Raw genomic sequence first — 131159 nt, forward strand, 5'->3', positions numbered from 1 at the left:
TCCGAGCTCGTCTTTGAGAAGGTTCTGGCTCCGAGCTCGTCTTTGAGAAGGTTCTGGCTCCGAGCTCGTCTTTGTGGAAGGTTCTGGCTCCGAGCTCGTCTTTGAGGAAGGTTCTGGCTCCGAGCTCGTCTTTGAGAAGGTTCTGGCTCCGAGCTCGTCTTTGTGGAAGGTTCTGGCTCCGAGCTCGTCTTTGTGGAAAGTTCTGGCTCCGAGCTCATCTTTGAGAAGGTTCTGGCCCGAGCTCGTCTTTGTGGAAGGTTCTGGCTCCGAGCTCATCTTTGAGAAGGTTCTGGCTCCGAGCTCATCTTTGTGGAAAGTTCTGGCTCCGAGCTCGTCTTTGAGAAGGTTCTGGCGCCGAGCTCATCTTTGAGAAGGTTCTGGCCCGAGCTCGTCTTTGTGGAAGGTTCTGGCTCCGAGCTCATCTTTGAGAAGGTTCTGGCTCCGAGCTCGTCTTTGGGGAAGGTTCTGGCTCCGAGCTCGTCTTTGAGGAAGGTTCTGGCTCCGAGCTCGTCTTTGAGAAGGTTCTGGCTCCGAGCTCGTCTTTGAGAAGGTTCTGGCTCCGAGCTCGTCTTTGTGGAAGGTTTTGGCTCCGAGCTCGTCTTTGTGGAAAGTTCTGGCTCCGAGCTCGTCTTTGAGAAGGTTCTGGCGCCGAGCTCATCTTTGAGAAGGTTCTGGCCCGAGCTCGTCTTTGTGGAAGGTTCTGGCTCCGAGCTCATCTTTGAGAAGGTTCTGGCTCCGAGCTCATCTTTGTGGAAAGTTCTGGCTCCGAGCTCGTCTTTGAGAAGGTTCTGGCGCCGAGCTCATCTTTGAGAAGGTTCTGGCCCGAGCTCGTCTTTGTGGAAGGTTCTGGCTCCGAGCTCGTCTTTGTGGAAAGTTCTGGCTCCGAGCTCGTCTTTGAGAAGGTTCTGGCGCCGAGCTCATCTTTGAGAAGGTTCTGGCCCGAGCTCGTCTTTGTGGAAGGTTCTGGCTCCGAGCTCATCTTTGAGAAGGTTCTGGCTCCGAGCTCATCTTTGTGGAAAGTTCTGGCTCCGAGCTCGTCTCTGAGAAGGTTCTGGCGCCGAGCTCATCTTTGAGAAGGTTCTGGCCCGAGCTCGTCTTTGTGGAAGGTTCTGGCTCCGAGCTCATCTTTGAGAAGGTTCTGGCTCCGAGCTCGTCTTTGGGGAAGGTTCTGGCTCCGAGCTCGTCTTTGGGGAAGGTTCTGGCTCCGAGCTCGTCTTTGGGGAAGGTTCTGGCTCCGTGTCCGTCTGTTCGTGTCAGAGGTCAGGGGCCCCGGTCCTTCTCCACTGTCCTGGGACGCCTCTAACGAGCTCCTCTGCGCTAATGAAGCTGAACCGTGGGTAAAGAGCCGCGATGAGCCGCCCTTGTGGTCAAGAACACTCATGAAAACGATAACAAAGAAGATGAAGGGCAAAAGGGACGTCCGACATCGGCAAAAATACAAGTTTGAATCAAGCTTTGTCATCAGAATGTTCACGGAACGGAAGTCGAACATTACACGTTTTCAAGGGACAAAAAAGCAACAAAAAAAAAGCATTTATCTGATTCTATCTTTGGGCTAAAAAGTGACGTACTGTTGCTTTAAGTCACAAAGTTAAAGGACACATTCTGAGCGTTAACCTTGTGTTTCCTTCACTCAGAGTTGTATTTGGATTGATTCTTGCACATTTGAGTTGATCCCGTTTCGTCCTGCCACTGAGGCTCGGCTGAGGCTCGTTTTCACCTACCCCCTATCCCCGCCCACTTTCCTTTCCTGTACTTTCCTGTGAGATTATTTGATCAAATGAAGCCTCAGAGTGACACGAGGTCAGTTTTAAAATGTCACATGGTCATTTTCCCACAATGGAACATGTAAATGATGAATCTGCTGCTCGTTACGGCGAAATGCCACTATTAGAGGCGGGGCTTATCACTTCTGCAGACAATAGCAGGAAGTCAATGAACCTGTTTCTATGATTAAGTTGTTTTAGATCGATATTACAATTAACTAACTGTAAAATTATGAATACTTTTGGTTCAATCCGGAGGAAAAACGCACACTTTTTGCCCTTCTTCTTCTTTGTTAAAGGGACGTTTAGACAGACGTTTAATGCCGTACTGCGGAACATTTCAGGCAAAGACGTACCATCTGCATAAAGACAATAAAACAAGTGACAGAGCCTGAAAAGTGACACAAAGTGACACAGTGAAGCTTTAATAAACACTGAGTGAGAAAGAGGTTTATTCTGGAGCTCGAGAAGGAAGCGGGAAAACACCTGCAGAGACACACCGCCATCTAGTGACTGAAAATACACATTACATCTAAACATCTGTTATTTCAACAAATGTATTATTTTTATCCAGTTTAGATTAATATTTTCAGTTATATTTTACAAAATGTTATTGTCAAGGGAATATTTTCACTTTTGGAGACATTTTTAAGGCTTCAAAAAACGCTCTTTGTCCAAGGATCCAATCTGCAACGATTTCATTACGTTACAACAAGAATGTGACTCACAAACTGCGGTGTCACAATGTCAACTTCTAGTTTTATAATTGTGAGAAAATACATAATTTATCGATTATTTCTCAAGTTTGTGACTGAAACTGAACGTTCTGAACGACATACACGAGTAAATGTGACAAAATCAGTACTTTGTATTTATCTTTAATGGATTGAAATTAAACCACCTAATTTTGCTGCTAAAATAGTCTATTACAGTATTTTTTAGTTCTTACGATTGTTTGGAGACGTCAATAATCGTTTACATCACGACTCACCATCAGAAACCTTCATGTCGTGTCCATCGTGCAGTGAAACCTCTGATGCATTTCCAACTCCATAAAAGCTTCAGTAAATATGTTGACTGAGGCATTCTTTTTGCCGTATTGATTCTATAATGCTCCAACTCATTCTGGGTCAAGGGCCGAACATAATATAAAATAAAAGAATATGAGAAATAGCTTTACAGCCTTATAATAGTTTTATGTGGAAACTGTTGCACAAATGTGCAGCAGGTGAAAGACTGAGTCCGTATTCATGCAGCAGCAGAACATGGACTTTTGATGTGATTTCTGATGTGAAATGTTCATATCACAGACGTGTTTCTGCTCAAACTCAACATGGGATCACCATTTTTATACTTAAAGCTTAGTGAGAATTAACTCTTCATGTAGTGACTCAAATGAGGTTTAGGGTGACATTAGTGTGGACACTGTCATGTTTATACTTTATTACACTCTGACCTGTTTTTACCTGTGGCTCCTGATCTGTCCAAGTTTACACTGGTTTGGATGTTTTCCTCACAGAAGTTAAGTTATCTTCTTGTTAGCTCCACTTTTAGCACAGCTCTAACACCCACAAAACCATCTTTCTTTCTTCCACGTGTTTCCCAAACCACACGTCTCTTTCCTGGCTCAGACTTCTGTGTAAGTGTCTGTAAAGTGCACGACGCTCTTCAGCATTTCTCAGCCTTCAGCACTTGCACCAGCAGCACACACAGCAGCGCTGAGGAGGGGCGCTGCAAAGGATTGTGGGATATGCAATTCTAGTGATAAAAACGCTAAATCAAATTATTCGGCAGGCCGGATTAAAACGTCTGGGGGGCCGGATTCGGCCCACGGGCCACCAGTTTGACCTGTGCACTAAAGCAAATAAACAATGACTGAAGTCAAAATGAAGGAAAGAGACGAGTTCAGTTCAGAGCTTTACTCATGTTTTACTCCAAAAGTATTTGAGATGAACAAAGTTGACAAATACAAGTTGTTTGTGGGAGTTTTGGACAAAAGGATTAGAAAACAGATGCATTTATATTTACACGGTACAAAACTCTCATTGTTTTTCACAAGTGTGTTTCTAAAAACATAAAAACAATCAGAAAATGACATAAAACGTTCAAATAAAAATATTTTTTTACACGAGGGTCAAGAGGGTCACTCTGACGGAGGGTCAGGAGAGTCACTGATGGAGAGTCAGGAGGGTCACTCTGACGGAGGGTCAGGGTCAGGAGGGTCACTCTAGGGTCACTCTGACGGAGGGTCAGGAGGGTCACTCTGACGGAGGGTCAGGGTCAGGAGGGTCACTCTAGGGTCACTCTGACGGAGGGTCACTCTGACGGAGGGTCAGGAGGGTCACTCTGACGGTCCACACAGAGTCGTGAGGCGATTCTGAGGAGAAAAGTGTGATTAAACACCACAAACAGATTTTTTTTATACCATTTTGTGCCGAAACAAAAACCTGCAGCTGTCGAATGCTCCTCAGCGCCGACTCATCGAGCAACGACAGATCCAAAGAATCCATCTGACTCGACAACAACTGGATACTCTGCAACACACGACACACAACATGAAAAACACACACACACACACACACACAACAAAAACACGAGAACACACAACAGTCACACACGGAGCAGGACAAACCTCTCCGTTCCCGATGGGGACGTTGATGACGATGTCCGTGTTGCCCGCGGCGATGGGCGAGCCGTTCACTGAGATACTGTAGACGCGCTCTTTGTGTCGGGGAACTCTGACGGCCGGAGTCTTAGGAAGTCTGAGGACCAGAGCGGGACAAATGTGAGGACCAGAGCGGGACAAGTGCGAGGACCAGAGCGGGACAAGTGCGAGGACCAGAGCGGGACAAGTGCGAGGACCAGAGCGGGACAAGTGCGAGGACCAGAGCGGGACAAGTGCGAGGACCAGAGCGGGACAAGTGCGAGGACCAGAGCGGGACAAGTGCGAGGACCAGAGCGGGACAAGTGCGAGGACCAGAGCGGGACAAGTGTGAGGACCAGAGCGGGACAAATGTGAGGACCAGAGCGGGACAAATGTGAGGACCAGAGCGGGACAAATGTGAGGACCAGAGCGGGACAAATGCGAGGACCAGAGCGGGACAAGTGCGAGGACCAGAGCGGGACAAGTGCGAGGACCAGAGCGGGACAAGTGCGAGGACCAGAGCGGGACAAGTGCGAGGACCAGAGCGGGACAAGTGTGAGGACCAGAGCGGGACAAATGTGAGGACCAGAGCGGGACAAATGTGAGGACCAGAGCGGGACAAATGTGAGGACCAGAGCGGGACAAGTGCGAGGACCAGAGCGGGACAAATGTGAGGACCAGAGCGGGACAAGTGCGAGGACCAGAGCGGGACAAGTGCGAGGACCAGAGCGGGACAAGTGCGAGGACCAGAGCGGGACAAGTGCGAGGACCAGAGCGGGACAAGTGTGAGGACCAGAGCGGGACAAGTGTGAGGACCAGAGCGGGACAAATGTGAGGACCAGAGCGGGACAAATGTGAGGACCAGAGCGGGACAAATGTGAGGACCAGAGCGGGACAAATGTGAGGACCAGAGCGGGACAAGTGCGAGGACCAGAGCGGGACAAGTGCGAGGACCAGAGCGGGACAAGTGCGAGGACCAGAGCGGGACAAGTGTGAGGACCAGAGCGGGACAAATGTGAGGACCAGAGCGGGACAAATGTGAGGACCAGAGCGGGACAAATGTGAGGACCAGAGCGGGACAAATGTGAGGACCAGAGCGGGACAAGTGCGAGGACCAGAGCGGGACAAGTGTGAGGACCAGAGCGGGACAAATGTGAGGACCAGAGCGGGACAAATGTGAGGACCAGAGCGGGACAAATGTGAGGACCAGAGCGGGACAAGTGTGAGGACCAGAGCGGGACAAATGTGAGGACCAGAGCGGGACAAATGTGAGGACCAGAGCGGGACAAGTGTGAGGACCAGAGCGGGACAAATGTGAGGACCAGAGCGGGACAAATGTGAGGACCAGAGCGGGACAAGTGCGAGGACCAGAGCGGGACAAGTGCGAGGACCAGAGCGGGACAAGTGTGAGGACCAGAGCGGGACAAGTGTGAGGACCAGAGCGGGACAAGTGTGAGGACCAGAGCGGGACAAGTGTGAGGACCAGAGCGGGACAAATGTGAGGACCAGAGCGGGACAAGTGTGCGTGAGGACCAGAGCGGGACAAGTGTGAGGACCAGAGCGGGACAAATGTGAGGACCAGAGCGGGACAAGTGTGAGGACCAGAGCGGGACAAGTGTGAGGACCAGAGCGGGACAAATGTGAGGACCAGAGCGGGACAAATGTGAGGACCAGAGCGGGACAAATGTGAGGACCAGAGCGGGACAAGTGTGAGGACCAGAGCGGGACAAGTGTGAGGACCAGAGCGGGACAAGTGCGAGGACCAGAGCGGGACAAGTGCGAGGACCAGAGCGGGACAAGTGCGAGGACCAGAGCGGGACAAGTGTGAGGACCAGAGCGGGAAAAATGTGAGGACCAGAGCGGGACAAATGTGAGGACCAGAGCGGGAAAAATGTGAGGACCAGAGCGGGACAAGTGTGAGTGAGGACAAGAGCGGGACAAATGTGCGTGAGGACCAGAGCGGGACAAGTGTGCGTGAGGACCAGAGCGGGACAAGTGTGAGGACCAGAGCGGGACATGTGTGCGTGAGGAAGGTCAAAGGTCGTACCTGGGGTCAAAGCGGGGCGTGACCAGGGGAGTCGGGCCCATCATGAGAGACATGTCCATGGCGCTCCTGGCCGGAGTCACCATCGGCTTCCTGTTTGACCTGTAACCAACGGCAACCACCAGGAAACAGACACGACGTGAGAGCGAGACGTGGGACAGTCTTTACCATGAAAACTGATTCTCTCAAAACGGTTAAAGGAGCGGTTTCACTCGGTTAAAGGAGCGGTTTCACTCGGTTAAAGGAGCGGTTTCACCCGGTTAAAGGTGCGGTTTCACTCGGTTAAAGGTGCGGTTTCACTCGGTTAAAGGTGCGGTTTCACTCGGTTAAAGGAGCGGTTTCACCCGGTTAAAGGTGCGGTTTCACAAAGGTGCGGTTTCACCCGGTTAAAGGTGCGGTTTCACAAAGGTGCGGTTTCACTCGGTTAAAGGTGCGGTTTCACTCGGTTAAAGGTGCGGTTTCACTCGGTTAAAGGAGCGGTTTCACCCGGTTAAAGGTGCGGTTTCACAAAGGTGCGGTTTCACCCGGTTAAAGGTGCGGTTTCACAAAGGTGCGGTTTCACCCGGTTAAAGGTGCGGTTTCACCCGCTTAAAGGTGCGGTTTCACTCGGTTAAAGGAGCGGTTTCACCCGGTTAAAGGTGCGGTTTCACAAAGGTGCGGTTTCACCCGGTTAAAGGTGCGGTTTCACCCGGTTAAAGGTGCGGTTTCACAAAGGTGCGGTTTCACCCGGTTAAAGGTGCAGTTTCACCCGGTTAAAGGTGCAGTTTCACCAGGTTAAAGGTGCGGTTTCACCAGGTTAAAGGTGCGGTTTCACTCGGTTAAAGGAGCGGTTTCACCCGGTTAAAGGTGCGGTTTCACAAAGGTGCGGTTTCACCCGGTTAAAGGTGCGGTTTCACCCGCTTAAAGGTGCGGTTTCACCCGCTTAAAGGTGCGGTTTCACTCGGTTAAAGGTGCGGTTTCACTCGGTTAAAGGAGCGGTTTCACCCGGTTAAAGGTGCGGTTTCACAAAGGTGCGGTTTCACCCGGTTAAAGGTGCGGTTTCACCCGGTTAAAGGTGCGGTTTCACCCGGTTAAAGGTGCGGTTTCACCCGGTTAAAGGTGCAGTTTCACCCGGTTAAAGGTGCAGTTTCACCCGGTTAAAGGTGCAGTTTCACCCGGTTAAAGGTGCGGTTTCACCCCGTTAAAGGTGCGGTTTCACCCCGTTAAAGGTGCGGTTTCACCCCGTTAAAGGTGCGGTTTCACCCGCTTAAAGGTGCAGTTTCACCCGCTTAAAGGTGCAGTTTCACCCGGTTAAAGGTGCAGTTTCACCCGGTTAAAGGTGCGGTTTCACCCCGTTAAAGGTGCGGTTTCACCCCGTTAAAGGTGCGGTTTCACCCCGTTAAAGGTGCGGTTTCACCCGGTTAAAGGTGCGGTTTCACCCGGTTAAAGGTGCGGTTTCACTCGGTTAAAGGTGCGGTTTCACCCCGTTAAAGGTGCGGTTTCACCCGGTTAAAGGTGCGGTTTCACCCGGTTAAAGGTGCGGTTTCACCAGGTTAAAGGTGCGGTTTCACCAGGTTAAAGGTGCAGTTTCACCCGGTTAAAGGTGCGGTTTCACAAAGGTGCGGTTTCACAAAGATGCGGTTTCACCCGGTTAAAGGTGCGGTTTCACAAAGGTGCGGTTTCACTCGGTTAAAGGTGCGGTTTCACCCGCTTAAAGGAGCGGTTTCACTCGGTTAAAGGAGCGGTTTCACTCGGTTAAAGGTGCGGTTTCACTCGGTTAAAGGTGCGGTTTCACTCGGTTAAAGGAGCGGTTTCACCCGGTTAAAGGTGCGGTTTCACCCGGTTAAAGGTGCGGTTTCACCCGGTTAAAGGTGCGGTTTCACCCGGTTAAAGGTGCGGTTTCACCAGGTTAAAGGTGCGGTTTCACCCGGTTAAAGGTGCGGTTTCACCCGGTCCATCACCTGCGGATGGTGGAGTTCAGCTTGTTCACTGACTGGGCTTTGGCTCGTTTGGACGTTGGAGGTTTCTTAGTCGCTCTCATCTGAAAAACAACAAACATGTCAATGACCAGCTGCAGAGTCTGTCCAGAGAGTGAGCGGAGTGTGAGCGAAGAGTGAGCAGAGAGAGAGCAGAGAGAGGGAGCAGAGCGAGTGAGCAGAGAGAGAGTGAGCAGAGAGAGCAGAGAGAGAGCAGAGAGAGGGAGCAGAGCGGGTGAGCAGAAAGAGAGTGAGCAGAGAGAGCAGAGAGAGAGCAGAGAGAGGGAGCAGAGCGAGTGAGCAGAGAGAGAGTGAGCAGAGAGAGCAGAGAGAGAGTGAGCAGAGAGAGCAGAGAGAGAGTGAGCAGAGAGAGCAGAGAGAGAGTGAGCAGAGAGAGCGAGCAGAGAGAGCGAGCAGAGAGTGAGCAGAGAGAGTGAGCAGAGAGAGTGAGCAGAGAGAGAGTGAGCAGAGAGAGCAGAGAGAGAGTGAGCAGAGAGAGCGAGCAGAGAGAGCGAGCAGAGAGAGCGAGCAGAGAGAGCGAGCAGAGAGTGAGCAGAGAGAGTGAGCAGAGAGAGTGAGCAGAGAGAGAGTGAGCAGAGAGAGCAGAGAGAGCGAGCAGAGAGAGCGAGCAGAGAGAGCGAGCAGAGAGAGCGAGCAGAGAGTGAGCAGAGAGAGTGAGCAGAGAGAGCAGAGAGAGAGTGAGCAGAGAGAGCGAGCAGAGAGAGCGAGCAGAGAGAGCGAGCAGAGAGTGAGCAGAGAGAGTGAGCAGAGAGAGTGAGCAGAGAGAGCAGAGAGAGAGTGAGCAGAGAGAGCGAGCAGAGAGAGCGAGCAGAGAGAGCGAGCAGAGAGTGAGCAGAGAGAGTGAGCAGAGAGAGTGAGCAGAGAGAGCAGAGAGAGAGTGAGCAGAGAGAGAGTGAGCAGAGAGAGTGAGCAGAGAGCAGAGAGAGAGTGAGCAGAGAGAGCGAGCAGAGAGAGCGAGCAGAGAGTGAGCAGAGAGAGAGTGAGCAGAGAGAGAGTGAGCAGAGAGAGTGAGCGGGGAGTGAGCAGAGAGAGAGAGCAGAGTTGATCTTGACCTTTCGTGTGGTGCTCGGAGTCTCGTCCTCTGAACTGGAGCCGGCCTTTTTCTTTGAAGCTGTGAAAATAAAGTCGAGACGAATCTGTCATTTATGAGAACAACGTTTGTAAATCTGGCCTTTTCTGAACTTTAATGAATGAAGCAAGTAAATCAATGTTTCTTTTCCAGTAAATATTCAGATAAATACATCAAAATTAAAAATAACAGGAGAAAAAATAGTGTTACATTGGAGCTTGTCTTGTTTGCAGTTCTCATATTCAAGAAATGTAATTATTTAATAGAAATAACAGCTCGTCTTTATTTATCTCTTGATCCTCTTCCTGCTCGTTTAAACCCTCGAGCTTCATCTCCATGGATACGGATCAACAGAGAATCTCACCTTTCTGTGAGCGCAGAAGCACCGTGTGATCCTCGGCCACCACGCTCTCCACGATGGCCGCCTGCTCCTCTCTCTGCAAAACAACCACAGAATTCACATATTTAGAACTCTAAATATAAGAATAGAACTCTCACCTTCACCACGTCCACTTCTGGAGATTTGGGCTTTTCTTCTTCTACAGTGAAAAGGAAAACACACGGTTAAATCTGCAGAAACATCTAAACGTGATGCAAATATTGACCAAAATGTGTCGTTTGAGTTTTCTGATCATGATTTTCACTCTGTATTAGACGTGACAGAAACGTGTTGAAACGACCCACTAAAGTTCAGAAATATCACTTTCTAAACACTTATTTGGAAGGAACATCAGCATTTCTTATCATAAACGACGCACTAAATATTCAAATTGAGCGTTTTTTTCTCGATATTGTTTGCATTTTCGATTTATTTTCAGATAATCATTGAACAGTGCATCAGGAATGTGTTTGAAAATGTATTTGTGCGACATTTAAATCGTTTTAGCAACAAATTATACTAGATATTAAAGCTGCACCAGGATAATCGATGAACGGTCCAAACGAAACGTGTGCCACACAAAATCGCTCCGAGGTCAGTAAACACAACCAGGATTAATCCATATGTAAGCACACTGAATTATACGGTGCGCCGTCGTCTTGAGAAAATTAAAGGCTTTTAAGTGCGCCTTATAGTGCGGAAAGTGCAGTAATAAATGAATAATTGTCAACTGGTGTTTACAGCTTCCAAAACGTGCCACGAGCTCAGATAAGACATTTAAGGCTTAAATATGGGCCACAATTGCATAAACATGATGCGGAAAATGTGTAAATAATTGAGTATTTTATGAAAAAGCGTCGCTTCAGCCTCGTCTGGGTCAAATGCAAGAACTGTTTGCTGTATAATCCTCTCCAGAACAATAACCACAGGGTGATAATAGAATGTAGGGCTCTCCGGCGTCTCTTGGGCGTGGACCCAGGCGCGTGGGGACTCACTGCCGCCGTAGTATTCGATCCAGTTGAGTTGTCTGATGGCTTTGGGCAGTTTGATCAGGGCCATGTTGTACTCGTTGTCCACGTCCTTCAGCAGCTGGTTCATCCTCTCCTTGATCTGCACCAGACGCGTCTTCACTGGAAACAGACAATAGCTCAGTTTAGATCAGATTCATCACAAAAAATTTCGACTCAAACCATCACGTAAAAACATTTATCATGAAGAGCGTCTTGGCTTCGGCTTTTCTTGGAAATGTACAGCATTAGCACCTTCAACTTAACTTGACCATCGTTCATGTCAAAGTCAGATTAAACTGTCCAGATCGCTCTTCTTCTTTCACACTGTTGTCCTTAAAATGCCTTTCAATAAATTAATTTGGACAACAGCCCCAATAAAAATATAAAAAACTAAAAATCGACAGCAAGAAAGTAGTTTATTTTGCGGTTAACTATAAAGTCACTCAATGTGGGAATTGAGAGCCTTTTTATCAAAACAAACAAATGTAGAAATTTGGCTAAATTAACTTTTTATTGGGTATAACATAAATCAACAGAACGACAAAAATAATAATAATAGTAGTTAGAATAAATAAAACAAATAATAATAAAAACAACAATACTTTTCCCCAGCATCGCTCTGTGTGTTTGTTGTTATCCTCAAACTAAAAACAAATCCTAACATAAATTGTTCACCAAACAGTTTATATATTCATGTATTTATCAATCTTACCCTCGCTATCAAAATCTTCGAGAAACGCTTCGAGTTTGGCCGTCTTTGGGTTGTCTTTCGGCCGCTTTGTTGTCCGCTTCCTGGGAGCCATGGCTGAAAACAGACACACAAATACAATCCACCGTAAAGCACAAATAAAAACACAATTTAGTTTCATAAAATGGTCAAAATTCTGCAAAAACACCGTTGATGTCACACTCGCGTTTACGTTGCTAATGCTAACTAGCTGCGGCTGGCGTTCGCACATTCCAGTAAAATCCATTGTTATTTAAAAGCATAAACACGTCATTTGATACGTAAACTTGCTTATACATTTCTTGTGATGTGCACTGAGTTAAACCGATCTACCTTTCTTTGCGTTTTGTCTTCTTTTCTTCCGTTTTCAGCCGCGTCTGCTTCACTCTGCGCGGAGCGAATTTCAAATCTACAACAGCAACAACAGCCAATGACGAGAGACGTTTTCCTCACGTCACGTAAACTCGACTCTGCACCAATCACAGTCCGGGGATTTTGTTGTTTACGGAAATGCGACGGAAGTGGAGCCGACACAACATGGCAGGAACGTGGAAAGCGAGAAAACTATAGAAAATGACAAGAATAACGTGGTTTTTGTATGTTTTTTGTAGCTAATCATAAACATGTCGCAGATGGGATTAGCGCCGCTGCACCAAGCACTCAGGAAAGCTTTCCAGTGCGTTGAAAATAGCCAAAAGACGTGGCGCGAGGTGCTGCGGGAGTGCGATCCGCTGATGGTGTCGTTGGGGAACCTGGCGGAGCAGTTTGTGGCGCTGTCCAAAGTGGATTTGTCCAAAACGCCGCTCAAAATGTTCCCGGATCTGGAGGACAAACTGCGGTTCAAACTGCATCACGCCGCGGACACGGTCATGGTCAAACTCCACGAGAAACTGTGAGTGGAACTAACGTCACTCCGAAGTACAACTGTCTGTATTTATGCACGTGCTTGTGTTTATCACGCTTTATATTTGACTATTATGATTCATTGCTTTAATTTGCTTTATAAACGCAATATAAAACTCTTTATCTAGTAAAGAATTGGGCTGTAATTCAGTGTTTCTTGTATTAAAATGAACATAAAGTTTGCCCAAAACTATGACTTAAAGAAACAAATAAAAAATATCTGAAAAATTCAAATATTATACCTATTATGAATCATTTATATCATATTTTTGGGTGCTGATAATGTTAGTTCAATAATATTTTAACAAACACACTGACCAAACTATTACTTTTACATCACAGAATACACTTTATTTTAACCATCCACACTTTCTCCCCACTTTTTTATCTAATTTTCTCATATTTTGTATTAGTTTTGCATCGGTTAGTTTTTGTTTTTATATGTTGAATATTGCCTTGTTTGCTTATGTGTTTTACTGAGCTTATTGCTTTCTCTTTGTGTAATTTTAAACTACTAAACTAATTCAATATAGTTGGAAATGAGCCTTTTTGCTTTAGCACTAGAAACAATGCATCTGGTTTGTTAAATATAATTACACGATTAATAGTAAATTTAATAAAGACATAAAGTGAATGAATAAATGAACAATCAACAACAATATATTGTTGTTGGTTTAAAATGTTAAAATTAAAATAGATAAAATGTATCCAATTAAAATAAATTAAAACATAAATAATTAAAATGCATCTAATTACAATTACAAGGCAAAAAAATATACAAAATTTCAAGTAAATGTTTAAATATGTACAATGTGTTGTTGTTTTTTCCCCCGAGACAGTTCAACTTCCATTCAGTTGTCATTTTCAATCTGAAGGTACAAGGCAGAACACATTATTTTCATTTATTCAAATCTGTGGGTGAATCTTGATGGTTGAAACATGTAGAGACGTTTCAGCTTTCCTTCTTTAAACAGAATGTAGCGCGTCGTCATTAGCAGACATCTTTACCAGATCGTCCTCGTCTCCCGCAGCTCGTCTCTGCAGTCGCTGCGAGACGCCGTCAGTTCCCAGGTGGCTTCGGTGTTTCAGATCCACCATCACGCGGCTCTGGACCTCGCGGCTCTGACCGAGCGTTCGCCCGCCGCTCCGTCCGTCGCCGACATGATGCAGTGGCTCCAGGACGCTGACCGACACTTCAGACGAGAGTATCCTTCACAGAGCCAACGCTGAAGGTGCAACGTGAGAGGGAGTCAGCCTTTCTGTGAGTGATGGCTCAGAGGTTAGAGTTCAGAGGTTAGAGTTCAGAGGTTAGAGTTCAGAGGTTAGAGTTCAGAGGTTAGAGTTCAGAGGTTAGAGTTCAGAGTATAGAGTTTAGAGTTCAGAATGAGAAAAGGTTTATTTGATACAGAAGTCACAAACAGGAAGTTGCTTTGGTGATTCGGTGCAACATAAAACAATGATAAAACATAATATACAAAAGAGAAAATAAATAAATCTACTATAGGATAAAAAATAACAATAGGCTATAAGGTAAAGAATACAAATAAAAAAGACTTTGGAGGAAGACATTTTTACTGTTTTTGTTGTGTTGTATTAAGTGTTAATTGCATTATTTAAGTCCAGGCTATTTTTATGAGCTTTTTTTGACAAATAAAAGCGACATTTCTAATAAAATGGATCAATTGAGGCTTAATCTTTTGTGACATTTCCTAACACATAAATGACACATTTGTATTGTAATGTTGTTAGTTTTATACATGACGCGGCAGCAATTTTACAGTTGTGACGAAAAGGAAAAGCGGTGGGACAAAAGTTTGGACGTGAAAAACATAAATACTTTCATTTGACAAATCACTTTTATTAGACATCAGATTACAGCACAATTCTAAAATACCGTATTTTCCGGACCATAAGCCGCACCAGCCAAAAAATGCATAATAGAGAAGAAAAAACATATATAAGTTGCATTTGATGAAACCCAAGACCAAGAACAGACTTTTCCTCTTGAAATGCAGTTTAAAATAATAACAGACTAGAGAACATGGTGAATAGGTGTACGTATGCTAACGCTAACACCTTCAGCTACATGACGTATGCTAACGCTAACACCTTCAGCTACATGACGTATGCTAACGCTAACACCTTCAGCTACATGACGTATGCTAACGCTAACACCTTCAGCTACATGACGTATGCTAACGCTAACACCTTCAGCTACATGACGTATGCTAACGCTAACACCTTCAGCTACATGACGTATGCTAACGCTAACACCTTCAGCTACATGACGTATGCTAACGCTAACACCTTCAGCTACATGACGTATGCTAACGCTAACACCTTCAGCTACATGACGTATGCTAACGCTAACACCTTCAGCTACATGACGTATGCTAACGCTAACACCTTCAGCTACATGACGTATGCTAACGCTAACACCTTCAGCTACATGACATATGCTAACGCTAACACCTTCAGCTACATGACGTATGCTAACGCTAACACCTTCAGCTACATGACGTATGCTAACGCTAACAGCTTCAGCTACATGAGGCACAGACAGAACTGTGGTAAGTGTCTGGTATGTTAACGTAACATATGAACAGTTATTCAGATAACTATAGCATAAAGAACATGCTAACAAGTTTAGCAAAGCATCAGTTTTACCCCAAATCACTAAATCCACTGAATTCTTCTTCCTCTGTGTCACTTCTAAACAACTCCACAAACTCCAGAGGAAGAGGAAGTGCAGATTCTTCTTCTGCGTCGCTTAGATATGTGCAATACCATCATATTCATGTGAAATTACTGTCGTGCTCACACGCAATGGTGTCAAATTCATGTGCATATAACTGATGAGAATAGAGTGTTTATTTTTCCATTATTATTATTATTAGTATTAGTATTATCTTGTCTTACGCTAGCTGTTTATTTTATATTTTTATTATTAATATTTTTATCTTAATTTATTTTTCCCCTCTATCACTACTTGGGAAATAGGAGATTTTGTCTATAAGTGTTCTTCTATTAAGTGTGTTTTTTTATTATTCTATTAGTCATCTGTCCTTTTCCTCTGTATCTACTGCGTTGCAACAATGGAATTTTCCCATGTGTGGACAATAAAGGATTATCTTATCTTATCTTAGAGCCTAGAGCGCCCTCTTGTGGTCGTCAGTGTGAAAATAACGAATAATATCACATATAAGTCGCTCTGGAGTATAAGTCGCACCCCGGCCAACACTATTGACAAAAAATCGGTATATGAATAATCCCTGTGTCGTCCAGTGAAGGTTGATTTTCCTTTAGCATTTTCTTCACAGATTCATAAAGAGAAAGACTCTGTTGTCGACTCTGAGGCCGGACGACTTCGCTCAGATGGAATCGGCTCCGGAACGATGGAAATCCCTGAACTCTCCTAAAGCGGAGGACGAGATCACGGGTACGAGCGCGTCGTGTTCCTCCCGTTACCGTGACGTTGCAGCGAGTTCTGCGGCGACACGTGAATATGAAACGTGAGATCAGAGGCGTGTCCTGTGCGATCCGTCGTATGAGTCGAAGTTATGAGCAAAAAGTGTCAAAATCTATCAAAGTTCATTGAGGTTTTGTAAATAAAATGCAGAATAAATTCACGATTCATTCATAAATCTCTCTTATCTTTCCGTTCTGGTCCATATAAATCCTATAAAATCATTATTCAACTCATAAATCAGGCATTTTACTGATTTATTGACTGAACGATTAAAGAATTACAGCCCTGGAATTCATTTTGGGGGAAAAATAGCTTGAATTTCTTAAGTTAGTGAGATATTTTAATGGAATTATTATGGAAAACGTCATTAGTTAGACTTTAGTTACTTTACTTTGGGATTACTTTATTTGTAGTATTGTATGAATGAATAAATAACATGCTTTTATGTTTGATGAATGACATTTTAACTGAAGTAAAACACAAACTACTAAAGATTATAGTATGTTATAAATGAATAAACGTCAAGCTTTTATGTTTTATGAATGACATTTAAACCAGCGAGTCGTGTAAAGTAACTACAGAGGAACATTTACTGCTTTTAACTGTTTAATGTTGCGCTTTTCTTGTTATTAATCATTAGTTACACATTACTAGTTACTTTACTTAGTTATAATGTGTTATAATATGGTATAAATGACAAGCTTTTATGTTTTATGAATGACATTTAAACAAGTGAGTCGTGTAAAGTGTATTAAAACAAACTACAGAAGAACATTTACGGCTTTTAACGGTGAAATGTGGCGCTCGTTTCACGTTTTATCGTCTTGTCGTGTGATTTGCCGCAGAAGAACGTTCCGTTTTCGTATCGATGGCGTTCAGGCGAGTTCAGGCGTAACTAACGGCGACTCCCGTGTGATCCGTAGACGCGCTGTGCAGAGCGTCCTTCTTCACGGATGAGCGATGAAGACGAGGTCGACGGAAGCGAAACGTGTGGAAACGCCTGGACTTTAAAGACACTTCGTGACATCAGCAGGTGGAACGGGGCATTTTGAGCACGACTTCACACATCTCACAAACACAATCTTCACATTTTAGATGAATAAACGTGTCAATAAATCAATGTAAGGAAAGACAATCTGCTCACGTTCTTTATTAAACTGTTTATTGCACAGATATCGACCCGAAAATATATAATACTTTTTAAATAATGCCAAATAACACTGCAATATCACAGCACGTGCCATCATAAAAGCCACAGAATGAATAAATAAATGAATAAATACGTTGCTTGTGATGAATACGACTTGTTCAGGCACAAAGTTTCACAATAAGAGAAGGAGAAATACATTCATTCTTCATTAAACACTGGAAAACCACATTATAAATAAAATACAGGTGAGAAATGTTTTTTCAAAAAGGCCGAGACGGTGTTGACAATAATAATATAACTTTGATTTCATGACATTTTAAGGCGGGAAAGATAAATGCAGACAACCAATCAGAGAGCTGTATTTAACCCTTCGATTACCCATCGATTTTTACCCCTAGATCTTTTGAAAATTAGAAATATGAAGAGTTCAATGATGTTTGTAATGTACAAAACACATTTAAAACTCTGGATGAATAAATAAATAATGTTTTAATAGCGGTTTATATGTTTTGGAGACAGATCATGAATAACATGATGGATCTTTAGTTTAACCTCGTGGATCTGAAATATCCGGGTTAAACCTGTTGTGAGTTGAACTAGTGGCCAGTTGGTGGTACTGCAGCGAGCAGAGGAACGCATCAGAGCGACATTAAACAAACTGCACGTGTTCGACTGACGAAGAGCGATTTTCAGATCATAAACGCTAATAAATCCTTCCGTCGTCGTAGAAACAGCTTTTTCAGCTCAAGTTCAAACCTTTGATCGTCTTGTCGTGTTTTATTCAACTTTTGAGTACTTTTCCCCCGTACAAATATGTAATATCTAGTTTTACATTGTTAATAACTATGTCACCCATGAGCCCCATTTTTCAAACAGGAAAATATTCAATAACTCATTAAAACGTGTCTTGTAAAACACTTAAAGCGCAGAAAGAGAAAGTGATGAGTCATGTTTGATGAAAAGTGGCCGTGAACGAGAGAGAAAAGTCTGGACCTGCAGTACCGCCGAGTGGCCACTAGTCACACTGAACACAAACCGGCCACAAGATCGCGATGAAAGGCGTTTGAATTGTGAAACAGGAAGTGGTGTAACGTAACGCGCCTCAGACGTACTCCTTTAGCGGGACGCTGTTGGTCATGATCGGCTTGGACACGTCGGGAATCGTCGGCGGCGAATTGGCGAAGCTCCTGCCGGCGTAGCCCCGCCTGTAGCGCCCGCCCTTCTCGATGGCGGGACACGTGCTGCTCAGGACGGCGCCGCTGATCATCAGGATGACGGCCGACGCCCAGCCCAGGTAGATGGCCTGGCCCAGCTCGCGCTTGTGCATCACGGGGACGTTGGGGTTGTAGAAGTCCTGCACGACCGTGTTCGCCGTCCACGACACGGGCACCAGCACGCACAGGCCGGTCAGGATGAAGAGCACGCCGCCGGAGAGCGCGATGCCCGCCTTGGCCCGCCGGTCGTCGCCGGCGCACGTGGTGCACTTCATGCCGCAGCAGGAGACGGTGCACGACAGCCAGCCCATGAAGATGGCGATGCACATGAGCGCCCGGGCGGCCTGGAGGTCGGGCGGCAGGGCCAGCATGGAGTCGTAGGTCTTGCACTGCATGTGGCCCGTGGTCTGGTACACGCAGTTCATCCAGATGCCCTCCCACTTGATCTCGGACGTGAGGAGGTTGGGCCCGATGAACGCCGAGACCTTCCACTGCGGTAGAGCCGTGACGGCGATGGCCATGATCCACCCGGTGACGGCGCAGGTGAAGCTGATGAGCTGCATCCCCGTGTTCACCATGACGACGCAAATCAGGTCAAAGTGAGCCAAGAGTTTTCACGCAAACGAAATCTGAGCCTTCGAAGATGGACGTTTGTTTGGGCCAGAAATGTGTCGCTCCGAAAGAGAAACTGGATATTCCTGATGAATAATGAAGCCGCTGTATCGAGTGACCACCAGAGTGACCAGAGGAGTGTCCGTTACATCGCCGCGCGCTCAAACGCACCGCGGCTCCTTTCTTTGTTCCGACTGAAAGGATTTGAACATTCCAGAACTTTGTGACGCCGTAAAGAACCTCAGAGCTCCCAAAGTCCTGAAGCGAGAAAGTACAATCTCCCAAAGGCTTCACGTATCGACAGCGCCTCCGGTAATCGCAGTCTGGAGGCGTCGTTCTTGTAAATCCACGCGTTTTTTTGTCAGAAACATGTGTTTTCAACGTGTTTTCAGTCAATTCCCTTCAAGAAAGTCAAACGTTCAAATTCGTCTGCGCGAAAACGACGACGAGACAAATGAAATCGAGGTCCAGAAGCGTCCGAGATCTGTCCGGTTCTAACGTCGTGCGGCCAACTCCGACTTGTCGCGATCCATTTTGCCCCGAAACGCGCTCTCTCCGTCGCTCAGAGCCCGTCACACTTTCTCCCGCTCGTCCTCATCTCTGAGTTGAATAATTGAGCGCGCCATAGCGATGCGTGGGAGCGCCGAGCGGCCCGTGTGCTCGTCCTGTGCTCGCCGGACGGTCTGAAAGCGGATCTGAGCCCGGGTCCGGTCCCGGGGCCCGGTCGACGCTCGGCGTAAGGGACACCGCGGCTCGGGTGTCGGTAACGCGAGACGATCGGGCGAGAAAAGAGCCGCGACAGAACGCAACGATGTAGAGTTAAAATCACAATATCTGTCAAAGTGTGTTCGGGTTCAGCACCGGGACGGGAAAAATCATCTTAAATGTACAAAGTGACTCATATTTAAACAGCAATTATAAATCTACGCGACGTTTGAAATAAAATTGAAAAATAACACTTTTTATTGTTGAGAAGCAAAAACGGAAAAAAGCGTTTAAAAAATGTAAAGTACGTAAAAAATTTGAATTAAATCACCGAAAAGGGTTTTAAACCATTTTCCCAAGCAAAATATTGTACTTTTCCATCAGATTTTGTGGAGGAAATCTTCTCGTTCGCTGCCTCGAAGTGAAAAGTTGAAAAAATTGAAATCAAAACACGGTTCAAAGTCTTTTAAATCCACAGATTCCTCACAAAAACGGTCAAAAAAGCACAAATTCATTCAAAACGGAGTGATGTTTGCTCCTTCTCCTCCCGCTCGTTTCTCCTCCTCCTTCGTTTCTGACCCAACTGTTGAGCGTAAAAGGTGGTCCTCCTCCTCCTCCTCCTCCGCTTCTGGTGGTCTTTCTCCTCCTCCTTCTTGGTTTCTGGTGGTCTTTCTCCTCCTTCTTGGTTTCTGGTGGTCTTTCTCCTCCTTCTTGGTTTCTGGTGGTCTTTCTCCTCCTTCGTTTCTGGTGGTCTTTCTCCTCCTCCTTCTTGGTTTCTGGTGGTCTTTCTCCTCCTCCTTCTTGGTTTCTGGTGGTCTTTCTCCTCCTTCTTGGTTTCTGGTGGTCTTTCTCCTCCTCCTTCTTGGTTTCTGGTGGTCTTTCTCCTCCTTCGTTTCTGGTGGTCTTTCTCCTCCTTCTTGGTTTCTGGTGGTCTTTCTCCTCCTTCTTGGTTTCTGGTGGTCTTTCTCCTCCTTCTTGGTTTCTGGTGGTCTTTCTCCTCCTTCTTGGTTTCTGGTGGTCTTTCTCCTCCTTCTTGGTTTCTGGTGGTCTTTCTCCTCCTTCTTGGTTTCTGGTGGTCTTTCTCCTCCTTCTTGGTTTCTGGTGGTCTTTCTCCTCCTTCGTTTCTGGTGGTCTTTCTCCTCCTCCTTCGTTTCTGGTGGTCTTTCTCCTCCTCCTTCTTGGTTTCTGGTGGTCTTTCTCCTCCTTCTTGGTTTCTGGTGGTCTTTCTCCTCCTTCTTGGTTTCTGGTGGTCTTTCTCCTTCTTGGTTTCTGGTGGTCTTTCTCCTCCTCCTTCGTTTCTGGTGGTCTTTCTCCTCCTTCGTTTCTGGTGGTCTTTCTCCTCCTTCGTTTCTGGTGGTCTTTCTCCTCCTTCGTTTCTGGTGGTCTTTCTCCTCCTTCGTTTCTGGTGGTCTTTCTCCTCCTTCTTGGTTTCTGGTGGTCTTTCTCCTCCTTCTTGGTTTCTGGTGGTCTTTCTCCTCCTTCTTGGTTTCTGGTGGTCTTTCTCCTCCTCCTTCTTCGTTTCTGGTGGTCTTTCTCCTCCTTCTTGGTTTCTGGTGGTCTTTCTCCTCCTTCTTGGTTTCTGGTGGTCTTTCTCCTCCTTCTTGGTTTCTGGTGGTCTTTCTCCTCCTTCTTGGTTTCTGGCGGTCTTTCTCCTCCTTCTTGGTTTCTGGTGGTCTTTCTCCTCCTTCTTGGTTTCTGGTGGTCTTTCTCCTCCTTCTTGGTTTCTGGTGGTCTTTCTCCTCCTTCGTTTCTGGTGGTCTTTCTCCTCCTTCTTGGTTTCTGGTGGTCTTTCTCCTCCTCCTTCTTCGTTTCTGGTGGTCTTTCTCCTCCTTCTTGGTTTCTGGTGGTCTTTCTCCTCCTTCTTGGTTTCTGGTGGTCTTTCTCCTCCTTCTTGGTTTCTGGCGGTCTTTCTCCTCCTTCTTGGTTTCTGGTGGTCTTTCTCCTCCTTCTTGGTTTCTGGTGGTCTTTCTCCTCCTTCTTGGTTTCTGGTGGTCTTTCTCCTCCTTCTTGGTTTCTGGTGGTCTTTCTCCTCCTTCTTGGTTTCTGGTGGTCTTTCTCCTCCTTCGTTTCTGGTGGTCTTTCTCCTCCTTGGTTTCTGGTGGTCTTTCTCCTCCTTCTTGGTTTCTGGTGGTCTTTCTCCTCCTTCTTGGTTTCTGGTGGTCTTTCTCCTCCTTCTTGGTTTCTGGTGGTCTTTCTCCTCCTTCTTGGTTTCTGGTGGTCTTTCTCCTCCTTCTTGGTTTCTGGTGGTCTTTCTCCTCCTTCTTGGTTTCTGGTGGTCTTTCTCCTCCTTCGTTTCTGGTGGTCTTTCTCCTCCTTCGTTTCTGGTGGTCTTTCTCCTCCTTCGTTTCTGGTGGTCTTTCTCCTCCTTCTTGGTTTCTGGTGGTCTTTCTCCTCCTTCTTGGTTTCTGGTGGTCTTTCTCCTCCTCCTTCTTCGTTTCTGGTGGTCTTTCTCCTCCTTCGTTTCTGGTGGTCTTTCTCCTCCTTCTTGGTTTCTGGTGGTCTTTCTCCTCCTCCTTCTTCGTTTCTGGTGGTCTTTCTCCTCCTTCTTGGTTTCTGGTGGTCTTTCTCCTCCTTCTTGGTTTCTGGTGGTCTTTCTCCTCCTTCTTGGTTTCTGGTGGTCTTTCTCCTCCTTCTTGGTTTCTGGCGGTCTTTCTCCTCCTTCTTGGTTTCTGGTGGTCTTTCTCCTCCTTCTTGGTTTCTGGTGGTCTTTCTCCTCCTTCTTGGTTTCTGGTGGTCTTTCTCCTCCTTCGTTTCTGGTGGTCTTTCTCCTCCTTCTTGGTTTCTGGTGGTCTTTCTCCTCCTCCTTCTTCGTTTCTGGTGGTCTTTCTCCTCCTTCTTGGTTTCTGGTGGTCTTTCTCCTCCTTCTTGGTTTCTGGTGGTCTTTCTCCTCCTTCTTGGTTTCTGGCGGTCTTTCTCCTCCTTCTTGGTTTCTGGTGGTCTTTCTCCTCCTTCTTGGTTTCTGGCGGTCTTTCTCCTCCTTCTTGGTTTCTGGTGGTCTTTCTCCTCCTTCTTGGTTTCTGGTGGTCTTTCTCCTCCTTCTTGGTTTCTGGCGGTCTTTCTCCTCCTTCTTGGTTTCTGGTGGTCTTTCTCCTCCTTCTTGGTTTCTGGCGGTCTTTCTCCTCCTTCTTGGTTTCTGGTGGTCTTTCTCCTCCTTCTTGGTTTCTGGCGGTCTTTCTCCTCCTTCTTGGTTTCTGGTGGTCTTTCTCCTCCTTCTTGGTTTCTGGTGGTCTTTCTCCTCCTTCTTGGTTTCTGGCGGTCTTTCTCCTCCTTCTTGGTTTCTGGTGGTCTTTCTCCTCCTTCTTGGTTTCTGGTGGTCTTTCTCCTCCTTCTTGGTTTCTGGTGGTCTTTCTCCTCCTTCTTGGTTTCTGGTGGTCTTTCTCCTCCTTCTTGGTTTCTGGTGGTCTTTCTCCTCCTTCTTGGTTTCTGGTGGTCTTTCTCCTCCTTCTTGGTTTCTGGTGGTCTTTCTCCTCCTTCTTGGTTTCTGGCGGTCCGGAGCTGAAGTGCTCCTTGAGATTTCGCCCTTCCCCCGTTCACGATCCGTCCACAGTAAAGTGGTGGAAACGAGCCCGTTCGTCCGCTCTTGTCTTTCCGGAGGTCTCGCGCCTCCAAACGTCGCCCTCCGGAGCGGAAAAGGCGGCGTTTCTGTCCCGGGACAAAGAGGCCAACGGCAACAATGACAATGCGCGCTCTGGCTTTTGTGCCTTTTTGTTTTTGGAGGTGAATGAAGTCGGTTTGTGACGAGAGACGTGTGCGTTTTTGTCGAAAAGGCACAAAACGACAGAGTGATTGGAAGAGCGGAGCGTCCTCTCTCGTCCCGACGCTCCTTTTATTGGCGTTTGTAATTTAGAGTACTTTATTGATCAAAACGTGCTCTTCAGGCGTCAGGAAACACGTCTAATTGCAGTATTTTTGTGCTTTATTGCGATTGTATTTGAGATTTCTCTTTGAACAGTGGGATTCTGGTCAAAGTTCACATTTAAAACACTGACAAAGACATTTATTTCTTCATTTACGACACTTTAATTAAGATAAAAGAAACCGCTGACATCGAGAGCTCCTTTTCAAGTGTCAAGAGAAATACTGTGTAAATACTGTTTAAAAACTACATTTAGAAGCACAGACAATCGTTTAAAGTCTTTTCTCAACTGTTATGAATGTGTTTTAGAGTCTGTAAAGTCCAGATGATGATGACAATGATCATTTTTATTTTATTTTATTTCATTCAAGATGCATTTAAATTAAAGCTTTCTTTGACATTAAACTGTGTGAATGAAAAGAAACAGAAGTATAAATATTATATATATTATCTGCCCCATTTTTACACAGAAATAATCATTTTCCAGATTTTCAGTCGTAAAAACAGCTAAAACATGCAAATTACTCGAATAACATTACATTTTATCCATCAAATAATTATGGAAAAAATAACCAGCGCACTCGATTTGAAAACGGACAAATTCAATTATAATTTACTAAATGACTCTTATTTTATGGCACAGTATTTGTATTTATCTTAAACCCTCTTAGCTATATAGCTCCTTATTACTTTATAATTGTACTCTTTACTTCACTTTACACTCCTGTATTTTATTTATTTGTATTATTCGAAAATAAAATGGTTGCATCTTAATTTTGTATTTATTTTTTTACTAAGATTTTTTAAATATGCTCTAGTTATTCTTCTCAGTTATTGGAGCTTCTAAAAGATGAAGTTTAATTCAATATTTCTCTTTCCAGTACAAATATTTCTACTTCACTTCAGCCAAATCAAGGCCTCGTTTTGTATGAATTAAACATTCGTGTAACGGGATCGCGCGCTCTTCTCTCGTTTACGCCAGCTCCGTCTCCATGGAAACCGTCGCCCGGGTGACCTCCGTCCACCGTGTCCATGGCGACGAGCGGCAAACAGGAAGTGGAGCGCCTCACGTGACTCGAACAGGAAGTGTGTGAAAACAAAACACTTTTATATTGATCTCCAAATCTGCAACGACTGAACCCGAGACTCAAAGAAACTGTTTAAAAGAGTCAATTACATAAAGATTACTTTTGATATTGCACTTTATAAACAAGAAACGATTATTAGGCTGAATTAGAACATAATATAAGTTTTAGTAAATACAGGTTTATTCTCTCAGCCCTCATCAGAGTCAAAAACTATGAAAGTTATTGGCATTAATTATGAACTACGGCTCGGCTGGACTGGAACACCTCGGGATCAGTTGGATCACCACCGGAGGAGTGGGAGGAAGTGTCTGGGGAGGAGGGAGTCACTGCTTTGACTGCCCCCGCGACCCGGCCCCGGATAAGCAGCAGAAGATGGTGGATGAATGGCATTAATTAAGGGCAAGAAAGAGTCCAAACACCACACAAAACAATAAACTTATAATATAGTACACGTTATGGTTGTGTTATAATAGTTTGTTTGGAGCTTTTCAGCTTTAGTGGTAACAACTGTTTATTTTCCCCCTTTGGTAATAAGTATTGAACTAAAACCGTTATATTTTGATTCGTCTGAACCAAATATTCACCTAAAGCAGCTTCAAAACCTCAGTATTTCAGAACTCACACGTCCAATAATGATTTACTTTGTCGTGGTTGAAACGTCACTTCAATAAAAAAAAACACGTAAATGACTGATCTGCTTCTTCCACTGTAGCGTCACTGAAGAGGCGGGGCTTAATACTATATAGAGGCGGGGCTTATCAGTTATTTTGAGCAGAAGTCAATGAAACCGTTTCTATGACATTTTAAAATCAATATTGTGGTTTACAATGAACAAAATGTAAAAAGATGTTCTTTTACAGTTCAATGAGAAATACCTGGAGAAAAGTATAATGTGTCTCCTTTAATTTACGGCTGAAATAACATGTTTGTGCCGACACATGTTTAAGTTTGTGTCTTAAACTGTAAAAAACACACGGAGAAAAGATTATGGGCATAAAATACCAATTTATTACTTTGCACATTAACACAAGAATTCCCTGCAGGCTAAAAAAAAAAAAATATATATATATGAACATGTCACGTAATAGCAATAAACGTGTGAATGGCCTTCTGCAGCGGGGGGAGGAGCCGCAACGGCAAGCCCCGCCCCCTTCCCCACAACAAACAGGAAGAACTCCGCCCCATTCACAACGTCCAAGCGCGTCTGAGCTGTGGGCGGGGACTCGGACGATGTGGGATTCATATTGCTATTAGACAAGCACACACAGCGTAGAGACCACTAGAGCAGGAAACAACCCGAAACAAACAACAAAAAAGGAGAAAAAATAATTTAAAAAGTCACAATACACAATGTCAAATTACAAAGATTATCAAAGTGAGGGGGGATTTTTTTAAAAAACAATCCATGCTGTTTTTGGGGGGAGGTTTTTGAACGATTTTTAAAAAAAGGTTAAAAAGAGGTCAACTCCGTTTTTTGTCGAAGGTGCGAACGTCTCCACCTAAAATGGCTGCCCCCCGTTCGCCGTCGCGCACGAAATGGCGGAAAGGCGTTTTGTTTTTTTTTGCCGTCGTCTTTTCGCGGGTTCGAAAGTGAAGAAAAAGTACCTCGTTTTGACACAAACCGAGCGCGAAAGACGGAAAGGACCAAAAAAAAAAACCGTCTCTCCGCAAGTGTTTGTTTTTGCACCTTCGATGTTTCCGACGATGGGTTAAAATCCTTGGGACGCGTATTGCTAAATGCTAAAATGGGTAGACATTGAAAAACTCTGCCTTCGTGAGAAACATCGGTTTTCCCGAACGTTGCGAGCGTTCCGCGGTGGGAGGAGGACGACACTTTGGGCATGCACGCGAGCGATAAGATTATGTCACGACCAACTGGGGAAAAAAAACGCCTACGCAACTATTTCACCAAAATAAATGCACATTCCCACTGATTGATACAAGCAAATGAAATAAAATAAAGCTAAAAAAATATATATATATTAACATAAAAAAAAAAAGAACGGCCCGACGCCATGAGCAGAATTATAGCGATCGTTTGGATGGATTTGAAAGTATTGCTTCGTTAAAAAGGACGCAGGGAGCGAACGCGTCCACGGCAACGCCGCTCGGGTTTGGAAATGTGAAGCGCGACGCGTTTGGAGTCGCCGTGAAGAGGGCGGGACTAAGAACATCTGCCGTTAGTTTCAGTACGTTTGATTTTTTGGGGAGAATCAGTTTGTTTTAGAGAAGTTTCCTCAACGTTATTTGGCGAATTTTTGGACTAAAATGAGACTTTGATTTAACTTTTAGTACATTTCTTGATTAACAATTACCTTTTCAATCATGTCAAGTCAAACCATTCATTCTTTTGTACATTGGAGACATTTAAACAGAATAAAAGGTTTAAATATAATGATTGACAGCTTTTAAATAGAGAATATTTACGAATAAAGTGTGAAAAATGTTGATGAAAATCGTAAGCTTTAGAGTTTTAGTCCAGATATCAAGTAAAATAAGTCATAATTGGTCATTAATAGTCAAATCTGCAGTTATGATCCGATTTAAAAGCACGGGAGATTGTCCAAATTCAATTAAACTACGATAACTAAAGCGTCAGCCTTCTTTTTCACCACCAGACGTCGCCAAAAAGCCTTCAATCGTTCACTTTTCAAACCCAAACTGCCTTAGCGCGGACGTGACCCTTTTTTATTAAGCTTTGAACAAAACATTCCACCCTTTGAGGCGAATGACTCAAACTGGTGCACGTTTTCACACAGCGTTATTGCATGCATTGCCCGCTCGACCCCTTAGAACAGGAAAAAAATGCCCAAAATCCATCGTTTTACAATCCGCTCGGGACGCTCACGCCCCCATCAGGACAGCGCCCAAACTTGTTCATACTAAACCTAAAACTTCATGGGCGGTTTATTACAAAACAAGTTTACGCCGGGCGGTCCTCCCCTGATGAGGCGTGGGCCTTTGTCAAAGAACACGCTCAGAATCCAACCTTCCAACATTAAGGGGTTCAACGCGGAGGCAGTGCTTTCGCTTCGTCGCTTCGTTTTAGTCCAGTGCCAAAAACGTGAACGACAGTTAAAAAGACGAGACTCGAACGTGATTTACAAACGGGAGCGGACGGGGAACTTGTGGATGTTAAATGTGGAGCGGAAAATGAAAGGGAAAAATTTGATATTTAAAAAAGGGAAAATCCAACTTAAAAAGAAATAAAGTTGAATTGTATTTTTCATTAGTTGTGACTTTAATCAGTTTACAGACGGTAAAATAAGAATACGCTGGTTAAAATATCAAAAATGGCACCGAAATGTTGTAATTGACAAATTTTCAATTTTTTCTAGTGCAATTTAAACAATTTATCGTCGCTACATTTACAGTTTTAGCATTTTTGAGCATAAGTGGTGTCAGGTTTAACTTTTCAGCGCGCACGGCGTCAGAAATCACGGCAAACTAAATCACTTTACGGCATGATTGGATCTTTGCGTGTGTTTTTAAATTAAAAAAGTGCCGATTTTTAACATGATCGACCTGACCAAACCCTATGTAAACCTCATTTAGTCTCAGCTTTGCCGAGGTCACAGTTTTATATCGACACACTGCAAGTTAAAGGGTGCACTGAAATGATTTGGTCACTATAAGATTCAAAAATAGCGCTGTAACAATATCGCAGTAATTAACAGCCATAATTGCAATATTTTTCAACATAAGCAAGAATATTTGAAAAAGTGATTGAAAAATATGGGATAATTCTCTCTTTTGCCACTTAGGATATCGTTTGTGTAAAAATATCCACAAGTGCCCCACGCCGCCCTTGTTCAAAGTCTCTTAAACGTTACAGTTATATTTATACACACGGCAATAGAAACGTTTTTCAAAAAATTTAAAAATTAGACTCGTTTCGGATCGTCTCATTCCACGACATTTATTTTTTTTGCCGTTCTTGCAACCAAAAAAAAAAAAAAAAAAAAAAAACACACAAAATACTCTTGTGTATTTTTTTGTTTTGTTTTGAGGGGTCGAAAAGCAATCGTTAAAAACCAACTGGCTTTTTGTAAAATTTCATCACAATATTATAACATCGACAACAACAAGACGACGACACCGATGGTAAAACCACTAACTCTAAACAGGATTTTATAACCACAAAAACATTTTATTATATTAAACTTTTACAAATCTGCTTTCTTGATTGGTTATGTATAAATGCATAAAGTTACAGATTGTGAGTGCTTTCCGCTTTTGCCGTTCATCTGGCGCCCTCTAGCGTTCAGTGCAATGAATTGACCAGAAAATAGTAAAAACAAAAAAACAACAAAAAACAATCTAGAATTCGCTAATTTTATGTCTAAAACTAAATAAATCGGAACAAAACCCAGCTGTGTACACGAGCGTTTAAGGTCCAAAGAATTTAAGCCCGAAACTTTTGATACGAGAAAAGCTTTGGGTTGTTTTTAAGACCATGATGCATTTCATAAAATAGGTCCCGACGCAGACCGCTACGCAAAAAAAAAATGAAAAAAAAAAGACCCGCGATTTAAAAAGTTTCAAAACACACAAGTTTCACATTTTAAAAGCAATTAAAAAAAAAAAAACTAGAGAAAAAGCTGTGGCTCAGGAAAAGCGCGAGAAACACCCTGGATTTGTGCCCGTTTGCAGTCAAAATGTCAAAACTCGTGCTTTTTGAAAACGCCACCGGGCGAAATGACACGGTTCAGTCCTTAAACGTCGAATCGAAAACGTAGAAAACCAGAAGAGAAACCGATCGCCACCGCTTTAAAATCTGGTAAACCGCGGTGGTTCTTCCGGCTGAATCGTGAGGAGTTCGAGGAATTGCTGCCATTTGACGCTCAACAAACGTTAAAATTTCGCGGTAAAATCTAAAACGGATGCAGATAATGGTAAAATCATTTAGGGCGTCGATCTTAAGTGCGCACAGACTTCAAAATGTGCGACGAAAGCGCGTTTTACGGCTCCGACAAAGCAAGAATTACATCGAAATGACACAACATGAACATTTTAGCTTAAATTTGGTGAATAATCTCGTTACTGGCCTTTTTTTAATGCAACTTTAATGCGACTTGTAAAGCAGCCCAAGTCCCATAATCCTTTATTTTAAACGCTACAAAAGCAGAAAATGATGTCTTTTATCCAAAACGTGTCGCTTTAAAAAGGTTGTAAAAAGGTTTAGCGTAAAAGGACTGAATGATATCATAAAGACTGGTGGAAAACGAGATGATTTAGTCGTACATTTTGTCAAATTTGGGCACTTTTTGTAGCACTGGCACAGAAGAGACTTTAATCTGCTCCTTTTGAACTCTAAAAAGGCCCAAATCTTCCAAAAATATTCAGACCAAATCACCGAGCGAGTCGCTACAATCACGAACCGCGCCGACCGAGCCCCGGAAAGCTCCCGCGCTCAATAGAATATATGCTATACTGTACTGTACTTGTATGTGTTTTTATAAAAAGAAAATTCATTTACAGCAGTTCTCTTCCCGCCTCCAAAAAATCTTTTTTTTTTTTTTTTTTTTTACAATTTCAGTGGCCTGCCATGAAGAAAAAGAAAAAGAAATTACTTTACACAACCATTCGAATACAGCAGTACGTGAATATACGATGCCTTATTTACAACGATAAAAGACGCACGCGCGACACCATCAATCTCGCCGCGACGGAGGGCTAAAAGAGAGCTAAAAGAGCTAGCATGTAGGGCGTGGATACCCAAGTTCACCTCGCTTGTAAAGATTGAAGTTAAAACAAAAAAATATATAGAGATTTCAAACCCCCGCCCTGACCCCGCCCACCCGCCCCGCCCCGCCGCGTTACGACCCGATAAAACGTGTTCGATTTCTGCCCGTTTCCGGAGCATTTTGAGGTAAGTGAGAACAGTCCTGGTTTAGCTAGGGCGAGCTGTGTAGCCGCTAAAAACAAAAACAAAAATAACGTACAAAACTTAAAAAGAGAGTGCAGACATTCAAATAGAAACAAAAAAAATTAAATGGCTCGATTGTAAAGAAGGATTGTGTGTGGGGGGTGGGGGGGGGGGTTCGCGCCCGGGTTTCGCGGCGCTCGATTGCTGGTTTGACAAAAAGAGTTTGGGGGGGAAATAAAAAGAAAAGTGCGGCGTGTTTTTGTTGTTGTCGTTTTCTTCTGAAGAACGCTGGCTGGAGATTGTTCGAGAGCCGCGAAAAGGAAAAACTGAAAATAAAAACAAGTGAAATGAGAAAGGGGGAGGGAGCGATGGAGGAGGTAAAAGGTAAACGAGAAGAAGAAGAGGAAGAGTCCATAGAAAGGGGGAGAGGAAAAAACGGGGGTGGGATCAGGCGAAGTACATGGTGTGTTGGGTGTCGTAGTGGATCTGGACGGCTTTGGCCAAGGCCTGGGGGTCTCGGCCGTTGCTCTGTCCCGACACGTGGCTCCCCTCGGCACTGGAACGCACAGGAAGGACACGGTTAGTGACAGGAAACGCCAAACGGTCACCACCAACCGCCGACCTGGACCTGACCGCACCCACTGTCCACTTCGCTTTGATGTACTCCAAATATTCTGCGTTATTTGCGTCGTTCTCAGCCTCTAAACCTGCTCTTGAGGACTAAAAAACAAACAAACGTCTGTATCTCTGCTGTTTCCCACTGCATTGTCTGCGTTTTGCCGCCATCTACTGACCGCAAAGGGAATTACACCGGTAAATAATAAACTATGCAAGGCAGATATGAGCATTTCTTTCGTCTAATCCCGATCAGTACAACTGCATGACGAGTCTGGAGAGGTTTTCTGGAGTTAAAAACGGTAGATAATTCTCAGACGCATCACAGGTCGACTATGACATCACAGGTCGACTATGACATCACAGGTCGACTATGACATCACAGGTAGACTATGACATCACAGATCGAGGAGATTCAGAACGGAGTGTTTGAGGCTCGGAGGGGAGAGGACTTTATCAAACTGAATGATAAATGCTAAATGTTCCTTGTCATAAACTCGGCTGGAGCACAGAGAGAACAGGGTTAGAAGAGAGGAAAGTCCACCGGCACTGACTGAGTTTTGCCGCCATCTACTGACCGCAAAGGGAATTACACACGTTAATAATAAACAGCTGGACAGTTTTCTCAGACATATTTAGAAGTCACGCTGTTGTGCCGATTGTGATGAGACGGGAGAAACGCTCAGAACGAGTCATTGGCCACGTCACAGGTAGAATATGACATCACAGATCGAGGAGATTCAGAACGGAGTGTTTCTGAGGCTCAGAGGGGAGAACACTTTCGAACCAGGATTCATCAAACGAGCGTGAAAGAAGGTAAATGTGACTCCAGCAGCGTTTGTGATGAAGAACAGTGTGAGAACCGGGTTAAAAAGGAGAGAAAAGTCTTTTGTACGACTCCGGAATATGACAGTGACGCAAGATATAAAAAAGAAAAGACTGAGATAAAAACTACCAAGTCAGAACTCCTAAAAAAAACTTAAAAACTGCACCCATTTCTAGGCATAGGACTATTGATTGAGGTCTGAGCCGCAGGATGTCTGTGCGCCCGTCCATCCGTGAGAGCACTGACCTGTCGTGGTCCTTGTCGACGAGGTGGTATCGGGCCCTGAATGCCACGAGCCGGGCGTAGTAGGCGGGCGCCGGGATGGAAACGGAGCGCGTGCAGCGGACGTACGTGTGGCACAGCTGGTACGTGAGCAGCTGCAGCTCGTCCGCCGTGAAGCAGTTGTCGTCCCACAGCACGTGATAGTGGGACGGGCGACTCGTGCCCTGGGAGGAGGAGGGGGGGAGGGCGAGGAGGAGGGGAGAGAGGAGGAGGAGGAGGAGGAGGGCGAGGAGGAGGAGGAGGAGGAGGGGAGGGCGAGGAGGAGGAGGAGGAGGGGAGGGCGAGGAGGAGGGGAGAATCGTGATCAATTGTAAAATCGTAATATTTCTCCGTACGATAATGGAGACTCTTAAATCTGAAACACTGACATGTGTTCATGCCAAGTCATGTGTCAGAAATGTTTAATAACTTGTAAACCCAAAATGTTTCCTCTGGTACAGACCGGTCTGTAAAGGGTCTTAAAGGGTCTGTGATTGGATGTAAATGTCAATAAGATAAGATATTCCTTTATTGTCCCACATGGGGAAATTTCATTGGTGCAACGCAGGAAGAGCCAGAGGTAGATACAGAAGAACAGATCACTTATAGGAAGTCTGAAAATGGCTGTGGTTAGTTGTAAATGGCAGTAAATGGCAGCGATTGGCTTTAAATGGCTGCGATTGGCTTTAAGTGGCTGCGATTGGCTTTAAGTGGCTGCGATTGGCTTTAAGTGGCTACGATTGGCTTTAAGTGGCTGCGATTGGCTTTAAGTGGCTGCGATTGGCTTTAAGTGGCTGCGATTGGCTTTAAGTGGCTGCGATTGGCTTTAAGTGGCTGCGATTGGCTTTAAGTGGCTGCGATTAGCTTTAAGTGGATTTAAATGGCTGCGATTGGCTTTAAAGGGCTGCCATTAGCTTTAAAGGGCTGCCATTAGCTTTAAAGGGCTGCCATTAGCTTTAAAGGGCTGCCATTAGCTTTAAAGGGCTGCCATTAGCTTTAAAGGGCTGCCATTAGCTTTAAAGGGCTGCCATTAGCTTTAACTGCCTGCGGTTGACTGTGAACACTTGTGATTGGCTCTGATGGCCCACGCCTCACCTGGATGCCCGCGTGGCTGCACAGGTAGAAGTCAAACTCGGATGGATGTGTGATGGTGCTGTCCACGGTGGTGCCGGCCGGGACGTTCCCGCTCTTCCCGACCTGGAACAAGTTTGTATTGACCAAACGTTACTTTGAATTAACCAAATTCAAAATGACAAACATGGCAGTGTTTTCCTGACCCTCTCGGCCTTGTCGGAGCAGAAGAGTCGAGTGTGGTGTCGCTTTTGGACCACGATGTAGGTGATTCCAGGTCGATAATCCTCTTCTAAACTGATGCAGGCTTTTCTGATGGCGATGAGCTCCGGCCACGCAACCTGGACATACGGACGGACTTTTAGACTGGACATACGGACGGACTTTTAGACTGGACATACGGACGGACTTTTAGACTGGACATACGGACGGACTTTTAGACTGGACATACGGACGGACTTTTAGACTGGACATACGGACGGACTTTTAGACTGGACATACCCACGGACTTTTAGACTGGACATACCCACGGACTTTTAGACTGGACATACGGACGGACTTTTAGACTGGACATACGGACGGACTTGTAGACTGGACATACGGACGGACTTTTAGACTGGACATACGGACGGACTTGTAGACTGGACATACGGACGGACTTTTAGACTGGACATACGGACGGACTTTTAGACTGGACATAGGACGGACTTTTAGACTGGACATACCCACGGACTTTTAGACTGGACATACCCACGGACTTTTAGACTGGACATACGGACGGACTTTTAGACTGGACATACGGACGGACTTTTAGACTGGACATACGGACTTTTAGACTGGACATACGGACTTTTAGACTGGACATACGGACTTTTAGACTGGACATACGGACTTTTAGACTGGACATACGGACTTTTAGACTGGACATACGGACGGACTTTTAGACTGGACATAACAACGGACTTTTAGACTGGACATACCCACGGACTTTTAGACTGGACATACCCACGGACTTTTAGACTGGACATAACGACGGACTTTTAGACTGGACATGTCCAAAGGGGACTTTTAGACTGACATGTCCAAAGGGGACTTTTAGATGAGTTTTCAGACAAATGTTTGACAAAGTAACAAGTCAAGAAAATTGACTTAAGCATCCCCCTTGTCAAACTTTTTTAGCCCCCGTTGTCCAACTTTTAGCCCCCATTGTAGCCCCCTTTGTCCAACTTTCTAGCCCCCCTTTGTCCAACTTTCTAGCCCCCCTTTGTCCAACTTTCTAGCCCCCCTTTGTCCAACTTTCTAGCCCCCCTTTGTCCAACTTTCTAGCCCCCTTTGTCCAACTTTCTAGCCCCCTTTGTCCAACTTTCTAGCCCCCTTTGTCCAACTTTTTTAGCCCACCTTTTGTCCAACTTCTCTCTTGGTTCATGCTTATTTAGAGACACTTTGGTCCCATGTTGGTAATGTCCTGGTGACAATCTAAACACCATAATATTTTCTCAGCTGGTACTTACTGTGATGTGTCACTTAAATACATTGCATTTACAAATCCTCTAAATATGAGATACACAAAAACTAGTCAACATCAGGGATCGTTTGTTCAGCGTGAAGTTGAATGAGTAAAAAACACGCCCTTGAGGTCACCTGTTTCATCTGGCCCTCGGACACGCCCCCTCTGTAGTAGATGATCCTCGTGGGTTTGAAGCGAGTGGATTTGTAAAACTGAATGAGCAGCTCTCGCACCATGTTGGTCAGGTCCTGGATGACCTCCTGACTGAACAACTGCTCCTGGAAGAACAAACGCAAACATCTGAGACGGCGTTCAGACGAGAAACACGCCCGTTTGTGTCGATGTAGTTTTCCTTAGTTTGATCATAGTTTGTCCAATTTACACAAAACATGATTTGACTTATAAAAAAGTTAGACACCTTTATTTTGTAAAATACATGTCTAAACCATCAGAAAATAAAGGTTTTTACAGGTAAATTCAATAGTTCCTGCATTTTTGTCAGTATTTTGTGCATTGAAGACATTTTTCTCTTCACAAAACACAGCTAGACTGGTGTAAAACTAAGATAAATATCTATAAGAATGAGACACTTTCACTGTGTTTACACTACGCTTGGCGTAGTGGTCAGAGTGGTTAGAGCTGCAGAGTTAAACTTCTGGACACACTGTAGTTCCAAAAAACAGGGCTAAAATGACAATAAATTAAAAACTGAACTAAAACGCACAGATTTATGATATCTTACTCCAAAATCATGTCTTGGTCTTGAAACCGCTTAGTAATCAAGAGAACACAGGAACTGGTCAAATTACCTCAGACCGATTATTAAAACCAGTAAAAACTAAAAAAAAAAAAAAATTACAATTCTAAATTAAAGTACATTAACTAATACAGATGTTGTCTTTTTGCATTGTAAAGGATCACGTTCCGCATTTATTACAAACACTGCCTTTTTGCAAACTTAGAGGCGTTTTATTGTGATTTATTATAGTTATTATGACCGTTCTTGTTTAAAAGCCTTCGCTTAAAACCCTCGTTGCCGTGGAAATGTCCCATGTGTATGTCCCAAATGTAGTGGCCGTGTAGTGCTTGAATAAATAAATAGTTTTTACCGGAGTGGGAGCATTTACCCCAGACAGATCCTGCCGCGAGGTCTGGACTCGGACGGTGGCGCAGTATCGGCTCGGGTGCCCGTCCATGCTCCCGACCACGGCGGCGATGGAGGGCTTCTTCCCGTCGCCCGCGGGAGGGTGGGTCACGTCGGCCCCGAGGAAGATGACGGGCTGCTGGAACACGGATGGCCTGAGGGGGACCAGGGGGTTAAAAATGTATGGGTGGAACGGACTTTAGTGATGAAAACTCACGACGCACTGAATAAACGAAGGGCGAGCGAAATTAAAACATGGAAACAATAAGACACTCGAGTACAAACAGGAAATCTAAAAAAAGAGCCTTATTGTTGTGTAAAAGCAGTGTAATGTAATGGTCTCTGTGCATATTAGCATGTGGCTAGCTCAGTGTTAGCGTTAAATCGGTCTAAAATTTATACTGTAATCACGGTGAGTTGTGGTGGAAAACAGGTTAGACTTTATAAAACTTTATAAAACAGATTAATACTTCAAAAGGACACGCGCGTTTATAAAAGGAACGGGTTTGTGTCTCTATGCTAACGCTAATCCTACCGTTGCGCTATCAACAATCAAAAAAATGAAACAAATGTAAATAACTGACATAATCTTCACATGAAAACAGACAGTCTTTAAATTTGGTTGATTTTTATATTTTAATAAAGTTAGCATTAGCTGTGAGAAACGGTTAGCTTAGCCGTCTGCTACTGTGCTTTGGGCCCATTTAAACACATTCATCTGCTAAAAGATATCATTTAATTGAAACACCAGAATAGTCATGTTGAGAGCGCGGCACCGGCCAAGAAGTGTTTGCCACTAGGAGGCGCCGACAACTTCCTGACACAATTTCGAATCCCGTTTCAAACCGCCGTGCACAATTTTAGACGTCAACTTGTGTTTCTTTTGTACATCGAGACTTTTTACATATATTTTTAACCGGAAAAGGTCGTATCCTCACCTCTGATGCGGGACAAGGACGTTGTTGATTCCCCCGAGTTTGGCGTTGATTTTGAGGCAGAGGTTGGACAGAGTCTGAGGAGACGTCTTCACCACGTTCTTCACCTGGACACACTGAGTGGCCATTCCCAGCAGAGTGTCCCCCACGCGCTTCACCTCCGCTGCAGGTGGACCAAAGGGACAGATTTACACTCGGGGACATCGGGCGGACCGAGGGGAAATGGAGTGGTGTTGGGCGGTCCTTCTCACCGTATACGGGCGTTTTCCCCGGCAGGATGACCACGATGAGCTGCAGGCCCACGTAGGACATCTTTAGGTGCTTGAACATGGGCTCCACGCTGTCGGCTCCCTGGGCGTACTTACAGAAGCACGGCTGGCCCTGGATCGGCATCCCGGCGTCCTTTGAGATCTTACGCAGCTGGTCCGTGAAACTCCTGCAGGAAGAACGAGAAGAAGAAGGAGAGGAGAGGAAGAACAGGAAGAAGGAGAAGAACAAGGAGAGGAAGAACAGGAAGAAGAACAAGGAGAGGAAGAACAAGGAGAGGAAGAACAAGAAGAAGGAGAAGGAAGAGGAGAAGAACGAGAAGAACAAGGAGAGGAAGAACAAGAAGGAAGAGGAGGAGAAGGACGAGATGAACAAGGAGAGGAAGAACAAGAAGGAACAGGAGGAGGAGGAGAAGAACAAGGAGAGGAAGAACAAGGAGAAGAACAAGGAGAAGAACAAGGAGGGGAAGAAGGAGAAGGAAGAGGAGGAGAAGGAGAAGGAGGAGAAGGAGAAGAAGAACAAGGAGAGGAGGAACAAGGAGAAGAACAAGGAGGGGAAGAAGAAGGAGAAGGAAGAGGAGGAGAAGGAGAAGGCGAACAAGGAGAGGAGGAACAAGAACGAGAAGAACAAGGGGGAGGAGAAGAATGAGGAGGAGGAGGAGAAGAAGAAAGAGGATGTGAAGAAGAACAACGAGAAGGAGGAGAAAAAGGAGAAGGGGTTAAAATGTGTGAGCAAACCAGGGACAGAGACTAAACCGGACGTTAGCTCAGTCCCTGGACAAGCGATGACACAACACAGGCTTTTTGAAAATCATTTTTATTCATTGCCTTTATATTTTATCCCATATTCTACCCAAATGTTGAAAGGAAGAAGGAGAAAGACAATAAACAGACAAAATGAGCGGAGAAGGACAAGACACCATCAGGGTTCATAGTATTTTAGCAGCCGACAAGTCAAAGTATTTAAAAAGTCTCAACGACCAAAATAAAGATTGAAATGATGCGACCGAAGGCTTCAAGATGGAAAGAAATCGTTAAAAGTGTATTCTTGTCGTATGCGTTTAATGTCGTGTCCTCGGAGTTTGGATGTCAGTCAAGTCATAGTTCGATATGTGACATCGTGCGGACAGTAACCACTCAAATCAATCAATAAACCCCCACGATGAGCTCCAATCGACCAAAACACGGATCCAATTAAGTTCTCAACCCGGACAGTGTCATCACATCTGTGAGTTATGATTAAACGTTTGGATGTAAACTCCTGCTCTCGTTGTCGCTAGCTCCGTGTAGACGTTAGCAACATTAGCGTAACACTGCATTTGTAACTGCAGCAGCCAAACGGCAGCGCAGGAGCAGGTTAGCAGACAGCAGGGGGCAGTAGAGAGCAGCTAACACCAGTATTATCAATATTTTAACGATCAGAACTTCATCCAAACGCCATGTTGGCTCGTTTAACGCCGATAAACCCAGAGCGAATTTACATGGCGGGAAATCCAACCTCTGAGGACGACCGGAACGCAGTGCTCGAGTCCGTGAAGTCCGAGTACAACAGTCGGAATGCTACGATGGAAGCGGTGCGGGACACTCACTTGAGCAGGTCTTCTCGGCACTGTTTCTGCGGCGCGAAGCAGGCCACGGCCCAGACCTTGATCTCGATGCCGGCGTAGAACTGCTTCCCCCTCATGTCCCACACGCCCTGGTTCGGAGTCGCCACCGTTTTGTTCTGCGGACAGAGACCCTACGCCCTTAGTCAACCCCCCGACTCGGCCCCCGACGCACCACACACATTTCAAAACAACATTTAAACGACACGCACAGGGAAAACAGGCTTTGCCAGAGTTTCACATGGAAGATCAGAAGTCTCAGATTTAGAATTACAAATGCTGCAGGATTTCTGTAACTCACAATTATTTTTAACACTGAAAAAGGAATGTAACGGTTAAAGTTGTACACATTATGAGAATTTTCACATTTTGAGTTTTAAAAATAAAAATAAAAAAAATGAAAAAAATATAATAATGAAAATGTAAACTGCAAAATTCTGTGACTAAAATTCTAAATAGAAAAAAATTCAAACATTCAAATAAAGTGAGAAATTTGCCAGCATTTCTAATAAAAAATCTGAACAAACAAATCATCTTCTAGTTATTTAAGCTTGAATATTATTTTTTTTAATGTAAAACCAATTTGAAGTGGAATGAAACCCTGGAACATTTGCAGAAGCAGAATTGTTTTTTATTCCAGACATGCCACGTGTGCAGCCTGGTCATAAACATTACCACAATTATATTAGATTTTTAACAAAAGTGGAAGTTTTCTTGTAAACTTCACTGTCGCCATATTTTATCTGGTAAAAAAAACAAAAAAAAGGAAATGTGCATAAACCGCTCAAATAACAGAACCGCCCCAATCTTCACCATCAGCAAAAACATCACAGAGGAACTTTAAAACCTCTGGACGTGTCAAAACTAACGGGACCAAAAGCTTTGAAACTACTGAAACACAAATTAAATGCTGCACTAAAATATAACGCCCCGGTCCCAGTACTCGCCCCGCCACAGCCCCGGTCCCAGTACTCGCCCCGCCACAGCCCCGGTCCCAGTACTCGCCCCGCCACAGCCCCGGTCCCAGTACTCGCCCCGCCACAGCCCCGGTCCCAGTACTCGCCCCGCCACAGCCCCGGTCCCAGTACTCGCCCCGCCACAGCCCCGGTCCCAGTACTCGCCCCGCCACAGCCCCGGTCCCAGTACTCGCCCCGCCACAGCCCCGGTCCCAGTACTCACCCTGCCACAATCGCGCCCGGAGTCCGTGCTCACCCTCCCCCCATACTGGAGCATGGGGGCAGGGAGGACACGCCCCGTCACCTCAGTCATGTCGTTATGGACCACGATGCCAAACTCCTTCAGGTACGGGTCCGGACCCCCGACCATGCTGTTGCTTTTGACCTGCACGGGACAGAGAGGGTGGAAAAGTATATTTAGCATAATGTGTGTCTGTACGTTTCCTCCCGGGGACCCTTTGACGCACGTTTCCTCCCGGGGACCCTTTGACGCACGTTACGTCCCGGGGACCCTTTGACGCACGTTACGTCCCGGGGACCCTTTGACGCACGTTTCCTCCCGGGGACCCTTTGACGCACGTTTCCTCCCGGGGACCCTTTGACGCACGTTACGTCCCGGGGACCCTTTGACGCACGTTACGTCCCGGGGACCCTTTGACGCACGTTACGTCCCGGGGACCCTTTGACGCACGTTACGTCCCGGGGACCCTTTGACGCACGTTACGTCCCGGGGACCCTTTGACGCACGTTACGTCCCGGGGACCCTTTGACGCACGTTACGTCCCGGGGACCCTTTGACGCACGTTACGTCCCGAGGACCCTTTGACGCACGTTACGTCCCGGCGACCCTTGACGTCCCAGCGCGACCCTTGACGTCCCAGCGCGACCCTTGACGTCCCAGCGCGACCCTTGACGTCCCAGCGCGACCCTTGACGTCCCAGCGCGACCCTTGACGTCCCAGCGCGACCCTTGACGTCCCAGCGCGACCCTTGACGTCCCAGCGCGACCCTTGACGCTGCGGTCACTCACCAGTCGGCTGATCTCCTCTTGCCGGTCGGGGGCAGAACGGGCGGTGGCTTTGATCATGGTTGAGGTTTGGTTATCGGTCAATTTCTTTATACAGCGCTGGCCTGCCACGATGTTACAGACCTGACAAACAACAACAACATGTTTAAATCAGCAGCAAAAACTACAGACCCTTTAACTGTAGAGGTGCTAACGACACCGGTGCAAATGTATTCACAAATTATGGTTAAATTGCAGACGATTCTCTAAATTCTAATTTACCAGCTCTTCAAAACAACACGTTACAATCTCTACAACATTCACACCGATATATTAGCAGGATATAAATAATTGATTTGCACCGTCTTCTTTGGCTAAATATATTCCAGATTAAGGATTTTACGTTTATTATAGTCGGCACTTTGACCGAACGACATCAAAATCCTTAAATTTGCTTGAAGAACTCAAACTTTCTGAATGAAAAAGTCGAGATACTTTCACTTAAACGTGTATTTTGACTTTGATTGAACTGAAATTGTTCCTACGCTTAATATTGCGATATGTTTATCGATTAACCAAATCCCTACTCTATAAATAATGGCGGTGTTTGTGCTGGACAGTCCCGGCGCTGACCTCTAGGGGGAGGTAAGTGTGCTTCTGCTCCTGTCCCACTTGCAGACAGGGTAAGTGCGGGTATTTGAGCTGGAGATTGTACTTCTGTTTGAAGTACTGGGCGACGGTGCACTCCATGGCCTGCCCGTTCTCCAGCTGAAGGGGGAACCTGAAAACAACAAAGAGGCTCAACTTTAACAAACAACAAAAACTTCTTATACTACATTTTCTCCACTTTGTGTTCAAATGGCATTAGTTCAAAAAGGGACGTGCGACAGGTTTTTACGATGTTCTAATTCTGACTTTATTTGGTGTATTTGTATCTGTTGTACATATAAATTATAGTTTTACACCGATCGAGCAGGTTTTTGTGGAGAAAACGTTGAAAATGTGGAGAAAATGACAGGAAGTGACATCACACCAGTCAAAGCATATGCAGAATTTGGCGTGTGGCGCGCGTTTATGCCGTTGTGTGGCGCGCGTTTATGCCGTTGTGTGGCGCGCGGTTTTGCCCGGGGTGTGGCGCGCGGTTTTGCCCGGGGTGTGGCGCGCGGTTTTGCCCGGGGTGTGGCGCGCGGTTTGCGCCGGGGTGTGGCGCGCGGTTTGCGCCGGGGTGTGGCGCGCGGTTTGCGCCGGGGTGTGGCGTGCGTGTTTGCCCGGGGTGTGGCGTGCGTTTGCCGGGGTGTGGCGTGCGTTTGCCGGGGTGTGGCGTGCGTTTGCCGGGGTGTGGCGTGCGTTTGCCGGGGTGTGGAGTGCGTTTGCCGGGGTGTGGCGTGCGTTTGCCGGGGTGTGGCGTGCGTTTGCCGGGGTGTGGCGTGCGTTTGCCGGTGGCTTTTGGCTCACGTTTGGTGGCTCGCCGGTCGTCGTGTCACATTGCAAACACGATACTTCCTCTTCATCTGACCGCAGTGAGTGACCTCCACCTTCAAACCTAAACAAACAAGAAAAGAAAAGATCATTATCATCATCAAAACACCTGATCATAATAATTCTGTCCCGGAGCCTTCAGTTGTCATATTTCACGCAAAATAACTTTATTTGTTTGATAAGTTGTTTAAAAAGTCTCTAGAAATGATCGTTTGACTTGTCAATCAACAAAACGATCCCACTACTCGACTGTTGAAATAATAATTTAGTCAGACATTGCTTAACTGTCTAAGCTGAGAAAAGAGGTTTTACGACTCAGAAAACGTGTGGATTTAGTGTATTTAATGAAAACTCTCAAGCGGCTTCACCTCGGCTTCATCTGGGGCCAGTTTTTCAAAATCCCTACAATATTGTTCATCTAGACGAGGTTTTCAGGGGGAATAATCATTAATCAGCTTCGATATTGTCATTTATCGCCAGAGTTTTCCACAGATACAATTGTGGCAAAGGTGGAACCATTTCTATTTTACATAAACAGATTTTAAATGTCACTTATTGTCTCTCGTCAATCTTTAAACCCTTCCATTTTGAACAGCGCAGTTTCTTTGCAAGCTTTTTAAAGAAAATACTAACAGCCAAACGTATTATTTGCCAAATTGGTCGATCGTTTTGCTCGTTTTAGAATCCAAAGACTCCTTTTCATGGGAAACACAGGAAACAGCATCAGAAAAGTGCAAACTTTTAGCATTTCGATAGAACGATTCGAACGATGCTTTCCTCGCCCACCTCGAATTTCCTTGGTGAACTTGACGCGCTGGGAGTCGGTGAGTGGCTTGGTCTGCTCGTTGATGTTCTGGATGTCCAACACTTCGCACATGAACTCGATCACAGGCTGGGCTCGGTAAAAGGCGGTGGCCGAAACTGCGAGTCGAGAAAAAAAAAAAAAGTTTAAGGGCGTAGATGGGCAGGATTACAGGTTTGAAAAGCGACATCGGTCAACGTAAAGTGTAGTTTAACTGTCAAACTGAGCAAAAACTGTTAAATATCATCTCGTCATCTTTTCTTTTGCACATATAAAGACTAAACTATCTCTGCATGAACGTGTCGGTGTTATTAAAAAGGTCAAAGCGGTCAAAACTTATTCTTTAAAAACTTATACAAAACTTCTTATGTAATGTAGAACTAAAACTGAACTGACTTACACAGAACTAAGAATCGTGACAAGTAGACTATACAAATAAATAATTAAAATAAATGATCGTAATTGTTGATGGATGTAACATTAGCTGGACTACAGAGTCTCACGAAAACATTTTTTTTTTTTTTTTAAACAGTGGAATCATTTGATAAAAATGTCAAAAAACATTAAAATACTTCAAATTTTCTTCAATACTACACATTATTCCTAAATGTCCTCAGTTCAGTTGCCATGTTTCAACCTTAATTTGATTAAAAATGTATTTAAAAACCACGTTTCATTGTTTGACTTGTCGACCACCAAAATAATCCATCGTTGCTGAAACCTTGAAACAGAAAACTCACCGTCGATGTTGAGCATCATATTCCACATGGCGGGACGGACGGACTGATGGAAGCCGAACCACACCTCTCTGCCGCCCCCTAGAGGATGGTAGTATCCTTCAGGAGGCGAGAAGAACGAACGGCCGACGGGAGTGTATCTGCGGCGAGAAGGAACAGCTCAGACTCTGAATCGATGCAGTGCGAGTTCAAATTAGGTTTAACGCTCTAGTTTTCCAGCGTCTCCCGGGTTTTTAGCCGAGAAACGCGGTGGAAACGCAGGAAACGGGAGCATGGTGTCAATAAACGGCTGACGCACTTTAAAATGACTATGTGTGAAAATGACGGTGGCGTAAACGGCACGGCTCACGCGTCCAGGACCTCGGGGAAGGATCTGTGAAGGACTAGGACGAGTTTACGGTTGCACTGGAGGAATAAAACGCGCTTTACGACGTCAATTTGACAACTAAAGACGGACGGACTTTGAAGGCGAGTGGCTCAATCAATGGAAACGCCGCTTCTTACTTCTTCTGACTGCTCAGTACGCAACAATAGCATTTAATATGAAGTAATAGAAAGCTGTTTCGGGTTTGAAAAGGCGTTGAGATGCCTTCGTTATGCGTCGCCAGAGCTCCTGGAGGAAAGTTAACCGTAAACAACCACGAACATCTGCAGTTGGACACGAAACATAATCTGAACAAAGACGTCTTAGTTGCTCTCAGTCTATAATGATCTTTAGACGGGACAGTGTAGCATGAAGTGGGGATGAGAGCGGGAAGGACACCAAGCAGGAAACGGCAATGAAAAAACTAAAGTAAAGTGCAGTGGAATGACCCGCTTAACTGACACTTTCATTTTGCCTCGTTTTCTACTTGTAATTACAGAGTTGTGCAGCCAGATGGCGTTCATGTGCCTCGTACAACTGCGACGAGTGAAAAAAAGTTAAACTAAAACGCCAAACAGCAGGATTTATGGACTAATCTTAAATCACACAGGGTTTATTTAACATGCATTTAACGTTGGGGAAAAAGACAAACTGGATTATTTTTGCTTTTTGCATCAGATGTAAAACTTATCAACCTTTTTACCAGCACAAGCTAAAGTAAGCCGCTAACGTTAGCAACTTTACGACGCAACTCTTGGAATAAACGTGGGCCAATTATGACTCGTATAATTAAAAAAACCACATCAAAAAAAGCACTGCGTTTCTATCCACTTTGTTTTCTACATGTAATTACAGTTGTGCAGCCAGATGGCATTGAAAGAAAGTTAGCTGAAACTCCAAAACGGCAGGATTTATGGACTAATCTTAAATCACACAGGGTTTATTTAACATGCATTTAATGTTAGCGAAGAAAACAAGTTGGATTATATTTGCATCAGATGAAAAACGATTGATCTTTTTACCTGCACAAGCTAAAGTAAGGCGCTAACGTTAGCAACTTCACGACGCAACTCTTGAATAAATGGCCAATTATGACTCGTGAAATAAAAAAAAAAACACATCAAGAAAGCACTGCGTCGACTTTACCAGTTCAACTATCGGTTAGACAAAGATGTAAAACCGCCATCGTTAGTCGCTCGTGCTTAATACGTTTATCACACACTTAAAATGGGGCTTAAAATATGCCACGACGCGATCCGGACCTCCGCTCTTCGGCGCGCTCCACTGACCTCATGGAAGGAAGGTGCCGCGTGATGACGTCCAGGGCCTGAACAGAGTCCTCCGGGACCTCGTTCAGATGCCCCGACAGCGCCTCCAGCAGCATCTGAAGCGACACTACGGACACCCACTGCAGGGACACTTTGAACGTCTGGTCCTTCCCCTCGCCGGGCAGGGTCACCTCCAAGTCCACCTGGAAGCACGAGCAGAGGTAAGGAAGGAAGGAAGGAAGGTGTTATGTCCCTGAAAAGTCCTGGAAACTAAGACAATACGGCTCAAATCAGTCATAATTTCTCCTGTTCAAATTACCAGCACTTTCTTTGTGTTTTCATTCGTTTTAAACATGAGTTTGAGCTTCTTCAGAACTAGTTGAAGGTCAAATTGTGTCCCGTTTGTGATTCGTTTTAGGCAAGTTTATTTAGTATTTTAGTATTCTGTTTAAAGTGCCCCCTACAGGTCGGACGACTGATTGAACTGAAATACAGTCAAGATAAATATATTTAGAATTTTGAGTCAAAAAAAGTATACAAATGTTATCACAGAACATTTTAAAATGAATAAATAGATGGGTAAAAATATTTAAAAATTAAAATAAAAACAAGCAAATAGAAATATATGGGAGCGACTTTATTTAAGAGTTAATGTTTAGAGAGTCAAAAAACTGACAGACCGCTAAAAGAGAAACACGCTGCGACCCAAAAAAATTGCATTTGTTAGTTTTGGAAATCTGCGATATTCGATAAATACTGTAATAAAAATGTTAAATGTAGTACAAAATGATATTTCTGCACTCGTGTTCATTTCTATGGTCCAGTCGCGATTTTGTGCGATTGACGTTTTAGCAGATTTTTAATGAGTCGTAAAAATATTGTCTAGAAAATTTAAAAAAAAAAACATTTTTATGTGCAATACCAAGAGACATAATGTCATTCATCCTGGCACAATATTTTCTGTCCATATAACAACTGTAAATAAGAGTTATTAGGCTATAAGAGGCTTTTATAAGAGTTTTTCTACAAGAGTATTTTTATAACTTGTTTTTTATTATACTTCTGTACCTACAACAATGGAATTTCCCCATTGTGGGACAAGGTTATATTATCTTATCTTAATTGTCTTTATTAGACAATAGACTGTAGTTTTCAATGCTTTTTCAATGTGACGGTTCTGGAAAGGTCACATTTAGTCCAGTCTTCGGTGTCGAGCTGAAGTAGAGTCTCAAAATTAGTTTTGACACTAGTTTTAGGATCGATTAGTGTCCAACTTTCAATCTAACTTTTGGCCGAATCCAGTCTTCATCCTGCCTTCAAGAACCCACTGACGTCATCCTAGCGCCACATTCTGGAGAAAGAGTGCGACTCACGACGTGGCAATTTTACCACAAAAGGCGGATCACGGTTCCTACGCACGACGCCGCAGCGTTCATGTTCGAGGGCAAACGTACCCGGTCCCGGCCGATGGGCAGAGGGTGGGCCGTGTACATGTTCCTCTTCCCGTCGTATCCCGGCTGTCGATCCCCGAAGATCTGCATCTTGAAGTGCCGCACCATCGTGTCCACCACCTCCCTGAGAGAAACGGGCGAAGGGCGAGCGTTATCGACTTGGCACGAAGCATAAACGCGTTACGTGGAAACCAAACGTGCGCTGGGATTAAAGGAGACGCAAGCTGCGATTAAAAGGAGACGTGCCGTGTGGTCTTTAACCGGCCGAACTCTAAAAGTGTCTCGAGTCGGGCTTTAAACTACTGAACATTTGTCCCGTTTGTCTCCAATTTGACCGTTTGCGTAAAGTTTATAATTGTACTTCCTGGTTGGACGCGAGCACAAATATGACAGAGGTAATTCCACAGCTGTTACCATAGCAACCAGACTGTAAACAAGAGCCAAACCCCTCCAATTTTTCTAATCATGACTTAGTTTGGTGGATAAAACCCGTAGTAAATATTTATCATAGTTTTACTTCCGTTAAGGGTCAGTTTGTGAAGAAAAATAAGTTTAAAATGACAGGAAGTGGAGCTGAATCCCTCTGTGATGTCATCAGTCTGCGACAGACAGTTTAAACCATGGTTGGACTAAATAAAGGCGTTTTATGGTATTATTGTGAGTCAGATCAGAACTGCTGTGTCTGTCAGAACTTGTTTACAGTCTGGTTGCTAGGTAACAGCTGAGGTAATCACCTCTACCTATGTCAGATTTGTGCTCATGTCCAACCAGGAAGAACAATTATAAACTTTACACAAACGGGCAAAATATTTAGTCAAAGCTGCAATATATAATCGCGTTAGTTTGAATATAACTTTATTGACTTTGTTTATCGCCGGCTGTCGAGAGAAGACCAGACCGCGCCCGGCCTTGAAGCGCGCCGTGGTTTACCTGTTGACCCGCCGCGGACGCTTCTCGGGCTTGATGTCGATGTCATAGTGGTAGACATCGATCTTGGGGATCTGGACCTGGAAGTGGTTGGCGAGGAGCCGGATGGGTTTCCCCACCGTGCCGAGGCCGGGACGCCGCGGAGGTTGGAACAGAGAGGTCGGGGCAGGTGGCCCTAAAAACACAAGGGACAAAAACAGTTCGTGGTTTAAACCGATAAACCGGCAACAAATGCATAAGCTTGGAGGACATTTTGTCGGGTAAACAAGGCAAACACAAAAAGAAACGTGATAAACTGTTGTGCAACCAGAGGGCGCTCACGCTCCCTCAAACATTTGCGTCGTCTCCAGTAATAATGTTTCTCGTGAAAACTGAGCAAACCTGTTTTTGGACTAATATAGATTAAATATAGTTGGTTTACCGCATTTTCCGGAGTATAAGTCGCACCAGCCAAAACATTTATAACAGGAGAAAAAAACATATAAATCGCACTGGAGTATAAGTCGCATTTGGGGGGGATGTATTTGATAAAATCCAAGACCAAGAACAGACGTTTCCTCTTGAAATTCAGTTTAAAATAATAACAGATGAGAGAACATGGTGAATAGGTGAACGTATGCTAACGCTAACACCTTCAGCTACATGATGTATGCTAACGCTAACACCTTCAGCTACATGACGTATGCTAACGCTAACACCTTCAGCTACATGACGTATGCTAACGCTAGCACCTTCAGCTACATGACGTATGCCAACGCTAACACCTTCAGTTACATGACGTATGCTAACGCTAACACCTTCAGCTACATGACGTATGCTAACGCTAACACCTTCAGCTACATGACGTATGCTAACGCTAACACCTTCAGCTACATGACGTATGCTAACGCTAACACCTTCAGCTACATGACGTATGCCAACGCTAACACCTTCAGCTACATGACGTATGCTAACGCTAACAACTTCAGCTACATGACGTATGCTAACGCTAACACCTTCAGCTACATGACGTATGCTAACGCTAACACCTTCAGCTAGATGACGTATGCTAACACCTTCAGCTACATGACGTATGCTAACGCTAACACCTTCAGCTACATGACATATGCTAACGCTAACACCTTCAGCTAGATGACGTATGCTAACGCTAACACCTTCAGCTACATGACGTATGCTAACGCTAACACCTTCAGCTACATGACGTATGCTAACGCTAACACCTTCAGCTACATGAGGCACAGACAGAACTGTGGTAAGTGTCTGGTATGTTAACGTAACATATGAACAGTTATTCAGATAACTATAGCATAAAGAACATGCTAACAAGTTTAGCAAAGCATCAGTTTTACCCCAAATCACTAAATCCACTGAATTCTTCTTCCTCTGTGTCACTTCTAAACAACTCCACAAACTCCAGAGGAAGAGGAAGTGCAGATTCTTCTTCTGTGTCGCTGAGAGCCTAGAGCGCCCTCTTGTGGTTGTGTGAAAACAACAAATAATGTCATAGCCCGAAAAAACTGTATATAAATTGCACCTTTTTTTTTATAGTTTTGGCCGGGGTGCGACTTCTACTTATATTTATACTTAGACTTATACTCCAGTGCAACTTATGTTTTTATCTTCTCTATTATGCATTTAAAATACGGAAAATACAGTTTCTAAGAAAACTGACTGGAATATTCAGAATCTATTGAACTTTTACCGGCTGAAACATTAGCGAAAGTAAAAAAAAAAGAATTTAAATGTGGCTACAGAACAAATGTAAAACGTGCCTCCCCAGTACATGTTACGGTACAGTATTTATTGCAGTATTGTTGAGTCTCTGCAGTGTCGTGTTTTTAGTGTCCCGATAACGATATTCAGCTCACGATATAAAGTCAATCCAACAGAAATGCGCCATAACGATTCTTCAAACGCATCAGGGGAGGTTTAATTATCAGACAAATACAAAAAAAAATACCCCTTATACCCTTAATTTGACATCTTTTTTTAATCTTTATGTTTAATGAGCTCTTTTTGAAGCATTTTTTACTAGAAACAATGAACTAGATCTTGAAACGTTGCACATCTTCAAACACGACATCCACATTTCGATATCCGACCGCTACAAACGCGGCGTAATCTCACAACTATAGGTGGTCATTAAACGATTAGCACAACGCCCAATTTAAAGCTCGTTTGACGTAGATTGTGACGTTCTGAATGTAAACGGGGGCCGACGCCACGCTCCCGTCCACATAAAGCGAGTATGAATGCTCTGGAGCTACAGGGTCACGGCGGGACAGAGGGGGCAATGACCTGCGATTATCCCCCCCGCCACGGGACGCCACAGACAGACCCCGCCCCCCACCAGAGCCGCTAACACACCGCCAACGGGGAGGAGTGACCAGAGTGGACGCACGGCAACACACGCCGCCATCTTTGGACTGTAACCAGGCTAAAAGAGCGGCAGATGTTTTCACAGAAAGTCTAAAGTGCAATATTAAACTCCCAACGGTTCAAGAAGTTAATTTACCTTTCATTTTCCTCAAAAAGATTTTAAACTAAATTATATTAAATGGTTTTAAAGCTTGTTCTGGGTTAATTGGCTCTAGAGAGGTCGTAAATAATCATGGCAATTTTAGAAGCAAAATTAAGTATTTTTAGTTCAATCAGCCAAAAAATTTATTTAAACGTAAATAACTTCATAAAGCAGAAATTGCTTATTCCATTTTAATTTTATAATGTCAGTTTGTCATTTTGTCTTTTTTTCTTTTAGGTCAAAGGTCTTTTTACGTGTTTTAGGGTCTTTTAGTCCAGATAAACAATAGCGATCATAAACTTCAATTTAAATAATTTTTCTATAGTCTACTAGTCACAACAGCAGCTTTAATTTAAAAATAAAATGTTACCATCTTGATAATGATATGCAAATTATATTTTAACACAGCATCAAAATATAATTAAAATAACCACAAAAGGGCAGAAACGCCTCCTTTGTTTGGAAGAAAATACTAAAGCTTTAAGTCTCTTTTTGAAGTGATTTTAATTGTTTTAATTAGTTCGATATAAGTATAATTTACCTTAAATCTAACTAAAATTTTGGCAAAACGTACAAGGGCGGCACAACATTTAATCTGCACGATATTTAATCTAATTTAGTCAAACTGAGTCAAAAGGGTCAAACTGCGTCAAAATAAACCCAAAGTGAGGCCAATTAAGACGCAATAAAGAAAATCCTGCCTAAAAACCCCAGTAAAACACAAAAGTCCCTAAATCATCTCATTTGTTTACATGTGACATACAGTACAAACATGGCCGCCACAGCCTGACGTCCCTCCTCCTCTTTCCACACCCCCAGCGACGCCCCCACCCAAACAGAAGCTCCCGGCGCAGACAGAGCCATATGGACCAGATTATACGTTACAACAGGCGACAATGACGTGCACTAGAGCGGCACAAGCGACCCAGAGCGGCACAAGCGACGACCCAAGAGCGAGAGGCACAAGCGACGACCCAAGAGCGAGAGGCACAAGCGACGACCCAAGAGCGAGAGGCACAAGCGACGACCCAAGAGCGAGAGGCACAAGCGACGACCCAAGAGCGAGAGGCACAAGCGACGACCCAAGAGCGAGAGGCACAAGCGACGACCCAAGAGCGAGAGGCACAAGCGACGACCCAAGAGCGAGAGGCACAAGCGACGACCCAAGAGCGAGAGGCACAAGCGACGACCCAAGAGCGAGCGGCACAAGCGACGACCCAAGAGCGGCACAAGCGACGACCCAAGAGCGGCACAAGAGACGACCCAAGAGCGGCACAAGAGACGACCCAAGAGCGGCACAAGAGACGACCCAAGAGCGGCACAAGCGACGACCCAAGAGCGAGCGGCACAAGCGACGACCCAAGAGCGGCACAAGCGACGACCCAAGAGCGGCACAAGAGACGACCCAAGAGCGGCACAAGAGACGACCCAAGAGCGGCACAAGAGACGACCCAAGAGCGGCACAAGCGACGACCCAAGAGCGAGAGGCACAAGCGACGACCCAAGAGCGAGAGGCACAAGCGACGACCCAAGAGCGAGCGGCACAAGCGACGACCCAAGAGCGAGCGGCACAAGCGACGACCCAAGAGCGAGCGGCACAAGAGACGACCCAAGAGCGGCACAAGAGACGACCCAAGAGCGGCACAAGAGACGACCCAAGAGCGGCACAAGAGACGACCCAAGAGCGGCACAAGCGACGACCCAAGAGCGAGAGGCACAAGCGACGACCCAAGAGCGAGAGGCACAAGCGACGACCCAAGAGCGAGCGGCACAAGCGACGACCCAAGAGCGAGCGGCACAAGCGACGACCCAAGAGCGAGCGGCACAAGAGACGACCCAAGAGCGGCACAAGAGACGACCCAAGAGCGGCACAAGAGACGACCCAAGAGCGGCACAAGAGACGACCCAAGAGCGGCACAAGAGACGACCCAAGAGCGGCACAAGAGACGACCCAAGAGCGGCACAAGAGACGACCCAAGAACGGCACAAGCGACGACCCAAGAGCGGCACAAGCGACGACCCAGAGCGGCACAAGCGACGACCCAGAGCGGCACAAGCGACGACCCAAGAGCGGCACAAGCGACGACCCAGAGCGGCACAAGAGACGACCCAGAGCGGCACAAGAGACGACCCAGAGCGAATGTGGACGGGAGCGCACTCCAAACGCTCTTTTTACACACGATAAATCGCTCTGAACGGCGGCAAATCAAACGCTGCGGTCTGGTTGGGTGATTTAGTTAAAATATATGGACAAATCTTAATTAGAGCTGTAACAATTATTTTAGTCGACTCATAACTTTGAGACTTTTTAAACGCGTCATTGACTAAATAACAGTAGAAATGTGACGACTGAAGACCTCTAGATGGGGAGTATTTACAAATAAAGTGTATTATTGATGGAAATCTGAAATCCTTTAGTCATTTTGCACATTTTAAGTCAATTATGTCATCGTCTTTGTTATAAAAAGGTCTGTTCGTGTGCGTTTTAGAGTCGCCAGCGTCCGGAAAAACGCTGATGATACGGCAACGATTATTTTCAAAGTAATGTATTTCACACACATGTCGACTTTCTTTACAAATAAAACCGGCTTGTACTTTTCTTTTCCCCGCCAACCGAGCCAAATCTTGGTTGGCCTAGAGCAGGGTTCTGGGCCGGGACTACGGGACGGGGGCGGGGTCTGGAGCGTGCTCTGGGAAACGAGAGGGGAGGAGTCGATTGTTCGTGTTCTCGCGCTTGAGTTGTCAAGTGGAGCGTTTAGGGTTCACGGAGCGACGCCCCCCGGAACACAAAGGACGAGAGACGGCGCTCGAACGGCTCGCGGTCGACACCGTAAAAAAAGACTTCGAACGCGCCAGTCTTGAAAAGTAAAAAACGAGAAAGTTATGAGTGGATCAGTTTGCTCGATGCTACCAGCTACGATCCGTTCATGTATTTTAATATTGCTTCCATCATTAACAGAGCTGGCCAAAGCATCTCGTTATTCTTTAATTCATGTGTCTCTCAAACAAAGTCCACGTTCGACAAAAAGGAAATTAAATTGCTTCCGACGCCTTTATGAGGCTCAGAATCAACACAACTCTGGACCCACAGGTGCCATTGACATTAGCAATGCGCTGGAAGACAGGAAGTACTTTGTTAACAGTCTCAGACCACATGGGGTTCCCCAAGGGTCAGTCCTGGGACCCCTTCTGTTCACTCTCTACATGCTGCCGTTAGGTCAGCTGATACGCAAATGTGAAAATGTGTCCTATCACACTGATGCAGACGAGTCAGATCTATGTTTCACTGTCGGCAGATGAATATGGACCAGTAGATTCACTCCGTCACTGCATCCAACAGATCAGTGTGTGGATGTGTGGCCTCCTGCCGGTGCCAGAGGGCCTCCTGCCGGTGCCAGAGGGCCTCCTGCCGGTGCCAGAGGGCCTCCTGCCGGTGCCAGAGTCAGTGTGTGGAGGCAAAACAACTTTCTCCAGCTGAACTCAGCAAGACTGAAATCATAGTCTTTGTCACAGAAACAAAGAGAAAGTGTTCGTTAAAACTCTGGGGGTAATAATAATAATAATAATAATAATAATAATCAAAATACACCAACTAATGAGGAGGAAACTGTTCATTAAAGTAGACTTAGCAGAATCCATCACTCCACGTTCCCGTCTCTTCTGAGTAAACGCCCACACAGTCGGGGCGGGACGGCAGGCGCAGGTCAAGGCAATGTTCCTTTACAAACCTTGGACGGACCAAACCAGAGTGACGTGTGAGGTCGCGTGAGGTCACGGGACGTCACCGCCGCCTTCTCTCACAGTCACACAAAGTAGTACGTCCTCGAACAAAAAGCAGCCGCAGAACACCACGAACATCAGACGAGCAGCACGCGCCTCGAGACTGTTGACTCTAAACGAGACGTAAACGAGCGCGTGGAAAGATTTGAACATTATTGACACTTATGTTCATAAAAGTAACATTTTCCCAACAGGCCAGTCTAGACGTTAAAAAGCGAGTACCAGAGTGATAATCCCATGTAAATATGTGAAACCTCCGTGTTTATAAAAGTGTTTTTGTTTCCGAGCTAAAGGCTAACACACATTAGCTTAAATATAAAAACACACCAACTTGATAAAAGATCATAGCGTGTTTTTGTGACCAGGTTAGTTCAGTTTGTGCCGTTATTTGAACACCGTTGATTACATTTACTGTATGTTAGCGTTAGCGTAGCGACAAAAGCTCTTCTACAAAACACCGATGTCTCCAGGTGAAGTGTTTACACGGGAAGTAAAGGTCTGAACATGTGATTATCACTCTGGAACTTCCTCTTTGCTTTGTCTTCATTCAATATTGATTTATTTTAGAGAGACTGAGCAGGAAGTGGAGCTCCACGTTTTTCAAAGGCAACCGGAACTAGCCGCTCGGTGTTGTGAAAAGGGCCCAGGTTTGTATTTAGGTCACTCCTTCATGCTTTGCTAAATTGGAATTCGGATTGCACTGAATAACTAAGGCCAAATAAAATAAATATAAATCCAGCTTGGTAGGTCGGATTTTTTTTTTTTTTTAATTTTCAAAAGTGCAGCCATTTTCATATCTTACGATCCACACAGATACATTTTTTGGATTCGCTCTCACAATTTGACATTCGAAACGTACGGCCAGTAAATATGCAATAAAATGTTTAAGGTCGGGTTGTCTTTATTTTGAAATTCAGGTCTGTGGGGTTACCGGAAACGCCATTTTTTTCTGTCCTAAATGCAGCAGGAATAAATGTCCACGATGCAGTACCCGAGAATTACTGTATAAAATATGCTAAACACATTTAACACACGCTCCAAATTCGCTCCTCACGTATTAAGAGCATCTTAATTATTCACTGCGATGACTAAGCGCTTTTCACAGTTTCACCCTCACCATGAACCCAATAACTACCAGATACGTGGGAAAGTGCCAGGTACATCCTCTTTAAAGTGTAAAACAACTCACTTTATAAGCTCAGTGTCTTTTAATTAGCATTCGATCAGCACGATCAGAGATGCCACAATATCTAATTTTAGACTTATTAAAGTGGAGAAGAAACATTATGATTTCACAATTATTCACAAGGTGTTGCGACTAAAGACGGCAGCGAAATACTTCATTCTGTTTGATTCACAAGTAAATTGTTCTTTTTCAGTTCTTAAAGGTGATATCGCGACCTGAACAGTGGAAGAATACTGTGAAAATGTATTTATTTGGTCACAGAATACTGAATACCTGCTGTAAATGTACTTTGCGACGTACGTAATACTAGGTTATAGTGTGAAAACATGACAAAGTAGTTTTAATCCTGTGTTTTTTCTTTGACCGTTTGTTCTTTCCATTTTTCACATTTAATCTGTTTTATAAAAGTAACAACACAAAAAGAAAGAGTAACTGTGCCAGAATATGTATATTATTATATACATGTATTCAGTTTCCTCCAACACTGGACCTAAATATTCATAGGGCAATCTGGGAAACAAATATTTAAAGAAATGTTTCATATTGATCTGGATTTACGATTTTATTTGTTGGTCTTTTCAAAAAAACAAAAGCACAATTGACAGAACAAGCACTTTTACAGATTTCCTTTTCCCGCTTGAGCCTTGAACTCGACGTTGCAGCGCGTTTAGTCACGTGAGGGAGGAAGTAACGTAAACCACCAGCGATCCAAGTGTCTTTACGGTAAACGATTTCAGATGTTACGATTATTGTGAGGGAAAAACGTCACAATTTAACGATTATTCACGATGATTGAGACTGAACAAACAGCGAAATCTTAAATTTTCTTTCTTTCGAGGTCTGACGTGCAACTGCTCCTCGAGTTTGTGAGCGAATTTACCAAAATTACCTTTCTGAAAGACAAAATTAAGTTAACTGTGATAAAAACAGACACATGAAAGTTATTTACATTTAGGGCCATTTTCTGGACCTAAAAATACTTAATGTTGCAGCAAAAATTGTCACGATTATTATTTTTTGGGTTTTTACGATTAAATTGTGAGTGACATGTTGAGGACCAAAATGGGGGGGACGACAACAACTGCGTTTGTATTTCATGAAGATATAAAATGTTATTTCATTTACAATCTGGCCCACGGTTAAACTCTTTTAAACGTCCGGGTCCTGAACGAGATCCACAATATCGTGACCTGAACCATCACGATTATCGATAACCCGAATGATACAGACGGTAAACAACACAACGAGGGTTTGTCGGTCGTTAAAACGTCAGAAAACATGTCGAGCGGTGAAAAGGAAGATGCAACGGTCCAATCAGAGAAACGAGCGACCGAGTCTTTGAAGACGAGACAGAAACGAGCGAAATGAGCGACCGAGTCTTTGAAGACGAGACAGAAACAAGCGACCGACTCTTTGAAGACGAGACGGAAACGAGCGAAACGAGCGACCGAGTCTTTGAAGACGAGACAGAAACGAGCGAAACGAGCGACCGAGTCTTTGAAGACGAGACAGAAACGAGCGACCGAGTCTTTGAAGACGAGACAGAAACGAGCGAAACGAGCGACCGAGTCTTTGAAGACGAGACAGAAACGAGCGACCGAGTCTTTGAAGACGAGACGGAAACGAGCGAAACGAGCGACCGAGTCTTTGAAGACGAGACAGAAACGAGCGAAACGAGCGACCGAGTCTTTGAAGACGAGACAGAAACGAGCGACCGAGTCTTTGAAGACGAGACGGAAACGAGCGAAACGAGCGACCGAGTCTTTGAAGACGAGACAGAAACGAGCGAAACGAGCGACCGAGTCTTTGAAGACGAGACAGAAACGAGCGACCGAGTCTTTGAAGACGAGACAGAAACGAGCGAAACGAGCGACCGAGTCTTTGAAGACGAGACAGAAACGAGCGACCGAGTCTTTGAAGACGAGACAGAAACGAGCGACCGAGTCTTTGAAGACGAGACGGAAACGAGCGAAACGAGCGACCGACTCTTTGAAGACGAGACGGAAACGAGCGAAACGAGCGACCGACTCTTTGAAGACGAGACAGAAACGAGCGAAACGAGCGACCGACTCTTTGAAGACGAGACAGAAATGAGCGAAACGAGCGACCGAGTCTTTGAAGACGAGACAGAAACAAGCGACCGACTCTTTGAAGACGAGACAGAAACGAGCGAAACGAGCGACCGAGTCTTTGAAGACGAGACAGAAACGAGCGAAACGAGCGACCGAGTCTTTGAAGACGAGACAGAAACGAGCGACCGAGTCTTTGAAGACGAGACAGAAACGAGCGAAACGAGCGACCGAGTCTTTGAAGACGAGACAGAAACGAGCGACCGACTCTTTGAAGACGAGACAGAAACGAGCGAAACGAGCGACCGACTCTTTGAAGACGAGACAGAAACGAGCGACCGACTCTTTGAAGACGAGACAGAAACGAGCGAAACGAGCGACCGACTCATTGAAGACGAGACAGAAACGAGCGACCGAGTCTTTGAAGACGAGACAGAAACGAGCGACCGAGTCTTTGAAGACGAGACAGAAACGAGCGACCGAGTCTTTGAAGACGAGACAGAAACGAGCGACCGAGTCTTTGAAGACGAGACAGAAACGAGCGACCGACTCTTTGAAGACGAGACAGAAACGAGCGAAACGAGCGACCGAGTCTTTGAAGACGAGACAGAAACGAGCGAAACGAGCGACCGAGTCTTTGAAGACGAGACAGAAACGAGCGACCGAGTCTTTGAAGACGAGACAGAAACGAGCGAAACGAGCGACCGAGTCTTTGAAGACGAGACAGAAACGAGCGAAACGAGCGACCGAGTCTTTGAAGACGAGACAGAAACGAGCGAAACGAGCGACCGAGTCTTTGAAGACGAGACAGAAACGAGCGACCGAGTCTTTGAAGACGAGACAGAAACGAGCGACCGAGTCTTTGAAGACGAGACAGAAACGAGCGAAACGAGCGACCGAGTCTTTGAAGACGAGACAGAAACGAGCGAAACGAGCGACCGACTCTTTGAAGACGAGACAGAAACGAGCGACCGACTCTTTGAAGACGAGACAGAAACGAGCGAAACGAGCGACCGACTCATTGAAGACGAGACAGAAACGAGCGACCGAGTCTTTGAAGACGAGACAGAAACGAGCGACCGAGTCTTTGAAGACGAGACAGAAACGAGCGACCGAGTCTTTGAAGACGAGACAGAAACGAGCGACCGAGTCTTTGAAGACGAGACAGAAACGAGCGACAGAGTCTTTGAAGACGAGACAGAAACGAGCGACCGAGTCTTTGAAGACGAGACAGAAACGAGCGACCGAGTCTTTGAAGACGAGACAGAAACGAGCGACAGAGTCTTTGAAGACGAGACAGAAACGAGCGACCGAGTCTTTGAAGACGAGACAGAAACGAGCGACCGAGTCTTTGAAGACGAGACAGAAACGAGCGACCGAGTCTTTGAAGACGAGACAGAAACGAGCGACAGAGTCTTTGAAGACGAGACAGAAACGAGCGACCGAGTCTTTGAAGACGAGACAGAAACGAGCGACAGAGTCTTTGAAGACGAGACAGAAACGAGCGACAGAGTCTTTGAAGACGAGACAGAAACGAGCGACCGACTCTTTGAAGACGAGACAGAAACGAGCATCTCGATCGTGCGTCGCCGACGAACGAGAAAAAACACCTTAAGTTTGACGTAAACACATTTTCGTAAAGTCCTTCAGAAGCGTTCACAAGTCGCTATATCCTCGTCCACGACTTCTTTCAGCTGCAGCGTGTAATCAAATATGTGGTCGATCCAAACACCAATCGACCGATTAATTGGCTTAATGAGTGGTTCCCAAACTGGATGAATACAGAATAAAATGAGAGTTCCCGATCTGTCGTTTGGTTTTTCTTTGCTTTTCAGTTAGTTTCATGTTTAAAAAAGGAGGAATATGTTGATTTTATAACGATAACACTGTAATGTTTGCATTTTAATTATAAAACAAACAGTATGTTAAGAAATTAAGCCATCATGCATAAAAAGCCACCCAAAAACACACAATTAAACCTGATTTTTACATGTTTAGAGCTTGAAACGATCACAAACGAGGGTTTCATTCAGCACAGAGCAGTTTAAAACGACCAGGACAACTACAGCTTTAGCCACACGTAAATTTAAAAGTACTTTGTTAAAAAAATACATGATTTGTTCCGACTAACTTTGTTCCAACTTGGCGATTAGTCAGATGTTGTGCTGCAGAACGATCCAACAGCATCTCCAGAAACCAATTGGACATAATTTCGCAACTGGCCCAAACTGAATTCCCTTCATTTGTTTGTTTATTTATTTGTTTGTCCCGTTTAAAGCCCCCCCACACCTGCCAAACGGCTCAAACGGGACAAAACACGGGACCCCGGTGCGCGACTCATTCCCCAGCGGTGAAGTCGGAGCCCTTTGTCCCGTTTGGCGTGGTGGAAACGTGGGTGACGCGCAGGTGTGTGGATGCTCTTCCCGGATCTTACACCGACGCCACCAACGCCACGGACGCGGCCACCGCCACCGGAGCCACGGACGCGCAGAAACACGCTCCATCGAGACGTTTAAACGGTGGACGCGACGCGATCGTTTGGCCACGCAGTTGTTGCACGCGATCGAACGCGGTCACAACAAACAGAAGACGCACGCGAAAAACCCCGACAATGGACGCAAAACAAACGCGATCGCGCCACAAAAACAACGCGATCGAGAGCGTTTGACGCGATCGACACGCGCGTTCCGGAGGTGTGCATTTCGTGCGCTTCGCTGTCATCGCGGGGACAGCGCGGACGCGACGCGAGCCGCGCTTCCCCCCCGATGGCGAAGCTCCGAATTCGGTGCGAACGCGCGGAGGGGGACGTGGTCGGTCCGGGACGCGGTCGGTGTCGGTGCGAACGCGCGCGAAACGTGTCGATAAAAAACGCGTAGAGCAGCACCGTAAACAACAGAGCGCGACGCGGAAGGGAAGGAGAGCACGGGGAAGGTCCCGTAAACCCCCCGCGCACACGCCGCGCACACGCACGACGCGAGGCGAGGAGCGGTGCGTACGCGGAGAAATACACGCCAAAAACGCCACCGTGCCGCGGACGCAATCGCCGCCACGACGCTCTGTGCCGTGTCCCGGCGGCTCGGGACGCGGGGGTGACACACGTCCGCGGCCCTGGGCTCGTGTGCGCGTCGGGAGCAGCCGCGGAGGCCTTCGATGCAGCCGCGGCGTTTGCGCAGCGCTCGCCTCCGCTCCACGAGCCGCTTTTGTGCCGCGTCTCTTACCAGGTCCGAGGGCTTCCATGGCCGAGGCCTCTCTCTCCGTCTCTGTCCCGGCCTGACGGCTCCGTACCGACGCGGAGATTGGGGGCGGTATCGCGAGGCTGAACGGGGGACGATTTAGGAAACGAAATGAGGGTAAAAAGCGCGAGGCCGCGTGCCGCTTGCTGCTGCCGCGCGCGTCGGACTGAAGTGAGCTTCTGCCGCTGCCACTGCTGGGGCTGGGGATTTGTAACTGCGCATGCGTCTCGTGCCGTTTGCACACAATCTGCGCATGCGTGATGTACTGTCTTATGCTTTTATTTTGCTTATTTATATTTCATTTTAATGAGTATTCTACATTTTAATATATCAACAAAGTCATGTAATACAATAATATCCTTGTTTAGACAAAATAAAACATTTACATTTTATTTAGTTATTTGTCTTTATTATTTTTTTTAAAGTAACAGTGTAACATTTTAGAGTTGGAAAGTCACTTGTATGATTCCATGGACATGGAAAGTTAAGTTATATTTCTGGGAGATGGAAACAAAGGAACAACATTCCCATGGAAACTGTTCCAGGACAAGATCTCCCAGATCAACATGCCTGACTCCACCAGCGGGGGGAGCTACTGACTCCACCCGCAGGGGGAGCACTGGGAGCTCTGACTTCACCAGCAGGGGGAGCTCCGACTCCAACCGCACCACAGGGGGAGCTCTGACTCCACCTGCAGGGGGAGCACTGACTACACCCGCAGGGGGAGCATGGGGAGCTCTGACTCCACCAGCAGGGGGAGCTCTGACTCCACCTGCAGCGGGAGCACTGATTCCACCCGCAGGGGGAGCACTGATTCCACCCGCAGGGGGAGCACGGGGAGCTCTGACTCCACCAGCAGGGGGAGCTCCGACTCCACCCGCAGGAGGAGCACGGGGAGCTCCGACTCCACCCGCAAGGGGAGCACGGGGAGCACTGACTCCACCTGTGGGGGGAGCACGGGGAGCTCTGACTCCACCAGCAGGGGGAGCTCCGACTCCACCCGCAGGGGGAGCACGGGGAGCACTGACTCCACCCGCAGGGGGAGCACGGGGAGCTCTGACTCCACCTGCAGGGGGAGCACGGGGAGCACTGACTCCACCTGCAGGGGGAGCACTGACTCCACTCGCAGGGGGAGCACGGGGAGCACTGACTCCACCTGCAGGGGGAGCACTGACTCCACCCGCAGGGGGAGCACGGGGAGCACTGACTCCACCTGCAGGGGGAGCACTGACTCCACCCGCAGGGGGAGCACGGGGAGCACTGACTCCACCTGCAGGGGGAGCACTGACTCCACTCGCAGGGGGAGCACGGGGAGCACTGACTCCACCTGCAGGGGGAGCACTGACTCCACCCGCAGGGGGAGCACGGGGAGCACTGACTCCACCTGCAGGGGGAGGTCTGACTCCACCCGCAGGGGGAGCACGGGGAGCACTGACTCCACCTGCAGGGGGAGCACTGACTCCACCCGCAGGGGGAGCACGGGGAGCACTGACTCCACCTGCAGGGGGAGGTCTGACTCCACCTGCAGGGGGAGCACTGACTCCACCCGCAGGGGGAGCACGGGGAGCACTGACTCCACCTGCAGGGGGAGGTCTGACTCCACCTGCAGGGGGAGCACTGACTCCACCCGCAGGGGGAGCACGGGGAGCACTGACTCCACCTGCAGGGGGAGCTCTCCTGAGGCGGTGCAGTTGGGGAAGAATGTCTCAATCACAGGAGCTCCACAGGGTTGTGTACTTTCTCCTCTGCTCTTCTGTACACAAACTGCTGACCCTGAACATGGACTATTTGAGCAACTCCCTCAGGCAAGAGGCCGCTCCCCTCAAGCAGGAGGCCACTCCTGCCTGAAGGGTCTTAATCTTAATTTCATACATGCTTTATTTGACATATTTGACATATTTGCTATTATTATTATTATTCATTGTTTTATGTTGCACATTAACGCTGAAACAGAATCAGAATCAGAAAAGGTTTATTGCCATCGTTATTGCCAACATAGGAACTTTCTTTGGTGATTATGTGCAACATAAAACGATAAACGAACGATAAACAACATATATACAATCAAAGATGCAGAGACGAAAAACTATTTAAATGTACTATAAGATAAAAATGTTGTTCACTGTCAATGGCAATAAACCTTTTTCTGATTCTCTTCTCACAGTGTTGTGTTTATTAACTTTATGGCTTTTCGTGTCTCCTGTACTAATCTGCCCAAAGCTCTAGTTTAAGTATTATATTGAAGTCAATTTTAATGGTTATTTATTTCTGTATTTCTGATTGCGTATTTTTTATTCACTTGTTGTTCTTGTACTTTGTGCTGCAGCCTTGAAATTTCCATTTTACATCCTACTTCCACTGCAAATGGTAAAATACCAGCCTAAAATATATATAGTGGTATAAATAATTCCTTGCTATTTTGCACATACTTCAAAACAATCTCTATTATGTTTGTCCATGTCCATATTCCTCTTAATTTATGCAATTACGTGACCCGTTTGAACTATATGACATGATATTATAACATATATTTTAATAAATCCGTTTATTTATTTGCTTTTCACGGACGTAAGCACCGCCCGCCTGCGCTGCCCCGGTTTGCTTTGTCACTCACTTCCTGTACTGTCGTTTGAAACAGGGCGGGCACGTGGAGGCCGCTTGACCAATGAGAACGCGGAGCTGGACCAACCGACCAATCAAAAGGCGAGACACGTATTATTGACACCTCGGCATTCCCACAGCTGTCACGGCGCGCGAAATCTCAAAAGGCCGCATCGGTTCGAAGAGGCGGGAGGACGAGCGCAAAACCTCCGGCGTTACCGCGTCTGAATGCGTTCGGATTAAAAACACGCACAATAACCGCACCGACTTTTAGTTCCCCGCGTCTGCAGCGGATGTAAAAAGTGGGGGAAACGCCGGGTAAAGTGCGTGGATTTGGCGAGAACCGCGGAGCGAATCCGGCGGTCAAAGATGAGCCTGGAGGTCTCTCGACAACAACAGGTACAAGACGAGTTTATTTCAGCATAAACATTTTTTAAAAGTACATTTCCCACACGTGTGTTTCTAAATGTACACGTCAAGTTTCCCTATTACGAAGGGTTAGTGTCAATTTGTGGGATTAATAGTACTTTCTTAGCTCCGATGCTAGCTCTTATCCTAGCATCCTGTCCTGCACTTCTACTGGTGTAATCGAGGTTTTTAGCATCTTTTTGTTACTTATAAAGCTGATTTTTACATAAATACAGCAAAAATGTGCAATATTAAACGTTTAAGACGCAAATCGTTCAAAATATCAACAGTTTAATGAATAATCGTAGAGTTTTGGACCATAGAAGAAGCTAAACTCGCTCTATTGTTTAGCCTCGTTTTCTGCACCTGATTCTCAAAATGACCAACAAACACTCGTTTTTTAAGAACATGTTCCTCTTTCTTTTATATATTCTTTTGTGTAAGTGCAAGTAAGTGTGTTGTGGTTGGAGCTGCTGGAGCTCGAAGTCTCTATTGTTCAAATGGCGCTTTAAGAGTAAAGTTAATAAATCACATTTGACAATAGCTCTGATGCTGAATAATGAAGGATTTAAGTCGTTTCTATCAGAGGCTGGACTCCACATTGTTTTAAAGCTTCAAAAAAACCTGGTGAAGTATGTGAAATCTGTAGTTTAAAGGAAAAACAATTGTGCATTAGAACATTTCACGTGTATGGATGTCAGGATTGTTAGATTAATCGATAATCGTGATTATTCAGGTCGTAATATAAGTGTAAGAACCCAAAAATTATAATTGTGATGATTTTAGAAGCAAAATTAAGTCTTTTTAGTTTAATCTATTGTTCAAAAAATAGATTTAAATGTAAATGCCCCTTTTTTATCTGGCAGTTATTAACATATTTGACTTTATTTTGTCATTTTAAAGTGCAATTTTAACACAGGAAAAATCAGAAGTCAGCACGGGAATGCAAGAAAATGAAAGATTTCACAGTTTAGTCTCAATACTTGTGAAATAATCGTTAAATTGTGATGTTTTTTCTAGTCTAAAATGTTAAAGAGCTGAGCCACGTTTCTCCTTTTTTAAAATCATGTTTCAAACTTTTAAAGGATCTATATCACAGCTTGAGTTTTAATGTAATTCTTTTTAAATGAAGCATAATATTTACACTCTAAAAACACACATTTTCTCAATTATTAAACGGATCACATTCTTTCTATCAAATCATTCTGTTACTCGAGTATAAACGCCTCAAATTGTCCCTATATTCGACACTATTCTACTCTTTAGGCATTGACGTAACCATAGCAACCAAGACATCGAGCGCTGCCAATAAAACACTCTCGTCGCTCGCTCATCTTTCTCGTACAAAGTCGGTGTTTGATCCGTGTGTGAAATGTGCCGTTTCCAGGTGGAGAGTCTTTTCCCCGCGCCGTCCGTTGCCGAGAGCGACTCCGACAGCGGGATGGGGTCTCCGGCCGAGGAGGCGGTCCCAGAGACGGCCGCGGACAAAACGCAGGAGCAGCCGGGTGAGCGTCGAGCGTGAAACCGATTATTTTACAGATTATCTTCAGTTAAATGACGTAAACGGCTTGTTTCCCAGATTCCGAGGAGGACGAGGACATCGGCGCGCACAGGAAACCACGCAGTCGGGCCATTCGAGACAGCGACAGCGAAGAGGAGGAGGAGGCGGCGGCGGACTCCAGCGTTCAGATGGCCGACGCCCTGATGCTCTCCGCCTCCAGCGATGAGGAGGCGCCGGAGAAGAGTGCCAAGAAGAAGCACAGGATCAGCCGCGCCCCCGTGGACAGTGACGAGGAGGCCGAAGGGGGCGACGAGGGCGAGTTCAAACGTGGCGGCGGCGGCGAGGCCAAACGTGGCGAGGACGCAAAGAAACGCCACAAGAGTCAGAGGCACAAAGAGAAGAAGGAGAAACGCTGTAAAGCCGTGGAGAAAGTGAAGAGGAAGGAGAGAAGAGCGAGGGCCACGGAGGAGGACGAGGTGAGATCCCTGGAACCGGCTGGACTCAATATTTCTGTTTTTGATCTTGTAATGCCGTGAAAATGAAATGCTTTGCAAGATAAAAGCAGTCGCTATTTGGAGCTATGGTTTTGACCCAAACTCGAACTGCAGCTAACAACTATTTAGAGTATTCTTCAGATTAATAGATTAGTTGTAGAGATGGCAAACGGCTGGTGCCCCGCAAATATGAGATACATTTTAAAAAATAACTTTTTGAAGAATGAAGCTAAAGTGCAGCGCTTGAGGACGTCCTGAAGGAGTATATTTGTAGACAAACTATTTTTATTATTTATTACGGTATTATTTTATTTCCATCAAAAACACAAAATACGCCCGTTTCCTCATCGTTTTGTCTGGCTCATGAAGCTCTTTGTACTCATTGTTTTGTTATTATATATATAAAGACAAACAGAAAGAAGAACACGACCAGAGAGGGAGAACAGACACAAAATGAAAGCAGCCGACGTCCAACGAATAAATGAAAAAATAAAATCGTGGCCTCGAGAACTGTAAAAGAAACGCCGTTTTGTCCAAAGTCTGTCAAATTTGTCCATTTTCAATCTATGGACTCATTGTTGTCTTATCCCCGCGACAACAGCAACAACAGCAGCAGCAGCGCTCTCAGCCTCGTCTGAACGACAGCGGGTTTCCTCTCGGAGACATGGAGCTGTTCGACACCGGACTCGACGACGAAGATGACGAGGAAGAGTCTTTGGACGCCATCAGAGCCGCCGCCAAGAGCAAGCTCAAGAAACACAAGGTGAGAGCGGGAGAAGAGCTGACCAGAGGGTCGTCCGGTGCTGAGGTTCTAGGTCCGTCACAAGGATTAGAACCTTCTGAAACACTCTGAACCTCCTGAAACCCTCTGAACCTCCTGAAACCCTCTGAACCTCCTGAAACCCTCTGAACCTCCTGAAACCCTCTGAACCTCCTGAAACCCTCTGAACCTCCTGAAACCCTCTAAACCTCCTGAAACCCTCTAAACCTCCTGAAACCCTCTGAACCTCCTGAAACCCTCTGAACCTCCTGAAACCCTCCTGAAACCCTCTGAACCCTCTGAACCTCCTGAAACCCTCTGAACCTCCTGAAACCCTCTGAAACCCTCTGAACCTCCTGAAACCCTCTGAACCTCCTGAAACCCTCTGAACCTCCTGAAACCCTCTGAACCTCCTGAAACCCTCTGAACCTCCTGAAACCCTCTGAACCTCCTGAAACCCTCTGAACCTCCTGAAACCCTCTGAACCTCCTGAAACCTCCTGAAACCTCCTGAAACCCTCTGAACCTCCTGACGTGCGACGGTTTGTAAAAGATCAGGATAAACGAGGACATTGAAGCTGCTTTATGCCTCAAACACGGAGCAGTATAAAGAGTTTCTCAGCTCAGATCTTTAAAACGTCGTCCAGACCTTTGAAACGATTAAACTCCATCACCATTTAGTTTGATCTTTCTTTAGGAATCTTCTCTTCGTGATGATGACGAGGGAGAAGAAGAAGAGGACGTGTCGACGGAGAAGCCTCACAGAGTGGTAACACAAGCCTCTTAAATAAAACACATTAAACCGGAGTGTAGTTGAGTGAAGGTTCACGTCTCGTTTATTCCTTCTCAGGAGCGTAAAGCGGCCCGAGCGAGTAAAGAGGCCATGAAGCAGCTGCACAGCGAGTCCCAGCGGCTGCTCAGAGGTCAGTGTGCGGCTCGGCGGCCGGCTCATCGGCCGGCTCGTCCCACTTTAACCCTGTGAATACAAACCGGGCGTGTCCTTCTTTCAGAGTCCACGTTGGGTTTGCCATACCACGTTCCCGAACCCAAAACCATCGACCAGTTCTTCAGGAAGAGAGCTCGACCCGAGGGACCGGCCATGGCCCTGCTCAAGTACGAACGTTTGCTGCATGTCCCTCCCCATCCTCATCCCCATTGCGTACCGCACTGCCCCGCCCAAAAAAGTTTTATACAACTTAACAAGACCAAAGATGATTTTTGGATCAAATTCCTAGTTCTTTTTCATTTTTTAATTGATTGATTTACCCCCGTAACTAGACTTGATTTCGCTAAACGAAAACGTGAACAAAGAAGATTTTTGTATCAAATTCCTAGTTCTTTTTCATTCACTTGTGTTTGGCATCTGAAAATGTGGTAGAAGAATAACGGTTTTGTCATCTTTTTATAGATCTACAAAGTATTCCGCCCTGATGCTGGTGACTCCTCCCCCTTCTGCTCCCCTTGCTCCTCCCCCTTCTGCTGCTGCTCCGGCTCCTCCTGCATCTGAACCTGTACTCGCTGACCACGCTGACCCAGACCCTCTGAATCCCCCGTTGGACCCGCCCGGCGTCCAGCCCGAGCTCCCACAGCCCAGCGCCACGTCGTCCCCGCAGAAAGACCCCCCGTCCCAGGCCGAGTTGCCCCCGGTCGCCCCCTGCTCCTCCCCCAGCGACGCCCCGGACGAGAACCGAGCGGCCGAACCTCTGCTGTTTCTGTCGGAGAGCTTACAAGACGACGTCCAGACTGCGGCGGAAGAAGAAGAAGACGAAACGTCCGAGAAACGACAAAATGATGCGATGTCTTCCGTCGAGCAAAAGGAGGTTTTACGGGACGGTTGTGCTGAGGAGGTGCAGGAGGAGGCGCCGGTGGTGGTCAAACCTAAGAAGGATAAGCGGTCGCGTCTGAGGGAGCTGGGACTGGAGCCTCCTCCTGTGGCCAGACTGTGTCCGGACGAAGGAGCGTTTGTGCGTCTTGACCCGCCGCAGCCCAACTCCGGTGAGCGTTTGACCCTTTCACTCTTTGTCCAGCTTCACCAGCCCGGGTAGACTCAAAGCGCCCCCTGCAGGTCGCACCACTCACTGCACTAGAACACAGTTAAGATAAGAAATATATTGCTAAAAAAAAATACACATTTGATCAAAGTATAGCTCATTTTCTGGGTTTGGAATTTCACTTCCTGTTTGTAATTGATGACATCACACTAGGAAATTACCCAGCAAACACTGTGCCAAACACACTTTTTATTTGACAAATAAAAATATATGAGAGCAACTTTATTTTGTTGAATTCATATTTTAAAAAGTAGTTTCTTTTGTGTAAATTCTGCATAAACTTTGACTGGAATGAGTGTCCCTGGTGTGATGTCACTTCCTGTCAAGTTATAAATACACCAAATAAAGTCATAATTAAAAATTCCCTTTAAAGTTTGACTGTCTAACAGGCTTTTAGCTTGGATTTGAAAACACTCCGTCCAACCTTCGGCTCTCGCGGGAAGGCTATGGAAAGCCAATATGTGTATCATGACCTTTTTTCAACGCTTTTACAAAATAACGCGGAGGCGACTACATGGCGATCCAGAGCGGCGCCCGCACGCCTCTTATCATATTGACTTTCCATACTCTGCGCCTCTCGGCCGTGCGGATCACACTCTGCCACTTAGGAGCGGCGTATCGCGCCGTTTTTTACATGGTATTTGGCCGTAGAGCTTCAGCATTTTCCAGACCACTGCTCGGCAGCCAATCAGAGCCAAGCACACAAACTTTGTCGACCAATCAGCGCGCAACATGCAAATTTTCACTTGTAAACAGTAAACTGTCATGGCGCGGACCACGGCGGACTATCGTCAAACGCTTCCCGGCCCGATTTAATGATGATATTCCCTTTTCTAAAATGTATTAATAAAAATTACACCGTCCTTGCCCTCAAATGTCCGTCCACATGTCGAAATACCCCGTTCAAAAAACGGGAAGACGGCCCTCTAGCTAAAAGCGATTTGGGCTGTAATCGATTATCAAAACTAATTCACTGAATGAGTCATCGTTAACATGTCTGTACAGATTCCAAAGCACAACATGAGCTGAGAAAAGAACATTAATGACTCAAATTAAGCTGCATTTGTATGAAAATGACTTGAAAATGTGTAAATTTGAGTGTATTTGATGAAAAGTCAGTTCATCTGGGTCAAATGTAGGTCAAATATTTTCATCATTTGGCTCTTCTGTCCCAAGACCATCAATAAATAGATAATAATGGTAAATGATTAATAGTTGCACGCCCGACAATGATTATTTATGTTTTTTTGATTTGTTTGTTATTTTAATGCGTCTTGTCAAATAATATTGATGAAGTTGCATTCAATGTCGTCATTCTTCTCTTACCGTCTTCGTCTCCTCCTCCATCAGGCGTGGAGTTGTTGAAGGCGCGTTACCTCCGCCACGCCAAAGCCCCGGCCCCACCTCCCAAAGAGCGCCCCCTGCAGGTGAACATCGTGCGGAAGGAGAACGAGGAGCTGCACTCGGAGACGGTGACGGTGACGGTGAAGGAGAGCGAGGAGAAGCAAACGCCCTCCAAACCAGGTACAGAAGTGTGACGTAAAAACGACCCAAGGGACTGATTTTAAGTGACTTTTCCCGACTCATTTGAAGAGACTTTCCCGACTCGTTTGAAGAGACTTTTCCAACTCATTTGGTGTGACTTTTCCCGCGGCAGGAGCAAAGCTGTTATCCCTGAAGGAGCGTCTGCAGCTGGCGATGGCGCAGAGGAGGAAAGAGGAGCGAGCGAGGAAGGCAGAACTGAACCGACTGGATAACGAGGAGGACGCAGAGGAGGAAGAAGAGGAGGAGATGACCGACTCGGAGGAAGAGGTGAGGGCGTGGTCTGAATACGGGCGCTGTGACAGAAACGGTCTAATGATTGTGCACACGTGATTGTTAGCTGTATTTATCTGACATTTTAGACGGATACCGATGTATGCCATAGCGACTTGATTTCCCCCCGTGACGAGACTTGCTTTCCCCCCGTGACGAGACTTGATTTCCCCCCGTGACGAGACTTGCTTTCCCCCCGTGACGAGACTTGCTTTCCCCCCGTGACGAGACTTGATTTCCCCCCGTGACGACTTGATTTCCCCCCGTGACGAGACTTGCTTTCCCCCCGTGACGAGACTTGATTTCCCCCCGTGACGGGACTTGATTTCCCCCCGTGACGAGACTTGATTTCCCCCCGTGACGGGACTTGATTTCCCCCCGTGACGAGACTTGATTTCCCCCCGTGACGAGACTTGATTTCCCCCCGTGACGAGACTTGATTTCCCCCCGTGACGAGACTTGCTTTCCCCCCGTGACGAGACTTGATTTCCCCCCGTGACGAGACTTGATTTCCCCCCGTGACGAGACTTGCTTTCCCCCCGTGACGAGACTTGATTTCCCCCCGTGACGAGACTTGATTTCCCCCCGTGACGAGACTTGATTTCCCCCCGTGACGAGACTTGATTTCCCCCGTGACGGGACTTGATTTCCCCCCGTGACGGGACTCGATTTCGCCCCGTAACGAGACCCGATTTTGCGGCTGTTTTTGCAGGGAGTGGACGATCTTTTGGGAGGCGACGACGGAGAGCCGGAGGAGGAGGAAGACGGAGGCGTCGCCCCCTGTGCCAGGAGCCAATCTCCGATCATTCTGTCCAGAGCCCCGCCCACTCCGGATCTCCTCCACACGGACGGGACGCTCCTGCTGTTCCCCGGAAGCTCCTGCTCACGCACCGGGTCTGGATCCTTTTGTCACTTCATATTTAAATAGTAACAATGGCAAAAGATGCAGCAAACTAGGTTTTTTATACTTTTTGATTGAGTTATTTTGAGAGATATTCATTTAAAGTTGTTCCACACGTCCTGGAAAACCTTAAACCTTGAAAACTTGGAGGATTTACCCGTTTTCCAGAAATTAAACGCATGGAAAGTGAGTCGAAAGGCCAGGCATTGCTGCATAATTAATGAATAAAGAAGAAAATGCAGGAACGTTCCCCTTTTTATAGAATATATAATGAATGATTCTACCTTTTTTTAACGATGGCAGGCTTCAGCATCAGACCAGATCTTTATCAGAAGAACTGGAGCACTTTAACGTTGTAGACACTGTAATGAACTCAAAATGTCCTGGAAAATAGTATCAAACTAATCCTGCCTTTGTTTTTCTCTGCATTAATGTAGACAAGATTAATTTAATAATAAAGTGATTTTTGCTTGTGTTTCAGGGATGGTTTAAGAAGAGCTGGAGCCTCAGGACACGACAGCAGCAGCAAAACTGGTGAGCAATAAACAATAAGGGATCTTCTCAAAATAGGTTGAAGCTTAAAAGACACATTTTTTTCGTCTCTCTCTGGCTTCACATAAAATTTGACGCGTTGATAAAACGATAGTAGCTTGATAGACCCTGCTCACCTCTAGTCCCTGAACATCCTTTGGTAAGTATCAGAAGTTATGAACTCTCCAAATAATGTCACCTGTCTTGCATGTTTGTTTACTCAACACACTCAATACACATCCCATTCAACCTAAACTGTGAGATGACCACATTGAGATCAAGAGGATGAGAGAATGAGAAATTCTTGTTTCTTGTCAAAACCTGTAATTGTCAATTGCCTGAGTTTGGACCTTAGACATGTCAGAATGACAGAAGCAGAACACGCCCTTTTGTCTCAGTGAGAATCTCACGTCTTCTGTGATTGGCCGAAACCTCATGCAGGGTTTGTGTTGGTCCTTCTTCAGGTCAGTGCGCAGCACATTACTAGAGCCAAATCTCTTGATCATTTGCTGCGCCGCGTCTTGCAGCAAAAAAGTTTTTCCAACTTTTCAAAAAAATATCAAGTCTTTTCAGCTTCAACCCATTATGAGAAGCACAACATATCAAAAAGTACTCTAAAGTTCAGATTACCATCACAAAATACCACGGGTTCTGTTCTATAGTCGACTAGTCAGTCGATTGTTTACCGGCCTAAACCATTAGATTTGACTTGTTCCTAATGGTTCTTCTTCTGTTCTTGTTCCTGATGGTTCTTCTTCTGTTCTTGTTCCTGATGGTTCTTCTTCTGTTCTTGTTCCTGATGGTTCTTCTTCTGTTCTTGTTCCTGATGGTTCTTCTTCTGTTCTTGTTCCTGATGGTTCTTCTTCTGTTCTTGTTCCTGATGGTTCTTCTTCTGTTCTTGTTCCTGATGGTTCTTCTTCTGTTCTTGTTCCTGATGGTTCTTCTTCTGTTCTTGTTCCTGATGGTTCTTCTTCTGTTCTTGTTCCTGATGGTTCTTCTTCTGTTCTTGTTCCTGATGGTTCTTCTTCTGTTCTTGTTCCTGATGGTTCTTCTTCTGTTCTTGTTCCTGATGGTTCTTCTTCTGTTCTTGTTCCTGATGGTTCTTCTGTTCTTGTTCCTGATGGTTCTTCTGTTCTTGTTCCTGATGGTTCTTCTTCTGTTCTTGTTCCTGATGGTTCTTCTTCTGTTCTTGTTCCTGATGGTTCTTCTGTTCTTATTCCTGATGGTTCTTCTGTTTTCCAGAGGAAGACGACTCTTCGTCGCTGATGAAGTTCAACAGTCACAACAGCAGTTTCGAGCTTCCTGGTTCGATGCTCACGTCGTATCAGCCCGTGAACCGCAGCGCCCCCAGAGGCCTGTCGGGGTCAGTGTTCAGGTCGCCCTCGCCCTGTCTGTTCAGGCCCAGCTTCCTCGGCTCCGCCTCCAAAGTGAGTATTTATACGACTTGGGATGAGGGTTCATTAAGAGACCGTTGTGTGGATTTGGGCCGCATCGTATCGTTCATGAGACGTGGTCGTTTGTTTTTGAGGCGACATCTTGAGCGTATAATTCCACGTCTCTCTCTCCTCTGGGTCGTCTCCTTTCTCACTATTTTGTCTTGTGCTAAATATATTGTTTATTCTCAAACGTTCTCTTTTATATCATGAAAAGTACAAGGCCACATCGTCCTGACGACCACAAACAGAGTTTCAAGATGGCTGTCATTTTGAGTCGGTGGCTGAACTGACCGTGCCCATGTGACCGCTCTGACCAATCACAGGCCACGCCCATGTGACCACTCTGACCAATCACAGGCAGAGTAGCTTGAGCGGCGCAGAGCGAGAAGCTGAACATTAAAGATCAGTTTTTAAAGTCAAAGTAATGATTTTAAAGTGGTAAAGTGATGCTATAGAACTATATACTGATGGTTCTGTGCCCGTTTGTGTCTCTCGCCCTCAGAGTTCCGGTAAACTGTCGGAGCCCTCGTTGTGTTTGCCCGTGGAAGACTCCCAAGACTTGTATGCTCCGCCCTCTCCCGACGCAGACTCGGGCCCGCTCGGGGGCGAGGCGTCCGGGCCCAACCTCTGCGGCGAGTCGCTGGGCCGCTTCTCGCTGGAGGACGAGCCACACTCGCAGCTGCTGGACGCCGACGGCTTCCTGAACTTCGGCCCCCGCGCCGGGGCCCCGCGGTCCCACAAGCGGCAGCTGATCCTGGGCAGCCTGGACGAGAACGCCATGGACGCCAACATGGGCGAGTTGATGGGGCTGTGCTCGGGCACGTTCGGGGGACGAAAGGCGGAGGGTTTGGGGGATGGGGGCGTGGACGAGCTGATGGGGCTGTGCTCGGGCACGTTCGGGGGACGAAAGGCGGAGGGTTTGGGGGACGGGGGCGAGGACGAGCTGATGGGGCTGTGCTCAGGGGCTTTTCCACAAACTCAGGCTGAAGACGAAGACGAGAAAAAGGACAAAAAGGTCGAGAGCGACGGGGGAGACATGGAGCAGCTGCTGGGACTGTGCTCCGGAAAGTTCCCCAGTCAAAGTGAGTATTTTGATTTGTTTTTTGGGAGTGTCTGCAGAGCCGCGGCGCGCGGCCAAAACTGCCATGTTGTTTTTGTGCCGGCCGCGCGCCGCGGCTCCTGAAACTGCGCCGCTATTTGACCGCGTTTTAGACCGCGCCAGGTTAAGGTTAGCCATGTGGCTATAAGGGAAATGCTGCGGTCCCTGAAACTGCGCGGCTATTTGACCGCGTTTTAGCGCCGTTTTAGACCGCGCCGGGTTAAGGTTAGGGTTAGCCATGAGGCTATAAGGGAAATGCCGCTGTCCCTGAAACTGCGCGGCTATTTGACCGCGCCGCGGCTCTCCAGCCACGGCCTTGTTTTTTATGGTGTGAAATTGACGCCTGTTGATTTTAGCCCTTTTTTTTTTTTACTTAATTACGACTTGTATCCAATTAGGGATTTCTCCATCTGTGACTTTCTGTTTTTAACTCCATAAATCATCTCCAGACTCGTTCTGAGCATTTATCCCGTCTCATCACGATCAGTACAACTGCATGGCGACCAGGCGTGTCTGAAAAAACTGTCCAGTTGTTTAATTCCCTCTGCAGTCTGTAGATGGCGCCAAACCTCAGTGAGAGCTGTGGGAAACGACTGATACAGATGTGTTGTTGTGTTGTTCTTTCTATACATGTATGAGATGCAAAACTTAACGTTCTCTAGAGCATGTTTAAAGGCAGATAACGACACAAATAATGCATAATATTTGTCCTTTAAGAGTTGGACACAGCAGAAAAAAAGTAAAATGGAAAGAATGTCCACTATCATAAAATGTGTCTGTTGTCAAGACTTTAAGCATTTGTAGCGTTTCAATTTGGATATTTCCTTCAATCACCTCAACTGGATTTGAAACTATTTATTAGCTGAGAAAGTGCGTGTCAAATTAAAACTGGATAAATATCAGTGCTTTTATTGTTTGAACTGAACCTCGCTTAGAAAATGCACTATTTTAACAGGACATTTTCTTATCTGTAAAATGTTTTATTTTTTGCAGTTTCTCGGACGGCGTCGCCAGACAAACACAGGTAAACGATTTGCTTCATAAAGTGTCAAATGTTTTTAATTGTTGGTATTATTCTAATGTGTTTTTCTTAATAAAGAGTGCACGAGACAGACACGGAGAAGCACGATGAGGAAGAGGACAATTACGAGTTCAAGTTTCTGTCCGACGAAGACAGTCGTATGTCTAAGGTGCGTGTCGCTGTGTAACCGTGGCGATGGAGCTCCCCCTGTAGCTGCCTCGTTGAAATGCACTGTCAGAGAACGGACGCAATGCTTTCTTTCTGTGTCAATAATAAGACGGGATGATCACGTGCAAGAACATTTAACGTGGCTGAATTTGAAAAATGAGCGAGGGTTTCTCAGGAGAGTTCGATGGTTTTCCGCCCACAGCCAGCAGAGGGCGATGACGGGCACTTGAAACGCCCTGAAAATACATATTTAAGTATCAGAATCAGCATCGTCCACGTGTTTTCTAATGATGACAAAAACATTAATATGGACTTTAAATGCGTTTGTAGAACACTAAACAAAGTAGGGCCTGAGTCAAAGTGTTAAAACTACATTTGCAGTATAATTAAAATTACAGTTATATTATTTTTTTTTATGTTTCCACCAGGCCGTTCACACAATTAAATCCCTAGTCATAATGCACTGTGTATTTTAAATGGATTAACGATTTCAAAATGATTGTCTTGTAGAATGAGGAGGATGAAGATGGAGAGAGCAGCAGCAGTGGAGGAGAAGAGGAGGAGGAGGAGGAGGACCATGAGGTGGAGGAGGAAGAGATGGAGGCCGTATTTGCTCCAGTGAAATCCAAGAAAAAGAAGATGTGAGTCTAATGAGCAAGAGAATGTTTGATTTTTTCATTTGTGTCGCTCTGAAGCGGCTCGAGGGTGAAACTGGCAGAAGCTCTCGATCTGAACGTGTGTCCGACCCAAACTACACTCACGAGACGATTATCACACAGTTTGAGCTAAAACAACTGTTTGTAGAGAAAAAGGAATGATAGGGTTCAAACTTGGGTCCATTTTAGTCAAAATGTGGACTTGTTTTGGTCTTTGTTTAGTCCTGATCTAGTCTAGGTTTAACACCAGGTTAGTCCTGGTTTAGACCTGGTTTAGTCTTTGGTTAGTCCTGGTTTAGACCTGGTTTAGTCTTTGGTTAGTCCTGGTTTAGTCTTTGGTTAGTCCTGGTTTAGTCTTTGGTCAGTCCTGGTTTAGTCCTGGTTTAGTCTTTGGTTAGTCCTGGTTTAAGCCTGGTTTAGTCCTGGTTTAGATCTGGTTTAGTCTTTGGTTAGTCCTGGTTTAGACCTGGTTTAGTCTTTGGCTAGTCCTGGTTTAGACCTGGTTTAGTCTTTGGTTAGTCCTGGTTTAAACCTGGTTTAGTCCTGGTTTAGATCTGGTTTAGTCTTTGGTTAGTCCTGGTTTAGACCTGGTTTAGTCTTTGGCTAGTCCTGGTTTAGACCTGGTTTAGTCTTTGGTTAGTCCTGGTTTAGTCTTTGGTTAGTCCTGGTTTAAACCTGGTTTAGTCTTTGGTTAGTCCTGGTTTAGACCTGGTTTAGTCTTTGGTTAGTCCTGGTTTAGTCTTTGGTTAGTCCTGGTTTAAACCTGGTTTAGTCTTTGGTTAGTCCTGGTTTAGTCTTTGGTCAGTCCTGGTTTAGTCTTTGGTTAGTCCTGGTTTAGACCTGGTTTAGTCTTTGGTTAGTCCTGGTTTAGTCTTTGGTTAGTCCTGGTTTAAACCTGGTTTAGTCTTTGGTTAGTCCTGGTTTAGACCTGGTTTAGTCTTTGGTTAGTCCTGGTTTAGACCTGGTTTAGTCTTTGGTTAGTCCTGGTTTAGTCTTTGGTTAGTCCTGGTTTAAACCTGGTTTAGTCTTTGGTTAGTCCTGGTTTAGTCTTTGGTCAGTCCTGGTTTAGTCTTTGGTCAGTCCTGGTTTAGTCTTTGGTTAGTCCTGGTTTAGTCTTTGGTTAGTCCTGGTTTAGTCTTTGGTTAGTCCTGGTTTAGACCTGGTTTAGTCTTTGGTTAGTCCTGGTTTAGTCTTTGGTTAGTCCTGGTTTAGACCTGGTTTAGTCTTTGGTTAGTCCTGGTTTAGTCTTTGGTTAGTCCTGGTTTAGACCTGGTTTAGTCTTTGGTTAGTCCTGGTTTAGTCTTTGGTTAGTCCTGGTTTAGTCTTTGGTTAGTCCTGGTTTAGTCCTGGTTTAGTCTTTGGTTAGTCCTGGTTTAAACTTGGTTTAGTCTATGGTTAGTCCTGGTTTAGTCTTTGGTTAGTCCTGGTTTAGTCTTTGGTTAGTCCTGGTTTAGTCCTGGTTTAGTCTTTGGTTAGTCCTGGTTTAAACTTGGTTTAGTCTATGGTTAGTCCTGGTTTAGTCTTTGGTTAGTCCTGGTTTAGTCTTTGGTTAGTCCTGGTTTAGTCCTGGTTTAGTCTTTGGTTAGTCCTGGTTTAAACTTGGTTTAGTCTATGGTTAGTCCTGGTTTAGTCTTTGGTTAGTCCTGGTTTAGTCTTTGGTTAGTCCTGGTTTAGTCTTTGGTTAGTCCTGGTTTAGTCTTTGTTTAAACCAGGTCTAAACCAGGACAAGTCTTTGGTTTAGCCCTGGTTCGGACCCGGTTTAGCCCTGGTTTGCCTCTTTTGCCTTTATTGCTGTTGTCCCATATAAATCCTGAATCTAGATGAAATAAATAATACACAATCTGGTCGACTAAAACTCCATGGAGCCATTAATCCCCAAACGACTGAAGTCTGGCAGCTCCAGAGCCAAACATGTCCCTGAGAATGTTCCAGCACAACATGGAGCTGGACGTCTGTTATACGTTTCCATGGCGACGATCTCTACAGACTGTATTATAACTCATTATGCAGAACTGTAAGAAACTGTAAGGTCACGTCACATTTTAGAACTCTACACGTGTCACTCAAAATTAAAATGTTTCAACTAATCACAGCAATTACAGGAATGTGGGCGTGGCTAGGGGGGAGGTGAGACCCGAGCGCTCGAGCCTCAGTTACAGGACAAAATGGGATGAACTCAAAACACGAAAGATTTATCCAACTTTGAGTGAACTAACGATGTACATCTCATTAAAACCCGACTTTGCTTAATGTCTCCTTTTAACCTCCTGTCTCGTCTCAGGCGATTGGGCGATTACCTGGAGGCGGAGGCGGAGCTGTCGGGCTCGGACGTGGGCAGCGAGGACGAGGACGACGGAGCAGGAAGTGAGTACGAGGAGGAGGAGCTTCTGGAGGATCTGCCGTCGGACGAAGAGCTGCAGGACCAAGTCAACAAGATCCACATGTGAGTCCATTTCACCTCCACCCCCGTGTTTTAGTCTTGGTTTAGTCCTCGTCTTCTTCTTGACCCCCGTGTTTTAGTCTTGGTTTAGTCCTCGTCTTCTTCTTGACCCCCGTGTTTTAGTCTTGGTTTAGTCCTCGTCTTCTTCTTGACCCCCGTGTTTTAGTCTTGGTTTAGTCCTCGTCTTCTTCTTGACCCCCGTGTTTTAGTCTTGGTTTAGTCCTCGTCTTCTCGACACCCGTGTTTTAGTCTTGGTTTAGTCCTCGTCTTCTTCTCCACCCCGTGTTTTAGTCTTGGTTTAGTCCTCGTCTTCTTCTTGACCCCCGTGTTTTAGTCTTGGTTTAGTCCTCGTCTTCTTCTTGACCCCCGTGTTTTAGTCTTGGTTTAGTCCTCGTCTTCTTCTTGACCCCCGTGTTTTAGTCTTGGTTTAGTCCTCGTCTTCTCGACACCCGTGTTTTAGTCTTGGTTTAGTCCTCGTCTTCTTCTCCACCCCGTGTTTTAGTCTTGGTTTAGTCCTCGTCTTCTTCTTGACCCCCGTGTTTTAGTCTTGGTTTAGTCCTCGTCTTCTTCTTGACCCCCGTGTTTTAGTCTTGGTTTAGTCCTCGTCTTCTTCTCGACACCCGTGTTTTAGTCTTGGTTTAGTCCTCGTCTTCTCGACACCCGTGTTTTAGTCTTGGTTTAGTCCTCGTCTTCTTCTCCACCCCGTGTTTTAGTCTTGGTTTAGTCCTCGTCTTCTTCTTGACCCCCGTGTTTTAGTCTTGGTTTAGTCCTCGTCTTCTTCTCGACCCCCGTGTTTTAGTCTTGGTTTAGTCCTCGTCTTCTCGACACCCGTGTTTTAGTCTTGGTTTAGTCCTCGTCTTCTTCTCGACCCCCGTGTTTTAGTCTTGGTTTAGTCCTCGTCTTCTCGACACCCGTGTTTTAGTCTTGGTTTAGTCCTCGTCTTCTTCTTGACCCCCGTGTTTTAGTCTTGGTTTAGTCCTCGTCTTCTTCTCAACCCCCTTGCTTTAGTCTTGGTTTAGCCCTCGTCTTCTTCTCGACCCCCGTGTTTTAGTCTTGGTTTAGCCCTCGTCTTCGTCTCGACCCCCGTGTTTTAGTCTTGGTTTAGTCCTCGTCTTCGTCTCGACCCCCGTGTTTTAGTCTTGGTTTAGTCCTCGTCTTCTCGACACCCGTGTTTTAGTCTTGGTTTAGTCCTCGTCTTCTTGACCCCCGTGTTTTAGTCTTGGTTTAGTCCTCGTCTTCGTCTCGACCCCCGTGTTTTAGTCTTGGTTTAGTCCTCGTCTTCTCGACACCCGTGTTTTAGTCTTGGTTTAGCCCTCCCCCTCCCCCTGTGGTAACTTGGACTCTTCCGTGTCGTCCACAGGAAGCAGGTGATGGACGACGACAAGCGGCGTTTGAGGCTGTATCAGGAGCGATATTTGGCCGATGGTGATCTGCACTCGGACGGTCCGGGTCGAACGCGGCGCTTCAGGTGGAAAAACATGGGTACGAACGCGTCACCCGCCGCACGCTCGCTTCAGCGCTCGTGGAGAAAAAGACGGGAACGCTAAAGGTTCTTGTGCGTTTTCTTTCTTTCCAGACGACGGTTTCCTGATGGACGGAGGAGGAGAAGGAGCGGAGGGAGGAGAGGAAGAGGAGGACGAAGACGTGGATCTGACCGAAGTCCAGAGACGACGAGAGCGACTGGAGCGAGAGCAGTGGCTCCGGGAACAGGTCAGAGAATGTCCAGAAACACCACACGACCGTTTTAAGACGACCGGCGTGGGGTCCTTTGGCCAGGGCGGGGCGTGGGGTCCTTTGGCCAGGGCGGGGCGTGGGGTCCTTTGGCCAGGGCGGGGCGTGGGGTCCTTTGGCCAGGGCGGGGCGTGGGGTCCTTTGGCCAGGGCGGGGCGTGGGGTCCTTTGGCCAGGGCGGGGTGTGGGGTCCTTTGGCCAGGGCGGGGTGTGGGGTCCTTTGGCCAGGGCGGGGTGTGGGGTCCTTTGGCCAGGGCGGGGTGTGGGGTCCTTTGGCCAGGGCGGGGTGTGGGGTCCTTTGGCCAGGGCGGGGTGTGGGGTCCTTTGGCCAGGGCGGGGTGTGGGGTCCTTTGGCCAGGGCGGGGTGTGGGGTCCTTTGGCCAGGGCGGGGTGTGGGGTCCTTTGGCCAGGGCGGGTTCCTTTGGCCAGGGCGGGTTCCTTTGGCCAGGGCGGGTTCCTTTGGCCAGGGCGGGGTCCTTTGGCCAGGGCGGGGTCCTTTGGCCAGGGCGGGGTCCTTTGGCCAGGGCGGGGTCCTTTGGCCAGGGCGGGGTCCTTTGGCCAGGGCGGGGTCCTTTGGCCAGGGCGGGGTCCTTTTAACGACAGAGCGCGACTTCATGCTTTGCTATGTGAGAAAATTAAAAAAGAAAATCTAAATGCTAACTCAAAAGTACGTCGTGAACAGGAAACGGGAACAGTTTTGCCTCATTTCTTTGACTTCTCGGCATGTGAGGGGCGTGGCTAAAGTAAATGCGCCGCATTTGAACCTCTCTTTATGTCATGCTAATGCTAATGCTAATGTCAGATGCATTATGACCTGGAAATGTCAGATTGTGGCTCTTGACAAAGCGAGTGCCGTGCGGCCGTAAACAGGCAACGGCTGTTGCTAACGTGCTACGCTAGCTTTGTGTTGCTAAGGCTCGACATGTAAGTTAGCATCAGTGGAAATATGATCAAGAAACAAACGGGAGAATATTTTCCTAAAAGGATTTGTAAATGTGTCAAGAAAATGTTTTATTAAATTAAAAGTAGTTATTAAATATGAGGATGATGGATGGATGATGATGAGGATGATGGATGGATGATGATGATGATGATGAGGATGATGGATGGATGATGATGATGAGGATGATGGATGGAGGATGATGGATGGAGGATGATGAGGATGAGGATGATGGATGATGATGATGATGATGGGATGTGATGATGATGAGGATGATGATGATGATGATGGATGGAGGATGATGAGGATGATGAGGATGATGGATGATGATGATGATGATGGGATGTGATGATGATGAGGATGATGAGGATGATGATGGATGGAGGATGATGAGGATGATGAGGATGATGGATGATGATGATGATGATGGGATGTGATGATGATGAGGATGATGAGGATGAGGATGATGATGATGATGATGGGATGTGATGATGATGATGATGATGATAATGATGAGGATTAAAATAATAATAGGGTAATTTTTGTAAAGTAAATGTTACACTCCAGGTGGTTTTCCATCTTCTAGCGTGTCAAACACAAACTCCATTTATCCATTATAACTTTATTTAAAATCATCATTACAATCGTTTGCATGATCTGGCTCTTTCTGCTTCAGTCTGAGCAGAAATCCAAATCCACCGAACTCGACGACGACGAGAAGTTTGGAGACGATGAAAGTCTCTTCATGAAACTGGCCAAGAAACTGACGGAGAAGAAGCTGGAGAAGAAAGGTAAGTCACAGAAGAAAGTCACTCAGAAGACTCACTTTCTGTTTTTTATTTAACGCAATGAAAAGACGCTAAACCGTTTTCTCCTGCAGAGTCTCCGGTCGTCGTGCCAACGGAGACGAAGCCGACCTCTGCTCCGAGTCTGTTCCAGAGGCCAACACAGAACCTACCGGTATTTACAACGCCAATTTAGATTGAATCTAATTTGTTCAGGGCACGGGGCGACGGACGGGTTCAGGGCACGGGGCGACGGACGGGTTCAGGGCACGGGGCGACGGACGGGTTCAGGGCACGGGGCGACGGACGGGTTCAGGGCACGGGGCGACGGACGGGTTCAGGGCACGGGGCGACGGACGGGTTCAGGGCACGGGGCGACGGACGGGTTCAGGGCACGGGGCGACGGACGGGGTTCAGGGCACGGGCGACGGACGGGGTTCAGGGCACGGGGACGGGTTCAGGGCACGGGCGACGGACGGGTTCAGGGCACGGGGACGGTTGTCTCGGGTGCATTTATAAAGTTATGGTTTATTGTTGTTGTCTCAGGTGAGGCGGGGCTCCCTGCTCTGTTGTTGTTGTTCTTCTTATTGTTGTTGTTGTTGTTGTTCTTGTCTCAGGTGAGGCGGGGCTCCCTGCTCTGTTGTTGTTGTTTGTCTCAGGTGACGGGGGGGCTCCCTGCTCTGTTGTTATTGTTGTTGTTTGTCTCAGGTGACGGGGGGTCTCCCTGCTCTGTTGTTGTTCTTCTTCTTCTTATTATTATTATTGTTGTTGTTCTTGTTGTTGTTTGTCTCAGGTGACGGGGGGGCTCCCTGCTCTGTTGTTATTGTTGTTGTTTGTCTCAGGTGACGGGGGGGCTCCCTGCTCTGTTGTTATTATTGTTGTTTGTCTCAGGTGACGGGGGGGCTCCCTGCTCTGTTGTTATTGTTGTTGTTTGTCTCAGGTGACGGGGGGGCTCCCTGCTCTGTTGTTATTGTTGTTTGTCTCAGGTGACGGGGGGGTCTCCCTGCTCTGTTGTTGTTCTTCTTCTTATTATTATTATTGTTGTTGTTCTTATTGTTGTTTGTCTCAGGTGACGGGGGGGCTCCCTGCTCTGTTGTTGTTGTTTGTCTCAGGTGACGGGGGGGGGCTCCCTGCTCTGTTGTTGTTGTTTGTCTCAGGTGACGGGGGGGCTCCCTGCTCTGTTGTTGTTCTTCTTCTTCTTATTATTATTATTGTTGTTGTTCTTGTTGTTGTTTGTCTCAGGTGACGGGGGGGCTCCCTGCTCTGTTGTTATTGTTGTTGTTTGTCTCAGGTGACGGGGGGGCTCCCTGCTCTGTTGTTATTGTTGTTGTTTGTCTCAGGTGACGGGGGGGCTCCCTGCTCTGTTGTTGTTGTTGTTGTTTGTCTCAGGTGACGGGGGGTCTCCCTGCTCTGTTGTTGTTCTTCTTCTTCTTATTATTATTATTGTTGTTGTTCTTGTTGTTGTTTGTCTCAGGTGACGGGGGGGCTCCCTGCTCTGTTGTTATTGTTGTTGTTTGTCTCAGGTGACGGGGGGGCTCCCTGCTCTGTTGTTATTATTGTTGTTTGTCTCAGGTGACGGGGGGGCTCCCTGCTCTGTTGTTATTGTTGTTGTTTGTCTCAGGTGACGGGGGGGCTCCCTGCTCTGTTGTTATTGTTGTTTGTCTCAGGTGACGGGGGGGTCTCCCTGCTCTGTTGTTGTTCTTCTTCTTATTATTATTATTGTTGTTGTTCTTATTGTTGTTTGTCTCAGGTGACGGGGGGGCTCCCTGCTCTGTTGTTGTTGTTTGTCTCAGGTGACGGGGGGGGCTCCCTGCTCTGTTGTTGTTGTTTGTCTCAGGTGACGGGGGGGCTCCCTGCTCTGTTGTTGTTCTTCTTCTTCTTATTATTATTATTGTTGTTGTTCTTGTTGTTGTTTGTCTCAGGTGACGGGGGGGCTCCCTGCTCTGTTGTTATTGTTGTTGTTTGTCTCAGGTGACGGGGGGGCTCCCTGCTCTGTTGTTATTGTTGTTGTTTGTCTCAGGTGACGGGGGGGCTCCCTGCTCTGTTGTTGTTGTTGTTTGTCTCAGGTGACGGGGGGTCTCCCTGCTCTGTTGTTGTTCTTCTTCTTCTTCTTATTATTATTGTTGTTGTTCTTGTTGTTGTTTGTCTCAGGTGACGGGGGGGCTCCCTGCTCTGTTGTTATTGTTGTTGTTTGTCTCAGGTGACGGGGGGGCTCCCTGCTCTGTTGTTATTGTTGTTGTTTGTCTCAGGTGACGGGGGGGGCTCCCTGCTCTGTTGTTGTTGTTGTTGTTGTTGTTGTTTGTCTCAGGTGACGGGGGGTCTCCCTGCTCTGTTGTTGTTCTTCTTATTATTATTATTATTGTTGTTGTTGTTGTTTGTCTCAGGTGACGGGGGGGCTCCCTGCTCTGTTGTTATTGTTGTTGTTTGTCTCAGGTGACGGGGGGGCTCCCTGCTCTGTTGTTATTGTTGTTGTTTGTCTCAGGTGACGGGGGGCTCCCTGCTCTGTTGTTATTGTTGTTGTTTGTCTCAGGTGACGGGGGGGCTCCCTGCTCTGTTGTTATTGTTGTTGTTTGTCTCAGGTGACGGGGGGCTCCCTGCTCTGTTGTTATTGTTGTTGTTTGTCTCAGGTGACGGAGGGGCTCCCTGCTCTGTTGTTATTGTTGTTGTTTGTCTCAGGTGACGGAGGGGCTCCCTGCTCTGTTGTTATTGTTGTTGTTTGTCTCAGGTGACGGGGGGGCTCCCTGCTCTGTTGTTATTGTTGTTGTTTGTCTCAGGTGACGGGGGGGCTCCCTGCTCTGTTGTTATTGTTGTTGTTTGTCTCAGGTGACGGGGGGTCTCCCTGCTCTGTTGTTATTGTTGTTGTTTGTCTCAGGTGACGGAGGGGCTCCCTGCTCTGTTATTGTTGTTGTTTGTCTCAGGTGACGGGGGGGTCTCCCTGCTCTGTTGTTATTGTTGTTGTTTGTCTCAGGTGACGGGGGGGCTCCCTGCTCTGTTGTTATTGTTGTTGTTTGTCTCAGGTGACGGGGGGGTCTCCCTGCTCTGTTGTTATTGTTGTTGTTTGTCTCAGGTGACGGGGGGGTCTCCCTGCTCTGTTGTTATTGTTGTTGTTTGTCTCAGGTGACGGGGGGGTCTCCCTGCTCTGTTGTTGTTGTTCTTCTTATTATTATTATTGTTGTTGTCTCAGGTGAGGCGGGGCTCCCTGCTCAGCCAGCCTCAGTCCATGCTGCAGAAACTGGCCTCCATCTCAGACGGGAACCCTCTGGCCCCCAGGAACTCCAGAGGGTTCCTGTTCCAGACGCTTTCTCCAGAGAAGGACGTGTCCGCGGGCGACGCCCGGAAACAGGCGAGTTTTATTTTATTTTTACTCTCACCGTCGCCGTTTCTAACATTTTTTACAGCAAATATATCACACTTGAAAAAGAAACAACTTGAATGACTTTAAAGCACGATAATCCCAGATAAAGTAGGTTTTTAGTCTCTTTAATGAACCTCAGAAGAGACTCATTATTTCATTTACCACTCAAATATTACAAACAGCAGAAGTGAAAAGAACAGGTTCAAACGACAAATGATTATATCGTTTTGTCCATCGTTTATTGCAGTATTTATAGTAATTGAGAAAAAAAAATTGTCAACTGAGAAAAATACGTCATCACAATCATTCTCTAGTTTAATCTTTAATTAAATCCCACAAAAATGAACTTAAAGAACGAGTTTAAACACTAAAAATAAAACAAATAATGCAGAATGTCATTGTAATTGCACGTTCACGACACTAGAGGGAGCCAGAGCCCACACTCTAGTATTGAACCACTTGACACTCTTCATGACTTCCTCTTGTTCTAGGCCACGTTTTCAGGCACCAAATCATAATCAAAATATTTAATCGTTTGGTGAAATGTCAAAGAAACTACTTTTTTTAATTATTAGGTTTTTTTGTTGTTGGCGACCAGCTCGTCCTCGTAGACCCGGCTCGTAATCACATCCCGCTCGTGTCTTCCAGGTGAAGAAGCGCAGTGCGTCCGACGGCCTCAACTCGGCATCGAAGCGGATTTGTCAAGAAAACAAACCCCCGAGTTCAGCGTCTCAGGGGTCTCAGCGAAGCGTTTTTAGCTTCCTCGGGCACTGACGGGAACCCGGGAACTGTCCCCTCCTGAACCCCGGGAACTGTCCCCTCCTGAACCCCGGGAACTGTCCCCTCCTGAACCCCGGGAACTGTCCCCTCCTGAACCCCGGGAACTGTCCCCCTCCTGAACCCCGGGAACCGTCCCCCTCCTGAACCCCGGGAACTGTCCCCCTCCTGAACCCGGGGAACTGTCCCCCTCCTGGACCCCGGGAACTGTCCCCCTCCTGGACCCCGGGAACTGTCCCCCTCCTGGACCCCGGGAACTGTCCCCCTCCTGGACCCCGGGAACTGGACCGCGGGAACTGTCCCCCTCCTGAACCCCGGGAACTGTCCCCCTCCTGGACCCCGGGAACTGTCCCCCTCCTGGACCCCGGGAACTGGACCGCGGGAACTGTCCCCCTCCTGAACCCCGGGAACTGTCCCCCTCCTGAACCCGGGGAACTGTCCCCCTCCTGAACCCGGGGAACTGTCCCCCTCCTGAACCCGGGGAACTGTCCCCCTCCTGGACCCCGGGAACTGTCCCCCTCCTGGACCCCGGGAACTGTCCCCTCCTGGACACCGGCGATTTAACCCGACTGAAATGTCAACAACAATCAGCATCGACTTCAATCACCGGCGTTTTGGGCAAAGGAGAAGTTGACTCTGAAGTTAAAGGTGCTCTTTCCTCTTTCCTCTTTCCTCTTTCCTCTTTCCTCTTTCCTCTTTCCTCGACATTAAAGTCCCTGCACCAGATTTTTTTTTACTCTTTTAAAAACGTGAAAAGCCTGAGTGAGTTTGTTTTTACCGTTTGCGGCGCCCAAAGCACTTTTCACCAATGTCAGACACCAGAGCGGAGTTTTTGTGCCGTTAGCATGCTAGCTCTTGTAAAGCTAACGACTGATAGCATGCTAACAGCGCGTTTCTCGGACGATAAAACGCTGTATAATTAGATGCAAAAAGCCCTCATTTTTCACTGCAAAGAGTTTTATAAGGTATTTTCACAACTTGTGCCGTTAGCATGCTAGCAGCCGTTAGCTCTACAACAGCTAGCATCTAACGACGCACTTCCTGCTTCAAAAACAAATCTGGTACAGCCCCTTTTGAATGACTTGTTCCTTTGTATGAAATTATTCCATGACGTTTTTGAGATGCAAAATCGAAAACGTGTTTAATGCCGCTCTGGAACTTTCCTTCAAACGAGCAGGTGGGGGCGGAGTCTCAGGAAATGGTGCACCTTTTATTTCTTTTTTTAGATAATGACTTTTTAAATAAATGCGTTGAACAGGGTTTTTCCATAAATTATTTGACCATTTCAGTCTCACAAATCTGGAAAATAAATTGATTTTGAAATTTTTTTCAAACCGTGGACTAAATAAAACAGAAAAACTGAGACTTTACGCATTTATTTTAAGTCATTGTTTAAATCCTTAACTTTCTCCTTTGTCGTATGATTTACTTGAACTTTGTTTTTGTGGCGCTTTTGGATGAACTGCTCACGTGAAAGTTTTTATCCTGTAAATAAACCGTCTGTTTTTATGGTTAGAGGTTTTTTTAAACGTGTTCTTCAGTCTTACGTGTAAATAAAAGTGTATTTAAAGACTGTTACCACGGCTACAGTGTGTGTTTGTTCAAATCAAATCAATTTATTTTTGTAATGCCCAAAATCACAACAACAGTTGCCTCTGAGGGCCACAGGGAGAAATGAATCAACAATGTCTGTGGTGGCGATGGAGTCAGACAATGTCTGTGGTGGCGAGGGACGATGTCCCAGAGTCCTCTGTCCTTAGACTCTCCTTCTCGGCCAGGAAAAACTACAAAAAAAACCTCTTTGTGAAAAAAGCGTAGAAACCTGGAGGAGTTCCAGTGAAGGAGAGATCCGACTCTCACAGATGGACACGAGGAGACTGCATGTACTTTTCAAACGGACCAGTCATGAAACCCGTCCATCTGTGCCAAAAGATCGATATATCGCAACAGAGTATTATCGATATATCATGTCATCGATATCGCCGCCGCACATTCAGTTTTTAAACATAAAACCAAAAAGAAAAAGGAGAAAACGGGGAACAAAAATGGGGAAAAAAATAAGTATTTCAATTTAAAGTTTGTTGAAAAATGTCTTTAAAATGCATTTGGATCTTTAAAAAATGTGATGTATTGTAGAATATCATGAGCAATTATCCATTATAACAATTATTTTGCTGTTAAACACTGTCTCCAACTACAGCTTTGTACCTCTTTAATATTTAACAAAAACGCTGAATATTGATATCATTTAAGGAAAATACTACATCTGAAAAGTACAATGCAATTAAAAAGTTACTAAACGATGCTTTTCTGACGGACAATAATGGACAAACTCTTAAATGTCCCCCAGAACGCTCGACTCTTAATGGTCATTGCGGGACTAATGAGCTGCCACATTAATATTGCTCATTAGAGACGCCATTTTCAGCTCATTGACTTGATAATGACGAGTGCAGTCCTGAGGTGGCGACAGCAGGGGGCGCCCTCCACACTCCATTAGGACCGCGCGCTTTCCTCCATGTTTTTGAGGCTGTTGTTTGATGCTGATTGGCCCAAACCGCTCGAGGCCGATGGATAATTATGAAAGAAAAAGCATAAATCGCCACGTGTCATTGGAGTTATTATTGTTTTTCAAACGATTTATAAAAGATGTGGACGATTGGTCGTCTTTTCACATCGAGCTCGAAGTCCTGAAGCCTTTAATCTGCACCAGGACGCTGCGGCTTTATTATGATTTAACTGACAAATAATGTGTCTTAACTGACAAATACTACGTCAACTGACATAATGTGTCTTAACTGACGAAATATTTCTTTTAACCGACAAATTATATCTTTTACAGTAAAAAAAACTATGGCAGTTTAACAGACTTTATAAATGATCAGTTACTTCAAAATGATACGACTTAAAGTACAGTTACATGGCCAACAAAGTACAAGAGTAAAAGTACGTGTTTTATAAATGTTACAGTGGATACTTTTACTTGACTGTGGTACATTTGAGGGCAATATTTGTACTTTCTGCTTCACTACAGTTTTAGAAAATGACTGAAAAGTAAAAACTTTGGTTTTTGTTTCAGATTTTTTATGATAATATCCGGACTAAAAGTTTGTCTTGGATTTAAGCAACAACAAAAAAACATAAAAAAAAATAAAACATTTAGACTAAAAGACAGTTCTTAAAAGTAACATTTTATACAGTTACTTTAGTACTTTTATTTGTATGTACTTATAATGTAAAGTACTGAGTAATAATAGGCTCCTGCATCTGTACTTTCCACTGAATACAAGTACTGCTGCCAAAATTGTACTTCAGTAAAAAGTACACACACAAACAATACTCACACAACAATACTAGTCGTTTCTTCTAAACCTGAGCTTTGTCCAATCAGAGAAGGCGCTGCAGCAACGTTTGTTTGTTTGTTTTTGGTGTAAAAATGAGCAGACGGTTAAACTCATTACAACAACACGATAACATTATGTTGAAGTTCAAGTGCAGGATTTAAACATCTACAAAACACAAAAAACAGATGCATAACTCTAAAATACAGTGGGTTTAGAGCTCGAGGGGAGAATGTGGGCGTGGCAGGAAGAGGACGAGGGCGTGGCAGGAAGAGGACGAGGGCGTGGCAGGAAGAGTGGCAGGAAGAGGACGAGGGCGTGGCAGGAAGAGGACGAGGGCGTGGCAGGAAGAGTGGCAGGAAGAGAACGAGGGCGTGGCAGGAAGAGAACGAGGGCGTGGCAGGAAGAGAACGAGTGCATGGCAGGAAGAGAACGAGGGCGTGGCCGGTAGAGAACGAGGGCGTGGCCGGTAGAGAACGAGGGCGTGGCAGGAAGAGGACGAGGGCGTGGCAGGAAGAGGACGAGGGCGTGGCAGGAAGAGAACGAGGGCGTGGCAGGAAGAGAACGAGGGCGTGGCAGGAAGAGGACGAGGGCGTGGCAGGAAGAGTGGCAGGAAGAGAACGAGGGCGTGGCAGGAAGAGTGGCAGGAAGAGGACGAGGGCGTGGCAGGAAGAGTGGCAGGAAGAGAACGAGGGCGTGGCAGGAAGAGAACGAGGGCGTGGCAGGAAGAGGAAGAGGGCGTGGCCGGAAGAGAACGAGGGCGTGGCAGGAAGAGAACGAGGGCGTGGCCGGTAGAGAACGAGGGCGTGGCAGGAAGAGAACGAGGGCGTGGCAGGAAGAGAACGAGTGCATGGCAGGAAGAGAACGAGGGCGTGGCAGGAAGAGAACGAGGGCGTGGCAGGAAGAGGACGAGGGCGTGGCCGGTAGAGAACGAGGGCGTGGCAGGAAGAGAACGAGGGGGTGGCAGGAAGAGGACAAGGGCGTGGCAGGAAGAGGACGAGGGCGTGGCAGGAAGAGAACGAGGGCGTGGCAGGAAGAGAACGAGGGCATGGCAGGAATAGGACGAGGGCGTGGCAGGAAGAGGACGAGGGCGTGGCAGGAAGAGAACGAGGGCGTGGCAGGAAGAGGACGAGGGCGTGGCAGGAAGAGGACGAGGGCGTGGCAGGAAGAGAACGAGGGCGTGGCAGGAAGAGAACGAGGGCGTGGCAGGAAGAGAACGAGGGCGTGGCCGGAAGAGGAAGAGGGCGTGGCCGGAAGAGAACGAGGGCGTGGCAGGAAGAGAACGAGGGCGTGGCAGGAAGAGAACGAGGGCGTGGCCGGAAGAGAACGAGGGCGTGGACGGAAGAGGAAGAGGGCGTGGCCGGAAGAGAACGAGGGCGTGGCAGGAAGAGAACGAGGGCGTGGCAGGAAGAGAACGAGGGCGTGGCAGGAAGAGAATGATGACTAAACCAGGACTAAACCAAGACTAAACCAAGACTAAACCAGGACTAAACCAAGACTAAACCAGGACTAAACCAGGACTAAACCAGGACTAAACCAGATCTAAACCAGGATTTAAAAAGCAGATCTCGAGCACTTGAACTATAAAACCAGCTCCAAATCTGGACCAGATTAATAAACAACGCTTCGCTCAGAGCTCGGTACAAGACCAAAGCCGGTCCAAACCGGTCTCATGCCTAACCCCGCCCCCTGCTCCCCCCCCCCCCCCATCATCCCCATCGGAGTGCACTTCCCCGGGGCGGCTTCCGGCCTCGCCCCCCCCTCTCCCCCCCTCTCTCCAGCGACGCCCAAACCACTGAAAAATACATCAAAGACGAGCGCCGGCCCCGGGCGCCGTCGCAGCCTAAACCCACCGCCGACTCCGAGATGGAAAGCACCGAGCGAGAGGAGCGAGACGGGGGAGACACCCGCGTGGAGTTGTTTCAATATTGTCGTTTTGAGAGTTTAATTCAGGCTTTTATTACAAATCTCTGCGGTTTGTGCAACGCTCGACCTGTCGGTGTTTTGTTGTTTATTTTCTGGACGGTTTGTTAAACAGCAGAACGCGTTACAACCAAATGTAGTTTTCAATCTAAAGAGCTACCGACACAATGGGGAATTTGAAAATTCAACAAACAATAGAAAAAATTGCACTATTTTATTTAAATTATTTTTGATTTAATATGATTTATTCCTTATTTTCTTTGATGCCACCCCATTATTTGATTCCTTATTTATCTTGGGTTCTGTTTTTTAATGTTTTCTTTGTTGCTTTATGTTCCCCCAGTGCTATTTCTGTGTCATATCACACAGATGGGAAAACAAAATGTGAGTCAGGCCCAGTCTGAGACACTTGATTCATTTTCCCTGTGAAAAGATAAAGTCCAGTCCCACTGAAACTGGTCTGAAACTTGTGCTAAATGTCAGATCCTTATGTAACAAATCACTCTTAATTGAGCATTTTGATTCTTCTTATGATGTTGATTTTATGTTTTTAACTGAAAATTGGCTTGAAAAAAACACAGGAAATGTAGTTCTGATAGAATCCGCTCCACCCAACTTTAAATTTGAATCTGAAACACGAGAAAACAAAAAAGGGGGTGGAGTCTGTGCTGTCTTTAGAGATGAAATAATGACCCGCAGGTTGTCTTTTGGGGTGTTTTCATCATTTGAGTATGTCTCCTTTAAAATGGAGCTGAAACAGTCTCATCCATTCATTGTCAATGTTTGATGTTTGTGCTGCACCAGGACAAGTTCCTGTTCGTGACAAACGGCAATAAACTTCTGATTCTGATTCTCTTCATTGTTTTATACGAGCCTCTCCAGCACTGCCAACGTTTTATTGATGATTTTACTGAGATGTTTCAGTCGCATGTGCAGACTTTGATGGTTTGGTCATTACAGGTGATTTTAATGTGCATGTTGATAATGTCTGTGACAGAAAGAGCTTGATGTTGTCTTTGAAACCTTCAGTCTGACTCAGCATATAAGTGGCCCCACCCACAGCTGAGTGGCTCCACCCACAGCTGAGTGGCCCCACCCACAGCTGAGTGGCCCCACCCACAGCTGATTGGCCCCACCCACAGCAGAATGGCCCCACCCACAGCTGAGTGGCCCCACCCACAGCAGAGTGGCCCCACCCACAGCTGAGTGGCCCCACCCACAGCTGAGTGGCCCCACCCACAGCTGATTGGCCCCACCCACAGCAGAGTGGCCCCACCCACAGCAGAGTGGCCCCACCCACAGCAGAGTGGCCCCACCCACAGCAGAGTGGCCCCACCCACAGCAGAGTGGCCCCACCCACAGCAGAGTGCACACTCTAGATCTCATAATTACAAATGTCCATGTGGTGGATGCTGCTCTGTCTGAACATTTCTGTGTCTGTTTTTCCCAAACCACAGGCTGGTCCTGCAGCTGTTCAGAGGCTGGTCCTGCAGCTGTTCAGAGGCTGGTCCTGCAGTTGTTCAGAGGCTGGTCCTGCAGCTGTTCAGAGGCTGGTCCTGCAGCTGTTCAGAGGCTGGTCAGAGGCTGGTCCTGCAGTTGTTCAGAGGCTGGTCCTGCAGCTGTTCAGAGTCCCACAGTGTTGCCAGTGCCCCTTTAACTTTGGTCCCACAGTGTCCCTTTAACTTTGGCTTCTCGCTGCGCTGCAGGCGACGCCCATGGATGTCGGGCGACGCCCATGGATGTCGGGCGACGCCCATGGATGTCGGGCGACGCCCATGGATGTCGGGCGACGCCCCGGCGCTCGGGTCTATTCTGGACTCTCATTTCCTGCGTTTCCCAGGATGCATTTTGGCAGCAGTTCCAGGAAATACGTGATGTTTGTTTAAAAGAGACGAAGTCGAGTACGAGTAAAGAGTAAAGAATAAAGAATAAAGTAAAGAGTAAAGTAAAGAGTAAAGAATAAAGAGTAAAGAGTAAAGAGTAAAGAGTAAAGAATAAAGTAAAGAGTAAAGAGTAAAGTAAAGAGTAAAGTAAAGAGTAAAGAATAAAGAGTAAAGTAAAGAGTAAAGAATAAAGAATAAAGTAAAGAGTAAAGTAAAGAGTAAAGAATAAAGAGTAAAGAGTAAAGAGTAAAGAGTAAAGAGTAAAGAATAAAGTAAAGAGTAAAGAGTAAAGTAAAGAGTAAAGAATAAAGAGTAAAGTAAAGAGTAAAGAATAAAGAGTAAAGAGTAAAGAGTAAAGTAAAGAATAAAGAGTAAAGTAAAGAGTAAAGAGTAAAGAGTAAAGAGTAAAGTAAAGAGTAAAGTAAAGAGTAAAGAGTAAAGAGTAAAGAGTAAAGAGTAAAGAGTAAAGTAAAGAGTAAAGAGTAAAGTAAAGAGTAAAGTAAAGAGTAAAGAATAAAGTAAAGAGTAAAGTAAAGAGTAAAGAGTAAAGAGTAAAGAGTAAAGAGTAAAGAGTAAAGTAAAGAGTAAAGAGTAAAGTAAAGAGTAAAGTAAAGAGTAAAGAGTAAAGTAAAGAGTAAAGTAAAGAGTAAAGAATAAAGTAAAGAGTAAAGTAAAGAGTAAAGAATAAATAGTAAAGTAAAGAGTAAAGAGTAAAGAGTAAAGAGTAAAGTAAAGAGTAAAGAGTAAAGTAAAGAGTAAAGTAAAGAGTAAAGAATAAAGAGTAAAGAGTAAAGAGTAAAGTAAAGAATAAAGAGTAAAGTAAAGAGTAAAGAGTAAAGTAAAGAGTAAAGTAAAGAGTAAAGAGTAAAGTAAAGAGTAAAGTAAAGAGTAAAGAATAAAGTAAAGAGTAAAGTAAAGAGTAAAGAATAAATAGTAAAGTAAAGAGTAAAGAGTAAAGTAAAGAGTAAAGTAAAGAGTAAAGAGTAAAGTAAAGAGTAAAGTAAAGAGTAAAGAATAAAGTAAAGAGTAAAGTAAAGAGTAAAGAGTAAAGAATAAAGTAAAGAGTAAAGAGTAAAGAGTAAAGAGTAAAGAGTAAAGAGTAAAGAGTAAAGAGTAAAGAATAAAGTAAAGAGTAAAGAGTAAAGAGTAAAGAGTAAACTAAAGAGTAAAGAGTAAAGTAAAGAGTAAAGAGTAAAGAATAAAGAGTAAAGAGTAAAGAGTAAAGAGTAAAGAGTAAAGAGTAAAGAGTAAAGAGTAAAGAGTAAAGAATAAAGTAAAGAGTAAAGAGTAAAGAGTAAAGAGTAAACTAAAGAGTAAAGAGTAAAGTAAAGAGTAAAGAGTAAAGAATAAAGAGTAAAGAGTAAAGTAAAGAGTAAAGAGTAAAGTAAAGAGTAAAGAGTAAAGAGTAAAGTAAAGAGTAAAGTAAAGAGTAAAGAATAAATAGTAAAGTAAAGAGTAAAGAGTAAAGTAAAGAGTAAAGTAAAGAGTAAAGAGTAAAGTAAAGAGTAAAGTAAAGAGTAAAGTAAAGAGTAAAGAATAAAGTAAAGAGTAAAGTAAAGAGTAAAGAGTAAAGTAAAGAGTAAAGTAAAGAGTAAAGAATAAATAGTAAAGTAAAGAGTAAAGAGTAAAGTAAAGAGTAAAGTAAAGAGTAAAGAATAAAGTAAAGAGTAAAGTAAAGAGTAAAGAGTAAAGAGTAAAGTAAAGAGTAAAGTAAAGAGTAAAGAGTAAAGTAAAGAGTAAAGAGTAAAGAGTAAAGAATAAAGTAAAGAATAAAGAGTAAAGTAAAGAGTAAAGAGTAAAGTAAAGAGTAAAGAGTAAAGAGTAAAGAATAAAGTAAAGAGTAAAGAGTAAAGAGTAAAGAGTAAAGAGTAAAGAATAAAGTATTAGTAAAGAGTAAAGAGTAAAGAGTAAAGAGTAAAGAGTAAAGAATAAAGTAAAGAGTAAAGAGTAAAGTAAAGAGTAAAGAGTAAAGAATAAAGTAAAGAGTAAAGTAAAGAGTAAAGAGTAAAGAGTAAAGAGTAAAGAGTAAAGAGTAAAGAATAAAGTAAAGAGTAAAGAGTAAAGAGTAAAGAGTAAAGAGTAAAGAATAAAGTATTAGTAAAGAGTAAAGAGTAAAGAGTAAAGAGTAAAGAGTAAAGAATAAAGTAAAGAGTAAAGAGTAAAGTAAAGAGTAAAGAGTAAAGAATAAAGTAAAGAGTAAAGAGTAAAGAGTAAAGAGTAAAGAGTAAAGAGTAAAGAGTAAAGAGTAAAGAGTAAAGAATAAAGTAAAGAGTAAAGAGTAAAGAGTAAAGAGTAAACTAAAGAGTAAAGAGTAAAGTAAAGAGTAAAGAGTAAAGAATAAAGAGTAAAGAGTAAAGTAAAGAGTAAAGAGTAAAGTAAAGAGTAAAGAGTAAAGAGTAAAGAATAAAGTAAAGAGTAAAGAGTAAAGAGTAAAGAGTAAAGTAAAGAGTAAAGAGTAAAGTAAAGAGTAAAGAGTAAAGAGTAAAGAATAAAGTAAAGAGTAAAGAGTAAAGAGTAAAGAATAAAGTAAAGAGTAAAGTAAAGAGTAAAGAGTAAAGAGTAAAGAGTAAAGAGTAAAGAGTAAAGAGTAAAGAGTAAAGAGTAAAGAGTAAAGTAAAGAGTAAAGAGTAAAGTAAAGAGTAAAGAGTAAAGAGTAAAGAATAAAGTAAAGAGTAAAGAGTAAAGAGTAAAGAGTAAAGTAAAGAGTAAAGAGTAAAGAGTAAAGAGTAAAGTAAAGAGTAAAGAGTAAAGTAAAGAGTAAAGAGTAAAGAGTAAAGTAAAGAGTAAAGAGTAAAGAGTAAAGTAAAGAGTAAAGAGTAAAGAGTAAAGAGTAAAGAGTAAAGAATAAAGAGTAAAGAGTAAAGAGTGAAGTAAAGTTAGAGTAAAGTAAGAGTACAAAAGTATTTGGGGGAAATGTTCCTCACGTCGGAACAAAACGGCTGATTTAGAATTTGAAGTTTATGTAATTGGAAAGACAAAATATTTTTTTAAAAATCTAAAAACAATAATGTCCTCATTTTCCTTCTGTATTTTATTGTATGTGTTTGTTTGTTTGTTTGTTTGTTTGTGTTTGTTGGGTCAAAAGTACAGATTCTCGCTCTCTAACGTGAGTAAAAGTGCAAAGTATCTGCTGTAAAAAGTACTTAAGTACACGTTTTACTGTCCTTCAGTACTTTTACTTCACGTTACTTTCCAGGCGTTTGAAAAGTGTGAAACTCGAGCTTTAAAGAGCTGAAGATCTTCAGATTCTCACGCTCTTCAGATGTGACTTTATCAAACTCTTTATTTAAAGGATCGAGACAACGACATTTCAACTGAAGTGTACAAGAAATGAACCAAAAACTGACCAAATGTGTCGTTTTACCACTAGAATCGTGATTTTTGTCCGTTATTCAGACTAAACCAGGACCAAACCAGGACTAAACCAGGACTAAACCAGGACTAAACAAGGACTAAACAAGGACTAAACCAGGACTAAACCAGGACTAAACAAGGACTAAACCAGCTCTAAACCAGGACTAAACCTGGACTAAACAAGGACTAAACCAGGACTAAACAAGGACTAAACCAGGACTAAACCAGGACTAAACCAGGACTAAACAAGGACTAAACAAGGACTAAACCAGGACTAAACCAGGACTAAACAAGGACTAAACCAGCTCTAAACCAGGACTAAACCTGGACTAAACAAGGACTAAACCAGGACTAAACAAGGACTAAACCAGGACTAAACCAGGACTAAACAAGGACTAAACCAGAACTAAACCAGGACTAAACCAGGTCTAAACCAGGACTAAACCAGGTCTAAACCAGGACTAAACCAGGTCTAAACCAGGACTAAACAAGGACTAAACCAGAACTAAACCAGGACTAAACCAGGTCTAAACCAGGACTAAACCAGGACTAAACAAGGACTAAACCAGGACTAAACCAGGACTAAACAAGGACTAAACCAGGACTAAACCAGGACTAAACAAGGACTAAACCAGAACTAAACCAGGACTAAACCAGGTCTAAACCAGGACTAAACCAGGTCTAAACCAGGACTAAACCAGGTCTAAATCTAAACTTGTTTGTTCCATAAACCATAAGTTAATATAACTACTACAACACTAAAGATTTGACCTGCACTTTTCTCTTTTAGAACCACTTTTATAATGACATTTCCCGTCATGTGCAGACTCTGTACAGCGAGTGCTCTGTGAACAAACACTTCCATGACGTTCTGAGACACGCTTCATAAATCGTCGTATCAGAACGTTCCGGCACATTAAGGTTCCAGTTCAGAAGATACAAAGTGTTCTGTGCTCGAAAACACAAAAACTGACTTTACTCTGAGTTTAAACACACGTAAAACACAAAAACTGACTTTACTCTGAGTTTAAACACACGTAAAACACAAAAACTGACTTTACTCTGAGTTTAAACACACGTAAAACACAAAAACTGACTTTACTCTGAGTTTAAACACACGTAAAACACAAAAACTGACTTTACTCTGAGTTTAAACACACGTAAAACACAAAAACTGACTTTACTCTGAGTTTAAACACACGTAAAACACAAAAACTGACTTTACTCTGAGTTTAAACACACGTAAAACACAAAAACTGACTTTACTCTGAGTTTAAACACACGTAAAACACACACTTTACTCTGCACTGTACAGGAAGAGCCAGAGTCGGCTCTACCTCCTGAGGAGACTCAGGTCTTTTGGAGTGACAGGGCCACTCCTGAAGACCTTCTACGACTCTGTGGTGACATCAGCCCTCCTGTACGGTGTGGCCTGCTGGAGCAGCAGCATCACAGAGAGGGAGAGAAGGAGGCTGGACAAAGTCATCAAGAAGTCCAGCTCCGTCCTGGGCTGTGCTCTGGACTCGGTGCAGGAGGTGGGGGACAGGAGGGTCCTGGCTAGATTCACATCTATGCTGGACCATGAGTGTCGCCCCCTGCAGGACACTCTGTCCGCTCTGGAGAGCAGCTTCAGTGAGAGACTGATCCACCCTCGATGTGTGAAGGAAAGGTTCCGTAGGTCTTTCCTTCCTGCTGCTGTCAGACTTTATAACAAAAACTGTTAGTACTGAACACTCGCAATACTGACCTAACCTAATACTGATGTGCAATTCTGTCATATGTGCAATTACTGTCGTGATCACATGCAATGGTATTTATTTATTTATTTGTCTATGGGAGTTTTTATTTGTTTATAGGAGATCTTCTACTGAAAGTGTTTTTCAGACTTCCTATAAGTGATCTGTTCTTCTGGATCTACCTCTGTATCTACCTGCGTTGCACCAATGAAATTTCCCCATGTGGGACAATAAAGGAATATCTTATCTTAACTTAGCTTTCACTTTTACTTGAGCCTATTATTATTATTATTATTATTATTTTTATGTTATCAACACATTTGACAACTTCTTCCAACACTTCCTTCAACATATTTTAAGTTTACATTTATTAATTTAAGCAGCCTATTTATCTATTTAACTTACTTATTTATTTATAAGTATTTATTATGTATGTATTATCTATTATGTAATTATTATGTATTTATTATATATGTATTATTTATTATGTATTTATTATTATCATTAGTTATTAATTTATTATTTTATGTCTTATTTGATAAATCTTTTATAGTTTTTATTATTGCAATAAATCTGTTCTGATGCTTCATAACTTTCATAAAATGACGTGTTCTGATTGTTTGTCCGGCTCGACGCCCGTTACCATCACCATGGTAACCGTCATCACCATGGTAATCACCGAGACCCATCGCGGTTTTTCCCAGAAGCGCTCGCGCTCGCGGCGGATGGGAGGCGCGCGCGCGGGAGGAGGAGACGACGTCATCACGGGACTCGAGCTTCGCCGCAGCTTCTTCTAAAGGTAAAAAAGAAGCGCAATCGCGTCTAATAATCCCGTCCACATGCGCAGTGCGTGTGCGCAGTCCACATGCGACCCGCAAAAGAAGAAGCACGCGCCAACCAAAAGATCTGGGCTCTTATCACGCGGCGCGTCGGGGCGGAAGGCGTGAAGATGGGGTGAGCCTTACGTAACACGGACACACGGACGCGGGAGCACCGGGATTCACGCGGACGCGGGAGCACCGGGAGCACCGGGATTCACGCCACATCGGCCCGTTCCCCGCGCGCGTGCGTGTAGTTCAGGTTCAGTGCGCAAACGTGTTTCCGTCTCCAAATGCAGAACGTGCGCAGCATCCCGCGACTCTTTTCTCACGTTCTCTCCGGAGCCACGCGCCGTTTGAGCCGCGCGAGCCTGATTCGGTACCGTATTTTGACCGTTTTCTACCGTTCCCCGCGCGCATGTCACGTGATCGCGCGGTCACATTTCGGTGCGTGATTCGTGGATGTGAAAATGTCTTGTGTTTTTCTGGGTCCTCGTGACCGCGCAGCATCTGTGGAGCGGCGGCCGCGCGCGCCCACGAGCCGCTGTCGCTGTCCTTCAGCACCACGTGAGCGCGTCACGGCAAGGGGCGGGGCTTTGAGTGACAGCGGCGGCTTCCGGTCAGGATTAAAAGCATTAAAGTTGTGAAAAGACGTGGAGATGTTTGAGAGCGATTGGACTGAAGCGGTTTGTTTTGTTTGTCCTTCTGTCGTTCAAGCCCCGCCCTCACTTTTCTGCTGAATGTCCCGCTTAAATCTTTATTACCCAAAGTTAGATTTGGACTGATTGCAACGAGGAAGAGAATGAGAGTCTGATTCTTTGTTTGTTGAAATACTTCTCGTTTCCTGGCGAGACTTTTCCCTCGGACAAATGCAGGAAGTATGAGCAGGAAGTGTGAGCAGGAAGTGTGAGCAGGAAGTGTGAGCAGGAAGTGTGAGCTGGAAGTATGAGCAGAAAGTGTGAGCAGGAAGTGTGAGCAGGAAGTGTGAGCAGAAAGTGTGAGCAGGAAGTGTGAGCAGGAAGTGTGAGCAGAAAGTATGAGCAGGAAGTGTGAGCAGGAAGTGTGAGCTGGAAGTGTGAGCAGGAAGTGTGAGCAGAAAGTATGAGCAGGAAGTGTGAGCTGGAAGTGTGAGCAGAAAGTATGAGCAGGAAGTGTGAGCAGGAAGTGTGAGCTGGAAGTGTGAGCAGGAAGTGTGAGCTGGAAGTGTGAGCTGGAAGTGTGAGCAGAAAGTATGAGCAGGAAGTGTGAGCTGGAAGTGTGAGCAGAAAGTATGAGCAGGAAGTGTGAGCAGGAAGTGTGAGCTGGAAGTGTGAGCTGGAAGTGTGAGCAGAAAGTATGAGCAGGAAGTGTGAGCTGGAAGTGTGAGCAGAAAGTATGAGCAGGAAGTGTGAGCAGGAAGTGTGAGCAGGAAGTGTGAGCAGGAAGTGTGAGCAGGAAGTGTGAGCAGGAAGTGTGAGCTGGAAGTGTGAGCAGGAAGTGTGAGCTGGAAGTGTGGGCAGGAAGCGTGAGCAGGAAGTGCTTTTGTTTTGCAGTTTGGTCTCTGCCACGGCCGCAGTATAGCATCGTAAACAGACGGACGATTATACCAGTGAGATGAATTCTCACGACGTCTGTGAGTTCACCAAAACTCATGAGAATTCACCTCCAGGCTCTGGCTCAGACCAATCACAGCGCGGCATTGTGGTGAGGGCGGAGCCAAAGGCGAAGGACTCAAACGAACCGAAACAAACACGGCGACGCCCAAAGACGTTCTATTGTTTCATAACTTTTAAAAACAGGAAAGAAGTTTGTGCTTTTTCTCGCCAAGGTTTGGTCGACTCGTTCTGGAGTCGTGACGCTTCGGCCAATCAGCTTCAAGCGTTCGGACGTTCTCTTTCAGATCTTCTCGTCTTCTTTCGAGCTGTTTGTTCCGTTAAAATGCACAGATTGATAAGATATTCCTTTATCTTATCAATCTGTGCATTTTAACGGAACAAACAGCCCGATTGCACTCGGCTCTTATTGTTGTTCTCTCTGTGTTCTACGACTGATGAAAACTATTATTGCACGTATCGTCCTTGAGTTTAACGTTTCCAGAGCCTTCCATGTCCCGCCCACAACAACGTCGCGTTCTTCTTCTACAGTCTGAGGTGTTCCACGAGTGAACTTCACATTGCGTCCGCTGAGTTCAAAGATAAGCCTCAAACGTCCCTCTGTGGAGTTTGATCTTTGGTGTAGTTTTCATGTGACTGAGCGAAAACCTTGTGTGGTCTCATGATCCGGGAAAGAAGAAGGAGAAAACGTGGGGCCTATTTTCTCCTAAAACGCCTGAGATAATGAGCCCCATTTCAAACTGAAGCTGCTCCAGAACCTTCTGGAGCACTGACGATCATCTGGAGCCTTTGTGAAGCTGAGACTCTGGAGGTTTGGACTCTGATGTTGGGTAAATTCACAAAAAATGAGGTTGAGGGACGTGTAATGAAGCGAAAATGTCCAGACGAAATCCAAATACTGACCCTCAAAAGTTGGACAAAATGGAATACTAACCCCTAACCCTAACCCCAATAAATTAAAAGTCCAACGTCCCATAGAAGTTCAACTGTTGAACTTCCGTCTTTTGTTTCTTGGACTGTAAATTATAGGTTTTCAAAGGTTTTCAAGTGCTGGAGAACGTGCAGTCTATTTGGTCTACTCTTTCTCAAAACGCTCGATCGTCCGACAGCGTTGAAGACCTGGACATGGTTGGACCTCAGGCTGAATCGATGGAACAGTCGGGACTCTCTGTAAAGCACATGTGTAAAGCACGACACACAGTGAGACCTTCTCCAGACGTGTCCCGAGAAAGATGGCTAGGGCTGAAGGTCTGTGGCTGAAGGTCTGTGGCTGAAGGTCTGTGGCTCAAGGTCTTTGGATGAAGGTCTGTGGATGAAGGTCTGTGGCTGAAGGTCTGTGGCTGAAGGTCTGTGACTGAAGTTCTGTGGCTGAAGGTCTGTGACTCAAGGTCTGTGGCTCAAGGTCTTTGGATGAAGGCCTGTGGCTGAAGGTCTGTGGCTGAAGGTCTGTGGCTGAAAATCTGTGGCTGAAGGTCTGTGGTTGAAGGTCCGTGGCTGAAAGTCCGTGGCTCAAGGTCTGTGGCTGAAGGCCTGTGGCTGAAGGTCTGTGGCTGAATGTCTTTGGCTGAAGGTCTGTGGCTGAAGGTCTGTGGCTGAAGGTCTGTGGCTGAAGGCCTGTGGCTGAAGGTCTGTGGCTGAATGTCTTTGGCTGAAGGTCTGTGGCTGAAGGTCTGTGGCTGAAGGTCTGTGACTGAAGTTCTGTGGCTGAAGGTCTGTGACTGAAGGTCTGTGGCTGAAGGTCTGTGGCTGAAGGTCTGTGACTCAAGGTCTGTGGCTCAAGGTCTTTGGATGAAGGTCTGTGGCTGAAGGTCTGTGGCTGAAGGTCTGTGGCTGAAAATCTGTGGCTGAAGGTCTGTGGCTGAAGGTCTGTGGTTGAAGGTCCGTGGCTGAAAGTCCGTGGCTGAAGGTCCGTGGCTCAAGGTCTGTGGCTGAAGGTCTTTGGCTGAAGGTCTGTGGCTGAAGGTGTTTGGCTGAAGGTCTGTGGCTGAAGGTGTTTGGCTGAAGGTCTGTGGCTGAAGGTGTTTGGCTGAAGGTCTGTGGCTGAAGGCCTGTGGCTGAAGGTCTGTGGCTGAATGTCTTTGGCTGAAGATCTGTGGCTGAAGGCCTGTGGCTGAAGGTCTGTGGCTGAATGTCTTTGGCTGAAGATCTGTGGCTGAAGGCCTGTGGCTGAAGGTCTGTGGCTGAATGTCTTTGGCTGAAGATCTGTGGCTGAAGGTCTGTGGCTGAAGGTCTTTGGCTGAAGATCTGTGGCTGAAGGTGTTTGGCTCAAGGTCTGTGGCTGAAGGTCTGTGGCTGAAGGTCTTTGGCTGAAGGTCTTTGGCTGAAGATCTGTGGCTGAAGGTGTTTGGCTCAAGGTCTGTGGCTGAAGGTCTGTGGCTGAAGGTCTGTGGCTGAAGGTCTGTGGCTGAAGGTCTGTGGCTGAAGGTCTTGGGCTGAAGGTCTTTGGCTTATTGTAAACACGTGACCATCTCCAAGGCAACCGCTCAACTCTCCAGAGCTTTGTTCAGTTCAGTTTCATGCGTTTGTGTCGAGCTCAAAATCACCACAGCAACCGTGGCCTCGCGGGGCTAAAGTCAGTGGCTGTAATCCCTCGGTCGTCCAGGAGGGGTCCTCGTTTCAGAAATGACGACGTTTCAAACCTTTTCTACAACCGAAAGTTTTCAAATCAAACAATGAAACTCAACAAAAGAACGAACAAAAGAACGATCGCTGAAATCTTAACTATAATGACGTTTTAGAGCTTGTCACATGCAAAAGTCTAAAGTATGTCTATGTTTCGCTGCAGTGAGGCTCAGTCGCGGTCAGTGATGCTGCAACATCAGGACCCAGCGGCCGCGGACCCCGCCTTCTCCTCCACTTCCTCTTCCTCCCTCCGAAACAGGAAGTACCAGGCCCAAGATGGCAACTCCAACTTCCTGCCCACCGCCGCCTCCACCGGCAACAAGGACGACGAGAACCGCAACCAGATCCGGCCGCGGAACCTGGGCCCGCTCGGCCGCGACACGCCCGGCGCCGGCAACCCGCCCGCCAACGTCCTGTCCCCGAGGTCGCGGATGCCGTGCTGGACGACCCTGGAGCCCCTGCCCGAGGTCGAGTGCGGCGACGACGGCTACGGCCGCGTCCCGCCCGACGGCGCCGAGGAGGGCAAGCTCACCGAGGAGGAGGAGGCGCGGCTCGTGTTGATGCAGTGCGAGGAGAAGCAACGGGAGAAGCTCTGGGCCATCCAGCGTCGCAGGAGCAGCCTGGGGCCCCGGGTGGAAGATCGGGCGGAGCTCAAGCAGATGGAGAAGGACGAGGAGTGGGGCGACAGCGGGTCCGACTCCGAGTACAGCGAGCGGTCGGAGAGCATGGCGTCCCTGCAGCTGGAGGGCGGGGCCGACGAGGGTGTGATGGAGAGGTGGGACCGGGTCGGCGTCGGGGCGACCAGGTCGAGTCTGGAGAAGAGGCAGAGTCTGAGCGGGAACGACTACAGCAGCCTGCTCGACGAAGGTACGAGACGAGACGCCGAAAGGATTTTACCGTATTTTCCGGAGTATAAGTCGCACCAGCCAAAAAATGTATAAAAGTGAAGAAAAAATCACATATAAGTCGCACTGGAGTTTAAGTCGCATTTTTGGGGGAAATGTATTAGAGAACATGGTGAATAGGTGTACAAATGCTAACATGCTAACGCTAACACCTTCAGCTACATGACGTATGCTAACGCTAACACCTTCAGCTACATGACGTATGCTAACGCTAACACCTTCAGCTACATGACGTATGCTAATGCTAACACCTTCAGCTACATGACGTATGCCTTCAGCTACATGACGTATGCTAACGCTAACACCTTCATCTACATGACGTATGCTAAAGCTAACACCTTCAGCTACATGACGTATGCTAACGCTAACACCTTCAGCTACATGACATATGCTAACGCTAACACCTTCAGCTAGATGACGTATGCTAACGCTAACACCTTCAGCTACATGACGTATGCTAACGCTAACACCTTCAGCTACATGACGTATGCTAACGCTAACACCTTCAGCTACATGAGGCACAGACAGAACTGTGGTAAGTGTCTGGTATGTTAACGTAACATATGAACAGTTATTCAGATAACTATAGCATAAAGAACATGCTAACAAGTTTAGCAAAGCATCAGTTTTACCCCAAATCACTAAATCCACTGAATTCTTCTTCCTCTGTGTCACTTCTAAACAACTCCACAAACTCCAGAGGAAGAGGAAGTGCAGATTCTTCTTCTGCGTCGCTTAGAGCCTAGAGCGCCCTCTTGTGGTCGTCAGTGTTAAAATAATGAATAATATCACGTATAAGTCGCTCTGGAGTATAAGTTGCACCTTGGCCAAAACTATGACTGATAGTCCGGAAAATACGATATTATGAGTACTAATACTACGACGCCGACTACTACTACTACTACTAACTACGACTACAACTACTACGACGACTACGACTACAACTACTACAACTACTACTACTACAACTACTACGACGACGACTACTACGACTACTACTACTACTACTACTAACTACGACTACAACTATTACGACGACTACGACTACAACTACTACTACTACAACTACTACGACGACGACTACTACGACTACTACTACTACTACTACTAACTACGACTACAACTACTACGACGACTACAACGACTACAACTACTACTACTACAACTACTACTTCTACTGCTACTACTACTTCTACCACCGCCGTGACTGCTCCTCTGATCTCCTCTTTCTGGCCCAGACGAGGCTCCGTCCTCGGACTCGGACGGCGAGCGGCGGGAGCTGCTGGACGCCGCCGTGTGGACGCTGCGCGACCGCGAGCGCTTCAAGGCTCAGGAGATGGAGAAGCACCAGACGCAGCTGACCATGTACCGGCGCCTGGCGCTGATCCGCTGGGTCCGGACGCTGCAGAGCCGCATCCAGGAGCAGCAGAACCGGCTCCAGTCCAGCTTCGACCTCATCCTCACGCACAGGAAGGAGCTGCTCCGGGTCGGAACCGCCGCCGCCCACGTGGCCAGCGCGGCGGCGGCCGGCGCAGCGCCCGCGGCCGTCGGACAGTCGTAAAAGAGGGAACGTGGTGAACGCCGGGGGTTATTACAGGTCGTTAGTAACAGTTTCATACATAATCATCTAAAAATGTCCAAAGTGCAGAGCTGAGAATCTAAAGATGATTTTATAAACAAAGTGTCACTAACAGGAAATGATCTTTATTTTGATCGTGCCAGTCCAAGACCTCCGAGGTTTTACTTTAGTTTATTTCTTTAATGAGACAGAAACACAATATTAATGAACACTAAACAGAAAAGAGTTCCACCTGTAGTTCCTGGTTAGTCTGAGGTCAGAGTTCGTACTTAATGACAGGCCTTCTGGTGTTTAGAACCTCGTCATCCGGAACGGACGAGCTCGACGTGCAAGAGCAGTGGCTCTACTCTGAGCTCGTCCACAGTGACAATCGAAATGATCCTACGAGCTGCTCCCAGGGGCCTCAGAGTCAGGGAGAAGAGCTTTGGAAGGTGTCGCCCCCGGAGGACGTCACAGAAGCTGTCAAAAGTACAATCTGACCTCATGTCTGACCAAACCAGAAACACTACAGCAACTTTTAATAGAGAAATGCAAGGAAACTGTATTTATGTGTGAAAATGGTGATTAAAGTCAAGATTCGCTCCCAAATCTCCCACGGACCGGTCACAAATCGCTCTAGAAGCCGGACTGACCACACGCTTCGGCCGAGCGCGTCAAACAAACAGACGATAATCGCAACATTAACGATAATCGCGACATTAACGATAATCGCGACATTAACGAGCTGCGGACGTATCCGAGAACACAAGAGCAACGCCTCCTTCATCGGGCCGTCGATGCTTTGCTGCGATGACGTTGGTGCAGCTCTTAAAATGTCCAAGACAACGATCCGAGGGCGTCGCCGTCCGTTCTCCTCCTGAAACCTCGTGTTCCGTGTGGCTCCGCCTTCAGTATCTGGCTCCGCCTTCAGTATCTGGCGCCCGGTGATGTCGGTGTTTTCTAGATGTGATAAAAGTACCACAACGTCACTTCTTTAGATTCTCAGCCCTTCATCGAACTGAAAAAACACTGATTCATTCGACTCCAGATCGTTTCCACCACAATTTCTACATCTGCAAGATTCTAGTAATAACCAAGTACTGCAGTATAAGTACTGTGTATAATCTGTACAGTGGATGCTTTTTACTTTACTGTGTTTTTGAACTGTACTTTTCACACGGTTTGAGAAGTTCTTTTGTGCTCGTTCATGTCCGACTGAAGGTTCTGAGTTCCAGTCTCGGCTTTGAGCGAACGAAAACGTACATATGTCATGAAACGGGTGCAGAGTCTCCGGGCGCGTTCACGTGCTGCGGAGAACACGGTAAATACATGGTTATGACGGTAAATACACGGTTATGACGGTAAATACACGGTTTTGTCCTGGTGATGAGAAACTGGGACATTCGGCTTTTTATTGGTATTGTTTTACCTTCATGAATCATTTCGTGTCGACGTTAGCTCCGTGTCGAAGTTAGCTCTGTGTTGACGTTAGCTCCGCGTAGACGTTAGCTTTGCGACGCTAGCTCCGTGTCGACGTTAGCTCTGTGTTGACGTTAGCTCCGCGCCGCTAGCTCCGTGTCGACGTTAGCTCCGCGACGCTAGCTCCGTGTCGACGTTAGCTCCGCGACGCTAGCTCCGTGTCGACGTTAGCTTTGTGTCAACCTTAGCTCCGCGGCCATGTTGGATTCTCTAACTCGGACAAACTCGGGGTTCTGAGATGTTAGAGTTCTGGAAGGAATTCACAAGTCAGAACACAGAAACTCTGATTTCCACGGACGACAGGAACGCAGCGTGTCGTGGTTTCTCCGAGCAAACGCCACGCCCAGAACACGCCCAGAACACGCCCAGAGCCGGGTCAATCCTCCATCGGGATCGCCATGTTTCACCCGGTTACAGTTCTCAAAGAAAGATTAATTTACCGAGAGGTTTGTGAATGTTTGAGTTCGACAGATGCACAAACATATGAAGCGGTAAATAAAGAGCACGCTCCTGGTCCTTAATGTTGTTGTTGTTGTTGTTGTTGTGTCCTTGGGCGAGACACGTCCCGAGTTTGCCTCCAGTTTTCTGTGTCTTCGTGTTCTGTAAATGTGCAACTGAGACGTGTTGGAAATATTATCCAGAGATTGTTTATATCGTTATGATAATGTATATAAAGATAATTATTGGTAAAGATGAATAAATAAGAGTTTATTGAGACGGGTTTTTGTCTTCTGTGTTGTTTGTTCCTTTTGAGACGGAATTGTTCAAGTTAGACCTGCTTTAGTCCTGCTTTAGTCCTGCTTTAGTCCTGCTTTAGTCCTGCTTTAGTCCTGGTTTAGTCCTGCTTTAGTCCTGCTTTAGCCCTGGTTTAGTCTTGCTTTAGTCCTGGTTTAGTCCTGCTTTAGTCCTGGTTTAGTCCTGCTTTAGTCCTGCTTTAGTCCTGCTTTAGTCCTGCTTTAGTCCTGCTTTAGTCCTAGTTTAGTCCTGCTTTAGTCCTGCTTTAGCCCTGGTTTAGTCCTGCTTTAGCCCTGGTTTAGTCCTGCTTTAGTCCTGGTTTAGTCCTGCTTTAGTCCTGCTTTAGCCCTGGTTTAGTCCTGCTTTAGTCCTGGTTTAGTCCTGCTTTAGTCCTGGTTTAGTCCTGCTTTAGTCCTGCTTTAGCCCTGGTTTAGTCCTGCTTTAGCCCTGCTTTAGCCCTGGTTTAGTCCTGCTTTAGCCCTGGTTTAGTCCTGCTTTAGTCCTGGTTTAGTCCTGCTTTAGTCCTGCTTTAGCCCTGGTTTAGTCCTGCTTTAGTCCTGGTTTAGTCCTGCTTTAGCCCTGCTTTAGCCCTGGTTTAGTCCTGCTTTAGCCCTGGTTTAGTCCTGCTTTAGTCCTGGTTTAGTCCTGCTTTAGTCCTGCTTTAGCCCTGGTTTAGTCCTGCTTTAGTCCTGGTTTAGTCCTGCTTTAGTCCTGGTTTAGTCCTGCTTTAGTCCTGCTTTAGTCCTGGTTTAGTCCTGCTTTAGCCCTGCTTTAGCCCTGGTTTAGTCCTGGTTTAGTCCTGCTTTAGCCCTGGTTTAGTCCTGCTTTAGTCCTGGTTTAGTCCTGCTTTAGTCCTGCTTTAGCCCTGGTTTAGTCCTGCTTTAGTCCTGGTTTAGTCCTGCTTTAGCCCTGGTTTTCCCCGGTTGCTGCTCTGGTTGGTGCTGTGCCTCAGGCTGGACCTCACACTGAAGTCCTTGTTCTTCTGTGTTTTCACTCATCACATGGAGCAGAAGTGACTCCCATGTGACACCGTGAGTCAGATGCCCTCCCGTCCTCATCCCAGGTCCAGGTCCAGCCCAAGTCCAGGTCCAGGTCCTGGTCCATGTCCATCCCATGTCAATCCCAGGTCCATCCCAGATCCAGTCCAGCCCAGGTCCATCCCAGGTCTTGGTTGCCGTAGCGATGACAGAAACCTCCCGTTATTCCAATGGTAAAATAGCCCGATTAACCTAACATTTGTTGAGTCTCATCTACAGGACCTTCAGGACCTTCAGGACCTTCAGGACCTTCAAGACCTTCAGGACCTTCATGACCTTCAGAACCTTAACTACCTTCAGGACCTTCACTACCTTCAGGACTCTCAGGACGTTCAGGACCTTCACTACCTTCAGGACCTTCATGACCTTCAGGACCTTCACTACCTTCAGGACCTTAACTACCTTCAGGACCTTCACTACCTTCAGGACCTTCACTACCTTCAGGACTTTCAGGACCTTCACTACCTTCAGGACCTTCACTACCTTCAGGACCTTCATGACCTTCAGGACCTTCACTACCTTCAGGACCTTAACTACCTTCAGGACTTTCAGGACCTTCAGGACCTTCACTGCCTTCAGGACCTTCTCTACCTTCTGGACCTTCAGGACCTTCATGACCTTCACTACCTTCACTACCTTCAGGACCTTCATGACCTTCAGGACCTTCATGAACTTCATGACCTTCACTACCTTCATGACCTTCACTACCTTCAGGACCTTCACTACTTCAGGACCTTCATGACCTTCACTACCTTCAGGACCTTTGGGACCTTCAGGACCTTCATGACCTTCACTACCTTCATGACCTTCACTACCTTCAGGACCTTCACTACCTTCAGGACCTTCACTACCTTCATGACCTTCATGACCTTCACAACCTTCAGGACCTTTGGGACCTTCAGGACCTTCATGACCTTCACTACCTTCATGACCTTCACTACCTTCAGGACCTTCACTACCTTCATGACCTTCATGACCTTCACTACCTTCAGGACCTTCACTACCTTCATGACCTTCACTACCTTCAGGACCTTCACTACCTTCATGACCTTCATGACCTTCACTACCTTCAGGACCTTGACTACCTTCATGACCTTTGGGACCTTCAGGACCTTCATGAGGACCATCAAAAGAACATTTTTCTCTGAAGTATTATGATCTTTGTCCAGAGCAGTCACAAACCTTTCCCCAAATATTAACTCTTTCAGAACACTATAATGCCCATATTATTAAAGGGGAGGAGCCGGACCCTGTGGGTTTAATAAAAGGGCGAGGGCCGACCATTGCCGCTTGCGACTGCAGTTCTCATTATTTCATGTTTCTGTATTTCCCTGTCTCTCTGGTTCATCACAGACTGGATCTTCTCATGTGTCGGTGCCGCGGGGCCCGAGTCCTTGTTTGGTTATAAAGTGAAAAAGCCCCGGGCAAAATGGGCCTAATCCCGGTTTTAATCCCGGTTTAGTCCTGGTCCGAGTCTCCTTCAAGAGTCCCGTGATGGTGTCTTTGTGGAGCGGGCGGGGCCTCATTTGCATATCATACACTTGTATTTGACGGACAAACACAAGGTTATTGTCGTTTACAGAGACAAAAGAGACGTTTCAAGGTTTATTTAAGACACGTGTAGTTTTGCCTCAGGAGGACATTTTTATTCAGTGTTTATGACATGAATATTACTCAAACTGAAGCGCAAATTAGTCCACGATATGAAGTAAAAAGGTATTAAGGGAAAGTACTACTCAAGTAAAAGTAACAGTAAGAGAAACTGCCTGAGATGTAGTTGTAAATGCACACGACAACGAAGAAGTAATATAGAAAATAGAGCTAAAACAGGACTAAAACAGGGCTAAACTTGAGCTAAAACAGAGCTAAACTAAAGCTAAAACAGCACTAAAACAGGGCTAAAAGAGAACTAAAACAGAGCTATACTAGAGCTAAAACAGCACTAAAACAGAGCCAAACTAGAGCTAAAACAGCACTAAAACAGGGCTAAAACAGAGCTAAACTAGAGCTATTGTTTTGAAAGGACAGACACAGAAATGAGAGAAATTAAGTCATGTCTGACGGAGGAAAAGTGTCAGAAAAGAAGAGTTCTGGTGAAGAGTTACTCGAGTAAACGTCTGTTTCGACTTTTTGAACTCGGAATAGATTCATTGTAAAAGTCTGACAGCAAATAATAAAAGAAACTCAACGATCAATCTAAAATATGTATTCAGTTGTTTTATGTGTCGCGTGTTTGCTGAAAGCTGTTAAGAGATGAGTTTTGTGTGCTAAAAATGACAAATAAACGGATTAAATGTAGGTGTTGTGCTGCGTGCTGTTCCGTCCGTGACCGGCAGGAGGCGCCACCGCACAGAGAGAGCGCGGAAATGGAAACGCGCGCGACAAAAAGAATCACCAGGTTTTTCCATCAATGTTTTTAATTTTAGACATCGTTATTGTCTTTATTTTATATTTGCGCCTTTTTCAATTAAAATATTAGATTTATAAATGCATTTTAAGGTATTTTTATGTTCGTTTTTTTAACTGCTGCTTTTCAGTTGACGTGAGTAATCTGATTTCTCTCTGATTGAGTAATCTGATTTCTCTCTGATTGAGTAATCTGATTTCTCTCTGATTGAAGACAAAAAGAGAAAATGTTAAATATTCTAAGAGTTGTTTTTAAATGCATTTCACTTTATTGCAAATATCTGCGTTTTTGATTTATTTTTGTAAACACACACACAAAATGAAATCTATGTTTTAGGTTATCAGATTATTCTAATTATCTGTGTCTTATTTAATTTATTTTATAATAATTTCCAATCATTTTTTGTTTATTAAGTAATTATAACTCAAAACAAACATCATATTTTGCTCGTCGTCATGGTTATCTGGACCGTACAAACAGGCCTTTTATAACAAATACTGTGGAATTATTACATCAAAATGTAAAATAAAATAATAAACAGTTCCTGATTTTCCTCAATAATATTAATTAATTCATAAATATTTTAAAAGTTGAGATATTTCCACCGTTATTTGGTTAAAAGTATATTTTAAAAGTCTCATTGTGTAAAGTAAATACCGTATTTTCCGGACTATAAGTCGCACCTTTTTTCATAGTTTTGACCGGGGTGCGACTTATACTTATATTTATACTTATGTACTTATACTTATACTTATATTTATACTTATGTACTTATACTTATACTTATATTTATACTTATGTACTTATACTTATACTCCAGTGCGACTTACATATGTTTTTTTCTTCTCTAATCCATTTTTGGCTGGTGCGACTTATAATCCGGAAAATACAGTTAATCTTTTAAAATAAGCAGCAGCTATAATGGTCACAGGTTCTGGTCACTAGTCGGTTGTCTCTCCGTGTGTTTGTGGTCACTAGTCGGTCGTCTCTCCGTGTGTTTGTGGGCACTAGTCGGTCGTCTCTCCGTGTGTTTGTGGGCACTAGTCGGTCGTCTCTCCGTGTGTTTGTGGGCACCAGTCGGTCGTCTCTCTGTGTGTTTGTGGTCACTAGTCGGTCGTCTCTCCGTGTGTTTGTGGTCACCAGTCGGTCGTCTCTCTGTGTGTTTGTGGTCACTAGTCGGTCGTCTCTCCGTGTGTTTGTGGTCACCAGTCGGTCGTCTCTCCGTGTGTTTGTGGTCACTAGTCGGTCGTCTCTCCGTGTGTTTGTGGGCACCAGTCGGTCGTCTCTCTGTGTGTTTGTGGTCACTAGTCGGTCGTCTCTCCGTGTGTTTGTGGTCACTAGTCGGTCGTATCTCCGTGTGTTTGTGGTCACTAGTCGGTTGTCTCTCCGTGTGTTTGTGGTCACTAGTCGGTCGTCTCTCCGTGTGTTTGTGGTCACTAGTCGGTCGTCTCTCCGTGTGTTTGTGGGCACCAGTCGGTCGTCTCTCTGTGTGTTTGTGGTCACTAGTCGGTCGTCTCTCCGTGTGTTTGTGGTCACCAGTCGGTCGTCTCTCTGTGTGTTTGTGGTCACTAGTCGGTCGTCTCTCCGTGTGTTTGTGGTCACCAGTCGGTCGTCTCTCCGTGTGTTTGTGGGCACTAGTCGGTCGTCTCTCTGGGTGTTTGTGGTCACTAGTCGGTCGTCTCTCCGTGTGTTTGTGGGCACTAGTCGGTCGTCTCTCCGTGCGGTTGTGGTCACTAGTCGGTCGTCTCTCCGTGTGTTTGTGGTCACCAGTCGGTCGTCTCTCCGTGTGTTTGTGGTCACTAGTCGGTCGTCTCTCCGTGTGTTTATGGGCACTAGTCGGTCGTCTCTCCGTGTGTTTGTGGGCGTGTTTGTGGGCACTAGTCGGTCATCTCTCCGTGTATTTGTGGTCACTAGTCGGTCGTCTCTCCGTGTGTTTGTGGTCACCAGTCGGTCGTCTCTCCGTGTGTTTGTGGGCACTAGTCGGTCGTCTCTCCGTGCGGTTGTGGTCACTAGTCGGTCGTCTCTCCGTGTGTTTGTGGGCACTAGTCGGTCGTCTCTCCATGTGTTTGTGGGCACTAGTCGGTCGTCTCTCCGTGGCGTCGGCGCTGACCTTGACACTGGCTCTGTCTTTGCTGGAGGTTTTCACAGCGTTTGAACAGATCTTCAGTGGCTTTGTTCAGCGCTGCTTGTGCTTCTGTGATGCAGTGTGACAGCAGGGGCCCCGGGGCCCGAGAGAGAGCGCTCTCTGCAGACTGGAAACAAGCCTCTGTGACAGGAAGGAGCCGGGGCCGCAGGGCGCAGGGGCCAGAGCTAAACCAGATCTAAAACAGTAATAAAACAGAGCTAAACAGAGCTAAGCTAGAGCTATAATAGAGCTAAACTAGAGCTAGAACAGAGCTAAGCTAGAGCTAGAACAGAGCTAAGCTAGAGCTATAACAGAGCTAAGCTAGAGCTAGAACAGAGCTAAACGAGCTAAACTATTGCTAAACCAGAACTAAAATAGAGCTAAACAAGAGCGAAAACAGCTGGAACAGAGCTAAAACAGAGCTAAACTAGAGCTAAACCAGAGCTAAAACAGAATTAAAATAGAGCTAAACTAGAGCTAGAACAGAACTAAACTAAAACTAAACTAGAGCTAAAACAGAGCTAAACTAGAGCTAAAACAGAGATAAACTAGAGCTATAACAGTGCTAAACTAGAGCTAAACTAGAGCTAAACGATCTAAACTAGAGCTAGAACAGAGCTAAACTATTGCTAAAACAGAGCTAAAACACAGCTAAACTATTGCAAAACCAGACCTAAAATAGAGCTAAACTAGAGCTAAAACAGAGCTGGAACAGAGCTAAAACAGAGCTAAACTAGAGCTAAAACAGAGTTAAACCAAAGTTAAACTAGACCTAAAATAGAGCTAAACTAGAGCTAAAACAGAGCTAAAACAGAGCTAAAAAAGAGCTTAACTAAAGTTAAAGCAGACCTAAAATAGAGCTAAACTAGAGCTAGAACAAAACTAAACTAAAACAAAACAAGAGCTAAATCAGGGCTAAACTAGAGCTAAAACAAAGCTATAGTAGGACTACTAATACTACATGTTGACTAATCCGAGGGTCCATTTACTTCACTCAAACAACCACATTCTCATGTTGTGATACTGCGTATGAGTCATGTACTTGTGTATTTATGTATTTATGTGTTTTAGAAGTACATTTATCTCAGCGTGTTGGTGTTGCCGGGCGCTCTCGTCTCTCCTTGGCACACGGATGCTACACGGATGCTACACGGGTGCTACACGGCTGCTACACGGATGCTACACGGATGCCACACGGATGCTACACGAATGCTACACGGATGCCACACGGATACTACACGGATGCTACACGGATGCCACACGGATGCTACATGGATGCCACACGGATGCCACACGGATGCTACACGGATGCTACACGGATGCCACACGGATGCTACACGAATGCTACACGGATGCCACACGGATGCTACACGGATGCCACACGGATGCTACACAGACGCCACACGGATGCCACACGGATACTACACGGATGCTACACGGATGCTACACGGATGCCACACGGATGCTACACGGATGCCACACGGATGCCACACGGATGCCACACGGATACTACACGGATGCCACACGGATGCCACACGGATGCCACACGGATACTACACGGATGCTACACGGATACTACACGGATGCCACACGGATACTACACGGATGCCACACGGATACTGCACGGATGCTACACGGATGCCACACGGATACTACACGGATGCTACACGGATACTACACGGATGCCACACGAATACTACACGGATGCCACACGGATACTACACGGATGCTACACGGATACTACACGGATGCCACATGGATACTACACGGCTGCCACACGGATACTGCACGGATGCTACACGGATGCCACACGGATACTACACGGATACTACACGGATGCCACACGAATACTACACGGATGCCACACGGATACTACACGGATGCCACACGAATACTACACGGATGCTACACGGATACTACACGGATGCCACACGAATACTACACGGATGCCACACGGATGCCACACGGATACTACACGGATGCTACACGGATACTACACGGATGCCACATGGATGCCACACGGATGCTACACGGATGCCACACGGATACTACACGGATGCCACACGGATGCCACACGGATACTACACGGATGCCACACGAATACTACACGGATGCCACACGGATGCTACACGGATGCCACACGGATACTACTCGGATGCCACACGAATGCCACACGGATGCTACACGGATGCCACACGGATACTACACAGATGCTACACGGATACTACACGGATGCCACACGGATGCCACACGGATACTACACGGATGCCACACGGATGCCACATGGATACTACACGGATGCCACACGGATACTACACGGATGCCACACGAATACTACACAGATGCCACACGGATACTACACGGATGCCACACGGATACTACACGGATGCCACACGGATGCTACACGGATACTACACGGATGCCACACGAATACTACACGGATGCCACACAGATGCTACACGGATGCTACACGGATACTACACGGATGCCACACGAATACTACACGGATGCCACACGGATGCCACACGGATACTACACGGATGCTACACGGATACTACACGGATGCCACACGAATACTACACGGATGCCACACGGATGCCACACGGATGCTACACGGATGCCACACGGATACTACACGGATGCCACACAAATACTACACAGATGCCACACGGATGCCACACGGATACTACACGGATGCTACACGGATACTACACGGATGCCACACGGATACTACACGGATGCCACACGGATACTGCACGGATGCTACACGGATGCCACACGGATACTACACGGATACTACACGGATGCCACACGGATACTACACGGATGCCACACGGATGCTACACGGATACTACACGGATGCCACACGAATACTACACGGATGCCACACGGATACTACACGGATGCTACACGGATACTACACGAATGCCACACGGATACTACACGGATGCCACACGGATACTGCACGGATGCTACACGGATGCCACACGGATACTACACGGATGCCACACGGATGCTACACGGATGCCACACGGATACTACACGGATGCTACACGGATACTACACGGATGCCACACGAATACTACACGGATGCCACACGGATACTACACGGATGCTACACGGATACTACACGGATGCCACATGGATACTACACGGCTGCCACACGGATACTGCACGGATGCTACACGGATGCCACACGGATACTACACGGATACTACACGGATGCCACACGAATACTACACGGATGCCACACGGATACTACACGGATGCCACACGAATACTACACGGATGCTACACGGATACTACACGGATGCCACACGAATACTACACGGATGCCACACGGATGCCACACGGATACTACACGGATGCTACACGGATACTACACAGATGCCACACGAATACTACACGGATGCCACATGGATGCCACACGGATGCTACACGGATGCCACACGGATACTACACGGATGCCACACGGATGCCACACGGATACTACACGGATGCCACACGAATACTACACGGATGCCACACGGATGCTACACGGATGCCACACGGATACTACACGGATGCCACACGAATGCCACACGGATGCTACACGGATGCCACACGGATACTACACAGATGCTACACGGATACTACACGGATGCCACACGGATGCCACACGGATGCCACATGGATACTACACGGATGCCACACGGATGCCACACGGATACTACACGGATGCTACACGGATACTACACGGATGCCACACGGATACTACACGGATGCCACACGGATACTGCACGGATGCTACACGGATGCCACACGGATACTACACGGATACTACACGGATGCCACACGGATACTACACGGATGCCACACGGATGCTACACGGATACTACACGGATGCCACACGAATACTACACAGATGCCACACGGATACTACACGGATGCCACACAGATGCTACACGGATGCTACACGGATACTACACGGATGCCACACGAATACTACACGGATGCCACACGGATGCCACACGGATACTACACGGATGCTACACGGATACTACACGGATGCCACACGAATACTACACGGATGCCACACGGATGCCACACGGATGCTACACGGATGCCACACGGATACTACACGGATGCCACACAAATACTACACAGATGCCACACGGATGCCACACGGATACTACACGGATGCTACACGGATACTACACGGATGCCACACGGATACTACACGGATGCCACACGGATACTGCACGGATGCTACACGGATGCCACACGGATACTACACGGATACTACACGGATGCCACACGGATACTACACGGATGCCACACGGATACTACACGGATGCCACACGAATACTACACGGATGCCACACGGATACTACACGGATGCTACACGGATACTACACGAATGCCACACGGATACTACACGGATGCCACACGGATACTGCACGGATGCTACACGGATGCCACACGGATACTACACGGATACTACACGGATGCCACACGAATACTACACGGATGCCACACGGATACTACACGGATGCCACACGGATACTACACGGATGCCACACGGATGCTACACGGATACTACACGGATGCCACACGAATACTACACGGATGCCACACAGATGCTACACGGATGCTACACGGATACTACACGGATGCCACACGAAAACTACACGGATGCCACACGGATGCCACACGGATACTACACGGATGCTACACGGATACTACACGGATGCCACACGAATACTACACGGATGCCACACGGATGCCACACGGATGCTACACGGATGCCACACGGATACTACACGGATGCCACACGGATGCCACACGGATACTACACGGATGCCACACGAATACTACACAGATGCCACACGGATGCCACACGGATACTACACGGATGCCACACGAATGCCACACGGATGCTACACGGATGCCACACGGATACTACACAGATGCTACACGGATACTACACGGATGCCACACGGATGCCACACGGATACTACACGAATGCCACACGGATGCTACACGGATGCCACACGGATACTACACAGATGCTACACGGATACTACACGGATGCCACACGGATGCCACACGGATACTACACGGATGCCACACGGATGCCACACGGATACTACACGGATGCCACACGGATACTACACATATGCTACACGGATACTACACGGATGCCACACGGATACTACACAGATGCTACACGGATACTACACGGATGCCACACGGATGCCACACGGATACTACACGGATGCCACACGGATGCCACACGGATACTACACGGATGCTACACGGACCCCACACGCTAAAGGCAAAACCCTCACGCCTGATCCTGAATTATCTTAATGCGACTTGACTTGAAACTGGAGCGAGACGGAACAAACAAACGGGTCAAACGTGGCTCCGGGACGAGGACGTGTTTTTCACTTTTACACTCAACAACACACAATATGAAGCACAAGCATTTCACCGTCTGCACCACACGTTATTGTTGTTTACGCCTTTAATATGAGGAAATGCTCTTTAATACACACGGATCTTCTTTGTTTCACTGAAGACCGTTATAATCATAGTTATTACCGTATAATAACTGCATAACTCCACCTAATTAGACGTAATAAAGCTTAGACATGATTATTCTTTGTGTTGAAATGTAATTGTTCATGTTCAGGAATTCATTACTAAAATCCGCGTTTATTTTGGTATTTTTGTTAGTTAATAGTTTTAGTTTTTGACCAAATCAAATCAAAAATCGAAAATCCATCAATTAAGAGATTGAATATTCATTAATGACGGTCTAATTAAGCCTGAGTATCACTCTTAATAAGATATTCGTCTTTGTTCATACTTTAATGAGGATATTTAACGCTACACTAGAGATAAAACAGAGCTAAACAGACCAGAGCAAAAATTGAGCTAAATTAGAGCTAAAACAGGGCCTAAACTGGAGCTAAAACAGAGCTAAACTAGAGCTAAAATAGGGCTTGAACTAAAGATAAAACAGGGCTTAAACTAGAGCTAAAATAGAGCTAAAACAGAGCTAAATTAGAACTAAAATAAGAGCTAAATTAGAGCTAAAACGGGGCTTAAACTAAAGCTAAAACAGAGCTAAACTAGAACTAAAACACAGCTAAACTAGAGCTAAAACTAGAGCTAAAACAGAGCTTAAACTAGAGCTAAACTAGAACTAAAACACAGCTAGACTAGAGCTAAAACAGAGCTTAAACAGAGCTAAAACAGAGCTTAAACTTGAGCTAAAACAGAGCTTAAACAGAGCTAAAACAGAGCTTAAACTTGAGCTAAAACAGAGCTTAAACTTGAGCTAAAACAGAGCTTAAACTTGAGCTAAAACAGAGTATTTTTTTGTTTTTGACCAAATAAAATTGAATTAAGAGGTTTTTGACTGTTAGAATATTCATTAATTACGGTCTAATTAAGCCTGCGTATCATTCTCAATAAGCCATTCGTCTTTGTTCGTGCTTTTCTGAGGATATTTAACGTTACAAAGTGTTGCATTTGGATTGAGGACGGCGCAGTCTCAAGTTTACGACGAGGACGATGGGAGAATGTGCCGTAATGATCCTTTATATCGCACACTTGACACTTCGTAATGTTTTGTGCAGTTTGTTTTGTGCAGTTTGTTGTATTATTTGCACCGTTTAATGGCTTGTATTGTACTTTAATGCTTTTGTGCCTCGGCTCGCATTGTGAAGCACGTTCGAGTGTCGTAAAGGGCTTTTCTGGAGCAAACTGTGGAGATAAAACCGCTCGACCCGCGACGCTTTTATCGATGACCTCCACTTGACTCCTTTCTCTCTAATCTCATTCATCTAAACACATTCTCACTCCATTCCTCCAGCTTTTGCGTTTCGCTGCTCTTTTCGCCGGTCAGCTGCGTCGCGCGCTCTAACCGCCGAATAAACGCCCCGAACCCCGCGCACAAAGAAGATTACTCGCCTCTATAGAGTCCCGTGAACACCTCCCCGACTTCATAATGTGACGCCTTGTCCCATGAAACGGCGCGGGACAAAGGGAGGAGAATGGGGCTCTTTCACGCTTAAAGGGGTTGCGTCTCGGGCTGGCGGGGGCCCGGGACCCGCCTCTGGGTGGGACTGCAGCAGGTGGAGGGTCCGGAGGCAGCTGCACAAAGGCCCATGTATGCAAAACGTCACGTCGCGTTAGCTGCGGGAGCTTGTTTGACAGGGCCTGAGCGTGCAGGTGGGCTGGAGCCAGAGACGAGCCCCGGGGCCGGGCTTTAGCCCCCGGGCCGAGCTTTAGCCCCCGGGCTGAGCTTTAGCCTCTGGGTTTTCGCCTTGGAGCGCTTTGGAACGATTCTCTGCATGTGTTTTAACAGTTAAAATTAAAATCGTACCTTAATTATACATTTGAATCGACGTTTGGTAAAGTGTGTGAGGGGCGTGGCTAAAGCGAGCGTGCACAGGAACACTTTTGCCTCATTTCTTTGACTTCTCTCAAAGCCTCTACGCCGTGTTTAAACCTCTCTTTATGTCATGCTAATGCTAATGCTAATGTTAGACGCATTATGAGCTGGAAATATCAGATTTGGATATTGCCGTGCGACACTACGAAAAACAACAAAACGCGAATAAATGCGGGAAAATGCAACAAAAAAGTGTCTAAAAGGGACAAAAACGTGAACTCAATGAAAAATATGACTAATATAGTGACAACAATTTTTTTTAAAGTGACAAAAATGTGACTAGAAGCTTAAAAAAAGGAGAAAAATAGTATTAGTTTTTTTGTTAAAAGAGAGCCACACTTCGAGTACTTAGTTTACTTAGTTTATGCATCAAATGTTTCAATGAAAAAACAACGTAACAGAAACTAAAGCACCAAAACAGATCAAAAGCCAGAAAAAAAAGCCTGAAAACATTATAATTCAGCTCCGAGATTTACAATAAAGAAACTAATACATACTACGATTAGTACTTTTACTACTGTGATCCAAATTGTACCTTCTGCCACTCGAGTTATTAAAGTTGCACGTACTATAAGACTTTAAGACTTTATCTTCGACTACAGAGCCTACTGCTACTAAACGGCTACTTCTATCACTGGATTTACGTGAAAGAATACTTCAAAGGTACTACAACTACTACTACTACTACTACTACCACTCACTTTTTTACATTTTAGTGGAAAATGATGTGATTTCACTGGAGAAACTGGGATTAACCTCAGAATATCACAACATTTGAAAGTAAAAGCTGAGTGACATCAGAGCTGCTTCAAACACTTTTAACATTGTAGTTTACATCATTTGTTTATTTATAATGTGAGATTTTCATGATGGAATCTTCACATTTCAGGAATTTTTAAACCGTTTTTTTTAAGTTTTACCGAACAAATACTCACAGAAATAGTAGAAAAAGCTTCAGTTGTAGTCATCTGGACTCAGTTATGTTGAGCACACAGCAGTTTTTTCAGCTCATCTACAGTATAATTCATACTTTAACGCAAATTATACTTTTTGTGAAGCTCAAATACAATTTCAGGTCAAGGTTCAGGTTGTTATATTAAAGTCTGGAATGGCCTTTATGCTGCGATATAATGAGCTGTAGATACATAATGTGTTATAATGTTTGTAACTTTTAATGAACAGAACTTATTCCGTACACATTCATGAGATATGTTTAAAACAAGGCACAAAATAACACTAAACTAATCTTAAAGCGCCCCCTACAGCTCAGACCACTCACTGCACTAAAACACAGTTAGGATCAAATATATTTCAAATTGAGCTAAAAGTTATACACATTTTATCCATGAAAAGCATTTTTTTTAGGTTTATAATTGTACTTCCTGTTTGTAATTGATGACATCACACTAGGAAATTACCCAGCAAACACTGGGCCAAAACTTTAAAAAATAAACGAGAGCACATTTATTCTGTTGTAATAATGTTACGAATGTCAAAAAAGTTGTGTAAATTCTGCATAAACTTTGACTGGAATGAGTGTCCCTGCTGTGATGTCACTTCCTGTCATTTTCTACACATTTTTCATCATTTTCTCCACAAATACCTGCTCGAGCGGTGTAAAACTATCATTTGTACGTACAACAGGTATAAACACACCAAACACAGTCTAAATTAAAGACCGTGTTATGGGCCCTTTAAATTCTGCATAATCCCGGCCCTTTAACACGTGAATAACAAACTCGCGATCTGAACCTCTCCGTTTTGTTTTCATGATCTTTCTTCGCCGAGCATTATCCCCGTGACTGATGGCCATGAATAACTTTACTCCGTCTGGTTAATCTTTGGGATCTTGATCCGCCGCCGCGATCGGGACAAAATCCTGCGCTTTCACTCCATCATTTCTCCGTTTGGCAGACTCTTAATCTCTCCGGGGTCCAAACCGTCCCGTTAACCAGGGCTGGTGGCCCCCGGGGCGACGTGGGGCCCCCCTGGAGGGTGCGCGGGGTCTCGGGCGGTCCCCTGGGAGCTCCGCGGACGTCGGGGCGGTTCGTTCCCCCCCAGAAAGAGGATTAACTGTGGGGTGTGAAACGAGAAGGGCCCGATGGAGGCGGAGGAGAGCAGACATGTGTTTGTGACTGTTTAACGCCACGAGCCGGACCCATGAATGCATGATGGCTGCCACGGCAACCAGGACTTTAGTATGAACGCATGATGGCTGCCACGGCAACCAGGACTTTAGTATGAACGCATGATGGCTGCCACGGCAACCAGGACTTTAGTATGAACGCATGATGGCTGCCACGGCAACCAGGACTTTAGTATGAACGCATGATGGCTGCCACGGCAACCAGGACTTTAATATGTCTCTTCCACCTTCACTTAATCCATAAACATTTCACTGTATTCTCTTATTTACTGTCATGGAGGATCTGACAATTTTACAATTTACCGTATTTTCTGAGTATAAGTCGCACCAGCCAAACAATGCATAATACAGAAGAAAAAAACATATATAAGTCGCACTGGAGAATGAAATGCGGTTGCGAGTGTGAAAATAGCAAATAATATCACATATAAGTTCTTCCGGAGTATAAATATATAAGTATAAATATAAGTATAAGTCGCACTCGGGCCAAAACTATGAAAAAATGTGTGTCTTATAGTTCGGGAAATACGGTATTTAAATTTGAAGGTAGTAGTTCTGAGATGATTTAAGGATTACACATGATTAAATCCATGTTTTTTTGTAAATAGTGTCTTTAAAAAAAATAAATTGGGTCGGATAACACAATAAACCACCAAAATAAATACAAATAAACCTAATTTTAAATGTTTTTAGGCACCGTTCGTGTGTTTTTGTTTCACGATTATGTTGAATCTGATTTTCACATTGATTTTAAAATAATGTGTTTGTTTGTATGATTTGCCTGTGTTTTTGCTCTTCTTATGGAAAGTGTCCAAAACCTTCGATTTGTGTTCTCGTTTTGCCTGGAACATTCGTTAAAATTGGATAAAACTCTTTCTATTCTGCCAAAGGAATAGATGAAAAAAGCATAAATCTTTTGGTAAGGTGGCGGTGTTTCTCCAGCTTAATCAGAGGCTGTAATTCCTCCATAACTTCAGGCCTTTTCGCCGTAGATGGTCGTGGCAGAAGCGTCAGACGCGCAGCAGTCGTCCTCAGATAAACAGAGATAATCATCGTTCATTAAAGTTTGATCAGAGACGTGAACATCCTCGTCCTCGTTCCTCCTGCGTCTCCACAAACGCATTTAAACACATTTACTTCCTGCTCGTCTCCGCAGAGATGTCACCGTAAGTTCCACCGTACGGCATTAAAGTGTTTCTCCAAGCCAAAGGAGTCTTTACGTAGATTATCTTTTACAATCTGGTAAACAACAACAGCTTTATTCCTTTTGTTTTGCCATCATAAAACCAGCTTATGATTTGAACATCTTTGTATGTTTTGATCAGCTCTTTCCATGTTGTAAGCACAGATTTTACCCGGGGGTTTTCTTCTTCCTCCAAATGACTCGACCGTTTGTCCTCTGCCAGTGAGGCCTGCACAGGAGCCCCCGGCACCACGTTACACTCACGTTACACACACGTTACACTCGCGTTACACTCACAATACACTCGAGTTACACTCGCGTTACACACACGTTACACACACGTTACACTCGCATTACACACACGTTACACACACGTTACACACGCGTTACACACACGTTACACACGCGTTACACTCACGTTACACACGTGTTACACACACGTTACACACGCGTTACACTCACGTTACACACGTGTTACACACATGTTACACTCGCGTTACACTCGCGTTACACACGTGTTACACACGTGTTACACTCGCGTTACACACACGTTACACTCGCGTTACACACACGTTACACACACGTTACACACACGTTACACACGCGTTACACACACGTTACACACACGTTACACTCGCGTTACACTCGCATTACACACACGTTACACTCGCGTTACACTCACGTTAAACACACGTTACACTCACGTTACACCCGCGTTACACTCGAGTTACACTCACGTTAAACACACGTTACACACACGTTACACTCGCGTTACACTCGAGTTACACTCACGTTAAACACACGTTACACACACGTTACACTCGCGTTACACTCGAGTTACACTCACGTTAAACACACGTTACACTCGCGTTACACACGTGTTACACTCGCGTTACACTCGCGTTACACACACGTTACACTCGCGTTACACACACGTTACACACACGTTACACACACGTTACACACACGTTACACACACGTTACACTCACATTACACTCGCATTACACACACGTTACACTCACGTTAAACACACGTTACACTCGCGTTACACCCGCGTTACACTCGAGTTACACTCACGTTAAACACACGTTACACTCGCGTTACACACGTGTTACACTCGCGTTACACTCGCGTTACACACACGTTACACTCGCGTTACACACACGTTACACACACGTTACACACACGTTACACACGCGTTACACACACGTTACACACGTTACACACACGTTACACTCACATTACACTCGCATTACACACACGTTACACTCGCGTTACACTCACGTTAAACACACGTTACACTCACGTTACACCCGCGTTACACTCGAGTTACACTCACGTTAAACACACGTTACACTCACGTTACACCCGCGTTACACCCGCGTTACACTCACGTTACACCCGCGTTACACCCACGTTACACTCACGTTACACACACGTTACACTCGCGTTACACACATGTTACACACACGTTACACTCGCGCTACACTCGCGTTACACACACGTTACACTCACGTTACACACACGTTACACTCACGTTACACACGCGTTACACACACGTTACACACGCGTTACACTCACGTTAGACTCGAGTTACACTCACGTTAAACACACGTTACACACACGTTACACTCGCGTTACACTCGCGTTACACTCATGTTAAACACACGTTACACACGTGTTACACTCGCGTTACACTCGCGTTACACACACGTTACACTCGCGTTACACACACGTTACACACACGTTACACACACGTTACACACGCGTTACACACACGTTACACTCGCATTACACTCGCATTACACACACGTTACACTCGCGTTACACTCGCGTTACACTCACGTTAAACACACGTTACACTCATGTTACACCCGCGTTACACTCGAGTTACACTCGCGTTAAACACACGTTACACACACGTTACACTCGAGTTACACTCACGTTAAACACACGTTACACACACTTTACACTCGCGTTACACTCGAGTTACACTCACGTTAAACACACGTTACACTCACGTTACACCCGCGTTACACCCGCGTTACACTCACGTTACACCCGCGTTACACCCACGTTACACACACGTTACACTCGCGTTACACACATGTTACACACACGTTACACACACGTTACACTCGCGCTACACTCGCGTTACACACACGTTACACTCACGTTACACACACGTTACACTCACGTTACACTCACGTTACACACGCGTTACACACACGTTACACACGCATTACACTTGCGTTACACACACGTTACACACACGTTACACTCACGTTACACACGCGTTACACTCACGTTACACACGCGTTACACTCACGTTACACACGCGTTACACTCACGTTACACACGCGTTACACACGCATTACACTTGCGTTACACACACGTTACACACACGTTACACTCACGTTACACACGCGTTACACTCACGTTACACACGCGTTACACTCACGTTACACACGCGTTACACTCGCTACACTCGCGTTACACACACGTTACACTCACGTTACACACACGTTACACTCACGTTACACTCACGTTACACACGCGTTACACTCGCGTTACACTCACGTTAGACTCACGTAACACTCGAGTTACACTCGCGTTACACACATGTTACACACATGTTAACGTGTGTGTAACATGTGTGTAACGCTTCAGCTACGCTGCCCTAGGAGTAACTATGCTGGGGGAAGTATGACAGCTTGAGCACTATCCTCTTCTTCTTCTGACTACTTATGCCATCAAACAATATTTATTTTTTGATTCCACTTGCAAACTGTTCACCGCCTTCTTTTCTTTCTCTCACCCCTGAGGACCTGTGGACCCAGATGCCCCTCCCCTGGTGAAGTGGTCCCTGCCCTGTGTGGACGGTCCCTCATCTGCTTGAAGAGTGGGTCCAGCTCGCCTCCGACGGTCCCTCATCTGCCTGAAGAGTGGGTCCAGCTCGCCTCAGACGGTCCCTCTTCTGCCTGAAGAGTGGGTCCAGCTCCAGTCTCCTCGTGTCCGTCTGTCCGTCTGTGAGAGTCGGATCTCTCCTTCACTGGAACTCCTCCAGGTTTCTACGCTTTTTTCCCAAAGAGGTTTTTTTGTAGTTTTTCCTGGCCGAGAAGGAGAGTCTAAGGACAGAGGACCCTGGGACATCGTCCCTCGCCACCACAGACATTGTTGATTCATTTCTCCCTGTGGCCCTCAGAGGCAACTGTTGTTGTGATTTTGGGCCTTACAAAAATAAATTGATTTGATTTGATACACACACGTTACACTCACGTTACACACACCTTATACTCACGTTACACACGTGTTACACTCGCGTTACACTCGCGTTACACTCACGTTACACACGCGTTACACTCACGTTACACACGCGTTACACTCACGTTACACACGCGTTACACTCGCTACACTCGCGTTACACACACGTTACACTCACGTTACACACACGTTACACTCACGTTACACACGCGTTACACTCACGTTACACACGCGTTACACTCACGTTACACACGCGTTACACTCGAGTTACACTCACGTTACACTCGCGTTACACACGCGTCACACTCTCGTTACACACACGTTACACACACGTTACACACACGTTACACTCAGTATTTTTCCATTGAGCTCCGTGTTCAGGGTTTATTTAATCTGAGTCCGGTTTAAATCCAGTTTAAGCCCTTTTCAAGTCCAGTTTTAGTCCAGTTTTGTCCAGTTTTGTTCCAGCTTTAGTCCAGTTTTAGTCCAGTTCTAGTCCAGTTTTAGTCCAGTTCTAGTCCAGTTTTAGTCCAGTTTAAATCCAGCTTTAGTCCAGTTTTAGTCCAGTTTAAGTCCAGTTTTAGTCCAGTCTTTCTTTTCTGTGAGACGTGGAGCAGTTCCCTGCAACCACAAGGTCATCACTTCAAATCTCGCACATTAAACTGATGGACAAACTCTCCAAGCAAATGTGTCAAATTCTGATACGACCGAGGGCCTGACCCTCCCTCACCATGCTCTCCTCTTCCTCCCTCCCTCTCCTCTTCCTCTCCCTCCCTCACTCCCTTTTCCTCCCTCACTCCCTCCCTCTCCTCTTCCTTCCTCCCTCCTGATGCTCTCCTCTCCTCCCCCTCACTCCCTCTCTTCCTCCCTCCCTCTTCCCTCCTCCCCCTCATTCCCCCCCCTCTCCCCCGTCGCCGGGTGAGAGCTCGGGCCCCGGAGGCGGTTCCTGTGGGAGCTGCTGATAAACCAGAGAGAAACGACAGGAACTACAGCAGAGAAAAGAGAGAAAGAGAGAAAGAGGAGTGTAAACAAACAGCCGAGAAATGAATACTCCAGATTATGAAAACTCACAATGACTTCATATGAATACTTACGATTACTTCATATGAATATTTACGATTACTTCATATGAATATTTACGATTACTTCATATGAATACTTACGATTACTTCATATGAATACTTACGATTACTTCATATGAATATTTACGATTACTTCATATGAATACTTACGATTACTTCATATGAATACTTACGATTACTTCATATGAATACTTACGATTACTTCATATGAATACTTACGATTACTTCATATGAATACTTACGATTACTTCATAAGAATATTTACGATTACTTCATATGAATATTTACGATTACTTCATATGAATACTTACGATTACTTCATATGAATACTTACGATTACTTCATATGAATATTTACGATTACTTCATATGAATACTTACGATTACTTCATATGAATATTTACGATTACTTCATATGAATACTTACGATTACTTCATATGAATACTTACGATTACTTCATATGAATACTTACGATTACTTCTATGAGTACTTACGATTACTTCATATGAATACTTACGATTACTTCATAAGAATACTCACGATTACTTCATATGAATACTTACGATTACTTCTATGAGTACTTACGATTACTTCATATGAATACTTACGATTACTTCATAAGAATACTCACGATTACTTCATATGAATATTTATGATTACTTCATATGAATATTTACGATTACTTCTATGAGTACTTACGATTACTTCATATGAATACTTACGATTACTTCATAAGAATACTCACGATTACTTCATATGAATACTTACGATTACTTCATATGAATACTTACGATTACTTCTATGAGTACTTACGATTACTTCATATGAATACTTACGATTACTTCATAAGAATACTCACGATTACTTCTATGAGTACTTACGATTACTTCATATGAATACTTCCACTTGAATGTTTCTTTGTGTTTAAAGGACAAATATAGATTCTGGAGCAGAATTAAGACATATTAAATATTAAGACATATTTATGAAACTAAACTCTGAGAAAAGACAATTATGAAACGATAAATGTGACGAGAGAACGAGGGACGTGTTTTTAACGCTCGATGTTTAATAAACTCTATTAAACCATCAGGATTTGAGATGTTTTATCCTCTCTCTTCTTTTTCTTCATCCTCTCCTCCTTCTCTTACTTTCTTTCTTTTCCTTTCCCACTCACTTCATTTCTTCCCTTCTCGCTCCCTTTCTTTTTCCTCTCCCTCTCCATTTCTCTCATCCCTCTCTCCTCTTCTCTTTCCTCCTCTCCTCTCTCCTCCCACTCCCCTCTCTCTCTCTTATATCTCTTCTCCCTCCCTCACCTCCTTCTCTCTCTCCCTGTCTTATATCTCTCTCCCCCTCCTCCCTCTCCCCCCTCCTCCCTCTCTCTTTTCCCCCCTCTCCCTGTCTTATACCTCTCTTCCCACTCCTCCCTCTCTCTCCTCCTCCTCTCCTGTCTTATACCTCTCTTCCCTCTCTCTCCTCCTCCTCTCCCTGTCTTATACCTCTCTCCCCTCCTCCCTCTCTCTCCTCCCTCCCTCTCTCTCCTCCCTCCCTCTCTCTCCTCCCTCCCTCTCTCTCCTCCTCCTCTCCCTGTCTTATACCTCTCTTCCCTCTCCTCCCTCCCTCTCTCTCCTCCCTCTCTCTCTCTCCTCCTCCTCTCCTGTCTTATACCTCTCTTCCCTCTCTCTCCTCCTCCTCTCCCTGTCTTATACCTCTCTCCCCTCCTCCCTCTCTCTCCTCCCTCCCTCTCTCTCCTCCCTCCCTCTCTCTCCTCCCTCCCTCTCTCTCCTCCTCCTCTCCCTGTCTTATACCTCTCTTCCCTCTCCTCCCTCTCTCTCTCTCCTCCTCCTCTCCTGTCTTATACCTCTCTTCCCTCTCTCTCCTCCTCCTCTCCCTGTCTTATACCTCTCTCCCCTCCTCCCTCTCTCTCCTCCCTCCCTCTCTCTCCTCCTCCTCTCCCTCTCTCTCCTCCTCCTCTCCTCTCTCTCCTCCTCCTCTCCCTCTCTCTCCTCCCTCCCTCTCTCTCCTCCTCCTCTCCCTGTCTTATACCTCTCTTCCCTCTCCTCCCCCCCTCCCCCCCTCTGCCTGGGCATAATTAAGAATGGCCTGAGAACACGCCGTTGCGGGCGGAGCTCTCAGATGAGAGAAAATGATTAAAATAATTAGGGAGCGCAGCGCTGACGAGCCGGTGCCGGGGCCGGGGCAGGCCGCCGGACGTGTGCGGGTAATTAGATAATTAATCTGAATGCAAATGATGAGGCCTAACGAAGCGCTCGGGCTGAACGAGAGAGAGAGAGAGAGAGAGAGAGGGAGAGAGAGAGAGAGAGAGAGAGAGAGAGAGAGGCAAGGCAAGGCAAGTTTATTTGTAGAGCACATTTCATACACAAGGCAATTCAAAGTGCTTCACACAACAGGAAAAATGCATTCAAATCACAAAGAAATTACAGAAACAGAAATACAATAAAATTAACTAAATTAAAAATTATTAATCCAACTGATTGTCTAAACTAATAAAATCACAAACAAAAGAGAAGAGTGCAAAGAAAAAATCCTTTCAGTCATATGCAC

At 45.7% G+C, this 131159-nt stretch overlaps 6 protein-coding genes across 9 annotated transcripts; 3 read left to right on the forward strand and 3 right to left on the reverse strand.

Moving 5' to 3' along the window:
• Nucleotides 1-3670: 3670 nt before the first annotated feature.
• cdca8 (cell division cycle associated 8) lies at nt 3671-12034 on the reverse strand. Its single transcript, XM_072447206.1, has 11 exons — nt 11949-12034; nt 11601-11693; nt 10874-11008; nt 9998-10038; nt 9864-9936; nt 9483-9541; nt 8395-8474; nt 6458-6556; nt 4399-4528; nt 4214-4300; nt 3671-4143 (listed from the first exon to the last, which is right to left on the reverse strand). The coding sequence occupies exons 2-11, from the start codon at nt 11689-11691 to the stop codon at nt 4108-4110; spliced, it is 831 nt and encodes a 276-aa protein (XP_072303307.1). The 5' UTR covers nt 11692-11693; nt 11949-12034; the 3' UTR covers nt 3671-4107.
• An 81-nt stretch (nt 12035-12115) lies between these two features.
• Nucleotides 12116-17131, forward strand: airim (AFG2 interacting ribosome maturation factor). The gene is made up of 4 exons (XM_072448282.1): nt 12116-12507; nt 13550-13723; nt 15839-15957; nt 16911-17131. The coding sequence occupies exons 1-4, from the start codon at nt 12239-12241 to the stop codon at nt 16949-16951; spliced, it is 603 nt and encodes a 200-aa protein (XP_072304383.1). The 5' UTR covers nt 12116-12238; the 3' UTR covers nt 16952-17131.
• Nucleotides 17132-18239: 1108 nt separating this feature from the next.
• cldn35 (claudin 35) lies at nt 18240-18934 on the reverse strand. The gene has a single exon (XM_072448280.1). The coding sequence runs from the start codon at nt 18927-18929 to the stop codon at nt 18240-18242; it is 690 nt and encodes a 229-aa protein (XP_072304381.1). The 5' UTR covers nt 18930-18934.
• An 11946-nt stretch (nt 18935-30880) lies between these two features.
• On the reverse strand, nt 30881-60658 carry ago4 (argonaute RISC component 4). 4 transcript variants are annotated; one of them, XM_072448287.1, is made up of 19 exons: nt 60474-60658; nt 47703-47874; nt 46776-46896; nt 45343-45524; nt 43693-43829; nt 42937-43071; nt 42127-42214; nt 41305-41452; nt 40696-40815; nt 39890-40051; nt 38696-38829; nt 37092-37276; nt 36844-37003; nt 35889-36060; nt 34896-35039; nt 33461-33595; nt 33279-33380; nt 32169-32368; nt 30881-31037 (listed from the first exon to the last, which is right to left on the reverse strand). In XM_072448287.1, exons 1-19 carry the CDS (start codon nt 60490-60492, stop codon nt 30929-30931), a joined length of 2625 nt encoding a protein of 874 aa, XP_072304388.1. In that variant the 5' UTR covers nt 60493-60658; the 3' UTR covers nt 30881-30928. The 4 variants fall into 4 exon arrangements, with proteins under 4 accessions (XP_072304388.1, XP_072304387.1, XP_072304386.1 ...); XM_072448286.1 differs by having other exon boundaries at nt 38696-38844; XM_072448285.1 differs by having other exon boundaries at nt 30882-31037; nt 35871-36060.
• Nucleotides 60659-64910: 4252 nt separating this feature from the next.
• On the forward strand, nt 64911-85978 carry LOC140361537 (claspin). The gene is made up of 24 exons (XM_072447249.1): nt 64911-65002; nt 65077-65474; nt 66121-66255; nt 66949-67020; nt 67102-67174; nt 67262-67364; nt 67660-68246; nt 69653-69826; nt 69960-70114; nt 70830-71011; nt 71500-71552; nt 72792-72976; nt 73488-74067; nt 75078-75108; nt 75184-75274; nt 75784-75914; nt 78211-78372; nt 79730-79851; nt 79946-80079; nt 81716-81830; nt 81920-81999; nt 82041-82331; nt 85009-85167; nt 85828-85978. The coding sequence occupies exons 1-24, from the start codon at nt 64939-64941 to the stop codon at nt 85951-85953; spliced, it is 4203 nt and encodes a 1400-aa protein (XP_072303350.1). The 5' UTR covers nt 64911-64938; the 3' UTR covers nt 85954-85978.
• Nucleotides 85979-99051: 13073 nt separating this feature from the next.
• Nucleotides 99052-107884, forward strand: LOC140362206 (uncharacterized). Its single transcript, XM_072448283.1, has 3 exons — nt 99052-99147; nt 103389-104092; nt 105369-107884. Exons 1-3 carry the CDS (start codon nt 99059-99061, stop codon nt 105689-105691), a joined length of 1116 nt encoding a protein of 371 aa, XP_072304384.1. The 5' UTR covers nt 99052-99058; the 3' UTR covers nt 105692-107884.
• The last annotated feature ends 23275 nt before the right edge of the window (nt 107885-131159 follow it).

This window comes from Eucyclogobius newberryi, unplaced genomic scaffold (genome assembly GCF_026437365.1).
Source record: "Eucyclogobius newberryi isolate DKJ021-1_F unplaced genomic scaffold, fEucNew1.0.hap1 SCAF_16, whole genome shotgun sequence".
Classification (NCBI taxonomy): Eukaryota; Metazoa; Chordata; class Actinopteri; order Gobiiformes; family Gobiidae; genus Eucyclogobius; species Eucyclogobius newberryi.

Coding starts and splice junctions, on each gene's coding strand:
- LOC140362206 (XM_072448283.1), top strand. CDS start 99,059: ATGCGACCCGCAAAAGAAGAAGCACGCGCCAACCAAAAGATCTGGGCT. Junction 99,148..103,388: donor GCGGAAGGCGTGAAGATGGG/GTGAGCCTTACG, acceptor GTTTCGCTGCAG/TGAGGCTCAGTCGCGGTCAG. Junction 104,093..105,368: donor CAGCAGCCTGCTCGACGAAG/GTACGAGACGAG, acceptor TTTCTGGCCCAG/ACGAGGCTCCGTCCTCGGAC.
- cldn35 (XM_072448280.1), bottom strand. CDS start 18,929: ATGGTGAACACGGGGATGCAGCTCATCAGCTTCACCTGCGCCGTCACC.
- cdca8 (XM_072447206.1), bottom strand. CDS start 11,691: ATGGCTCCCAGGAAGCGGACAACAAAGCGGCCGAAAGACAACCCAAAG. Junction 10,039..10,873: donor GATCGAATACTACGGCGGCA/GTGAGTCCCCAC, acceptor TTTTCACTGTAG/AAGAAGAAAAGCCCAAATCT. Junction 6,557..8,394: donor CTGAACTCCACCATCCGCAG/GTGATGGACCGG, acceptor CGTTGGTTACAG/GTCAAACAGGAAGCCGATGG.
- LOC140361537 (XM_072447249.1), top strand. CDS start 64,939: ATGGGGTCTCCGGCCGAGGAGGCGGTCCCAGAGACGGCCGCGGACAAA. Junction 65,475..66,120: donor GGGCCACGGAGGAGGACGAG/GTGAGATCCCTG, acceptor CAGCGCTCTCAG/CCTCGTCTGAACGACAGCGG. Junction 69,827..69,959: donor GCAAACGCCCTCCAAACCAG/GTACAGAAGTGT, acceptor TTCCCGCGGCAG/GAGCAAAGCTGTTATCCCTG.
- airim (XM_072448282.1), top strand. CDS start 12,239: ATGTCGCAGATGGGATTAGCGCCGCTGCACCAAGCACTCAGGAAAGCT. Junction 12,508..13,549: donor GTCAAACTCCACGAGAAACT/GTGAGTGGAACT, acceptor CGTCTCCCGCAG/CTCGTCTCTGCAGTCGCTGC. Junction 13,724..15,838: donor GACCGACACTTCAGACGAGA/GTATCCTTCACA, acceptor TTTTCTTCACAG/ATTCATAAAGAGAAAGACTC.
- ago4 (XM_072448284.1), bottom strand. Junction 45,525..46,775: donor TGCCCATCGGCCGGGACCGG/GTACGTTTGCCC, acceptor TCGTGCTTCCAG/GTGGACTTGGAGGTGACCCT. Junction 36,061..36,843: donor GTCCTTGTCCCGCATCAGAG/GTGAGGATACGA, acceptor GGTCCCCCTCAG/GCCATCCGTGTTCCAGCAGC.